Source organism: Salvelinus sp. IW2-2015, linkage group LG13, assembly GCF_002910315.2.
Source record: "Salvelinus sp. IW2-2015 linkage group LG13, ASM291031v2, whole genome shotgun sequence".
NCBI lineage: Eukaryota > Metazoa > Chordata > Actinopteri > Salmoniformes > Salmonidae > Salvelinus > Salvelinus sp. IW2-2015.
The window spans coordinates 47,064,010-47,205,739 of NC_036853.1; the positions used below are offsets into that span (position 1 = coordinate 47,064,010).

The 141,730-nt window shown below is 43.0% G+C and overlaps 6 protein-coding genes and 1 pseudogene across 10 annotated transcripts in view; all 7 read left to right on the plus strand.

The window, feature by feature from the left end:
• LOC139028580 (uncharacterized) overlaps positions 1 to 13,605 on the plus strand; it is a 105,908-nt gene extending 92,303 nt beyond the window's left edge. For 2 of the 3 annotated variants that reach the window (XM_070446370.1, XM_070446371.1), the window contains exons 2-7: positions 810 to 940; positions 1,135 to 1,308; positions 8,540 to 8,704; positions 9,089 to 9,200; positions 9,443 to 9,570; positions 11,142 to 13,605. In XM_070446370.1, coding sequence (XP_070302471.1) covers positions 810 to 940; positions 1,135 to 1,308; positions 8,540 to 8,704; positions 9,089 to 9,200; positions 9,443 to 9,570; positions 11,142 to 12,251 — 1,820 coding nt within the window. In that variant the 3' untranslated portion in view covers positions 12,252 to 13,605. The remainder of the gene's footprint in view (positions 1 to 809; positions 941 to 1,134; positions 1,309 to 8,539; positions 8,705 to 9,088; positions 9,201 to 9,442; positions 9,571 to 11,141) is intronic. The other variant, XM_070446372.1, reaches the window with a different exon arrangement.
• A 15,975-nt stretch (positions 13,606 to 29,580) lies between these two features.
• LOC111971295 (transcriptional repressor RHIT-like) lies at positions 29,581 to 50,878 on the plus strand. Of its 2 annotated transcripts, none has more exons than XM_024147442.2 (7): positions 29,581 to 30,088; positions 39,986 to 40,116; positions 40,299 to 40,472; positions 43,903 to 44,064; positions 44,442 to 44,553; positions 44,880 to 45,007; positions 49,665 to 50,878. In XM_024147442.2, exons 1-7 carry the CDS (start codon positions 29,794 to 29,796, stop codon positions 50,592 to 50,594), a joined length of 1,932 nt encoding a protein of 643 aa, XP_024003210.2. In that variant the 5' UTR covers positions 29,581 to 29,793; the 3' UTR covers positions 50,595 to 50,878. The 2 variants fall into 2 exon arrangements, with proteins under 2 accessions (XP_024003210.2, XP_024003211.2); XM_024147443.2 differs by having other exon boundaries at positions 44,880 to 44,980.
• A 3,415-nt stretch (positions 50,879 to 54,293) lies between these two features.
• Positions 54,294 to 70,691, plus strand: LOC139028586 (uncharacterized). Its single transcript, XM_070446404.1, has 6 exons — positions 54,294 to 54,875; positions 55,122 to 55,249; positions 55,442 to 55,621; positions 68,331 to 68,483; positions 68,872 to 68,983; positions 69,200 to 70,691. Exons 1-6 carry the CDS (start codon positions 54,617 to 54,619, stop codon positions 70,165 to 70,167), a joined length of 1,800 nt encoding a protein of 599 aa, XP_070302505.1. The 5' UTR covers positions 54,294 to 54,616; the 3' UTR covers positions 70,168 to 70,691.
• Positions 70,692 to 78,999: 8,308 nt separating this feature from the next.
• Positions 79,000 to 88,070, plus strand: LOC111971753 (uncharacterized; annotated as a pseudogene).
• LOC111971749 (gastrula zinc finger protein XlCGF49.1-like) lies at positions 83,801 to 85,860 on the plus strand. The gene has a single exon (XM_023998583.3). It carries the CDS (start codon positions 84,091 to 84,093, stop codon positions 84,544 to 84,546), a length of 456 nt encoding a protein of 151 aa, XP_023854351.1. The 5' UTR covers positions 83,801 to 84,090; the 3' UTR covers positions 84,547 to 85,860.
• A 9,133-nt stretch (positions 88,071 to 97,203) lies between the features above and the next one.
• Positions 97,204 to 99,402, plus strand: LOC139028599 (zinc finger BED domain-containing protein 4-like). Its single transcript, XM_070446430.1, has one exon. The coding sequence runs from the start codon at positions 98,015 to 98,017 to the stop codon at positions 99,065 to 99,067; it is 1,053 nt and encodes a 350-aa protein (XP_070302531.1). The 5' UTR covers positions 97,204 to 98,014; the 3' UTR covers positions 99,068 to 99,402.
• A 14,607-nt stretch (positions 99,403 to 114,009) lies between these two features.
• On the plus strand, positions 114,010 to 136,178 carry LOC111971744 (uncharacterized). 2 transcript variants are annotated; one of them, XM_023998579.3, is made up of 7 exons: positions 114,010 to 114,505; positions 114,879 to 115,009; positions 115,216 to 115,377; positions 117,593 to 117,745; positions 118,121 to 118,232; positions 122,629 to 122,753; positions 135,066 to 136,178. In XM_023998579.3, the coding sequence occupies exons 1-7, from the start codon at positions 114,229 to 114,231 to the stop codon at positions 136,008 to 136,010; spliced, it is 1,905 nt and encodes a 634-aa protein (XP_023854347.3). In that variant the 5' UTR covers positions 114,010 to 114,228; the 3' UTR covers positions 136,011 to 136,178. The 2 variants fall into 2 exon arrangements, with proteins under 2 accessions (XP_023854347.3, XP_070302485.1); XM_070446384.1 differs by lacking the exon at positions 135,066 to 136,178 and having other exon boundaries at positions 122,629 to 123,936.
• The last annotated feature ends 5,552 nt before the right edge of the window (positions 136,179 to 141,730 follow it).

Genomic DNA, 141,730 nt, shown 5'->3' on the forward strand with positions numbered 1-141,730 from the left:
CTCCATGGCTCGCCAGAGGTAGCCTGACTGCCATTATGGTACCGAGATGAGATCCTCAGACCATATGCTGGTGCGGTTGGCCCTGGGTTCCTCCTAATGCAAGACAATGCTAGACCTCATGTGGCTGGAGTGTGTCAGCAGTTCCTGCAAGAGGAAGGCACTGATGCTAGTGACTGGCCCGCCCGTTCCCCAGACCTGAATTCAATTGAGCACATCTGGGACATCATGTCTCGCTCCATCCACCAAAGCCACGTTGCACCACAGACTGTCCAGGAGTTGGCGGATGCTTTAGTCCAGGTCTGGAGGAGATCCCTCAGGAGACCATCCGCCACCTCATCAGGAGCATGCCCAGGCGTTGTAGGGAGGTCATACAGGCACGTGGAGGCCACACACACTACTGAGCCTCATTTTGACTTGTTTTAAGGACATTACATCAACGTTGGATCAGCCTGTAGTGTGGTTTTCCACTTTAATTTTGAGTGTGACTCCAAATCCAGACCTCCATGGGTTGATAAATTTGATTTCCATTGATACTTTTTGTTGGTCTGCATAAATTTGTGTGATTTTGTTGTCAGCACATTCAACTATGTAAAGAAAAAAATATTTAATAAGAATAGTTCATTCATTCAGATCTAGGATGTGTTATTTTAGTGTTCCCTTTATTTTTTGAGCAGTGTATATCAAGAAGTTATGAGAAGTGTTACCTTACTTCCTGGCCAATTCTAGACAGTGTCAATAATGTACAATATAGCGTTGAGCATTGATAGTAGCTAACCTAACCACCTCTTTTCTCCCTATCACTCTCTCAGGTGAAGGACATCTCACTGGAGGCCACAGGATCTCTGTGAAACCAGCAGAACACAATACATGGAGAGATGACCAACCAATCACTGTTGATGAGGGGAGTAGAACCTCAACCCAGCACGTTATCGTGATAGAGGTTAGTGTTACATTTAACATTGAATTACAGTTCCTTTTGTAAATCAAATGTGGCCAGTTTATTTCAGAAAGGCTCCCCTCAGCTATTCACTTGCTTACATGTACATCCTCATTTATCTGCCTTAGGGGAGCTTGTGAGACCCTACGACAACTCAACTCATGTACCGGTAATAACCTCCTCTCTTCTTGTGTCAGTCTGCAGATGCAGAGCCTGCAGGTCCTGGGGTCAAACAGGAGAGGTCTGAAGGAGAGGAGGACCAACGGCACAGCAGAGACATCCAGACTGGGGCAGATGGAGCGCCCCTTGTAGTCACGGAGGACCCCACCAACGCCCCAGCGCAGCTCAGGACCCAATGCAGTATCACGGAGGTCAGTGGAACGCCATCCTCAAGTCAGAGACAGACACCAAGACTTTAACTGTAACACACAGGCTTTTACACACAGGATCTGACGACAGGTCAGACCCAGAGAGACTGGAGACGGGGAGACTGGGCTGTCCTCCTGCTCCTGGCTCAGAGTATATACCGCTATTTCAACATAGCCAGAGGATGGTTAATTCCCATGGTGATAGTGACGTGTTAGACACTGGTGGTGATGATCCGTCTTGTTCTTACACTACAGAGATGGACCCTGGCAACATGCCCATGGGTTTAGAGAGACAGACTGATCTGTCCATAGGGGACTGGAACCAGTACAGTAGTAGTGTATACTCTGAAGGGTGCCTAGATAAYKAAGGGGAGGGTCTGGTTGTAGATGAGGTGACTGTGAAAGTGGAGGGTGACGTTCCTCCCACATGGAATCCAGATTGTCCTTCTCCTAGGAGACTCTCACAGGGCAGAGATTTCTTAGATTACAGGGGAAGCTTAGAGACAAATCTAATTGTCGCAACCCACTCCCCTTTACACTCGTTCAGGCATCGTGAGCCAGTGTCCACGTCAATGGGGCCTTCCGATTCAAACGGCTGTGTCCTTTTCGATCAGTTATTGAACTCAAATGACAGGGCTAGAGCCCAGCCTCCTGGAGGGGGAGCCAGATCAGGCAACAGTAAAGAGAAACGGTTCCTCTGCATATTCTGTAACAAAGGCTTCAGCTGCTCCCAGAAGGTGGAGATCCACCAGAGGWTCCACACGGGGGTGAAACCCTACAGCTGCCCCCAGTGTCACATGTGCTTCACCCAGAGAGTCCACACAGGGGAGAAACCCTACAGCTGCCCCCAGTGTCACATGCGCTTCACCCAGACTGGCAGCCTGAAGAGGCACCTGGTCCACACTGCAGAAAGGCCGTTTGCCTGTATGCATTGCGGGAAGAGGTTCTCAGAGAGGACCTACCTCAGGATACACCAGCAGAAAAACCATTCCACTCTATCAAATGGAAACCTTTCTACTTTGTAGCTTATTACATTTAGATCAAACCCTGCATTAAAAAGACAAAGATTAATGTTTATTGTTGTCAGCAGAAAAGGTCCACAGATGCATTTGGAATAATGAGATTGACAGATTTCAGTGTTTAATATTCCTGGTTAGAATATTGCATGATACAGTATGTCACATATAAGCTTAAAAAGTCTGTTGTTACATAGTGTTTGTACTGAGTAGGCTATATAATAACAAATGCCTGTTTCATTTTTAATGGTGTATTTAAAACGTTATGTTCAATAGAATGAAAAGTCCCATCTTGTGTTTAAGACTCGAGACTCTTTAGTATACAGTACCAGTCAAAAGTTTGGAAACATCGACTCATTCAAGGGTTCTTTATTATTTTTTTCTATCTTCTATATTGTAGAATACTAGTGAAGACATTAAACTATACAATAACACATATGGAATCATGTAGTAACCAAAGAAAGTATAAAACAAATCAAAARATATTTTAGATTCTTCAAAGTAGCCACCCTTTGCCTTGATGATAGCTTTGCACACTCTTGCCATTCTCTCAACCAGCTTCATGAGGAATGCTTTTCCAAGTCTGGAAGGAGTTKCCACATATGCTGAGCACTTGTTGGCTGATTTTCCTTCACTCTGCCATCCAACTCATCCCAAACCATCTCAATTGGGTTGAGGTCGGGTGATTGTGGATGCCAGGTCATCTGATGCAGCACTCCATCACTCTCCTCCTTGGTCAAATAGCCCTTACACTGCCTTGAGGTGTGTTGGGTCATTGTCCTGTTGAAAAACAAATGATAGTGGGACTAAGCGCAAACCAGATGGGATAGCGTATCGCTGCAGAATGCTGTGGTAGCCATGCTGGTTAAGTGTGCTTTGAATTCTAAATAAATCACAGACAGTTTTACCAGCAAAGCACCCCCACACCATCAAATCTCCTCCTCCATGCTTCACGGTGGGAACTACACATGCGGAGCTCATCCGTTCACCGACTCTGCGTCTCACAAAGATACGGCAGTTGGAACCAAAAATCGCAAATTTGGACTCATCAGACCAAAGGACAGATTTCCACCGGTCTAATGTCCATTGCTCACGTTTCTTGGCCCAAGCAAGTCTCTTCTTCTTATTGGTGTCCTTTAGTAGTGGTTTCTTTGCAGCAATTCGACCATGAAGGCCTGATTCACAGTCTCCTCTGAACAGTTGATGTGTCTGTTACTTTAACTCTATGAAGCATTTATTTGAGGTGCAGTTAATTCTAATGAACTTATCCTCTGCTGCAGAGGTAACTATGGGTCTTCCTTTAACTATGGCAGTCCACATGAGAGCCAGTTTCAACATAGCGCTTGATGTTTTTTGCGACTGCAAATGAAGAAACGTTCTAAGGTCTTTTACCAAATAACGCTATCTTCTGTATACCACCCCTACCTTGTCACAACACAACTGATATTCTCAAATGCATTAAGAATGATTGAAATTCCACAAATTAACTTTGAACAAGGCACACCTGTTAATTGAAAGGCATTCCAGGTGACTACCTCATGAAGCTGGTTGAGAGAATGCAAAGAGTGTGCAAAGTTGTCAAGGCAAAGGGTGGCTACTTTGAAGAATCTCAAATATAACATCGGTTTTAACACTTGTTTTGGCGGGGGGGGTTACTACACAATTCCATGTGTTATTTCATAGTTTAAAAAACCCTGGAATTTTTTATTTKACCTTTATTTAACCAGGTAGGCCAGTTGAGAACAAGTTCTCATTTACAACTGTGACCTGGCCAAGATAAAGCAAAGCAGTGCGACAACAACAGAGTTACACATGGGATAAACAAACATACAGTCAATAACACAATATAAAAATCTGTATACAGTGTGTGCAAATGAAGTAAGGAGGTAAGGCAATAAATAGGCCAATAGTGGCGAGGTAATTACAATTTATACTGGAGTGATATGTGCAGATGAGGATGTGCAAGTAGGAATACTGGTGTGCAAAAGAGCAGAAAAACAAATATGGGGATGAGGTAGGTAGTTGGTTGGATGGGCTATTTACAGATGGGCTGTGTACAGCTGCAGCGATCGGTAAGCTGCTCTGACAGCTGACGCTTAAAAGTTAGTGAGGGGGATATAAGTCTCCAACTTCAGTGATTTTTGCAATTTGTTCCAGTTATTGGCTTAAGAGAACTGGAAGGAAAGGCGGCCAAAGGAGGTGTTGGCTTTGGGGATGACCAGTGAAATATACAGTTGAAGTCGGAAGTTTACATACACTTAGGTTGGAGTCATTAAAACTTGTTTTTCAACCACTCCACAAATGTCTTGTTAACAAACTATAGTTTTGGCAAGTCGGTTAGGACATCTACTTTGTGCATGACAAGTAATTTTTCCAACAATTGRTAACAGACAGGTTATTTCACTTATTCACTATAACAATTCCAGTGGGTCAGAAGTTTACATACACTAAGTTGACTGTGCCTTTAAACAGCTTGGGAAATTCCAGAAAATTATGTCATGGCTATAGAAGCTTCTGATAGGCTAATTGACATATTTTGTACCTGTGGATGTATTTCAAGGCATACCTTCAAACTCAGTGCCTCTTTGCTTGACATCGTGGGAAAATCTAAAGAAATCAGCCAAGACCTCAGAAAAAAATTGTAGACCTCCACAAGTCTGGTTCATCCTTGGGAGCAATTTCCAAATGCCTGAAGGTACCACGTTCATCTGTACAACGCAAGTATAAACACCATGGGACCACGCAGTCGTCATACCACTCAGGAAGGAGACGTGTTCTGTCTCCTAGAGATGAACGTACTTTGGTGCGAAAAGTGAAAATCAACAGCAAAGAACCTTGTGAAGATGCTGGAGGAAACAGGTACAAAAGTATCTATATCCACAGTAAAATGAGTCCTATATCGACATAACCTGAAAGGCCGCTCAGCAAGGAAGAAGCCACTGCTCCAAAACCGCCATAAAAAAAAGCTAGAATACGGTTTGCAACTGCACATGGGGACAAAGATTGTACTTTTTGGAGTAATGTCCTCTGGTCTGATYAAACAAAAATGGAACTGTTTGACCATCGTTATGTTTGGAGGAAAAAGGGGGAGGCTTGCAAACTGAAGAACACCATCCCAACCGTGAATCACGGGGGTGGCAGCATCATGTGGGGGTGCTTTGCTGCAGGAGGGACTGGTGCACTTCACAAAATAGATGGCATCATGAGGGAGGAAAATTATGTGGATATATTGACGCAACATCTCAAGACATCAGTCAGGAAGTTAAAGCTTGGTTGCAAATGGGTCTTCCAAATGGACAATGACCCCAAGTATACTTCCAAAGTTGTGGCAAAATGGCTTAAGGACAACAAAGTCAAGGTATTGGAGTGGCCATCACAAAGCCCTGACCTCAATCCCATAGAAAATTTGTGGGCAGAACTGAAAAAGCGTGTGCGAGCAAGGAGGCCTACAAACCTGACTCAGTTACACCAGCTCTGTCCTGAGGAATGGGTCAAAATTCACCCAACTTATTGTGGGAAGCTTGTGGAAGGCTACCCGAAACGTTTGACCCAAGTTAAACATTAAACAATTTAAAGGCAATGCTACCAAATACTAATTGAGTGTATGTAAACTTCTGACCCACTGGGAATGTGATGAAAGAAATAAAAGCTGAAATTAATCATTCTCTCTACTATTATTCTGACCTTTCACATTCTTAAAATAAAGTGGTGATCCTAACTGACCTAAGACAGGGACTTTTTACTAGGATTAAATGTCAGGAATTGTGAAACTGAGTTTAAATGTATTTGGCTATGGTGTATGTAAACTTCCGACTTCAACTGTACCTGCTGGAGCGCATGCTATGGGTGGGTGTTGCTATGGTGACCAGTGAGCTGAGATAAGGCGGAGCTTTACCTAGCAAAGACTTATAGATGACCTGGAGCCAGTGGGTTAGGCGACGAATATGTAGCAAGGACCAGCCAACGAGAGCATACAGGTCGCAGTGGTGGGTAGTATATAGGGCTTTGGTGACAAAACGGATGGCACTGTGATAGATTGCATCCCATTTGCTGAGTAGAGTGTTGGAGGCTACTTTGTAAATGACATCGCCGAATTCAAGGATCGGTAGGATAGTCAGTTTTACGAGGGTATGTTCGGCAGCATGAGTGGAGGCTTTTTTGCGAAATAGGAAGCCGATTCTAGATTTAACTTTGGATTGGAGATGCTTAATGTGAGTTTACAGTCMAGCCAGACACCTAGGTATTTATACTTGTCCACATATTCTAAGTCAGAACCGTCCAGAGTAGTGATGCTAGTCGGGCGGGCGGGTAGCGATCGATTGAAGAGCATGCATTTRGTTTTACTAGCATTTAAGGGCAGTTGGAGGCCACGGAAGGAGTGTTGTATGGCGTTGATGGGAATGGACCCTGTTTTTGTTTGGTCGGTCACACACAAAGCACTGATTACATTATCAATGGTGGTTATGGTGGAACCAAACTGCTCGCTGCAATAGAATGGTAACGCAGAGATCAGGCTGGTTCCACCAGGCTTGGTTATGAAGGTGAATTAGAACAAAACTTATCTGTTTCGACCTTTGACCAGGTCAACTGTCACCAACCTGATTCAAGCATCCTCCCTGTTCAATTTATAGGAATGCTCACAGCGAGGGCATGTCTGCGTGATGTTGAGGGTCCCCTTGCTGGTCTTCTCTATGTTGCATGTTTGGCAGCAAACTGAACATCTCTCTAACAACTGCTGCAAGCGATCCTCAAACAATGGACTTCCTCATCTTATGAGGTGGTGTTGACTGGGATGGCCTGTGACAGCGTTATACAATAGAAAGCCAAGTGGTAAATTGCATTCTGTTATAAAGAAAGTACAACGCTTTTTGATAATGCWCTTCACAACCAAAATGACTGTACTACTTGACTGTGTGATTCACCTACTAGTTTAACAAACTGTGTGTTTTTTTATACAACTTTTCATATAACACACATTACCTTTGTCGATGAAGCCGTCTGTCATCAGGGCAGTAACTAGGGTCAAGCTCATTCTAGGTCGTCATTAGTTGCCACAAAGTCATAAACCATGCCGATTTCTATAATTTAACTTATTAAGATGTGATTTTAAAAGTAACCTTAAATTAAGAACGACCCTTTTTACGATATAATCGATTGTGGCTGTGGAAACCCTAATGATACGCTGTATAGATGTAGACTGACTGTAGCTCCATATTGGATTCAGGCCAGGGACGCCATTGCGGGTTGTTGCTCCTAGTTCATCGTATTAGACTCAGGCATGAGTTAACTACCACCATAGTTGCATTCATTATTTAGTTTTGCCCTTAAATAACGTACAGAATACACCTATGAGTTAAACTAACTTGAAGATCCGAATTGTCAAATGATAACGTTATATAACCAGCAGTATGAGCTACCACCTAACTCAATTGTAATGAGATAGTTATCTAGCTAGTTATGCTAAAACGCTAACTAGCCTACTTCGCTTTATCAAAAGATAGCTAACCAATAACGGTGTTAGCGAAATTATGCCAGAGGTCATATTACAGTATATCTGGTTATACTCACCACCACCGAACGTTGCCCACCAAGCTAGCGTTACTATACTGGTAGTGCAGAGGGGACTGGCGAACTCCAACCACCTTTCCGCATACTAGGGTCCTTCCGCAGGGCATGTAAACCGTATAACTGTGTGGAGCCATGGTTAATCCATATAGGGCTTTTCAGTCAGAAACGGCGATGAAAAAAATAGCCCCATTCTGAAAAGCGAAGCGGTGGGGCGATTTGCACGTGGAGCTTGGTAAAATTGGGGATGATTTGTTGGAGCTTGGTAAAATTGGGGATGATTTGTTGACATAATTGTAATCCAAAACCAAACTTCATTCACTCGTTGTGAAGCAGTGGGTTCCAAACTCCGTTTTTGACAAGACTGATTTGGACAAGACTGATTGTCCTATTTTCACTTTGTAGTCAATTTTGACACTATAGTTCATGTTTGTGACTTATAAATGCCACATGGGCCATTTTCAATGGGATTAGTTGCTTTTTATTGGCAGTTGCTCTTTATGATTTTTATTAGGCTGATACGGAAATTGTTACAGGAAATAATCAATGTTCACAAGTATGGCCCCTTACAWGTTGAAAGTGTATTTATTACCTGTGTGTATGTACCTGAGGGAGTGTATGTAGGTGTAATCTGTATCACCTGTCTCTTCCAGGAGGAGGAGGGTCCAGAGGTGCTGCTGGTGAAGGGGGAGGGGTGTGAGGAGGGTCTGTGGAAGCCTGAGGGGAACATGGTCATGGAGGACAACCGGAATAAACCTCCTCCTGAACCCGCAGAGGAACCAGCTGAGCAGCACAGGACCACACACAGTCTCACTGAGGTGAGCCCACTGGGAACTACTGTCTGAATGATATTAGGTTAGTGCCCGTATTCACAAAGCCTCTCAGAGTAGGAGTGCTGATCTAGGATCAGTTTTGCCTTTTAGATCATAATGAATATAATTATTTGGAAAGATCCTAAATCAGCAATCCTACTCTGAGACTCTTTGTAGATACGGGCCCAGGTCTTGCTTCGTTTTGTCTTAAGTGTGGGACCATACCTTTTGAATTATCAAACCATTAAAGAGTGTCAAGTAATCAAATCAACTAATACAGTTGCATATTACTCATAGCAATCCCTCATTGCCCAATCAGAAGATGCTTCATAGCAATGGTTCTCATATCAGATTTCTGGATCCAACATCCTCTCTCTCTATCTCTTAAAGTCAGTTGACATGGAGGAATGGAAGCCTGATCTGCTGCTAGTCAAAGAGGAGACAATAGAGGACGGACCAGAGAGCATTGACCTGCTGAGTGGACTAACGATGGGGYAGCAAGGTAAGGAAGAAATACATATAGCCTGCATACAGTAATAGATCTTCAATGGGAATAGTGTTGCACCTGGGAATTTGTGTCTGAATTTTCATCATTCATKAAATTAAATCAATACAAGCTATGTTTCCATCCAAAAACACACATTATAATGTATAAACTTGACCTGGTAATTAACAAAAAAAACTTCACATGTAGAGTTTTCTCTGCCATGTTTGTAAAGTCTATTTTCTAACCTCTTCCTGCAGGTGGTTGGCTGGAGGCTAACAGAGGACACTGGGTGGCCAACTTGGATTCCCAGACCCAGACAGGTGCAGCCAAAGGCCCTGGGGACGACATCACTGAGCAAGCCAGGACCATAGGCGACATAGTGGAGGTCAGTGGATGGGACAGCGTCCTCAACTCTGAGCTGCGGTACAATACTGTTAACCACAAACAGAAACAGACAGTCAAACACAAAACAACATCCGATCTTGACAGAAAACTGTCTGAGACCAGGAAGAGGCGTAGATTTGTTCTGCAGGGACAGGGAGGTGACCATATGTGGAGGGAAAGAACAGACTCGGCAAGCGATGCTCCGTCCTGCTCCTATAGTTGTGATTCAGAGAGACTGATGGCGCCTCAGGTTAACCCCCTAACAGGTGCTGCATTCAACCTGCCTTCTATAGGATCTATCAACTGGAACATGGACCCTGCGACAACACAGACACTCCCTGGCCTTCATCCTCCTCACACTCCCTTAATGTTAAACCAGACCTCAGACAATGCCAGTGCCTCAACACTAAATGGCTGCACAAGCCCATTGGCAAATGACAGTAGTAGAGATGGAATCAGTAAAGGTGACAGCGCCAAAGAGAAGTGCTTTCCGTGTTCGTTCTGTGAGAAGTCCTTCAGTTTCCCCGTAGAGGTGGAGATCCACCAGAGGATGCACACGGGGGAGAAATCGTTCAGCTGCCATCTGTGCCGGGCCAGTTTCTCACACTCGTTCAACCTAAAGAGGCACCATATGGTCCACACAGGGGAGAAACCCTACAGCTGCCCCCAGTGTGAGAGGAGGTTCTCCCACCAGCACCAGCTGAAGAGGCACCTGAAGGTCCACACGGGAGAGAGGCCATTCGCCTGTATGCATTGCGGGAAGAGGTTCTCAGAGAGGAGCAACCTCAGGATACACCAACAGAAAATACACACAGCCCATGTATAGAGTATTGTAACAAGTCATAAATTACTAGTTAGTGTGTTTGTAGTTCACTTTGTTGGTTTGGGATGTAGCAGGGAACTGGATGAGGTGAACTGAGGAGGGAATGAGTGTGATAAGGCAGAATAGATGATATAGTGATGGTTGGTGTGATTGTGTCTGTAAAAATGCTTCACTGATGAAGAGTGACAGCTATGTCCCTATAGGTTGATACTGGTGTTTTATAGTGGGATAATGATAGTGCCTTAATTCACTTGACAAAATAGATAAGATCCGTGTAACGTAATGTTGAACCTTTTCCAAAGTATTCTAAAATTACATTTTATCAAAGCGAGGGTACCAGATTTACAGAAAAGGTKAAGTGTTACCATAGTGAGAAAAGTTATTCTACTTGTCACATGTATCGTTTTGTGCAATAAAAGTACTGTACTTCATGTTGTGACTGTATGACCATTTTTTWAAATTAAATAAAAATTGTGCTGACTGATTTGGTTATTTTGGTATCATTGCAGGGTCTGAGTTTCCCTTATCTCAGTGGAACCAAAACATTATACTTCATTCTTGAGTCAACAGATATGGACATTTGTTTTTCATAATAAACTCCAATGGGTCTGTATTGTTAAGTATTTTAATCAAAGTGTTAGAGATAGGTTTGACTGGTTAACATTTTATAATGTCATGTTTCTGTGTGTACAGCAAAGCATTCCTTAAATAAACCTTTATATTATCTTCTGTTCAATTTGTGTTTACAGTCTGCAGTCCATGAGGACCTGCTGATAGCCGGTGTTGCTGGTAGGAGAGACTGGACTTCTGAAGCAGCTGGTCACAAACCCTGGCCCCGGATCAGGACAGTGGATCAAGAGCCGTCACTATTCCTTCCTGATTCAGATTCAGGACGGAACCACGAGGGACAAAGACTCGACCATCACGCAGAACACAACCAGTGGACAGGTGGACTGAACAACTTCAGTCCTGGTGGTCATCAGAGAGACAGAGGCTCCAGTCAGGGATCCAGTCTGCAGCCAAGACCCTTCTCTTCACAGTCTCAGAGCAGGGATGAAGCAGGGCCTGGGGCTGATAGAGATAGACCCTCCTGTTCCTATGATACAAACAGCACAGTATCCATGATGAACAGAGCATGTCACCCTGGGGTTCAGCCTTCACAGAGAGTGACAGGAGCCCCCCCTGGTGGTAGTCTATCAGCAATTCGGTCTTCTCCGTCAGGGTCTTGTCTCATGACTGGTGAATGGGTTCATAGAAGGCCTGGGCCTAGCCTTCCTCGGTTACCTCATGGTTACCCTACCAATACAGACCGGGTCAGGATGGGTGTTCCCCACAAGAGGTACTTATGCTATAACACAGCACACAATCCCAACAACACCCAAACAATGGCTAGAGGTCAAGGAAGGAGCTCAAAGACTAACCACCTGACGGTGGTGGCTCCTGCTTCTACTTCCTCTGGTGTCATTGGGTCACAATGTGGGAGGCCGAGCATGAGGACGGACCCAGACAAGCCGTATGCCTGCCCCACGTGTGGGAAGCGCTTTGCTGAGGTGAACTATGTGAAGAAGCACCAGAGGGTCCACACAGGGGTGAAACCCTTCAGCTGTACCCAGTGTCACATGCGCTTCGCACAGGCTGGTGACCTGAGGAGGCACCAGAGGGTCCACACAGGGGAGAAACCCTACAGCTGTCCCCAGTGTGAGAAGAGGTTCTCCCGCCAGTACCAGCTGAATGTGCACCTGAAGGTCCACACAGGAGAAAAGCGGTTTGTTCGCCTGCACGCACTGCGAGAAGAGATTCTCAGAGAGGAGCTATCTCAGCATACACCAGCAGAAAAACCATTCCACTCTATAACATAGAAAATTACAATTCTACTCGATAGCTTCTGATGTTTAGATCAAACCCTGAGTAACAGATTTCGGTGTTGAATATTGCATCCAGACATTTGATATACACGGTATAAGGCACATACAGTGCCTTCATAAAGTATTCATACCCCTTGACTTATTCCACATTTTGTTGAATAGAGCCTGAATTCAAAATGTATTAAATCTTTTTTTAAATCTCAGTCTACACACAATACCCCATAAAGACAAAGTGAACATGTTTTTAGAAATGTATTGAAAATTAAATATATAACTAGCAAATGTATTTAAGTATTCACACCCCTGACTCAATACATGTTAGGATCACCTTTGGCAGTGATTACAGCTGTGAGTCTTTCTGAGTATGTCTCTAAGAGCATGACACACCTGGAATYTACAATATTTTACAAATTCTTTAAGCTCTGTCAAGTTGGTTGTTGATCATTGCTAGACAGACATTTTCAAGTCTTGCCATTTAAGTCAAAACTGTATCTAGGCCACTCAGGAACATTCAATTTTGTCTTGGTAAGCAACTCCATTATAATTTTTGCCTTGTGTTTTAGGTTATTGTCCTGCTGAAAGGTGAAGTTGTCTCCCAGTGTCTGATGGAAAGCAGACTGAACCAGGTTTTCCTCTAGGATTTTGCCTGTGCGTAGCTCTATTCCGTTTCTGTTTATCCTAAAATGTATCCTTAGTCCTTGCTGATGACAAGAATACTCATAACATGATGCAGCCACCACCATGCTTGAAAATATGAAGAGTGGTACTCAGTGATGTTGTTGGAATTGCCACAAATATAAAGCTTTGTATTCAGGGCAAAAAGTTAATTTCATCGGCACATTTTTTGCAGTTTTACTTTGGTACCTTATTGCAAACAGGATGCATGTTTTGAAATATTTTTATTCTGTACAGACTTCCTTCTTTTCACTCTGTCAATTAGGTTAGTATTGTGGAGTAACTACAATGTTGTTGATTCATCCTATCAGAGCCATAAACTCCCTGAGCGGTTTCCTTCCTCTCCGGCAACTGAGTTAGGAAAGATGTCTGTATCTTTGTAGTGACTGGGTGTATTGATACACCAGCCAAAGTGTAATTATTAAGTTCATGTTCAAAGGGGTATTTAATGTCTGCTTCCCCCAAACATGTCGAAAAACATAATTCCACTTTGACATTATGGGTTATTGTGTGTAGGCCGGTGACAAAATCTGAATTTAACTATTTTAAATTCAGGCTGTAACAAAAAAGTATGTTGCATTTTGTGTTTGTACTGTGTAGGTTATATGATGTTTACAAATGCCTGTTTCATTACTTCCAATCAAATAAATAAAAAATCCCAAGAGACTTTTAATGAGAAAATAAATGCAGTTTATCAACGTGGGAGGCCGAGCATCAAGCAGTACGCCTGCCCCACGTGTAGTAAGTGCTTTGCTAGGGCAAACTATTTGAAGGAGCACCAGACCATTCACACTAAGGAGACGCACTATAAGTGCAAACTATGTTACAAGATCTTCTCTTTCCAGAGTAACTTTACCAGACATAGGAGTGTCCACAACCGGGTGAAATGGTAGCAGTGTAGCTTGAGATGTACACAGGGGATATCTGAGAACCATTCTTTAGCTGACATTATAAACTCAGCAAAAAAAGAAACGTCCCTTTTTCAGAACCCTGTCTTTCAAAGATAATTTGTAAAATCCAKATAACTTCACAGATCATTGTAAAGGGTTTAAACACTGTTTCCCATGCTTGTTCAATGAACCATAAACAATTAATGAATATGCACCTGTGGAACGGTCATTAAGACACTAACAGCTTACAGACTGTAGGCAATTAAGGTCACAGTTATGAAAACTTGGGACACTAAAGAGGCCTTTCTACTGACTCTGAAAAACACCAAAAGAAAGATGCCCAGTGTCCCTGCTCATCTGCGTGGACATGCCTTAGGCATGCTGCAAGGAGGCATGAGGACTGCAGATGTGGCCAGGGCAATAAATTGCAATGTCCGTACTGTGAGACGCCTAAGACAGTGCTACAGGGAGACAGGACTTACAGCTGATCGTCCTCACAGTGGCAGACAACATGTAACAACACCTGCACAGGATCGGTACATCCAAACATCACACCTGCGGGACAGGTACAGGATGGCAACAGAAACTGCCCGGGTTACACCAGGAACACACAATCCCCCCCATCAGTGCTCAGACTGTCCGCAATAGGCTGAGAGAGGCTGGACTGAGGACTTGTAGGCCTGTTGTAAAGGCTGGTTCTCACCGGACATCACCGGCAACAACGTCGCCTATGGGCACAAACCCACTGTCGCTGGACCAGACAGGACTGGCAAAAAGTGCTCTTCTCTAACGAGTCACGGTTTTGTCTCACCAGGGGTGATGGTCGGATTKGCGTTTATCGTCGAAGGAATGAGCGTTACACCAAGGCCTGTACTCTGAAGCGAGATCGATTTGGAGGTGGAGGGTCCGTCATGGTCTGGAACGGTGTGTCACAGCATCATCGGACTGAGCTTGCTGTCATTGCAGGCAATCTCAACGCTGTGCGTTATAGGGAAGACATCCTCCTCCCTCATGTGGTACCCTTCCTGCAGGCTCATCCTGACATGACCCTCCAGCATGACAATGCCATCAGCCATACTGCTCGTTCTGTGTGTGATTTCCTGCAAGACAGGAATGTCAGTGTTCTGCCATGGCCAGCTAAGAGCCCGGATCTCATTCCCATTGAGCACGTCTGGGACCTGTTGGATCGGTGGGTGAAGGCTAGGGTCATTCCCCCCAGAAATGTCTGGGAACTTGCAGGTGCCTTGGTGGAAGAGTGGGGTAACATCTCACAGCAAGAACTGGCAYATCTGGTGCAGTCCATGAGGAGGAGATGCACTGCAGTACTTAATGCAGCTGGCCACACCAGATACTGACTGTTACTTTTGATTTTGACCCCCCCTTTGTTCAGGGACACATTATTCAACTTCTGTTAGTCACATGTCTGTGGAACTTGTTCAGTTTATGTCTCAGTTGTTGAATCCTGTTATGTTCATAACATGTGTAAATATTTGTAAGTTTGCTGAATATAAACGCAATTGACAGTTAGAGGACGTTTCTTTTTTTGCTGAGTTTAGTTTAGTTATGTTAAGTGTCTTGGAGTAATTAACCACATACCCCTCATTAACTTGTCATTTGAAACAGACTTGAGTAAATACATGTTTTTAGAGAGACAGTAAACCTAGGCTAAAACAAGGACAGTTTAATATTTACCCTAATGAGGTGATGTAGATGGAATAAGCAGTAACGTATTTCAAAGAACAGCGTGCATACATTTTTCATTTCACAACACACACATCCTTCTCTTCAGTGTAAACGGGAGTTTATAAACTGTACGGTACAAGTCTCAAAGAAGTCTAAGAAACTGGACATTATTGTGGCTGCAGCAGAAACGTTTTTGGGACATTTTACATCTGAAGACTTGCAAGGGGTACTGGTGTCGGAAGACCTGCCCTTTTTTTACAGAGAAGTTTGATTTAGTTTCTTTTTCGGTAGTTTGGTTTGTTTCCGTTTATTGGGGGATCCTGTTTCCATCGTGCACAGTAGGTGGTGGGATACKCGTTAAATTGTGCAATCGCCAATATACCACATAAGAAGAGAGAAACGGATACCGAATCTGATGGAGTTAGCAAAGATGAGAGTGAATGTGATGAGAATACTGGATGGACTACAGTCGCTAAAGGACAGATAAAAATAGCAAACATCACAGTTGAAACACTATCTAGTAATCCTACTGCTCATGGCGCAACTACTTCACAGTTTTTAGTATGAGTGCGGTTTGAGGATAAGAAGATGTGCCTGGGAGATCCGTTTGATGTTGCCAAGATGGTGAAAAACGTGTTGTGTTTGGCCTGCTGATTGGCGCAGCGGTCCAAGGCACTGCAGTGCTTGCTGCGTTACTACAGATCCTGGTTCGATACCGGGCTGTGTCGCAGCCGGCCGGGAGACCCATGAGGCGACGCACAATTGGCCCAGCGTCGTCCGGGTTAGGGGAGGGTTTGGCTGGCCCGGGATGTCCTTGTCCCATCGCGCTCTAGCGGCTCCTGTGGCAACCCGGGCGCATGCACGCTCACACGGTCGCCAGGTGTACGGTGTTTCCRCCGACACATTGGTGCGACTGGCTTCCGGGTTAAGCGTGCATTGTGTCAAGAAGCAGTGTGGCTTGGCGGGATTGTGTTTCGCAGGACGCATGGCTCGAACTTCGCCTCTCCCGAGTCCGTATGGGAGTTGCAGCAATGGGACAAGACTAACTACCAATTGAATATGACGAAATTGGGAGAAAAAAAATATATATATATATATATATATATTTGGGTACTGTATAATCTGTGAGGGTGGAACAATCTGTGGAATTTTGTTGATTATTTTGTGTGTTTGGTGCATGTTGTGCCTTACCAGCATCAAGGAGAAAGAGATGACTGCCTTTTTGGAACAGGGCACCAATCAAGGGCGTTATTTCTGGAGTCTCTGTGGAAGTTGGGGCTGAGAAGATGAAAATTGCGGGAGTACACTATATATACAAAAGTTAGTCGATTCAGCTATTTCAGCCACACCCATTGCTGACAGTTGTATAATATCGAGCACACCGCCATGCAATCTCCATAGACAAACATTGGCAGTAGAATGGCATTACTGAAGAGCTCAGTGACTGTCAACATAGCACTGTCATAGGATGCCACCTTTCCAACAAATCAGTTCGTAAAATGTCTGCCCTGCTAGAGCTGCTCTGGTCAACTGTAAGTGCTGTTGTGAAGTGGAAATGTCTAGGAGCAACAACGGCTCAGCCGCAAAGTGGTAGGCCACACAAGGTCACAGAACGGGACTGCTAAGTGCTGAAGCGCATATCGCGTAAAAATCGTCTGTGGTTGCAACACTCACTACTGAGTTCCAAACTGCCTCTGGAAGCAACGCCAGCGAGATAACTGTTTGTCGGAAGCTCCATCAAATGGGTTTCCATGGTCGAGCAGCCATGGCTCACCATGCGCAACACCAACCATCGGCTGGAGTGGTGTAAAGCTTGCCGCCATTAAACTCTGGAGCAGTGGAAATGCGTTCTTTGGAGTGATGAATTACGCTTCACCATCTGGCAGTCCGACAGATGAATCTGGGTTTGGCGGATGCCAGGAGAACACTACCTGCCCGAAAGCATAGTGCCAATTGTAAAGTTTGGTGGAGGAATAATGGTCTGGGGCTGTTTTTCATGGTTCGAGCTAGGCCCCTTAGTTCCAGTGAAGGGAAATCTTCACACTACAGCATACAATGATATTCTAGACGATTCTGTGCTTCCAAATTTGTGGCAACAGTTTGGGGAAGGCCCTTTCCTGTTTTAGCATGACAATGCCCCCGTGCACAAAGCGAGATCTATACAGAAATGGTTTGTCAAAATCGGTGTGGAAGAACTTGACTGGCCTGCACAGAGCCCTGARCTCAACCCCATCGAACACCTTTGGAATGAATTGGAACACTGACTGCGAGCCAGGCCTAATCGCCCGACATCAGTGCCCGACCTCACTAATGCTCATGGCTGAATGGAAGCAAGTCCCTACAGCAATGTCCCAACATGTAGTGGAAAGCCTTCCCAAGAGTGGAGGCTGTTATAGCAGTAAAAGGGGGGACCAACTCCATATTAATGCCCATGATATTGGAATGAGACATTCGACGAGCAGGTGTCCACATGCTTTTGGTCATGTAATGTAGTTGGGGCTTGACGATTGCCTCGTATGTTCAATGGAGAGGATATAGTACGTCTGTTACCGTTTTTGATGAGGAGTCGCTCCCTACACATGTCAAGATTGGATATGTGAGTTAGCCTGTGTTTGCAGAGAGTATGACTTGAGTAATTATTTTACTGTGGAAGATGACGTTGAATGTCGCAATTGTGGRGGGAAGCATGTACAGGAGTTCCCTGAATGTCCTGTAAGGGTGAAGGAGGCCTAGATTGCTAGGATAAGAGCTGTTCAGCGTGTCTCCTATGCTGAAGCAGCAAGAAAAGTTCAAACATTTCTAGTGGTTCGGTTGTCGTGGAGACACCACAGTCCAGTGATTTGGGTGCAGTTTGCAAAGTGCAGGATCCAGATACCCTTCTCTTAAAGAAAGTATATTATTTGGGCATTTATTGCTATGGTGATGAACTGCACTGCAGGAGTGGATAAGAACTCAAGAAAGAGTGATATTATCCTTAGAGATAGAGGACTCATCTTTATATCTGTGCCATTATAGCGTCTAAGACAGTATGAGCAGTTCCYATGAGGCTACAACCCATAGTAATCCCCACCCAGTTGACTACTAATCCCACCCTGTTGACTAATTTAAAATGGTGGAAGCTTGGTGGAAGCCCTCAATGAAAATGTCTGTGCTAAAACGGGTTATATCCATGATGAGTCCTTTTATCTATCTCTATGATATCCTCGTATCTGCAGCTGGACACTTCTTGGGAATGAAAGATGTAACAGGTGAAGAGCTGCATGGGTACTGACTCTGAGTGGATTAAAAGTTTTAGTTAATTTCCCTTTTTATGTTTTGGATGTCACCTTTTTTAATTTCCTGAATCTAGTAGTGGGCGGCAATACACTGTTTCTGGTGTAGTCTTCCCTAAAACACCACATAAGAAGACGTAGTAAACAGTGACCAAGAACAATTTCCATGTTTACCGTTATTGTTGTTATTTCGACGTTTTAACACCATGAAACTCAAAATATGACTAATTGAACTGCACTGCATGACATACCCTCCCCCATGTAGTGTTAAACGCAAGTTACATTTGGTAAAATGTTCCAATAAAGATATAATATAAACCCCTTGAAGATGGCAATACGCCCCAAAAAACATTTACTCACTAACAAAAGGGTTGAATTGTTCTGCAACACGTGCAGTGAATGCTAACATGGCTTTGGTGATGAAAGGTACATTGTGCATTTATTTATCTCCCACTGRATGCTGTGACATGGGCCTGGTTGGTGTCACATCTTCTTCAAGCTGCCTGACTGAATACTGGGGCCTTCAGTGGTACTGGAAGCAAGGGCATTACCTGGAAGTACAGCAACAGTCTCATTCTGTCAACATATATTGTATGTAAAATCCTACAAACTTCTACAGACGCAAACACTGACTTATATTCACTTTGTCTACTCGTCCCATTCTTTAATATTGTCTTGGATCTATATTTTAGATGACACAGCTACATGTAATGAAAGTTTAGGTTTGCTTTTCATTACCCCATTTTGTGCCTGCCAGTTGGCTACTCTGCTAGCAGCTTGCTAGCTACTGTAGCTGGACTAAAAACAGCAAGCAAGCTAGCCTTTTAGCTTCCCACATATCCTCCATGGGAAATAATCAAATTTATAATTAAATAATATCCCCTGGCAAATATGATTTACTTGCCAGCGTAACCTACAACATTATCCCAGTATAATATGCTCCTTGAATGTATTCCTGCCCCCATATCAGCTAAAAATAGAATGCCATAGTTACTTTACACCACTGGAAAAATACTTTGAAGTACTACTTAAGTCGTTTTTGGGAGTATCTGTACTTTACCATTTATATTTTTGACAACTTTTACTCCACTACATTCCTTATGAAAATAATGTCGTTTTTACTCTGATACATTTTCCCTGACACCCAAAAGTACTGGTTACATTTTGATTGCTTAAACAGGAAAGCAATATGGTCTAATTCACGCACCTATCGATATAATGTGTTGTCATCCCAACTGCCTCCGATCTGGTGGACTCACTTAACACAAATACTGAGTTTGTAAATTATGTCAGAGTGTTGGAGTGTGCCCCTGGCTGTTCGTAAATTTTAAAAACAAAAAAATGGTGCTGTCTGCTTTGCATAATATAAGGAATTTGATCTATAGCAACTACTTTTACTTTTACTCAAGTATGACAGTTGAATACTTTTTCCACCCCTGTACTTAAGTACATTTAAAATTAAATACGAGAGTAAAAGTCTAAAAGTAATTTACTGGGTAACTTTAACTTTTACTTGAATAATTTTCTATTAAAGTATCTTTACTTTTACTTTTTGTTTATCCGTTTCACATACATCAAGTGCTTTTACGGAGAAACGATAAAGGCCTTTACAACATTTAAGTTGATCGTACATTGTTAAAAAAAGTAGAAGGGCCTCATGGACTTGTCAAATAGCTGTCATGTACAGTAACGACCATTGCTTTTCAGGTGACAAACACCGCTAAAGAGGCTGACTCGTGAACGACTGTTCATTAACCGCGGGTTCGAGCACCGCTCATTTCAAGCATTTTTGTTAAGGAAAACACAGTTAGTTCACTGCTGGTCCATGCACATGTGAAGAAGTGGATGATTAGAATAACGCATTTAAAACGTTGTACATGTAGGCGTAGGCCTACACGTCTATGTAATATAGCCTATAGGGGAGAGCGAGGTYTGTCGTCACACTTTTCACGCTGTCTAACATTTACTGGGCACAATACATCACAATGYTAMAAATGTCATACCAAATGAAAGACGGAAGTCTTGGGCACATATTTCGTATTCATTACATCTTAATATCTTATTTTAGTACGGAATTGTAGACTGTTAAATAGAGTGTGCACTTGTGACAATTTGCCCCATCAGCGGTTAAATTGTCACACTAGTTCGGGTAAATTGTCACATTGGATTATCAACAAATAAGAACACAACTAATTAATTGTGAATATTGATTTAAAATTCAAAACAAAATTCAACTTCATTAAAGAACTCTAGATAAAAACAATCATGCCTTGAGAGTCTGGCAAATCATGCCTTTCAATCAAAACAATAATGCTGGCAGAGCACACATTAAGTGAAACGACCAAAGTAATTGTTGGAATCGGAATGGAATGTTGCAGATAACTTGCTTAAATGTTTAAAGTATTAAGAATCCAGAGGTGGTGTTTAAACACACTAACGCACTAATGCACATTTTTGAAACAGCCTATACAACATACATCCGTATCTGACTAATCAGACTCATCTTCAGAGTCACAGTTCTGGCACACATAAATTGCCTGGCCTGAGGTGCAAGCATCATGGGCCCATTTGTTGCATCTCACACACTTCACCCAAGTCTCCTTTAGAAGGCTGTTAGAAAATGGCTCCACACAGACGAGGCAGAAGCACTCCTCTTCATCTGATGACTCTTTTACGATTTCTTTTTTTAGCTGCCTTCTTGTTCTTTGCAGATCCAGATTTTGACTCCCCCCTTCCCTGCCTGTGTCTGAGCTCGTGTTAGGCAGGGCTGGAATGGTGTGCTGGGGCCGGGCAGGCTGGTGCTGGGGCCTGGCAGGGCTGAAATGATGCTGGGGACTGGCAGGTTGGTGCTGGGGCCTGGCAGGGCTGGAATGTTGCTGGGGCCTGGCAGGGCTTGGTTGGTGCTGGGGCCTGGTAGGGTTGGGTTCTGAATGAGGCGATCTGTAACGTAGGATGGTGTCACGACTTCTACCGAAGTCGATGCCTCTCCTTGTTCGGCGGTCGACGTCGKCGGTCTTCTAGCCATCGCTGATCCATTTTTCATTTTCCATTTGTTTTGTCTCGTTRTCCCACACACCTGGTTCTCATTTCCCTCATTATGTGTTGTGTATTTAACCCTCTGTTCCCCCCATGTCTTTGTGTGGTATTGTTTATTGTAAGTGCTTGTGCACATTTTGTTTGACTGGTGCTCGTCGGGTTATTGTGCCCATACTTCGTATTTCTTATGCCGTTGGTTTTACTATTAAACTGCTCCGGCTATTACCAAGTTCTGCTCTCCTGCGTCTGACTTCCCTGCCACCAGATACGCACCCCTTACAGAATACCACACCAACTACATGGAGTCAGCAGGAGCAGGTGCCCCTGGTATGGGGATAGAGGAGTGCATCCAGGAGCAAGCGACAATGATCCAACATCTTGGCATCGCGATGGACCGCGTCGTGCAGACCATGGACCGCTGGGAGAGACAGAGAGTTCCTCCAGCGCCCCCACCAGCACAACCGGGGTTACCACTACTCGTCCCTCCTGCATCCGGTCCCAGTGGGATGCATCTCGACCTTCCCAGGGAGTATAATGGGATGGCGGCACGGTGCCAGGGTTTCGTGTTACAGCTGGACTTATACCTTATACCATTTACCCGGCTCCCTCGGGAAGGGAGAGGGTGTCTGTCCTCGTTTCGTGCCTCTCGGGGAGAGCTCTGGAGTGGGCTAACGCCGTATGGGGAGAAGGAGATACGGCGTTGGATGACTTTGAGGAGTTCACACGCCGCTTCCGGGCAGTCTTCGACCACCCGCCCGAGGGTAGAGCGGCGGGTGAACGTCTATTCCACCTGCAGCAGGGGACGAGGAGCGCACAGGAGTTCGCTTTGGACTTTCGGACCCTAGCCGCCGGAGTGGGATGGAACGACAGGGCCCTGATCGACCATTATCGCTGCAGTTTGCGCGAGGACGTCCGTCGAGAGTTGGCCTGCAGGGACACCACCCTTACTTTTGACCAGCTGGTGGACCTGTCCATTCGGCTGGATAACCTGCTGACTTCCAGATCGGGGTCTGTCGGTTCCATCCCCCAGCACCACCACTCCGATGCCCATGGAGCTGGGAGGTGCTGCGCTCAGGGAGACCGGAAGAGGTTCCGTCTCGTGTACCATCTGTGGCCGCAGAGGTCACACTGCCGGTCMGTGCCGGGTTGGTTCCTCTGGGAGTCGAGGCAGCAGACAGGGCACTCTGGCGTCACCTCAGGTGAGAAGGCACCATTCTCACCCAGAGCCCTCTGTTGCACAAATGTTTTTGTTCGTTATGTTTCCTGAATTTTCCCCGCATTCCCAGCATAAGGCACTCGTCGATTCAGGCGCGGCTGGGAATTTTATAGACAGATCATTAGCCTTTAGTTTAGGGATCCCCATCGTTCCTGTGGAAATGCCCTTCCCAGTTCACGCCTTAGAAAGTCGACCATTAGGGTCAGGGTTGATTAGGGAGATCACTGCTCCTCTGGGCATGGTGACGCAGGGGGGTCACACGGAGAAAATCAGTCTCTTTCTCATTGACTCTCCTGCGTTTCCGGTGGTGCTAGGTCTACCCTGGTTAGCTTGTCATAACCCCACTATTTCATGGCAACGGAGTGCTCTCACGGGGTGGTCGCAAGAGTGCTCGGGGAGGTGCTTAGGGGTTTCCATAGGTGCTACTACGGTGGAAAGTCCAGACCAGGTCTCCACCGTGCGCATTCCCCCCCCCCGAGTATGCCGATTTGGCTCTCGTCTTCTCCAAAAAGAAGGCGACTCAATTACCACCCCATCGACGGGGGGATTGTGCGATAGATCTCCTGGTAGACGCCGCACTTCCCAGGAGTCACGTGTATCCCCTGTCACAGGCGGAGACCGTGGCTATGGAAACATATGTCTCAATGTCAAACAATCCCTGCGTCAGGGGTACATTCGGTCCTCCACTTCACCCACCTCCTCGAGTTTKTTTTTTGTGTAGAAGGAGGGAGGTTTGCGCCCATGTATTGACTATCGAGGCCTTAATCAGATAACGGTGAGGTACAGTTACCCGCTACCTCTAATCGCCATGGCGATTGAGTCAATGCACGGGGTGCACTTCTTCACCAAACTTGATCTCAGGAGTGCTTACAACCTGGTGCGTATCCGGGAGAGAGATGAGTGGGGAACGTTCAGTACGACCTCAGGGCATTATGAGTACCTTGTCATGCCGTACGGATTGARGAATGCTCCATCAGTCTTCCAAGCATTTGTAGACGAGATTTTCAGGGACCTACACGGGCAGGGTGTAGTGGTGTATATTGATGACATTCTGATATACTCCGCTGCACGCGCCGAGCATGTGTCCCTGGTGCGCAAAGTGCTTGGTCGACTGTTGGAGCATGGCCTGTACGCCAAGGCTGAGAAATGCCTGTTCTTTCAACTTCTTCTCTGGTAACCTTTTGACAATACAGAGTCAGTGTACGGTAATTTATGTCAAAATCCTTCGCTGTACTCCTGATTGATTTGTTCTGCAACGTCACCTGCCTCACTGCCTTTAACATTCTGCCAGGTGGTGTGCTGCCATTGTCTTTATTTTATCATTTTTAACCATCTTTCTTTCCTTCCCCTCTTTCTTTCCTTCCTTCCTTCAAAAACACATTTCCTCATTGCAATTACATATTCATTACAGGCTTATTACACCCACCTCCCTGTCTACTATCCTTGTTGCCACAATGCAATTCATAACACCACACTACATTCACGACACTGTATGAAGTAGTGTGTGTGTCTGTGGATATACTGTCTCATACAGTAGGCATGTGGTGTGTTAGTAGACACACACACACACACACACACACACCAGAGCCTGCCAGGGATATGTCTGCTGCTCTAAACTATACGTATATATAATAATCAATTTACATTTAATACTATTATCAGAACCGATTACACAATATCACAATGTTTTTTTGAGCATGTTCTATGTGTCTATGTATACTGGGGCAAGTTGTCACATGTGAAGACTTGCCCCAAGGTCATTGAGACAACTTGCCCCAAAGTGACATGTGTGCTAATGTTGGCTAAATCTCAAGGTTAGCTCAACATAGGACTGCAGCTAAAGTATCAAAAGACAAGTTATTGTCTCCTCTACTCAGTGCAAAATTCATACCTAACAAAGTTTTATTGCATAAAATGTAAAGTGCCAATTTTTTACTATTGAAGGGGAAAAATACACTTGTTCTCACCTCAGATTAGAGTGACCTTGACTACATGTGAAGAAAACTGTGGCAAGACATCAGGAGATTTATAATTGAACACATTTATGAAGATTTTACACTATTGTGGAGAGATGTACTGCTTGGATTCTTTTACCTATGATATAAATAAACTGAAACAATTTTATGTAATTAATTTCATTATTCTTTTGGCCAAATGTCATATTCACAAATGTAAATTTACAAACAAAACACCACATTTTCTTACCTTACAAAAATAAATTMAACTGTATTTTAAGACAACTAAATACTCTACTAACAAAAAAGCTGTTAGAATTATAAGTGTATGTATGTCCCTTAAGGTCCTTGTGTAATGTGATATTGTACCCCCTAGCCCAATTGTCCTTTGTATATTATTTATATATACTTCTGTTCCCGCATGTACTTCCTGTATTGGTTTTGTTGTTAATAAAAAAAATATGAAAAAAAAACAAAAAAAAGCCTGTGTCGGTCTGCATTTTTACATTGAATTCATGGATTTTACATGAGATGGTTCCAGTATTTCACACATTAAATTATAGCATAAACAGGACACTATGGTGTGAATGAATGTAGGATATAGCTATATTGTTGATAGGAATTCCTATAGTACAGAAAATTCTTATTAGACAGTTCGATGCCTTTATCAAATATAAGTAATTATCCATCTGATACTGATATAGCTAAACGTATTCCTCCATTAAAACTGCGGATATGGAAGGTAAGCGTGGGTTCGCGTCCGGATTTGCAATAAACTTCTTTAAAATAACTGCAATACTGCCATCTGTAGGATGTAAGTGAGAGTGCAACCTGTAATCCTAATCTATTACACTTTGTAATGCTCGTCCTCGAGTCCAATAACGCATATGTGACGAAGTAGATTATTATAAAAATGCATATAAAACGTTGAAGGGCTAAATGTAGGTGTACATGTCTATGTAATATGATTATTAGGCCATAGCAGATGTAATTTTCTTCTGCCTTCAAACATTCTTAATCTTCAATTTCAAAGTGTTTGCGGTAGGCTACTTCCCTTCTCAACAAACTAACACAATAAATGTAATTGTACATTTCAAAGGGGAAAAAAACTAACGTGYGATTCGAACCCTTCTCACAATGAGACAATTACGTGGAGCTAAGCACAGAGAGCAATTTGACCAGTCAGTCAAATACGTGTAGTTGCTTTGATTATCAGTACGTGGCGTGCTGAAGTACTTCTGTTAAAACTCCTTTGGGATAGCCCCCTTTTTTTAATTTTAATTTTCGCCTAAAATGACATACCCAAATCTAACTGCCTGTAGCTCAGGCCCTGAAGCAAGGAGCAAGGATATGCATATTATTGGTACCATTTGAAAGGAAACACTTTGAAGTTTGTGGAAATGTGAATTGAATGTAGGAGAATATAACAATAGATCTGGTAGAAGAAAATACAAAGAAAAAAACAACCGGTTGTTGTTTTGTTCTACCACCATCTTTGAAATGCAACAGAAAGGTCCCACTTCTAGCCATCACTCTGGTTGTAATTCTGATGGTGTTCAAAAGAGGACAGCAGAATATGTGCAAAGCTTCAGACGGATAACTTGAAGTATGAGCGAACTACATGACATTAGTATGAAGTCACCCAGGTACATTTGGGCAAATTGCGAAGGAGACATTTGCATTCATATTACATTTTGCTGCAAGAATATAGTCAAATCTGTATACTTGGACTTTGATTTAGCTTTTCCAGTATTAGTAGCCATATTATAAGTTCAACATTTGCAAAACAACCAGTTTTCATAACTACATAACTTTGAATATTCTTATAATTTTTGTACAGAAGGAAAAGGAATGCTGTCGCACAAGGTTTGTCAACTACATTTTGTGACAGAAACAGGGTTTCCTGATACTCCCGTAAAGCCCAGCTCATTGGTTATCTAGCTAGCTTTGTTTGACAAAGTTAGAGTCGATCAAGTGAAGACCGCCCGCGTCATCGACGTGCCATGAAGGCGTCGCTCTATGACAAAAATGTTGGGAGTCCTATAGGATATACTACACCCCTAATGACATAGTGAAGTCTGGTTACGTTCTAGGATCTCTGAGGAATACATACGAACGTGATCTGACTGTTTGAAGCAACGTTTAGGGTTAGATTTTCACAGATTCCTTTCTTTGGAAATTGAACGAGTGGAAATACAAAATCGATCGTGCATGCTATATGGACCTTTTTAGGATATGAAAAAGGATTTTATCTAACAAAACGACACTTCATGTTATCTCTGGGATCCTTTGGATGATAAATCGGAACAAATTTCAGAATGTAAGTTCACATTTCACCTTCAGAGGTGAATTTATCAAACCTATCGTGGTGAAAAAAGTGTTTTGTTGTTAGGTCTCCTCAAACAATAGCATGGCATTTTTTTCACAGTTATAGCTACTGTAAATTGGACAGTGCAGTTATATTAACAAGAATTTAAAGCTTTCAGACGAATACACTTATATGTACCGACATTTGTTGTTTCTCTAAAATCTGTGATCGTGACACAAGGCGCTGCATGATTTACAACTGACCCCTTGACGGAACGCCTATCCCTAAAGAAGTTTTTAAGGACGCTTCCATGAACAAGTGTTGGAACACGTCCAACTACTTCAACGTATCATTGGCTGATACGGAATTTGTTACAGGAAATAATCAAAGCCACCTAGTTTAACGTGTCTTCAGAAAGTATTAATACCCCTTGATTTATCACACATTTTGTTGTGTTACAGCCTGAATTCAAAATAGATTAAATATATTTTCTATCACACCCATCTACACACACAATACCCCGTAATGATAAAGTGAAAATATATTTGTATAAATGTTTAGGAAATACAGATATCTAATTTCCATAAGTATTCACACCCCTGAGTCAATACATGTTAGAATCACCWTAAACAACAATTACAGCTGCGAGTCTTTATGGGTAAGTCTCAGAGCATTGCATACCTGTATTGTACAATATTTGCACATTCTTTTTTCAATTCTTCAAGCTCTGTCAAGTTGGTTGTTGATCATTYCTAGACAGCTAAGTCTTGCCATAGATTTTCAAGCCTATTTATGTCAAAACTGTATCTAGGCCCCTCAGGAATATTCAATGTCATCTTGGTAAGCAACTCCATAGTAAATGTGTGTATATTTGGCCTTGTGTTTTAGGTTATTGTCCTGCTGAAAGGTGAATTTGTCTCCCAGTGTCTGTTGGAAAGCAGACTGAACCAGGTTTTCCTCTAGTATTTTGCCTTACAGCTGTGAGTCTTTATGGGTAAGTCTCAGAGCATTGCATACCTTTACATTTTTACATTTAAGTCATTTAGCAGACGCTCTTATCCAGAGCGACTTACAAATTGGAAAGTTCATACATATTCATCCTGGTCCCCCCGTGGGGAATGAACCCACAACCCTGGCGTTGCAAGCGCCATGCTCTACCAACTGAGCCACACGGGACCACAATACCTGTATTGCTCTATTCCATTTATTTTTAATCCCTAGTCCTTGCCGATGACAAGCATACCCATAGCATGATGCAGCCACCACCCTGCTTGAAAATATGAAGAGTGGTACTCAGTGATGTGCTTTGTTAGATACGCCCCAAACATAACGCTTTGTATTCAGGACAAAAAGTTCATTTCTTTGCAACATTTTTTGCAGTTTTACTTTGGTGCCTTATTCCAAACATATTTCTATTCTGTACAGGTTTACTTCTTTTCACTCTGTCATTTAGGTTAGTATTGTAGAGTAACTACAATGCTGTGGATCCATCCTCAGTTATTCCTCTTGCACCTATTAAACTCTAACTGTTTTAAAGTCACCATTGGCCTCATGTTGAAATCCCTGGGCGGTTTTCTTCCTCTCCGGCAACTGAGTTAGGAAGGACACATGTATTTTTGTAGTGACTGAGTGTATTGATACATCATCCAAAGTGTAATTAATAACTTCRCCATGCTCAAAGGGATATTCAAGGTCTTTTTTTCTTCTCACCCAGCTACCAATAAGTGCCCTTCTTTGCAAGACATTGGATTACCTCCCTGGTCTTTGTGGTTGAATTTATGTTTGAAAGTCACTGCTCGACTGAGGGACCTTACATATAATTGTATGTGTGGGGTACAGAGATGAGGTAGTTATTCAAAAATCATGTTGAACATGATTGCACACAGAGTGACTCCATGCAARTTATGTGACTTGTTATGCAKATTTTTACTCCTGAATTTATTTAGGCTTGCCATAACAAASGGTTGAATACTTATTGACTTTAGACATTTCAGCTTTTCATTTAATTAATTTGTAAAAAATTAATAAAACATAATTCCACTTTGACGTTATGGGGTTTTGTGTGTAGGTAAAAAAAATCTAAATGTTATTAATTTAAAAATGAAGATTAAAAACAAATTGTGGAAAAGTCAAGGGGTGTGAATACTTTCTGAAGGAACTGTATTTGTTGGGTGGTTGTGCAATTTCTTATTTCCCATTTTTGTAAACGAAATGTGCAATTCACGCTCCGACCTGTGTCAGGCAGAAATACACAACAAAACGTCTAGTCTGCCGGAAAACTACACGAAGAAAAATAAGTAAACGGAAGTGAGCAGTGACCAAGACTACCTTAGCGTTTTTATAGTTATTTCGACAMTTATTAACTCAAAATAAGACATTTTATTTCATAGCAACACCTACCTACCTACCACAGGCAGTCTTTAATTCGCGTTAGGGACAGGACTTGGTTGATTGATGTGTTATTTAGGTAACGCCTAGCTAGCTGCTAAGGTTAACTAACAATGGCTAACTGTAATGGTAACGTTATGGTTTTTCACACTCAAATAGCCTCCATCATGGAGGTGCTAGCAAACGCAGCCGTGGCAGAGATCTGTAAACTCGTAGACGACGACTATGCAGTGTGTCGTTTAGAAATAACTCAAAGCCAGAAAGAAAACAGGACATTGCGGAGGAAACTACAACTACTGGAACTGAAGGTGTCACGGGAGCGCGCAGAGAGGACAATGCGAGAGCGCGTCCTCGGCAGTCGTCCCAGAAGTGTCAAGATCCTCGACCGATACAGAGSCATTGTAAGAGGTACATTTAGCCCCGTTCCCCTCTGCGCATGTGTTTGGATTGTATGCAATAATTCATCTGATGTGATTACTTGGATGTCTTGCAGAAAGTTAAGTGTTAGTTTACATCCTTGCCAATTCTAGACAATGTCAAAACTGACCGAGGTCACATTTGTTTTATATTGGGAATTCGGTGTATATTTTCTCTCGTCAATAATACCAAGCATGAGATAATACTGTAACGACCCTGGGTTTATAAGCGCGGAGATCGACTCTGCAGCACGTAGGATGCTTTTGCGGCACAGTCGAGAGCGCGCCGGACCTCGGGCTAGAAGGTCGAGGGTTCGAGACCTGCTCCCTGCTATTTCATTACAATACGATTTTGCCGCACGAGCATGCTTTTGCGGCACAGTCGAGAGCGCGCCGGACCTCGGGCTAGAAGGTCGAGGGTTCGAGACCTGCTCCCTGCTATTTCATTACAATACGATTTCGGATTTAACAAAGCGTGCCATGACTAAGAAAATAATATATTTTAAAATCAGAAGATGGAGGAAAATCCACTTTTCTTTCGTTGTTGAATTATTATTATTTACGGATTTCAGTCTTCAATAGTTCTTAAATAGCATTCACTGTTCCGTAGTTGCGGTCCCTGTCCAGCTATTACAGTGCCTTCAGAAAGTATTGACACCCCTTGACTGTTTCCACATTTGCTTAATAAGTTGCATGGACTCACTCTGTGTGCAATAAGTGTTAAACATTGGGTGACTACTTCATCTCTGTACCCRATAAATAATTCTCTCTAAAAGGTCCCTCAGTTGAGCAGTGAATTTCAAAAGACCAGTGAGGTTTTCCAATGCCTCGCAATGAAGGGCACCTTGACAGAGCGTGAATAATACYAAATAAAGTGTAAATATTGTACAATCCACATGTGCAAAGCTCTTAGACTTACCCAGAAAGACTTACAGCTGTAATTACTGCCAAATGTGATAATATGTATTGACTCAGGGGTGTGAATACTTATGTAAATTAGATAAACTCAGCAAAAAAATTAAGAGTTGACTCTTCACATGGGAATGATTTCCCATGTGAACAAAAGAACAAAAGAACAAATGAACAAAAGAAAGGGAATATTGAATGATCCCCAATGATCCATTGCATCTCCCAAAAACGTTTTCAACATAAACTCAGCAAAAAAAGAAACATCCCTTTTTCAGGACCCTGTCTTTCAAAGATAATTTGTAAAAATCCAAATAACTTCACAGATCTTCATTGTAAAGGGTTTAACCATTTTAACCATTTACATTTTAAGTCATTTAGTGCTGACGCTCTTATCCAGAGCGACTTACAAATTGGAAAGTTCATAACATTTTCATCCTGGTCCCGTGGGGAATGAACCCACAACCCTGGCGTTGCAAGCGCCATGTCTACCAACTGAGCCACACGGGACGCCGTTTCCAATGCTTGTTCAATGAACCATAAACAATTAATGAACATGCACCTGTGGAACGGTCGTTAAGACACTAACAGCTTACAGACGGTAGGCAATTAAGGTCAAAGTTATCAAAACTTAAGACAACTAAAGAGGCCTTTCTAACTCTCTGAAAAACACAAAAAGAAAGATGCCCAGGGTCCCTGCTAATCTGCGTGAATGTGCCTTAGGCATGCTGCAGGAGGCATGATCACTGCAGATGTGGCCGGGGCAATAAATTGCAATGTCTGTACTGTGGGACGACAAAGACAGAGCTACAGGGAGACAGGCGGACAGCTGATCATCCTCGCATTGGCAGACCACGTGTAACAACACCTGCACAGGATCGGTACATCCGAACATCACACCTGCGGGACAGGTACAGGATGGCAACAACAACTGCACGAGTTACACCAGCAACGCACAATCCCCCATCAGTGCTCAGACTGTCCGCAATAGGCTGAGAGAGGCTGGATTGAGGCTTGTAGGCCTGTTTATAAGGAAGGTCCTCACCAGACATCACCGGCAACAACGTCACCTACCGTCGCTGGACCAGACAGTACTGGCAAAAAGTGCCAGTTGAGCCGCGGTTTTGTCTCATCAGGGTGATGGTCAGATTCGCGTTTATCGTTGAAGGAATGAGCGTGAAGGAATGAGCGTTACCTGTACTCTGGAGTGGGATCGATGGAGGTGGAGGGTCCGTCATGGTCTGGGGGTGTGTCACAGCATCATCGGACTGAGCTGTTTGTCATTGCAGGCATCTCCTTTTTTAATTTTTTATCCCCTTTCTCCCAATTTTCGTGGTATCCAATCGCTAGTAATTACTATCTTTGTCTCATCCTACAACTCCCGTACGGGCTCGGGAGAGACGAAGGTCGAAAGCCATGCGTCCTCCGAGACCCCCAACTGCTTCTTAACACAGCGCGCCTCCAACCGGAAGCCAGCCGCACCAAGTGCGGAGGAAACACCGTGCACCTGGCCCCTCGGTTAGGGGGCCCGCCACAGGAGTCGCTGGAGCGCGAAGAGACAAGGATATCCCTACCGGCCAAACCCTCCCTAACCCGGACGACGCTATGCCAATTGTGCGTCGCCCCACGGACCTCCGGTCACGCCGGTCTGCGACAGAGCCTGGGCGACCCAGAGACTCTGGTGGCGCAGCTAGCACTGCGATGCAGTGCCCAAGACCACTGCGCCACCCCTGGAGGCTCATTGCAGGCAATCTCAACGCTGTGCGTTACAGGAAAGACATCCTCCTCCCTCATGTGGTACCCTTCCTGCAGGCTCATCCTGACATGACCCCCCCATGACAATGCCACCAGCACATCTGCTCGTTCTTTGCGTGATTTCCTGCAAGACAGGAAGTTGATGCAAAGAGTCAATATTGCAGTGTTGACCCTTCTTTTCAAGACATCTGCAATTCGCCCTGGCATGCTGTCAATTAACTTCTGGGCCACATCCTGACTGATGGCAGCCCATTCTTGCATAATCAATGCTTGGAGTTTGTCAGAATTGTGGGTTTTTGTTTGTCACCTGCTTCTTGAGGATTGACCACAAGTTCTCAATGGGATTAAGGTCTGGGAGTTTCCTGGCAATGGCCCAAAATATCAATGTTTTGTTCCCCGAGCCACTTAGTTATCACTTTTGCCTTTGGGCAAGGTGCTCCATCATGCTGGAAAAGGCATTGTTAATCACCAAACTGTTCCTGAATGGTTGGGAGAAGTTGCTCTCGGAGGATGTGTTGGTACCATTCTTTATTCATGGCTGTGTTCTTAGGCAAAATTGTGAATGAGCCCACTTCCTTGGCTGAGAAGCAACCCCACACATGAATGGTCTCAGGATGCTTTACTGTTGCATGACACAGGACTGTGGAGCGCTCACCTTGTTCTCTCCGGACAAGCTTTTTCCAGATGCCCCAAACAATCAGAAAGGGGATTCAGAGAAAATGACTTTACCCCAGTCTCAGCAGTCCAATCCCTGTACTTTTTGCAAATATCAGTCTGTCCCTGATGTTTTTCCTGGAGAGAAGTGGCTTCTTTGCTGCCCTTCCTCCAAAGTCTTCGCCTCACTGTGCGTGCAGATGCACTCACACCTGCCTGCTGCCATTCCTGAGCAAGATCTGTACTGGTGGTCCCCGATCCCGCAGCTGAATCAACTTAAGAGACGGTCCTGGCGCTTGCTGGACGTTCTTGGGCGCCCTGAAGCCTTCTTCACAACAAGAACCGCTCTCTTGAAGTTCTTGATGATCCGATAAATGGTTGATTTAGGTGCAATCTTACGGCAGCAATATCCTTGCCTGTGAAGCCCTTTTTGTGCAAAGCAATGATGCGGCACGTGTTTCCTTCCAGGTAACCATGGCTGACAGAGGAAAGAACAATGATTCCAAGCAGCACCCTCCTTTTGAAGCTTCAGTCTGTTATTGAACTCAATCAGCATGACAGAGTGACTCCAGCCTTGTCTCGTCAACACTGACACCTGTGTTAACGAAGAATCACTGACATGTCAGCTGGTCCTTTTGTGCAGGGCTGAAATGCAGTGGAAATGTTTTTGGGGGATTCAGTTCATTTGCATGGCAAAGAGGAATTTGCAATTCATCTGATCACTCTTCATAACATTCTGGAGTATAGCAAATTGCCATCATACAAACTGAGGCAGCAGACTTTGTGAAAATTAATGTGTCATTCTTAACTTTTGGCCACGACTGTACTTCTGGGACACGCATTGGGCTAGGCAACTAGTTCAAGAGCTATAAGAGGAATAGAGAGTGGAAGAGCGAGAGCCAGGTCCCAGTATGAAGTAAGGACCCATATAGGATGGTAGGAACATCGTACTTTGTCTGGCACCCGCTTTGTTCCTTTAATTAAGCACCATACTGTGTCACCAACGTTGTAGTGTGGCCTTGCGACATTCTTGTCATACTGCTTTTTGGCACGCTTCACAGACTGACCCTGCATTTCCCTTTCAATCTGGTGAGCATGTTCCAATGTCTCGTAGTACAACATACTGTGGAGGGTCTGGCATGCTCATGATCAGGTTGCAAGCCAGCCCAGGTTGATGGGTTCTGTTATTTCTTTTCCAAGGAGCATCATGTTCAGAGTGAACCCTGTTGAACTGTCTTTATTGCTCTATAGGCTAACCTTTATTTAACTAGGCAAGTCAGTTAAGAACAAATTCTTATTACAATGACGGCGTACCCTGCCCAAACCTAACGACGCTGGCCAATTGTATGCCACCCTATGAGACTTCATCACGGCCGGTTGTGATACAGCCTGGAATCGAACCAGGGTCTGTAGTGACGCCTCTAGCACTGAGATGCAGTGCCTTAGACCGCTGCGCCACATTCTTTGGGAGACTTCAGACTCGAAATTGGAGCCTTGATTGCTGTGGAGTGTCTGTGGGGCTCCATAGCGACACACCCATTTAGCTGTCAGAACAGCGACACACCCATTTAGCTGTCAGAACTTCAGCCACTGTCACGGCTTGATCGTAGAGGGTAGGCTTCCACCCACTTTGTGAAATAGTCTTGAATAGGGTTGCAATCTTTCTGGTAAATTTCTGGAATTTTTCCATGGGAAGTTAAGCCCTGGGGAATTTCTTAGATTTATCAAAAAAGAGCTTATAACAGTGAACCTTTTTTGTGGGATACACATAAGGCAATTCTAGGTCTTGTGGCATATTTTGGTTAAACTATCCCCAAAACCCTCTGCATGCCCAGTGCATTCTTCCATCACATGTACAGCTGATTCTCAAGATCTTGTACACTAATGAGATGCTATTGGGCCCACATTACTACACTGTCTGAGCCAAGGACTACATCCTTTCTGGTAAGTTTTGATTGCAATACTGGGTGGGGTGAATATATTTTATATGACATACATGATTTTTTGTTAACTAGTAAATAGTAGCCTACAGCAAAGTGTTTTTTAATAATTTCTAACTTGTTAACAATTTCTGCTAGTTAGTTTTTGCTAACATGTGGGTTGCTTGAGCCTGCTAACTGAGGAGTGTTAATTCGCCTCTTTCCATACATGTTTCATTTAAAACATTTATCTTACAAAGGAGTTGTTTAATCTAACTGCTTAACTATTTATCTGTACATGGAATTGTATATATTGTTTCTTTACAGGAAAATGCTACGAGCACTATCTGATTGAGACATTTCACTGCAGCTAATGTAGAAGGAAAAGCTATGTACATTTGCAAATATTGTTCCAAATCATATGTGAAGAATGCAACAAAGATGCAGAATCGTCTGACCAAGTGCATAAAATTCCCTTAGCACTCACAACAACCAACCTCTGACAAAAGTCCCTCTACTTCTATTCAAGGTGAAAATGATGAATCAGACACCTTATCGATAGCAACAGCTCATGGTCCTCCTGGAATCAGAYMTTTTTTTGATTCAATGGAGAAACGTAGTCAGAGAAATGCTMATGAATGTCTCACTCGAGCTGTGTATGCAACTGGTTCACCTCTGATGCTCAAAGGCAATGTGTATTGGAAGAGATTTCTGAATGTTCTTTGTCCAGCATACACCCCTCCAACCAGACATGCTTTATCTACTAATTTGCTGGATGCAGAGTTCAACAGAGTTCAAGTGAAGGTCAAGCAAATCATAGAGAAAGCAGACTGTATTGCAATCATTTCTGATGGGTGGTCGAATGTTTGTGGGCAAGGAATGATTAACTACATCATCTCCACCCCTCAACCAGTATTCTTCAAGAGCACAGACACAAGGGACCACAGACACACCGGTCTCTACATTGCAGATGAGCTGAAGGCAGTCATCAATGACCTTGGACCACTGAAGCTATTTGCACTGGTGACAGACAATGCTGTGAACAAAATTGGTGTCCATCCGGGCAAATTTTAGGCTTTTTGAGCCTGACAACAAGCCATCCTCAACAAGGTTGGAAAGTGACAGTGAAGATGAGGCCTCAGTCTGATGTTCAAGAGGTGGACATTGAGGTCGTCCAGGGAGAAGACATGGAAGCCTGAGAGGAAGACAACCAAAGCTTTAGTTTCTAGTCTATCATTTTACAGATGCATGTTGAAAATGTTTTTGGGAGATGCGATGGATCATTGGGGATCATTAAATATTTCCTTTCTTTTGTTGTTCAGTGAAATCATCCCATGTGAAGWGTCAACTCATTGAAAGTTCAATTCGTAACTAAATTGTTATTTTTTTTATTTCTATTGGAAGGATTTAATCATTTGCAATTATGTCTACTTATAAGGTTTGTTTGTGTCTCCATATGATATGGTAAATATATCCAATGTAAAAAAACATCTACATTTAAATGGTATTAATATTAATTTGCAAATATTCCCATATATTCCCGTTAATTCCCACGGAAAGTTTTCACCTCTGAATATTCCCCAAAATGTGCAACCCTAGTCTTGAACAACCAATAAGTAGCGATTGTAGCATTCTGTCTCGTTCATGGGGCCCATYAGATCAATGGTGATCCTCTCCTTAGGTACTCCCACGCGGACAGTGCCCATAGGTGCTTGGGGCTTCCTCGAAGGTCTGGCTTTAGCGGCACAGCTGGTACATGTACGACACCATAGTGTGAKATCCTCTCTATTTCGGTACCAGTAGTGTCTTGTCTGCAGCCGGGCATTTGTGCATTCCACGCCAATGTGACCACCTACTGGGCCGTCATGCATCTGCTTCATGATGTCTGTCCCAAACACACGAGGTAGGAGTATCTGTGGGTAAAACACTGCGCCTTCGGTACAGTAGAAGCACCATAAGAGAATMCCGTTCTTGACATAGTCTCTTCCACTGGCTCCTATAGGCCTCAGTCGCTGGCCCGACTGGCGACACAGCACCCCACGATGGCCGTTCCTGTCCTTCCTCGAGCCATCTCTTCACYGGGCCCATGTCAGTCAGCCATCTGAGCTTGACGTAATTCCTCAGTAGTCCATCCATGGAACAGAACAGTGAGGCTAATCTTTTCCACGTCCAACGTGTCATCTTCACTGTCCCGATGACCCGACTCCACATTGAAGGCAGCTCCAGAAGATTTCAGGGAGTGCAGGCTGTAGGCTGGGGTCTTCTCCTACCCCCACTGAGCAGAGCTCCGTAAAAGTAGCTTCCACAGCGTTATCAGCTATGCTGAGGCCAAGGTCAGACTGCACTTCCTGGTACCTGAAACGGTCATTATTTTGGGTAGGGTCCTGTATAGTGCAGGGGCAAGTCTGGCGGCAGGGCCTCCTGGACAGGACGTCAGCATTTGTGGTGGCGTCCTGGATGATGTATGACCTTGAAGTTATACTCCAAGCTTCTCGAGCCACCTCGCCAGTTGACCTTCTGGTTCCTTCATCCTTGAGCCACCAAAYGCTGCTGTTGTCGGTGCGCACGATGAAGGGTCTTCCAAGCAGGTATTGACGGAAGTGTGTAGTAAACTCCACTACTACCAGTAGCTCCCTCCGTGTGGTACAATAGTTTTGCTCGGTGGAGGACAGCCGCTGGCTCCCGTACTCTAGAATGCATTCKTCACTGGGACAAGACGCCTCCAATGCTGAAGTTGCTGGCGTCTGTATCGAGGATGAGGTCGTCGCTGTTGAGTGGATAGCCCACTGTTGAGTAGGTAGCSCACTCAACAGTGGTGCGGTGGTGAGTAGCTGTCATTTTTTTGAACGCCTCCTGGCACTCGTGTCCACTGGAAATGAGCATTCTTCTTTGTAAGCTCATGCAGGGTCTTGGCTGCAGCAGCAAAATCTTTGACAAAACGTCGGTAGTACGAGACCAGGCCGACGAACTGACYGACTTCTTAAACGCAGGTAGGCTGGGACCATTCTTGGACTTTCAGATTTTTTGGGGGGGGGGGGGATCTATGGCGATGCCGTGTTCAGAAGCGATGTGTCCAAGGTAGGTTACCTGTCGGCAGAAGAGACAGCACTTGGAGGGTTTCAATTTCAGGTTGGTTTGGCTTAGCCGATCGAACACTTGTGCCAGGCGTTAGAGCGTCTCCATGACATCCCTTCCCAGGATGATGTCATCGAGATAAACATTTAATTGTATAACTAGGCAAGTCAGTTAAGAACAAATTCTTATTTACAATGACAACCCACTGTTTTCCGGTAGGCCAACTTCCTTGTTCAGGGGCAGAAAGACAGATTTTTACTTTGTCAGCTCAGGGATTTGATCCGGCAACCTTTCGGTTACTGGCCCAGCGCTCTAACCACTAGGCTACCTGCCGCCGGTCTCTCATTGCATTCCGGCCAGGACGCGGTCCATTAAACATTGAAACGTCGCTGGTGCGTTGCAAAGCCCTAAAGGCACACATTCCACTCAGAGGCCCTTCCTGCTGCAGAAAGCGGCCGCCTTACCGTCGCTGGGAATAAGTTTTATCTGCCAGTAGCCTGACGCTAAGTCCAAAGTGCTAAACCATTTGGTCGTCYACAGGGTATCTAGAGTGTCTTGGATACTAGGAAGTGGATATGCATCCTTAACWGTATGCTAATTTAGAGCCCTGTAGTTCACACAGACAGTATGGCTGGTCTTTTTTGCATACCATAACTAAATCGGCGAAGCCCAGCTGCCGTGGCTTGGAGAGGCTACTCCAGTTTCAAGACCTTGCTGGTCTGCATTGAGCTGTTTTTCCTAATGTCCATTCAGAAAGTATAAGTGAGGAGGAACAAATAGAACTGAAATTAGTAAYAATGTAAGCAAGTCATGATGACCAGCCAGTGCAAGAAATGAAGACAGGTGCCAGTTCTGCATAACTTTCCTCTTATTAAATAAAATGTAGCTCGATTGAATCTTGTAGGCTAATATTTTTTGTATCATTATTTCTCTCTCTCATGACGGAGTCATCTTTGAACAACATGATCTTGCATTGACACTGCCTTCAAGGGAATTACCGTAGCAGGCATTGTCTTATGTCAGAGCACGTTGGATTCTGCCATCTGACGTGAGACAATGCATAGCAGGTTTATTGTAGTTGTTAAAATTCAAATTCTATTTTGCCAAATTTGTGCGCACGRCATGTTCCATAACGTTGTCATGGAAAATATTAATGCTGCCAACTAACAATCAGCAACCTTGCGGTAAATCCGMCTGCATAATGAATGTTGAAATTGCCAAAGCCCAGTCTCTTTGGAAAATGACAGGAGTGGAATGTTAGCTAAGAAGACTGGTACCCAGACTAGCTCCTGAACAAAGTGTGTCATGAATATGAAAATATGTTCTGAATCAGGGGAGGATGGATAAAAATCCACTTTTTGGGGTAGGCTTAGCACACTTTGTTTAAGAGCTATTGAAGATATATATATATATATATAACATTTTAAAAAGGTATGGACTCCTTTAACTCCCCTGAGTTCTGCAACCAAATTGTACGAGTCGCCCTCGTGCGGCAATGTTTGCTAACAAGAAAGGGGTCTATACCGTTGAGCAGACAGTAGCTAATCTAACAACCTATATTCCCCKAATCACTCTCTCAGGTGAAGGACATCTCACTGAAGGCCACAGGAGCTTTGTGAAACCAGCAGGACACAGCACATGGACAGATGACCAACCAATCACTGTTGATGAGGGGAGTGGAACCTCAACCCAGCACGTTATCGTGATAGAGGTTAGTGGAATAGTGTTGCATTAAAAATGTGTTACTTTGTAAATCAAATGTGTCCCCAGCTATTCACTTGCTTACATGTACATCCTCATTTATCTGCCATAGGGGAGCTTGTGAGACTTCTCTTCGARATTGTTATCCAATTCAACCATTGTACCGATAATAACCTCTTCTTTTCTTGTCAGTCTGCAGATGCAGAGGCTGCAGGTCCTGGAGTCAAGCAGGAGAGGACTGAGGGACAGAAGGACACACGGCACAGCAGAGACATCCAGACTGGAGGGTCTGGAGCGCCCCCTGTAGCCACGAAGAATCCCACCACCACCCCAGCACAGCCCAGGACCATACGCAGCATCACGGAGGTCAGTGGAACGCAGAACGCCGTTTTCAAGTCAGCGACAGACACAAAGACGTTAACTGTAACACACAGGCTCTTACACATAGGTTCTGATCACAGATCAGAACCAGAGAGACTGGGGGTGCGGAGACTGGGCTGTCCTCCTGCCCCCGGCTCAGAGTATTTACCAGTATTTCACCAAAGCCAGAGAACYGTTTATTCAAGTGGTCATGGTGAATCGTTAGACTCTGGCAGTGATGATCCGTCTTGTTCTTACACTACAGAGWTGGACCCTGGCAACATGCCCTTGTGTTTAGAGACACAGACTGATCTGTCTAGAGGGGACTGGAACCATTACAGTAGTAGTGTATACTCTGAAGGGTGCCTAGATGAGAAAGGGGAGGGTCTAGTCGTAGATGAAGTGACTGTGAAATTGGAGGGTGACGTTGCTCCCAAATGGAATGCAGATTGTCCATCTCCTAGGTTACRCTCACAGGGCAGAGATTTCTTAGATTACAGGGAAAACTTAGAGACAAATCCAAATGTTGCGACCCACTCTCCTTTACACTTGTTTAGGGATCAAGACCCAGTGTCCACATCGATGAGACCTTCCGATTCAGACAGCCACGTCCTTTTCGATCAGGGTTTGAACCCAAATGACAGGGCTAGAGCACAGGCTCAGGGAGGGGGAGCCACATCAGGCAATAGTAAAGAGAAACGGTTCAGTTGTACCCAGTGTCACATGCGCTTCACCGAGGCTGGCACCCTGAAAAGGCACAAGAGGCTCCACACAGGGGAGAAACCCTACAGCTGCCCCCAGTGTGAGAAGAGGTTCTCCCGCCAGGACCATCTAAAGATGCACCTGAAGATCCACACGGGAGAGAGGCCGTTTGCCTGTACGCACTGCGGGAAGAGGTTCTCAGAGAGGAGCTACCTCAAGATACACCTGCAAAAAAAACATTCCACAACATAGAAAGTAATCATTCCACTCGACAGCTTCTGATATTTAGATTAAACCCTGTATTGAAGGTAGACTCCGCGAGATGACGTACAGTGCCTTCGGAAACTATTCAGACCCCTTGACTTTTTCCATATTTCTTTAGGTTACAGCCTTATTCTGAAATGGATTAAATAGTTCCCCCCCCCCCTCATCAAATGGACACACAATACCCCATAATGACAAAGCAAAAACCTGTTTAGACATTTTTGCTAATTTATTAAAAATAAAAATATGACATTTACATAACTATTCAGACCCTTTACTCAGCACCTTTGGCATCATTTACAGCARCGAGTCTTCTTGAGTATGACTCTACAAGCTTGGCACACKTGTATTTTGGGAGTTTCTCCCATTCTTCACTGCAGATCCTCTCAAGCTGTCAGGTTGGATGGGGAGCARTGCTGCACAGCTATTTTCAGGTCTCCAGAGATGTTCGATCGGGTTCAAGTCCACTCAAGGACATTCAGAGACTTGTCCCMAAGCTACTCCTGCGTTGTCTTGGCTGTGTGCTTAGGGTCGTTGTACTGCTGGAAGGTGAACCTTCGCCCCAGTCTGAGGTCCTGAGCGTGCTGGAGCAGGTTTTCATCAAGAATCTCTCTGTACTTCGCTCCGTTCATCTTTGCCTCGATCCTGACTAGTCTCCCAGTCCCTGCCTCTGAAAACAAAAACAACACAGCATGATGGTGCCAGGTTTCCTCCAGACATGATGCTTGGCATTCAGGCCAAAGAGTTGAATCTTGGTTTCATCAGACCAGAGAATCTTGTTTCTCATGGGCTGAGAGTCTTTGGGTACCTTTTGGCAAACTGTCGTAAGCACGCTGTCGTACCTTTTACTGAGGAGTGGCTTCCGTCTGGCCACTCTACCATAAAGGCCTGATTGGTGGAGTGCTGCAGAGATGGTTGTCCATCTGGACGGTTCTCCCGTCTCCACAGAGGAACTCTGGAGCTATGTCAGAGTGACCATCGGGTTCTTGGTCACCTCCCTGACCAATGCCCTCCTCCCCCGATTGTTCAGTTTGGCCGGGTGGCCAGCTCCAGGAAGAGTCTTGGTGGTTCCAAACTTCTTCCATTTAAGAATGATGGAGGCCACTGTGTTCTTGGACTTTCAATGCTGCAGAAATGTTTTGGTACCCTTTCCCAGATCTGTGCCTTGACACAATCCTGTCTCAGAACTCTARGGACAATTCCTTCGATCTCATAGCTTGGTTTTTGCTCTGACATGCACTGTCAACTGTGGGACCTTATATAGACAGATGTATGCCTTTCCAAATCATGTCCAATCACTTGAATTTACCACAGGTGTACTCCAATCAAGTTGTAGAAACATCAAGGATGATCAATGAAAACAGGATGCACCTGAACTCAATTTCGAGTCTCATAGCAAATAATCTGAATACTTATGTAAATAAGTTAATTTGTTTTACTTTTCACTTTGTCATTAGGGGGTATTGTGTGTAGATTGCTGATGATTTTTATTTAATCAATTTTAGAATAAGGCTGTAACGTAACAAAATGTGGAAAAGGTCAAGCGGTCTGAATACTTTCTGAAGGCACTGTAGATGCATGCACAAAGTAAACCGCAGTAATGGGTAAATTTCCACAACAACCAAGCGTGTTGAAATGCAAGGCCCAGACATTGTGCAATATATACGTCACATTTAGAGGACAGCAGGTAGCCTAGCGGTTAAGAGCTTTGGGCCAGTAACCGAAAGTTGGCTGGTTCGAATCCCTGAGCAGACTAGGTGAAAAATCTGTGTGCCCTTGAGCAAGGCACTTAACCCTAATTTCTCCTGTAAGTTGCTCTGAATAAGAGTGTGTCCTAAATGACTTAAACATGTAAAGGTAAAATGACAAACAGTATAGCATAAAAAGTCTGTTACATATTGTGTTTGTACTGAGTAGGCTATATGATGTTCACAAATGCCTATTTCATTACTTCRAACTACTTTTTATCCCGAYACACTTTTAATGAGAAAATGAATGCAGTTCATCAAGTTCATGTTGATTTCTAGTTGAGACGTTTTTATGTGTGGTTTTCATATGGTGTATTTAAAACTTGTTTATGGTTAATAAACACAAAATGTGACTTTTCATTCCAAGACTTTCATTGAGACTCTTTAGTATACATCAAATCTAATCTCACCCTATTTTGCATACACCTGACAGCGCTTTATAACCAATATACCTACATACTAACAAACACCTACTGTACACGTCAAAATAGTTTAGTCAGGTTTGTCTGACTTTTGACTTATCATAGCTGACTCATATTTACCCACAACATCATATTTATGTCCACCATGATGGGTTTAACAACAATGAAATCATTCTGTAACTACAGTATAGGACTCAGACGTAGTGGGGATGGGTAAACACTCCATGTTGAAAGTGTCTGTGTGTGTATACGTACCTGAGGGAGTGTATGTCTGTAATCTGTATCACCTGTCTCTTCCAGGAGGACGGTTCAGAGGTGCTGCTGGTGAAGGAGGAGGGGTGTGAGGAGGGTCTGGGCAACCCTGAGGGGAACATGGTCATGGAGGACAACCAGACTACACCTCCTCCTGAACCCACAGAGGAACCAGCTGAGCAGCACAGCACCACACACAGTCTCAATGAGGTGAGCCCACTGTAAACTACTGTCTGAATTATATTAGGTCAGGGCCCGAATCCACAAAGACTGAGTAGGAGGGCTGATCTTTGATCAGTTTTGCCTTTTAGATCATAATGAATGAGATTATATGGAAAGATCCTAGATCAGCACTCTTTGTGGATACGGGGCCAGGTCTTGATTCATTTTGTCTTAAGTGTGGGACCATGCCTTTGAATTATCAAACCATTAGKGTGTAAAGTAATCAAATCAACTAAWACGRTTGCATAGTAACAAATTAACTAAATGTTGCATAGTACTCATACCCCAACCAGAAGATGRTCCATAGCAGGGTGCTCATATCAGATTTRTTGATCCAACATCCTCTCACTCTGTATRTCTTACAGTCAGTAGACATGGAGGATGGGAAGCCTGACCTGCTGCTGGTCAAAGAGGAGACGATAGAAGACGGACCAGAGAGCATTGACCTGCAGAGTGGACTAAAGATGGGGGAGCAAGGTAAGAGAGAAATACATATAACCCATTGTCTTCCGAKAGGTGGCATCGCTTCTATGCAAGGCCCATCCCTCATCCGTGCTGGAGGAATCGTCTCACTATCTGACGTAAGACAATGCCTATAGTCTACATACAGTAACAGATCTTCAAAAGGAAAATTGATGCGCCAGGCTATTTTTTTCCTCATCCATAAAATGAAATCAATAGAACGTATGTTTACATACAAAAACACACATTATAATGGCTGAACTTGACCAGTTAATTTACCAAAATGAAGTGAGTTTTCCCTGTCATGTTTGGAAAGTCTATTTTCTAACCTCTTCCTGCAGGTGGTTGGTTGGAGGCTAATAGAGGAGACTGGACAGCCATCTTGGATTCCCAGACCCTGACCGGTGCAGCCAAGAGCCCAGGGGATGARGTCACTGAGCAGGTCAGGACCAGAGGTGACATAGTGGAGGTCAGTGGATGGGACTGCGTCCTCAACTCAGGCTAGGGAATAACATATTTACCWCAACCAGAAACAGACAGTCGAAAAACAAAACAACATCCGAACTTGACAACAGACTGCAGACTACGGGGACGAGGAGACATAGATTTGGTCTGCGGGGACGTGTCAGTATGCAGCAGGAGGACAGACACAGATTCTGCTAGCGATGCTCCGTCCTGCTCCTATAGTTGTGATTCAGAGAGACTGACGCCTCAGGTTAACCCCCTAACAGGTGCTGCCTTCAGCCTGCCTTCTATAGGATCTATCAACTGGAACATGGACCCTGTGACATCAGACACTACCTGGCCTTCGTTGTCCTCACACTCTCCTTATATTAAACCAGACCTCAGACAATGCCAGTGGCTCAACACTAAATGGCTACACAAGCCCATTGACAAATAACAGTAGTAGTAACACCATCAGTAGATCTGGTGACAAAGAGAAGCACTTCCCGTGTTCATTCTGTGGGAAAGCCTTCAGTTTCCCCAAACAGGTGGAGATCCGCCAGAGCAGTGGTTCCCAAACTTGTTATAGTCCCATACTCCTTCAAACATTCCAGCTGCGTACCCCCTTTAGCACCAGGGTCAGTGCACTCTCAAATGTTTTTTTGCTATCATTGTAAACCTGCCACACAGACACACTATATGATACTTTTATTAAACATAAGAATGAGTGCGAGTTTGTCACAACCCAGCTTGTGGGAAGTGACAAAGAGCTCTTATAGGACCAGGGCACAAATAATAATAAATCATTTTGCTTTTTATTTAGCCATCTTACATATAAAACCTTATTTGTTCATCAAAAGTTGTGAATAACTCGCCACAGGTTAATTGAGAAGGGTGTGCTTGAGTGGATGCACATAGCTCTGCAATGTTGGGTGTATTGGAGAGAGTCTCAGTCTTAAATCATTTTCCACACACAGTCTGTGCCTGTATTTAGTTTTCATGCTCGTGAGGGCCGAGAATCCACTCCCACATAGGTACGTGGTTGCAAAGGGCATCAGTGTCTTAACAGCCTGATTTGCCAAGGCAAGAAACTCTGAGCGCAGCCTTACCCAGAAATCTGGTAGTGGCTTCTGATTTAAATTTGATTTTCACAGAACCGCTTGTTGCAATTTCGATGAGGCTCTCTTGTTCAGATATCGGTAAGTTGACTGGAGGCAGGGCATGAAAGGGATAACGATTCCAGTTTGTGTCATCCGCTTCGGGAAAGTACCTGCGTAATTGCGCACCCAGCTCACTCAGGTGCTTCGCTATATCACATTTGACATTGTGCYTAAGCTTGAGTTCATTTGKACACAAATGAACATTGAATATATCCCGCACATTGAATATAGTTGCGGAGAGTCCCTGTAATCCTAGATTCAGATCATTCAGGCGAGAAAAAACAGAGGCCAGTCGTGTGAGAAACTCGTCATCATGCAAGCGGTCAGACAAGTGAAAATGATGGGCAGTAAAGTACTTTAAGCTAGTCTCTCAATTTAAAAAAAAGTGTCAATACTTTTCCCCTTGATAACCAGCGCACTTCTYTATGTTGTAAAAGCGTTACATGGTCGCTGCCCATATCATTGCATAATGCAGAAAATACACGAGAGTTCAGGGACCTTGCTTTAACAAAGTTAACCATTTTCACTGTAGTGTCCAAAATGTCTTTCAAGCTGTCAGGCATTCCCTTGGCAGCAAGAGCCTCTCAGTGGATGCTGCAGTGTAACCAAGTGGCATCAGGAGCAACTGCMTGCACGCACGATACCACTCCACTATGTCTCCCTGTCATGGCTTTTGCGCCATCAGTACAGATACCAACACATCTTGACCACCAAAGTCCATTTGATGTCACAAAGCTGTCCAGTACTTAAAAYAATATCCTCTCATGTTGTCCTGGTTTCCAGTGGTTTGCAGAAGAGAATGTATTCCTTAATTGACCCCCCATAAACGTAACGGACATATACCAGGAGCTGTGATAGGCCCGCCACGTCTGTTGACTCATCCAGCTGTAACGCATATAATTCACTGACTTGTATGCAAAGCAGTAATTGTTTCAAAACATCTCCTGCCATGTCACTGATGCGTCGTGAAACAGAGTCGTTTGATGAATGCATTGTCTGTATAGTTTTTTGGGCCTTTTCCCCCAGCATTGTCCCAGCCATATCTGCGGAGCAGGAAGAATTAAGTCCTCCACAATAGTATGGGGCTTGCCTGTCCTAGCCACTCAGTAGCTCACCATATAAGACGCTTCTAGCCCCTTCTTAGACAGTGAAAACAAGGCTACTCAGGCAGGAAATAAACCTAACCCAAATGTATAGCCCCGTTGGAAAATATAAATGTACGGTTTGAAAATGTGAAGAAAATTTTAAAATGTGGATCACATTTTTATTTGGCGTACCCCAGTTTGCGAATACCTGCACACGGGGAACAAACCGTTCGGCTGCCATCTGTGCCAGGCCAATGTTTCACACTTGTCCTGATGTGGCAGCGGAGAAATCCTACAGCTGCACCCCAGTGTGAGAAGAGGTTCTCCTGCCAGCACCAGCTGAAGAATCACCCGAAGGTCCACACGGGAGAGAAGCTGATCGCACTGCGGGAAGAGGTTCTCAGAGAGGAGCTACCTCAGGATACACCAACAGAAAATGCACACAGKCCATGTATAGAGTATAGTGACATGCAATGTAGTACTAGTTAGTTTGTAGTTAATTCTGTTGATTGTGGATGTAGTAGGGAACTGGTTGAGGTGAACTGAGGAAGGAATGAGTATGATGAGGCCGAGTAGATATGGTGATGGTTGGTGTGATGTCTGTAAAAATGTTTCACCGATTAAGTGTCATGTTTACTTGCCAAAGTAGTGAAGATGTGTSTGATGAACCTTTTCCAAAGTATTCTAAATTGTATTTTATTAAAGCGAAGGTACAGAAAAGTCTAATATTGAGAATGTACTCAGGTTCTCCCTCATTTAGAGGCACAACCCAGTTTCCCTTTTTATAAAAATAGTTAAGACAAAAGAGCAAAGTGGAAGATACTGTATAAATGGGTCTGTATAGGAGCAGATCGGGTTCACATTATTTAGGTAAAATGCCTAATGCATAGAGTTCTAGTAGCCTATCAGAGGCTCATATAGCTATTCAGGTCTAACAAAGGCCAAATCTGAAACCAAAAACGGAACAATGTAAGAAATACAACATGGCTACAATGCATGGTTTAAAGATGAAAATGCAATTGGTTATGCAGTGAGAATCTCACTGCAGATATGTACTTATCACAGTGGGAGGTCGTTCCTTCTCTTACAAGAACAAAAGCGGTACCTGCTGCGTGCCGACCCGGTAGCGACGAACCTGCGGTTTCTACTTGCAGAATCGTAATGCTCGTCATTGGCCAACAACTTGACTTTGAGCCAATCCGAGAGCACGAACTGTTTAAGAGGACTGACAACAAAAGAGGGGGGGGGAGAGAAATAGGGCATTTTCTCTGTACATCCACGTTTAAATGTCATGAGCCAGTCACACTTCATATGCAGTGTAAGCTATTGGATGGTAACTAGCTAAGTGCACAGACGCAATGCACACAACAGTAAATACTTCKTCCCAGCAACCTAACCACTGTAGCTAGTAATTAAAGCACAATGGATTAGTTTCAATGAAACAGCTGCCTGTGTTAGTGCAGTGTCCTTAGCTAGCTATATTGTGCTAGTTAGCGAATATGCTAACGATTGCTAAACATTTGGCCATGGGCTGGTACTGGCTGTCGACACGGTTCAGAGGTACTGTCGGCAGACAAACGTTTGACAATCCTACCGGTGTGTCTGAGCTTTTACAAAAATCAATATAAATCAGCAAAAAGTAACATACCGTTTCTTATCTGTAACCCACACGGAATGACTCAAACGGGCTGGTTACACATTACCAGTCTTCCCTTTTGAGAGAAATGGAGCATGTRATGTACTTCATTTATGAATAGCGACAGTAACTAATCTGCATTACAATAGTCAACGTAATGTCCAAAACAGTTCTTCAAAACAGCGACGCAACGCATGTTCTCACACACACACTGTATCCCCGTCTGTCGGTTGTAGCTCACGGTGAAGCAAGCATACSGGACCGATGACCATTGTCTAACTGCGCGCAACACTGCTTGAATAACACGCTAACTTGACCAAGTAAGAGAGACTGCAGACTGCCATAATGTTTCCCTTTAACCTTCCGGTACCAAGTAGGGTCGGGGTCTGACCCCAAACGTCTACCTGGTTACATTAACAGTGAGAAAATATATTTTACTTGTCACGTATCGTTTTGTGCGATAAAGGTACTGTACTTCACAGTTGTGAGCTTATAGCTATTTTTGTTGAAATTAAATACAGAATTGACTCTAACTTGATTTTTTATTTGTATTTTTAGGGACTGAGTTTCCCTTATCTCAGTCAAACCAAAACATTATACTTCATTCTTAAATCAACACACATGGAATTGTTTTAATAATACACTCCAATGGCTCCATATTGTTAAGGTACTTATATCAAAGTATTAGAGATGGGCTTGGCTGTGGTTAACAGTTTATAATATCATGTCATGTTTCTGTGTGTACAGCAAAGAGTTTTTTATATWAACCTTTAAGCATTTCTGTACAATCTTTTTTTGCAGTCTGCAGTCGAAGAAGACCTGCTGATATCCAGTGTTACTGGTGCGGGAGAGTGGACCTCTGAAGCGGCTGATCACAAACTCTGGCCCCGGATCAGGATCCGGGACCAGGAGCCTTCACTCTTCCTTTCTGAGTCAGAACCAGGACCCAAACGCGAGTTTGAGAGACTCCACCACCACACAGAACACAACCAGTGGACAGGTGGACTGAACAACCTCWGTCCTGCTGGTCATCAGAGAGACAGAGGCTCCAGTCAGGGATCRAGTCTGCAGCCCAGACCCTMCTCTTCACAGTCTCAGTGCAGGGATGGAGCAGGGCCTGGGGCTGATAGAGAGAGATCCTCCTTTTCCTATGATGCAAACGCCATAGTATCCATGATGGACAGAGCAGGTCACCCTGGGCTTCAGCCTTCACAGAGAGTGGTGGGAGACCGCCCTGGCGGTAGTCTTTCAGGAAGTCTGTCTTCTCCTTCAGGGTCTCGTCTAATGCCTGGTGACTGGGTTCATAGAAGGRCTGGACCTGGACCTAGCCTTCCTCAGCTGCCTCATGGTAACCCCACGAATGCAGACAGGGTCAGGATGGGTGTTCACCATGAGAGGTACCTAGCCTATAACACAGCACACAATCCCAACAACACCCAAACAATGGCTAGAGGTCAAGGAGGTAGCTCGAAGTTGGCTCCTACTTCTCCCTCTACCTCATCTGGTGTCATTGGGTCACAACGTGGTAGGCCGAGCATTAAGACGGACGCCGACAAGCCGTATGCCTGCCCRACGTGTGGAAAGCGCTTCGCTCATGCGAACTATGTGAAGCAGCACCAGACTGTTCACACCAAGGAGAGGCCTTTCATGTGCAAGCTGTGTCACAAGAGCTTCTCCTTTCAGAGTAACCTTATCAAACATAGGAGTGTCCACAATGAGGAGAAGTCATAGCAGTGTGGCTTAAGATGTACACAGGGGATGTCTGGGAACCATTCTTTAGCTGACATTATAGTTATCATGTGAAGTGTCTTGGAGTAAGAGGGTTTTTGGATTACTAAGTCCCTCAGCGCTGTTCAATGTCAGTCCTGGAGGGCCAAAACCCTTCTGGTTTTTATCTTCTCCTAATAAGGGACTAATTCCGTCCTAGGACACCAGGGGAGTGCAATTAACTACCAGGACTGAACAGTAGTTAGTTTTGTACTAAAAAAATAAATGAGAAATCATGTTGTCCTTTTGATGTGTTGATTTTGTATTTGTTTGTTTATCATTTTGATTTCAAATTGGCCTTAGTCTCCTTGGCTTCCTTCGAACCTATAGGTGTCTGTCCTTGCCAACGATTGGATTTAGCCAACCATTCTTTTTAGGTCATTTACGGTAATTTTTCTTAACAAGCCTTCTCTGAGCTTGAAAGWTACTGATCATGGCCTTTTCTCAATTGGTTTTGAGCAACTCCGGCGTCCTCTCTCCTCCGGCCTCCTTTTGAAAAAGGTCAAAGGTGAGGGAGAGGGAATGTGGATGAAAATGCGCTTGAATGAAATGAGACTGCTTCTCCATATTCGCGGGTCATGAGGCAAATAATGTTTAGGGTTGGATCCCAAAATAAATGTGTAAAGTGATAATTAAGTTAGTTGTGCAAGACATTTTATAGATAAAACATAAGTAACATACAGTGGCTTGCGAAAGTATTCATCCCCCTTGGCATTTTTTTCATTTTTTGCAAGTCTCTTGGGGTATGTCTCTATAAGCTTGGCACATCTAGCCACTGGTATTTTTGCCCATTCTTTAAGGCAAAACTGCTCTAGCTCCTTCAAGTTGGATGGGTTCCGCTGGTGTACAGCAATCTTTGTCATACCACAGATTCTCAATTGGATTGAGGTATGGGCTTTGACTAGGCCATTCCAAGACATTTAAATGTTTCCCCTTATTAAACCACTCGAGTGTTGCTTTAGCAGTATGCTTAGGGTCATTGTCCTGCTGGAAGGTGAACCTCCGTCCCAGTCTCAAATCTCTGGAAGACTGAAACAGGTTTCCCTCAAGAATTTCCCTGTATTTAGCACCATCCATCATTCCTTCAATTCTGACCAGTTTCCCAGTCCCTACCGATGAAAAACATCCCCACAGCATTATGCTGCCACCACCATGCTTCACTGTGGGGATGGTGTTCTCGGGGTGATGAGAGGAGTTGGGTTTACGTCAGACATAGTGTTTTCCTTGATGGCCAAAAAGCTATATTTTAGTCTCATCTGACCAGAGTACCTTCTTCCATATGTTTGGGGAGTCTCCCACATGCCTTTTGGCGAACACCAAACATGTTTGCTTATTTTTTTCTTTAAGCAATGGCTTTTTTCTTGCCACTTTTCCGTAAAGCCCAGCTCTGTGGAGTGTACGGCTTAAAGTGGTCCTGTGGACAGATACTCCAATCTCCACTGTGGAGCTMTGCAGCTCCTTCAGGGTTATCTTTGGTGTCTTTGTTGTCTCTCTGATTAATGCCGTCCTTGCCTGGTCTGTGAGTTTTGGTGGGCGGCCCTCTCTTGGCAGGTTTGTCGTGGTGCCATATTCTGTCCATTTTTTATAATGATTTAAAGGTGCTCCATGGGATGTTCAACATTTCTGATATTTTMTTTATAACTAAACCCTGATCTGTACTTCTCCACAACTTTGTCCCTGACCTTTTTTGAGAGCTCCTTGGTCTTCATGGTGCCCCTTGCTTAGTGGTGTTGCAGACTCTGGGGCCTTTCAGAACAGGTGTATATATACTGAGATTATGTGTCAGATCATGTGACACTTAGATTGCACACAGGTGGACTTTATTTAACTAATTATGTTACTTCTGAAGGTAATTGGTTGCACCATATCTTATTTAGGGGCTTCATAGCAAAGGGGGMGAATACATATGCACGGACCACTTTTCCGTTTTTTATTTTTGTAGAATGTTTTGGAAAATGTTATTTTTTTCCATTTCACTTCACCAATTTGGACTATTTTGCTTATGTCCATTACATGAAATCCAAATAAAAATGCATTTAAATTACAGGTTGTAATGCAGCAAAATAGGAAAAATGCCATGGGTGATGAATACTTTTGCAAGGCACTGTATTTGTTTTTAAACATTTGCATGCTTTTCTCCAGRAWCAAAACAAAAMCTGATTCAAAGGTGGCATGGTAGATTCCAAAAAGACTATCAAGGAGYGGACACTTCCTTTGGACTACTAACYAATTTATATCTCCTCMYCCACTTATCGGAGGTCGGAAGGCACACCCGGGTGGTTGGAAGAGCGCGCATGTTTGAAAAGGAAAAGCGGTGCGATAGCTTTTGATAAAGAAGAACATCAAGACGAAACAGATGRTTTATAAGTGGGATGCACTGTTGAGAAATACATCCCGAGGGGTTCGTGCTGATTGTACGGAGAMTGTSACASCCGGTTAAAATTGCGTCCCTTGACAAGGTAAGAACAATATTTGTCAGTAGAAGTGCAATATTATCATAAGGAGATGTATACTTGGAATACGGAGGAGGAATGGAGGGGAAAAGGAGAGGCAGAGGAGGTCTGAGAGAGGAAGATGGTGAGCTTGAGTTGGTTACAATGGCAGTGGAAAAGGAGATTTGTTAAAGAAGAATGGTAGAAAGTGTAAGCAGAGTGAGCTGAAGACAGGAGGAGAAATGGAAGTGAATGAGGGCGAGGTGGTCGGTGTGGGGAAGTTCTCGGAGCCCGAGGCTTGCACTGAGGGTCAGGATATTGATGAACTGTGACCGTAGGAGTGAAGTTTTTGGAAAAAGTGGACCCTTTTGGCTGATCCATTTGTGGTTTCAGGTGAGTGAAAACAGTTGGGTGCTGTGGAATCGGTGAAGGTAACAAGAAGTGGTCTTGTGATAATTGTTTGTGTTTCTGCTGGTCAGGAAAGTAGTGGTATGTGTTACCTGTAGGGGTGCCCATGGGGCTMGYGATCTGAAATGTTCTGTGCGAGAGGCAGGTTGAGGTTTCCAGGGTTAGAGTAGTGCAGAAGTTGTCATATGCTGAGGCAGTGAAGAAAGTAGAGGAACATGGGTCAAGGAGGAGGGATCCTGAGAGGAGTGGTGTGAGTAGAATATCTGTACCAGTAGATGGATAGGACAACAAGTGACATATTGTAATGAAACAGCAGGGAGCAGGTCTCGAACCTTCGACCTTCTAGCCCGAGGCCCGGCGKGCTATCGACTGTGCCGCAAAAGCATGCTCGTGGGCAGAGTCGATTTCCGCGCTTATAAACCCAGTGTCATTACAATATGTTTCAGTAAGACTGGATTTATAGCAYTGATAATRGATTGTACTGCAGGGATGGGACGTAAYTCGCAGAACATTGAGGTTGTGTTGGCAGCTGCAGAGAAGTAGCTGACATCAGAGTTAATGGGTGTGTTAAGTGGTGGTGTCAGGTTGTTGGCCTGATGTAGGACTACATAGATTTAAATAGTGGTGGTGGTGGTGTTATTTTTTTGTGAGTGTAGTGTTAGATAGTAAGGTATTTGTTTTTATTTATTCCAAGCAAAGTATACGGGAGGTGTACTCCAGTCTAGTAGGTGGCGGTAATGCAACATGCCAACCCCCGTTAAACCTCAAAGAAGACCACATATAAGTTTCCGGTTCACGGAAGGACATACTTTTTTTCTCAAATGCGGAAAGGCCCATGAATAGGAGGTTTGATGTGTAACGTAATAAGCAATACCGTATTTCAAAGAACAGCGCGCATAGACTTTTTACTTAGCCGCACCATTTGAGCTGACTTCAACCAATAACATCTGTGCAAACGCAAGTAAACAATGATCAAGAACCATTTCCACGTTAGCATTTTTGTTGGAATTTAGACTTTTATTAACACCCTGGAACTCAAAACGGCACAACATCACTCCAGGTAGAATTTAAATCGCGTTGGAGACAGGACTTACTTGATAAGATGTTATCTAGGTAACGCTAGCTAGCTGTTAACGTTAYCTAACAATGGCTAAKTGTATGGGTTTTCACACTCAAATAGCCTCCATCATGGAGCTGCTAGCGAATTCAGCCGTGACCGAGATCTGTAAACTCGTAGACGACGACTATGCAGTGTTTCGTTTGGAAATAAATCAAAGCCAGAAAGAAAACAGGGGATTGCGGAGGAAACTACAGCTACTGGAACTGAAGGTGGCACGGGAGCGCGTCCTCGCCAGTCGTCCCAGTAGTGTCAAGATCCTCGACCGATACAGAGGAATGGCAAGAGGTACATTTTGCAGAAGGGATGTCATCCCGATAATGTCAGAAGTTGCGTCGGTGAGAATTTGGTGATTTTAGCTTGTACTTTTCTTAACCTAATTATAATAACCTGTTACGTTAAGTATTCTATATTGCTGCTAACCTGATACGAAAAGTGACTTCTGACATTAGCTGCATCCCACCTAGTCAAAATCTACACTACGTGGACAATACCTAATTTAACCACCCCTTTCCCCCCCAATAACCCTATTAGGTGAAGGACATCCCACTGGAGGCCACATGAGTTTTGTGAACCCAGCGGGACACAGCACGTGGGGAGATGATCAACCCATAGCTGTTGAGGGGAGTGAAACCTCAAGCAAGCATGTTATTGTGATAGAGGTTAGTGTCATAGTATTACATCAAAATTAGAGTACATCAAATGTGGCCTGTTTATTTCAGAAAGGCTCCCCTCAGRTATTAATTTGCTTACATGTACATCCTTATCTGCCATAGGGGTGCTGTGAGACTTCCCTACAACATTGTTATCCAATTCAAATCATGTACAGATAATAACCTCTCTTCTTGTGTCAGTCTGCAGATGCAGAGGCTGCAGGTCCTGGGGTAAAGCAGGAGAGGACTGAAGGAGAGGACCCAAGACACAACAGAGACATCCAGACTGGCGCAGAGGCTGGAGTGACGCCCTCTGTAGCCATGGAGGACTTCCCCACCGTCACCATGCCCCAGGCCAGGACCCGACGCAACATCAGGGAGGTCAGTGGAACGGCGAACGCCGTGCTCAAGTCAGACGTACACTGAGACTTTAACTGTAACACACAGGCTCTTAGACGCAGGATCTGACCACAGATCAGACCCATAGAGATGGGGGGGCTACTGGGCTGAATTCTTGCTCCCGGCTCAGAGTATTTACAGGTATTTCAGCAGAGCCAGAGGATGGTTAATTGGGGATAGTGATGCGTTAGACATTGGCAGCCATTATCCGTCTGTTCTTACGCTACAGAGATGGACCCTGGCAACATGCCATTTGGTTTAGACACAAACTGATCTGTCTAGAGGGGACTGGAACCAGTACAGTAGTAGTGTATACTCTGAAGGGTGCCTAGATAAGAAAGGGGAGGGTCTGGTTGTAGATGAAGTGACTGAAAGTGGAGGGCGACGTTCCTCCCACATGGAATGCAGATTGTCACCTAGGAGACGGACTCTCACAGAGCAGAGATTTCTTAGGTTACAGAGAAAGCTTAGAGACAAATCCAAATGTCACGACCCACTCCCCTTTCCACACGTTCAGGGATTGCGACCCAGTTTCCTCATCGATGGGCCTTCTGATTCAAAGGTCCTTTTCGATCAGGTATTGAACTCAAAGGGCCAAGTCGTGGGGAGGGGGAGCAACATCAGTCAATATTAAAGACAAACGTTCCTCTGCATGTTCTTTAACAAAGGCTTCAGCTGCCCCCAGAGGGTGGAGATCCACCAGAGGGTGGATTCTCCCGCCAGCTTCAGCTGAACATGCACCTCAAGGTCCACAGGGGAGAGAAGCCGTTCGCCTGTACACACTGCAGGAAGAGGTTTTCAGAGAATAGCTACCTAAGGACACACCAGCAGAAAACAATCCCATTCTAGAACATAGAAAGTAACCATTCCACTTGATAGCTTCTGACGTTTAGACGAACCCCTACATTAAAGACAAAGATGAATTGTGATTATTGTCAGATGAAAACATCCTCAGATGCATTTGATGCACACTGAAGATGGCGCCGGCTGGTAGGGCTGTCGTCTTATCGACTCTTAACCCACCATGCTATTTTGCTTGTTTTTTTGCGTTCGCAACTTGTTTGGTACATAATGTAGCTGCTATCGTCTCTTATGACCGAAAAGAGCTTCTGGACATTTGAACTGGGTTTACTCACCTCAAATTGGACGAGGACTTCTTCTTCAATGAGTCAGACGTGAGGGATATACAACGGACACCCCGTGATTCACTGGAAAAGTAAACGTAGGTTTTGCAGAAAGAAATCAGGCTGGCTTGTGAGGATCAGGCGACGAGTGGCTAATCTGCCCTTGCTTTCTGTACTGCTAGCTAATGTTCAATCGCTGGAAAATAAATGGGATGAACTGAAAGCATGTATATCCCACCAACGGGACTTTCAAAACTGTAACATCTTATGTTTCACCGAGTCGTGGCTGAATGACGACATTAAGAATATACAGCTGGCGGGTTATATGCTATCGACAGAACAGCGGCCTCTGGTAAGACATGGGGTAGAGYCCTATGCATATTTGTAACAATAGCTGGTGCACAATATCTAAGGAAGTCTCAGGGTTTTGCTCGCCTGAGATGGAGTATCTCATGATAAGCTGTAGACCACACTGTCTACCTAGAGAGTTCATCTGTATTTTTCGTAGCTGTCTACATACCACCACAGACCGAAGTTGGCATTAAAACAGCACTCAATGAGCTGTATTCCGCCATAGGCAAACAGGAAAATGCTCATCCAGAGGCGGCGCTCCTAGTGGCCGGGGACTTTAGTGCAGGGATACTTAAATCAGTTTTACCTTATTTCTATCAGCATGTTAAATGTGGAACCAGAGGGAAATKAATTCTAGACCACCTTTACTCCACACACAGAGATGCATACAAAGCTCTCCGTTTGGCAAATCTGACCATAACTCTATCCTCCTGATCCTGCTTACAAGCAAAATTTAAAGCAAGACGCACCAGTGACTCAGTCTATAAAAAAAGTGGTCAGATGGACTGTTTTGCTAGCACAGACTGAAATATGTTCCCGGATTCTTCCGATGGCATCGAGGTGTACACCACATCAGTCACTGGCTTTATCAATAACGTCGTCCCCACATTAACTGTACGTACATACCCAACCAGAAGCCATGGATTACAGGCAACATTCGCACTGCGCTAAAGGGTAGAGCTGCCACTTTCAAGGAGCAGGACTCTAACCCGGAAGCTTATAAGAAATCCTACTATTCCCTCCGACGAACCATCAAACAGGCAAAGCATCAATACAGGACTAAGATCGATTCGTACTACACCGGCTCCGATGCTCGTCAGATGTGGCAGGGCCTGCAAACTATTAGACTACAAAGGGAAGCACAGCCGAGAGCTGCCCGGTGATACGAGCCTACCAGACGAGCTAAATAACTTCTATGCTCACGTCGAGGAAAGTAACACTGAAACATGCATGAGAGCATCAGCTGTTCCGGAAGACTGTGTGATCACACTCTCCGCAGCCGATGTGAGTAAGACCTTTAAACAGGTTAACATTCATAAGGCCGCTGGGCCAGACGGATTACCAGGACGTGTACTCCGAGCATGCGCAGACCAATTGGCAAGTGTCTTCACTGACATTTTCAACCTCTCCCTGTCTGAGTCTGTAATACCAACATATTTTAAGCAGACCACCGTAGTCCCTGTGTTCAAGAACACTAAGGTAACCTGTCTAAATGACTACTGACCTGTAGCACTCACGTCTGCAGTCATGAAATGCTTTGAAAGGCTGGTCATGGCTCACATCAACACCATTATCCCAGAAACCCTAGACCCACTCCAATTTGCATACCGCAACAACAGATCCACAGATGACGCAATCTCTATTGCACTCCACACTGCCCTTTCCCACCTGGACAAAAGGAACACCTACGTGAGAGTTATTCATTGACTACAGCTCAGTGTTCAACACCATAGTGCCCTCAAAGCTCATCACTAAGCTAAGGACCCTGGGACTAAACACCTCCCTATGCAACTGGATCCTGGACTTCCTGATGGTCCACCCCCAGGTGGTAAAGGTAGGTAACAAATCTGCCACGCTGATCCTCAACACGGGGGCCCCTCGGGGTGTGTGCTCAGTCCCCTCCTGTACTCCCTGTTCACTCATGACTGCACTGCCAGGCACGACTCCAACACCATCACTAAGTTTGCTGATGACACAACAGTGGTAGGCCTGATCACTGACAACGATGAGACAGCCTATAGGGAGGAGGTCAGAGACCTGACCGTGTGGTGCAAGGACAACAACCTCTCCCTCAATGTGATAAAGACTAAGGATATGATTGTGGACTACAGGAACAGGTGTACCGAGCACGCCCCCATTCTCATCGACGAGGCTGTAGTGGAGCAGGTTGAGAGCTTCAAGTTCCTTGGCGTTCACATCACCAACAAATTAACATGGTCCAAGGAAACCAAGACAGTTGTGAAGCGGGCATGACAAAACCTATTCCCCCTCAGGAGACTGAAAAAATTTGGCATGGGTCCTCAGATCCTCAAACTTCAACAGCTGCACCATCGAGAGCATCCTGTCGGGTTGCATCACTGGCTAGCATGGCAACTGCTCGGCCTCCGACCGCAAGGCACTACAGAGTAGAGGTCGACCAATTTAATCGGAATGGCCGATTTTAATTAGGGCCGATTTCAAGTTTTCATAACAATCGGAAATCGGTATTTTTGGACACTGATTTGGCCGTTTAAAAAAAAATAATGTACACCTTTATAAATAACCTTTATTTAACTAGGCAAGTCAGTTAAGACATTCTTATTTTCAATGACGGCCTAGGAACGGTGGGTTAACTGCCTCGTTCAGGGGCAGAATGACAGATTTTTACCTTGTCAGCTCGGGGATTCAATCTTGCAACCTTACAGTTAACTAGTCCAACGCTCTAACCACCTGATTACATTGCACTCCACGAGGAGACTGTCTGTTACGGGAATGCAGTAAGAAGCCAAGGTAAGTTGCTAGCTAGCATTAAACTTATCTTATAAAAAACAATCAATCAATCATAATCACTAGTTAACTAAGCATGGTTGATGATATTAGTTTATCTAGCATGTTCTGCGTTGCATATAATCGATGCGGTGCGTATTCGCGAAAAAGGACTGTCTTGCTCCAATGTGTACCTAACCATAAACATCAATGCCTTTCTTAAAATCAATACACAAGTATATATTTTTAAACCTGCATATTTGGTTAATATTGCCTGCTAACCTGGCTCGTTGCGAACTCTGTGAAGACTATTTCTTCCTAACAAAGACAGCCAACTTCGCCAAACGGGGGATGATTTAACAAAAGCGCATTTGCGGGAAAAAAAGCACAGTCGTTGCACGAATGTACCTAACCATTAACATCAATGCCTTTCTTAAAATCAATACACAGAAGTATATATTTTTAAACCTGCATATTTAGCTAAAAGAAATCCAGGCTAGCAGGCAATATTAACCAGGTGAAATTGTCACTTGCGTTCATTGCACGCAGAGTCAGTGTATATGCAACAGTTTGGGCCGCCTAATTTGCCAGAATTTTACGTAATTATGACATAACATTGAAGGTTGTATTTAGACTTATGGATGCCACCGTTAGATAAAATACGGAACGGTTCCGTATTTCACTGAAAGAATAAACGTCTTGTTTTCGAGATGATAGTTTCCAGATTTGACCATATTAATGACCTAAGGCTCGTAGTTCTGTGTGTTATTATGTTATAATTAAGTCTATGATTTGATAGAGCAGTCTGGCTGAGCGATGGTAGGCACCTGCATGCTCGTAAGCATTCATTCAAACAGCACTTTCGTGCGTTTTGCCAGCAGCTCGTCGCTGTGCTTCAAGCATTGAGCTGTTTATGACTTCAAGCCTATCAACTCCCGAGATTAGGCTGGTGTAACCGATGTGAAATGGCTAGCTAGTTAGCAGGGTGCGCGCTAATAGCGTTTCAAATGTCACTCGCTCTGAGACTTGGAGTGGTTGTTCCCCTTTCTCTGCAAGGGACGCGGCTTTTGTGGAGCGATGGGTAACGCTGCTTCGAGGGTGGCTGTTGTCGATGTGTTCCTGGTTCGAGCCCAGGTAGGGGCGAGGAGAGGGACGAAAGCTATACTGTTACACTGGCAARACTAAAGTGCCTATAAGAACATCCAATAGTCAAAGCTATATGGAATACAAATGGTATAGAGAGAAATAGTCCTATAAATACTATACTAACTACAACCTAAAACATCTTACCTTGGAATATTGAAGTCTCATGTTAAAAGGAACCACCAGCTTTCATATGTTCTCATGTTCTGAGCAAGGAACTTAAACGTTAGCTTTTTTACATGGCACATATTGKACTTTTACTTTCTTCTCCAACACTTTGTTTTTGCATTATTTAAACCAAATTGAACATGTTTCATTATTTATTTGAGGCTAAATAGATTTTTATTGATGTATTATATTAAGTTAAAATAAGTGTTCATTCAGTATTGTTATAATTGTCATTATTACATTATTATTTTATTTTTTTAAATCGGCCGATTAATCGGTATCGGCTTTTTTTGGGGTCCTCCAATAATCGGTATCGGTATCGGCGTTGAAAAATCCTAATCGGTCGACCTCTACTACAGAAGGTAGTGCGTACGGCCCAGTACATCAGAGGCCAAGCTACCTGCCATCCAGGACCTCTATACCAGGCGGTGTCAGAGGAAAGCCCCCAAAAATACTCCAGCCACCCAAGTCATAGACTGTTCTCTCTGCTACCGCACAGCAAGCGGTACCGGAGCGCGAAGTCTAGGTCCAAGAGGCTTCGACCCTCAAGCCATAAGACTTCTGAACAGCTAATGAAATGGCCACCCAGACTATTTGCATTGCCCCCACGCTCTTCTACGCTGCTCTGTTATTATCTATGCATGGTCACCTTAACTCTACCTACATGTACATAATTACCTCAACACCGGTGCCCCCCACACATTGACTCTGTACTGGTACCCCCTGTATATAGCCCTGCTATTGTTATTTACTGCTGCTCTTTATTTTTTATTCTTATCTCTTACTTTTTTAAGGATTTTCTTAAAACGTCATTGTTGGTTAAGTAAGTAAGCATTTCACTGTAAAAGAAAAAACCTGTTGTATTCGGCGCATGTGACAAATAACATTTGATTTGGAATTACGAGAGTAAAAGATTTCAGTGTTGAAGATTCCCGAGTAAAAGTATTTCATCCAGACACTGTGATATACAGTTGAAGTAAGAGGTTTACATACATCTTAGCCAAATACATTTAAACTCAGTTTTTCCACACTTCCTGACATTTAAGCCTAGTAAAAATTCCCTGTCTTAGGTTAGTTAGGATCACCACATTATTTTAATCATGTGAAATGTCAGAATAATAGTAGAATGATTTCTTTCAGCTTTTATTTCTTTCATCACATTCCCAGTGGGTCAGAAGTTTACATACACTCAATTTGTTTTTGGTAGCATTGCCTTTAAATTGTTTAACTTGGGTCAAATGTTTRKGGTAGTCTTCCACAAGCTTCCCACAATAAATTGGGTGAATTTTGTTCCATTTCTCCTGACAGAGCTGGTGTAACTGAGTCAGGTTTGTCGGCCTCCTTGCTCACACATGCTTTTACAGTTCTGCCCACAAATTTTCTATGGGATTGAGGTCGGGGCTTTGTGATGGCCACTCCAATACCTTGGCTTTGTTGTCCTTAAGCCATTTTCCACAACTTTGGAAGTATGCTTGGGGTCATTGTTCATTTGGAAGACCCATTTGTGATCAAGCTTTATCTTCCTGACTGATGTCCTGAGATGTTGCTTCAATATATCCACATTTTCCTGCCTCATGATGCCATCTATTTTGTGAAGTGCACCAGTCCCTCCTGCAGCAAAGCACCCCCACAACATGATGCAGCCACACCCGTGCTTCACGGTTGGGATGTTGTTCTTRGGCTTGCAAGCTTCCCCCCTTTTCCTCCAAACATAACGATGGTCATTATGGCCAAACAGTTCTATTTGTTTCATCAGACCAGAAGACATTTCTGCAAAAAGTACGATCTTTGTCCCCATGTGCAGTTGCAAACCGTAGTCTGGCTTTTTTATGGCGGTTTTGGAGCAGTGGCTTCTTCCTTGCTGTCGATATAGGACTCATTTTACTGTGGATATAGATACTTTTGTACCTGTTTCCTCCAGCATCTTCACAAGGTCCTTTGCTGTTGTTCTGGGATTGATAAGTACGTTCATCTCTAGGAGACCGAACGCGTCTCCTTCCTGAGCAGTATGACAGCTGCGTGGTCCCATGGTGTTTGTACATATGAACGTGGTACCTTCAGGCATTTGAAAATTGCTCCCAAGGTTGAACCAGACTTGTGGAGGTCTACAAAAAATATTTCTGAGGTCTTGGCTGATTTCTTTTGATTTTCGCATGATGTCAAGCAAAGAGGCACTGAGTTTGAAGCTAGGCCTTGAAATGCATCCACAGGTACACCAAATACTGAGTATGTAAACTTCTGACCCACTGAGAATGTGACGAAATAAATAAAAGCTGAAATCAATCACACWCTCTACTATTATTCTGACATTTCAAGTTKTTAAAATAAAGTGGTGATCCTAACTGACCTAAGACATGGGATTTTTACTAGGATTAAATATCAGAAATTGTGAAACTGAGTTAATGTATTTGGCTAAGGTGTATGTAAACTTGTGACAACTGTGTATGTATGTGACATACAGTGCCTTCAGAAAGTATTCACACCCCTTTTGCCWCATTTTGTTGTTTTTCAGCCTGAATTTAAAATGTATTTAAATGGATTGTTTTTCACTGGCCTACATGCAATTACCCCATAATGACAAAGTGGTATTGTTTGTACAAATAATAAAAAATGAACAGCTGAATTGTCTTGAGTCAAGTATTTAACCCCTTATGGCAAGCCTAAGTATATTCAGGAGTAAAAATGTGCTTAACAAGTTGCATTGGACTCACTGTGTGCAATAAGTCATTCAAAATCATGTTAAACGCGGTCTCATCTCTGTACGCCACACATAATTCTCTATAAGGTCCCTCAGTTGAGCATTGAATTTCAAACACATTCAACCACAAAGACCAGGGAGGTTTTACAATGCCTCATAAAGAAGGGCACCTATTGTTAAAAATAATTAAAATACATTGGATATCCCTTTGAGCATGGTGACATTATTAATTACTCTTTGGATTGTGTATCAATACACCCAGTTACTACAAAGAGACATGCGTCTAACTCTGCTGCCGGAGAGGAAGGAAACTGCTCTTGGATTTCATTGAGGCCAATGGTGACTTTAAAACAATTACATAGTTTAATGGTTGTGATAGGAGGAAACTGAGGATGGATCAACATCGTAGTTACTCCACAATACTAACCTAAATGACAGAGTGAAAAGGAAGCCTATACAGAATAAAAAATATTCCACAACATGCATCCTGTTTGCAACAAGACGCTAAAGTAATACTGCAAAAAATATTACAAAGCAATTCACTTTTTGTCCTTAATAGAAAGTCATATGTTTGGAGAAAATTCAAGACATTACTGAGTACCATTCCAATTCATTCCAAAGGTATTCGATGAGTTTGAGGTCAGGGATCTGTGCTGGCCAGTCAAGTTCTTCCACACTGATGTCGACAAACAATTTCTGTATGGACTTCACTTTGCACAAGGGCAAGCTGAAACATGAAAAGGCATTCCCCAAACTGTTGCCGCAAATTTGGAAGAACAGAATTTTCTAGAATGTCATTCCCTTCACTGGAATTAAGGGACCCCAGACCACTTTTCCTCCACCAAACTTTACAGTTGGCATTATGCATTGGGGCAGGCGGCAAGCTTTACACCTCTCCGCCGACACTTGGCAGTGCGCATGGTGATCTTAGGCTTGGGTGCAGCTGTTCGGGCCATGGAAACCCATTTCATGAAGCTCTCGACAAACTGTTCTTGTGCTGACGTTGCTTCCAGAAGCCGTTTGGAATTCGGTAATGAGTGTTGCAACAGAGGACAGACAATTCTTATGCGCTTAAGCACTCGGCGGTCCCGTTCTGTGAGCTTGTGTGGCCTACCACTTTGTGGCTGAGCCGTTGTTGCTCCTAGACGTTTCCACTTCACAGTAACAGCACTTATAGTTGACCGGGGAAGCTCTAACAGGGCAGAGATTTGAKAAACTAACTTGTTGGAAAGGTGGCATCTTATGAAGGTGCCACGTTGAAAGTCACTGATCTCTACAGTAAGGCCATTCTACAGCGAATACGTCTGGAGATTGCATGGATGTAAGCTCAATTTTACACGCCTGTCAGAAATGGGTTTAGCTGAAATCCACTAATTTGAAGGGGTGTCCACTTACTTTTGTATATATAGTGTATGTGCCCTAGCCTACCACGCAAAGGCACCATTGATTTATTTTTCCTGGTTGACACAGACTTGCCCTACCTGCCTTCTCGACCCTATCCCCACCACCTTCTTAAAACAGTTTTTAATTGCATATCTGAAAAAGTGCTAGCTATTGTTAATCACTCCCTGTTCACAGGCACTTTCCCACCACTAAAAACTGCTATGGTGAAACCCCCTGTGAAGAAAAGTAATCTAGAATCTTCAGCTCTTAGCAATGTTCGGCCAATCTCCAACCTTGCATTCTCAAGCAACATTCTGGAGAAATTGGTGTTCAAACAGTGCCAACTGTATTTTTGAAAAATGTGTCTGGTTTTCGGGCCCAGCACCGAGACCACCACCTTAGTTATAAAGTGGTAAATGATCTTAGAGCCAACACAGATGCCAAACAGCTCTCTGTCCAAACAGTACTCTTGGATTTAACTGCTGCATTTGACACTGTTGACCATGCTGTCTTTCTGGACAGACTGGAGATGTGGGTTGGCCTCTCCAGTCCAGTTCTAATTTGGTTTAGAACCTATTTAACCTGTCAAGAGTTTGTCACCCGTGGTGAACATAACTCAGAAAATACATGTGGCGTACCACAAAGTTCGATTTTCGTGTCCGGTACTGTTCAGTTTATGGCAGCGTTAACAGAAAGCACAGCATTGATTTTCACTGCTACGCAGACAATACACAACTTTGCATTTCTGTGTCACCAGAGGATTTTAGCTCCACGGATAAATTATTAGACTGTTAGTGATTTTAAATACTTGGATGGCTCACAACTTCCTCCAGCTAAATAAAGACAAGACCGAGGTACTTATTGTTGTACCCAAAGCACAGAGAATCTGGCCGCACTTTTTTAATTCAATAAAGCTAAAACACCAGGTTAAAAACCTCTGTGTTATTTTAGATTCTGAACTCAATTTTGAATCGCACTTTAGGAAAGTGATCAAAATAGCTTTTTTCCACCTGAGGAACATTGCCATGGTGGGGCCGTTTCTCTCTCAGGCTAATGCAGAGAGACTCATCTATGCTTTTATTATAAGCAGGCTTGACTACTGTAATGCTCTCCTGTCTGGTCRARCCAAGAAAGCCATTTGTCAACTGCAAAACATACAGAATGCTGCAGCATGGGTACTGACCAAGACCAGACGGAGAACAACAATGACACCGGTTTAAAGGTCTCTGCACTGGCTGCCTGAGTTTTTAAAAATAATTAATTTAAATTCTTCTCTTGGTTTTTAAATCAATCTGTGATTGTGCACCCCAATACATGTCAGACATGCTTTTAAATTATGTACCCAGTAGGCAGGATTTGGTAGGTTACTTTCTAAATATAATCTGTTAGTTACTTTTGGATTACCCAAACTCAGTAACGTAATCTGATTACATTCAGTTACTTTTATATTAATTTCCCCTTAAGAGGCATTAGAAGACAGAAATGTATGTTAGCAATTGAACCACATCTATTACAGGATAAATCAATGTTAAAGTTTACATATCTGGCCATATATGGATGTTAAATTTTACTTTATGGGTTGGTTATGTAGGTTTCTTCTAACCCACAGCTTTCTACTACATATAATAATACGATGAAATTATCTTTACATTAAAAACCAAAGTCTATCAGCATTCCAGTCATTCCAATAAATGTTATACCCCTTAATCTTCAAGAATAGGACTTGGAAATATGGAAGTATAGATTAGCCAAATTGTTTTACCTGAGCATAACCTCAACTAATGACTTATTAATCAGCCCTACTATGTTTTTTTATGATTTTGTTGTCATGGAGGACTGATTGTGCTCCATGATTCGAGTTGAAAAATAAAAGCTATGCTCATGGAATGGCATGCTTTGAGCGCTACTGAAAAGTGRTATTTACATGTGAAAAATGAATGCCATATGCTGCATTTTGCTTTAGGCCTATTGTTWAAATTTTTGTTGGTGACACTTTGATACCTTGATAATAGGCAGCTGTTTAAAGGGCAAATCCACAGATGGAACAACAACAAAATGGTCGCCCCGCCTCTGTAAATGAGAGCGCAGCAGTGCGATTCACATCAATGTGCTATGTAGATGTCAATAGTAAGTGATATCTGTTTTGCCGTAGACTACACCACTGCTGTCATCCTTACCTTCAAGCATTTATTGGAAAATCTTTGGATGCTGACAGCAGTCATACCATTGGACGATTCCTGCTCTTTTCCCATGATCCATCAAACCTATTTGGTGTGTCATCATAGTGGTCTCTGACTTCTGGTCAGACTCGCTCAGGTAGAACAAACTTAAACTTGTGCCTTTTCAATGCTGATTTMAATGTCTTTGAGAAAATAATTTCTGAATTTAAAACTAATCCTCGAAGTAATCATCTAGTTTTTCAAAAGTATTTGTAATCTGATTACAATATTTTTGCTTGTAACAGATTACAGTTGGTTGAGAGAATGCCAAGAGTGTGTAAACCTGTTATCAAGGAAAAGGGTGGCTACTTTTTTGKTTACTACATGATTCCATATGTTATTTCATAGTTTTGATGTCTTCACTATTATTCTACAATGTAGAAAATAGTAAAAATAAAGAAAAACCCTTGAATGAGTAGGTGTGTCCGAACTTTTGACTGGTACTGTGTGTGTGTGTGTATACTTAATCTATGGCAAGAACTGAAAATGGTTTTCTAGCAATGATCAACAACCAATTTTGACAGAGCTTGAAAATGTTAGGAAAGTATAAATGGGTAAATATTGCACAATCCAGGTGTGGAAAGCTCTTAGACTTACCCAGAAATACTCAGTTGTAATTGCTGCCAAATGTGCTTCTACAAAGTATTGACTCAGGGGTATGAATACTTTCATTGGCATTGTATAAGCCTAACACGGCTGTTACATAGTGTTTGTACTGAGTAGGCTATATGATAACAAATGCCTATTTCATTACTTCCATTGAACTATTTTTATTTATTTTTTCCCCCAGACACTGTTTTTGAATGAGGAAATGTATGCGGTTCAAATTCATGTGGATTTTCTTTTTTTMTACGTGTATGTTCAATAGAATAAAGTCCAATTTTGTGTTAGACTTGATTGAGACTCTCTTTAGTATACATGCATCTGATCTCACCCTATTCTGCATACACACAACAGRGCTTTATAACCAATATACACTTACTAAATATACCTACACATACTAACACCTACTGTACACGTCAAAATAGTTTACGTAGTGGGGATGGGTAAACCCTCCATGTTGAAAGTGTTTATCTGTGTGTGTGTGTGTACCTGAGGGGGAGTATGTCTGTGTAATCTGTATCACCTGTCTCTTCCAGGAGGAGGAGGGTCCAGAGGTGCTGCTGGTGAAGGAGGAGGATCTGGGGAACCCTGAGGGGATCATGGTCATGGAGGACAACCAGACTACACCTCCTCCTGAACCCACAGAGGAACCAGCTGAGCAGCACAGGACCACACACAGTCTCACTGAGGTGAGCCCACTGTGAACTACTGTTTGAATGGTATTAGGTCAGGGCCCGAATTCACACAACCTCCGAGCAGGAGTACTGATCTAGGATCAGTTTTGCCTTTTAGATCATAATGAATAAGATTATATGGAAAGATCCTAGATCAGCACTCCTACTCTGAGACTCTTTGTGGATACGGGCCCAGGTCTTGATTCATTTTGTGTGGGACCATGCCTTAGAATTATCAAACCATTAAAGAGTGTCAAGTAATCAAATTAACCAACATGTATACATTGTATCAAATCAATTAACATGGTTGCACTGTACTCCTAGCAATCCCTCATAGTTCCATAGCAGGGTGCTCATATCAGATTTCTGGATCCAACATCSTCTCAATCTGTATCTCTTACAGTCAGTAGACATGGAGGATGGGAAACCTGATCTGCTGCTGGTCAAAGAGGAGACAATAGAAGACGAACCAYAGAGCATTGATCTGCTGAGTGGACTAAAGATGGGGGAGCAAGGTAAGGGAGAAATACATATAGCCTACATACAGTAATAGATCTTCAATGGGAATAGTGATGCGTCTGGATATAGTTTTTTCTTCATTCATGAAAGGAAATCAATACAATTTATGTTAAATACAAAAACACAATGTAAACTTGACAAAATAAATACATATGTAGAGTTTTTTTTTCCTGTCATGTTTATAAAGTCTATTTTCTAACCTCTTCCTGCAGGTGATTGGCTGGAGGCTAACAGAGGAGACTGGGTGGACATCTTGGATTCCCAGATCGGTGCAGCCAAAGGCCCAGGGGACAACCTCACTGGGCAGGCCAGGACCAGCGGCGACATAGCGGAGGTCAGTGGATGGGACATTGTCTTCAACTCTGGGCTGCGGAACAACACTGTCAACCAGGAACAGACAGTCGAACACAAAACAACAACCAAACTGGAACACAAAATAACATCCAGATTTAGTCTCCATGACAACAGATTGGCTGCGACCAGGACGAAGCATAGATTTGGTCTGCGGGGGCGAGGAGTTGTCCGTATGCGGCAGGAGAGAACAGACACAGACTCAGCTAGCGATGCTCCGTCCTGCTCCTATAGTTGTGATTCAGAGAGACTGATGGCGCCTCAGGTTAACCCCCTAACAGGTGCTGCCTTCAGCCTGCCTTCTATAGGATCTATCAACTGGAACATGGACCCTGCGACAACACAGACACTCCCTGGCCTTCATCCTCCTCACACTCTCCAAATGTTAAACCAGACCTCAGACAATGCCAGTGCACTAAATGGCGACACAAGCCCATTGACAAAGGACAGTAGTTGTAACTATATCAGCAGATCCGGTGAAAAAGAGAAGCACTTCCCATGTTCTTTCTGTGGGAAAGCCTTCAGTTTCCCCAAACAGTTGGAGATCCACCAGAGGATGCACACGGGGGAGAAACCTTTCGGCTGCCATCTTTGCCGGGTGAGTTTCTCTCAGTTGTCCAACCTGAAGAGGCACCAGAGGGTCCACACAGGGGAGAAACCCTACAGCTGCCCCCAGTGTCACATGCGCTTCACCCAAGCTGGCAGCCTGAAGAGGCACCTGAAGGTCCACACGGYAGAACGGCTGTTCGCCTGTACGCACTGCGGGAAGAGGTTCTCAGAGAGGAGCTATCTCAGGATACACCAGCAGAAAAACCATTCCACTCTATAAAATAGACACAATTCCACTTAATTAAAAAAAAATCTTAATTTTAATATTTTTACATTTAGATCAAACTCTGCATTTAAGACAATTAATTTTCATTGTCAGCAGAAAAGATCCACAGATGCATTTGGAATAATGAGGTTAACATACTTCTGTGTTTAATATTCCTGGGTAGAATATTGCATCCTGACATTGTGTGATATATAGGGCATATATAAGCCCAAAAGTCTGTTACATATTGTGTTTTTACTGAGTAGGCTATATGAGGTTCACAAATTCCTATTCGATTACATCCATGAAACGACAATTTTTTTCKCAAWTTTTTTATGAGAAAATGAGTGCAGTTGATCAAGTTCATGCCGATTTTTGTTGTTGACATGTGTACAGTGGGGSAAAAAAGTATTTAGTCAGCCACCAATTGTGCAAGTTCTCCCACTTAAAAAGATGAGAGAGGCCTGTAATTTTCATCATAGGTACACTTCAACTATGACAGACAAAATGAGGGGGGGAAAAAATCCAGAAAATCACATTGTAGGATTTTTAATGAATTTATTTTGCAAATTATGTTGGAAAATAAGTATTTGGTCAATAACAAAAGTTTATCTCAATACTTTGTCATTGCCAACAAAGGTATATAACACAAGGTCAAACGTTTTCTGTAAGTCTTCACAAGGTTTTCACACACTGTTGCTGGTATTTTGGCCAATTCCTCCATGCAGATCTCCTCTAGAGCAGTGATTGTTTTGGGGCTGTTGCTAGGCAACACGGACTTTCAACTCCCTCCAAAGATTTTCTATGGGGTTGAGATCTGGAGACTGGCTAGGCCACTCCAGGACCTTGAAATGCTCTTACGAAGCCACTCCTTCTTCCCGGGATCATTGTCATGCTGAAAGACCCAGCCACATTTCATCTTCAATGCCCTTGCTGATGGTAGGCTTTGTTACTTTGGTCCCAGCTCTCTGCAGGTCATTCACTAGGTCCCCCCGTGTGGTTCTGGGATTTTTGCTCACCGTTCTTGTGATCATTTTGACCCCACGGGGTGAGATCTTGTGTGGAGCCCCAGATCGAGGGAGATTATAAGTGGTCTTGTATGTCTTCCATTTCCTAATAATTGCTCCCACAGTTGATTTCTTCAAAACCAAGCTGCTTACTATTGCAGATTCAGTCTTCCCAGCCTGGTGCAGGTCTACAATTTTGTTTCTGGTGTCCTTTGACAGCTCTTTGGTCTTGGCCATAGTGGAGTTTGGAGTGTGACTGTTTGAGGTTGTGGACAGGTGTCTTTTATACTGATAACAAGTTCAAACAGGTGCCATTAATAAAGGTAACGAGTGGAGGACAGAGGAGCCTCTTAAAGAAGAAGTTACAGGTCTGTGAGAGCCAGAAATCTTGCTTGTTTGTAGGTGACCAAATACTTATTTTCCACCATAATTTGCAAATAAATTCATTAAAAATCCTACAATGTGATTTTCTGTTTTTTTTTTTCTCATTTTTGTCTGTCATAGTTGAAGTGTACCTATGATGAAAATTACAGGCCTCTCTCATCTTTTTAAGTGGGAGAACTTGCACAATTGGTGGCTGACTAAATACTTTTTTGCCCCACTGTATGTGTGGTTTTCATATGGTGTATTTGACACTTTGTTTAATAAACACAAAATGGGACATTTCATTCTAAGACTTTCATTGTGACTCTTCAGTATTCATCACATCTGATCTCACCCTATTCTGCACACACCAATACCACCTACAAAGGGCCCGATTCAATCAAATCCACTTTAGCCAACAACTGCATAGCTGACGTTTTGAGGTGTCGGAGGTGGAACTGGAGGTATCACTGTCGAATCCACAAGCGATTCCAGGCATTATACCTAAAGCGGACATTGCCATTGGCTGCACGGAGTCGCATTAAGAGAAATCCCATGCGGCCGCCTTTACAATTTTGAACACTGGAATTTGAGATGTAATCTATACCTCGATTAGGCCTRATTTTGTTTGAATGATTTTCAATTTCAATTATTTCTATACAGCATAAACTTTCTCATTCTGAACTACTAATGTGAGTGGGATGGGTGTGGCTTCGTGAAAATGATCACAAGAGCTGCTAGTCACCGATTTGACAATTCCACCACCAAAACAGTTATGCAGGTATTGGCTATAGCTGGTTAATGATGGATCGTATTGAATCCAAGCCTTAATATACCTACACATGCTCACAAACACCTACTGTACACGTCAACATTTTTGCCAGGTTTGTCTGACTTTTGACTTATAGCTGACTCATATTTACCCACAACATATTTGTTCACCATGATGGATTTAACAATGAGGTAATTTTGTAACTACAGTATAGGACTCAAACATAGTGGGGATGGGTAAACACTTTGGGGCCATACTTGTGAACATTAGGAAAAAGTAGAAGTTCAAGGTTAAGTTTAAGCACCAGCCAATTACAATCATTGATGTAGTGGCACGTGATCAAAAGCTACATGTTAGCGGTTCCCATTGCATAACCTTGCACATTTAGCCCTATGATAACCTCACCGGTGGCCGTGATTATTTCCTGTAACAAATTCTGTATCAGCCAATTAAAACCCTCGAGGTAGTTGGACTTGTTCCAATACTTGTTCACGGAAGCTTCCTCAGAGAAGTACAGCACATACTGATAATTAAAGCAACTACATCAAGTGTATTTCACTGACTGGTCAAATTGCTCTTTGTATAGAGTGCCTAGCTCCATGTAATTGTCGCAGATTGTGACAAGGGTTCGAATCTCACGTCCCCCCCCCCCCTTTGAAATGTAGAATTACATTTATTGTGTGTTGAAGGGACGTAGCCTACAGTCAACCGTTTGAAAATTAAGATCAAGAATGAATTTAATAAGGAACTACCTCTTCAGACTTGTAGACAAACACCCTGCAAAAATGCTTCACTAATGAAGAGTGACAAACTTTGTCCATTTAGGTTGATACTGGTGTTTTATAGTCAGATAATGCTAGTTCCTTAATTCATGTTTACTTGACATGAAGTAGTGAATATGTGTGTACTGTAATGTTGAACCTTTTCAAAAGTATTCTAAAATAAATGTTATCAAAGCGAGGATACCAGATTTACAGAAAAGTGTTACCATAGTGAGAAAAGTTATTCTACTTTCACATGAATCGCAATAAAAGTACTGTACTTCAAAGTTGAGTGTAAGACCATTTTGTTCAAATTAAATACAAAATTGACTCTGTGCTGACAGACATGGTTATTTTTGTATCATTGCAGGGACTGAGTTTCCCTTATCTCAGTCGAACCAAAATATACTTAATTCTTGAATCAATACATATGGAACGTTTGTATAATAACTTCCAATGGCTCCATATTGTTCAGTGTTAAGAGATGGGCTTGACTGTGGTTAATATTTTATAATACCATGTCATGTTTCTGTGTGTACTGCAAAGAGTTTCTTATATAAACCTTTATGCTTTTCTGTTCAATTTGTGTTTGTAGTCTGCAGTTCAAGAGGACCTGCTGATATCCAGTGTTGCTTGCAGGAGAAAGTGGACCTCTGAAGCGGCTGGTCACAAACCCTGGCCCCGGATCAGAACCCGGGATCAGGAGCCGTCGCTCTTCCTTCCCGAGTTGGAACCAGGACCGAACCACGAGTGACAGAGACTCTACCACACAGAAGACAACCAGTGGACAGGTGGACTGAACAACCTCAGTCCTGGTGATCATCAGAGAGACAGGCTCCAGTCAGGGATCCAGTCTGCAGCCCAGACCCTTCTCTTCACAGTCTCAGTGCAGGGATGAAGCAGTACCTGGGGCTGATAGAGACAGACCCTCATGTTCCTATGATACAAACACCACAGTGTCCATGATGAAAAAATCAGGTCACCCTGGGCTTCAGCCTCCACAGAGTCTATCCCAAGTCTGTCATCTCTTTCAGGATCTTGTTTAATGCCTGGTGACTGGGTTCATAGAAGGTCTGGGTCTGGACCTGGGTCTAGACTTCCTCAGTTACCTCATGGTTACCCCACCAATACAGACAGGGGCAGGATGGGCGTTCACCACAAGAGGTACCTAGCCCGCTCTCTAAGCAGAGTCTCTCCCACTGGATTGTGGAGGCTATCTCCCTGCTACTTCCGGCGCCGAAAAGAGATGGCCGCCTCGCTTCGCGTTCCTTGGAAAATATGCAGTTTTTTGTTTTTTTATGTGTTATTTCTTACATCGGTACCCCAGGTAATCTTAGGTTTCATTACATACAGTCGGGAGGAACTACTGAATATACGATTAACGTCAACTCATCATCGTTCCTACCAGGAATATGAACTTTCCGAAACGGATCCAGTGTTTTGCCTTCCACCCAATACATGGATCTGATCCCAGCCGGCGACCCTGTGCGACGCCGAAAAAGGGGCAAACGAGGCGGTCTCGTGGGTCAGGCTTCGGAGACGGGCACATCGCGCTCACTCCTAGCATACTACTCGCCAATGTCCAGTCTCTTGACAATAAGGTTGATGAAATCGAGCACGGGTAGCATTCCAGAGAGACATCAGGGATTGCAACGTGCTCTGCTTCACGGAAACATGGCTAACTCAAGGGACGCTAACGGAGTCGGTGCAGCCAGCTGGTTTCTTCATGCATCGCGCCGACAGAACAAAAATCTTTCCGGTAAGAAAGGGGCGGGGGGTATGCCTTATGATTAACGAGAAGTGGTGTGATCATCATAACAACACACAGGAACTCAAGTCATTCTGTTCACCTGATCTAGAACTCCTCACAATCAAATGTCGACTGCATTATCTACCAAGGGAATTCTCTTCAATCATAATCACAGCCGTATATATTCCCCCCCAAGCAGACACATCGATGGCCCTGAACGAACTTTATCTGACTCTTTGTAAACTGGAAACCACACACCCTGAGGCTGCATTCATCGAGCTGGGGATTTTAACAAGGCTAATCTAAAAACAAAACTCCCTAAATTCTATCAGCATATCGATTGTGCTACCAGGGCTGGAAAAACCCTAGATCATTGTTATACTAATTTCCGCGACGCATATAAGGCCCTCCCCGCCCCCCTTTCGGAAAAGCTGACCACGACTCCATTTTGTTGATTCCAGCCTACAAACAGAAACTCAAACAACAAGCTCCCGCGCTCAGGTCTGTTCAACGCTGGTCCGACCAATCTGAATCCACGCTTCAAGACTGCTTCGATCACGCGGATTGGAATATGTTCCGCATCGCGTCCAACAACAATATTGACGAATATGCTGATTCGGTGAGCGAGTTCATTAGGAAGTGCATTGACGATGTCGTACCCACAGCAACGATAAAAAACATTCCCAAACCAGAACCGTGGATTGACGGCAGCATTCGCGTGAAACTGAAAGCGCGAACCACTGCTTTTAACCAGGGCAAGGTGACCGGAAGCATGACCGAATACAAACAGTGTAGCTATTCTCTCCGCAAGGCAATCAAACAGGCTAAGTCCCAGTACGAGACAAAATCGAGTCGCAATTCAACAGCTCAGACACAAGAGGTATGTGGCAGGGTCTACAGTCAATTCACGGATTACAAAAGAAAACCAGCCCCGTCGCGGACCAGGATGTCTTGCTCCCAGACAGGCTAAACAACTTTTTTGCCCGCTTTGAGGACAATACAGTGCCACTGACACGGCCCCCTACCAAAACCTGCGGGCTCTCCTTCACTGCGCCGAGGTGAGTAAACATTTAAACGTGTTAACCCTCGCAAGGCTGCAGGCCAGACGGCATTCCAGCCGCGTCCTCAGAGCATGCGCAGACCAGCTGGCTGGTGTGTTTACGGACATATTCAATCAATCCTTATCCCAGTCTGCTGTTCCACATGCTTCAAGAGGGCCACCATTGTTCCTGTTCCCAAGAAAGCTAAGGTAACTGAGCTAAACGACTACCGCCCCGTAGCACTCACTTCCGTCATCATGAAGTGCTTTGAGAGACTAGTCAAGGACCATATCACCTCCACCCTACCGGACACCCTAGACCCACTCCAATTTGCTTACCGACCCATAGGTCCACAGACGACGCAATCGCAACCACACTGCACACTGCCCTAACCCATTTGGACAAGAGGAATACCCATGTGAGAATGCTGTTCATCGATTACAGCTCAGCATTTAACACCATAGTACCCTCCAAACTCGTCATTCAAGCTCGAGACCCTGGGTCTCGACCCCGCCCTGTGCAACTGGGTCCTGGACTTCCTGACGGGCGCCCCAGGTGGTGAGGGTAGGTAACAACATCTCCACCCCGCTGATCCTCAACACTGGGGCCCACAAGGGTGCGTTCTGAGCCCTCTCCTGTACTCCCTGTTCACCCACGACTGCGTGGCCATGCACGCCTCCAACTCAATCATCAAAGTTTGCGGATGACACTACAGTGGTAGGCTTGATTACCAACAACGACGAGACGGCCTACAGGGAGGAGGTGAGGGCCCTCGGAGTGTGGGTGTCAGGAAAATAACCTCACACTCACGTCAACAAAACAAGGAGATGATTGTGGACTCAGGAAACAGCAGAGGGAGCACCCCCCTATCCACATCGACGGGTCAGTAGTGGAGAAGGTGGAAAGTTTTAAGTTCCTCGGTGTACACATCACGGACAAACTGAATTGGCCACCACACAGACAGCGTTGTGAAGAAGGCGCAGCAGCGCCTCTTCAACCTCAGGAGGCTGAAGAAATTCGGCTTGTCACCAAAAGCACTCACAAACTTCTACAGATGCACAATCGAGAGCATCCTGTCGGGCTGTATCACCGCCTGGTACGGCAACTGCTCCGCCCACAACCGTAAGGCTCTCCAGAGGTAGTGAGGTCTGCAGAACGCATCACCAGGGGCAAACTACCTGCCCTCCAGGACACCTACACCACCCGATGTCACAGGAAGGCCATAAAGATCATCAAAGGACAACCACCCAAGCCACTGCCTGTTCACCCGCTATCATCCAGAAGGCGAGGTCAGTACAGGTGCATCAAAGCAGGGACGAGAGACTGAAAAACAGCTTCTATCTCAAGGCCATCAGACTGTTAAACAGCCACCACTAACATTTAGCGGCCGCTGCCAACATACTGACTCAACTCCAGCCACTTTAAAAATGGGAATTGATGGAAATTATGTAAAAATGTACCACTAGCCCATTTAAACAATGCACTTAATATAATGTTTACATACCCTACATTACCCATCTCATATGTATATACTGTACTCTATATCATCTACTGCATCTTGCCATCTTTATGTAATACATGTACCACTAGCCACTTTAAACTATGCCACTTTATGTTTACATACCCTACAGTATCATCTCATATGTATATAGTACTTCTATAACCCATCTACTGCATCTGCCATGCCGTTCTGTACCACCACTCATTCATATATCTTTATGTACATATTCTTTATCCCTTTACACTTGTGTGTGTGTGTAAGGTAGTAGTTGTGGAATTGTTAGGTTAGATTACTTGTTGGTTATTACTGCATTGTCGGAACTAGAAGCACAAGCATTTCGCTACACTCGCATTAACATCTGCTAACCATGAGTATGTGACTAATAAAATTTGATTTGATTTGATTTGGCATATAGCATTAAGGGTTACCTACTGTAGTGTTGTACGCGCCAACTCCACCAGGGGTCTGGCAGCGTCTTGGGCGTTGTTTAAAGGGTTGACTGTAGGAGATATTTGTGCTGTGGCGAGTGGGGCATCAACACACACTTTTTGAGAGGTTTTATCGCTTGGATGTCACTGCTCCATGTTTAGCCCAAAGCATGCTTACTGCGGGGACAGGGGACTGAAAGTTGACTGACTGAAAGGGAAGGTAACTGTTATGGGTGTAAGATGGCACAGTGATGCCATCTGTTGGTAAATGTTAATTACTGCAACTCCAGTGTTTTACCGGTGTGCTTGAGATACCCGGAAATATTGTAATGTACTGAACAAGACTGGTTACTCGCATCAATGCCTCTGTCTCGTCATTTAACATTCAAACAGTAACGTTATGACTATAACTACTGTTCCCTGAAGGAGGGAAACGAGGTACGACACCCGTTTGGCCTCGCACCGTCCGTTACTGGGCTCGGTGAAGAGCGGTATTAAATTGAAGGAATGAATTCGAGCCTTACGCTTATCAACTGTGGAAGGCGGGACTGGCAGCGAGGAGTGGATTTATTTGGCCTTCATTGGAATTTTAGATCCTTCAATCATAGTATGTTATACCTTGTTTCCCTCCTTCAGGGAACAGTAGTCATAACGTTACATTTGCTATCCTGTTAGGGCCCTCAACAGAGCTTTAGTGATGGGGGGGCGCTCATGCAGCTGGGGATCCGAAGTGCCCTGTGAGAGAGAGACAGGTTGAAATTACCACAGTTTGAGTGGGGCAGAAAGTTTCCTATGCTGAGGCAGTAAAGAGAGGATAGGGGTGAGTGATTTGAGCCCCCTAGTGAGTAGGTCTGAAGAGAGAGATCCAGAGAGGATGATTTTTAGTAAGGTAGGATTTGAGTTTATTGCTATGGTTATTAAATGTACTGCACTGATGGAACATAAATTCCAGGAAATAGATGTGGTAGTGACAGCAGCAGAGACATTGTTGGGTGTAAGAGTTTAGCGCAGAAGATCAACAGGGGGGTTCAAGAGAATATGTTCCACCCAGACTGTTCTCCTGGAGTAGGATCTGGTAGGGCTAAAGTAGTGGTGATAGTAGTGGGATAGGGGTGGTTGGTTTTTGGGGTATAGTGGTGTATATGTGTAGGGTTAGATGGTGGTGCGATTTACTTGTTCACTTCCCTTTTTAACTCCTCTTTTTGTTACAAAAGTGTAATTCACACTCCGACCTGTGACAGGCAGCAATACGCAACACAGCGTCTAGTCTGCCGGAAAATCACACAAAGACGTGACCAAGAAGAATTTCCAAGTTTGCGTTTTTATTGTTGTTACTGAAACCTTTATTAACACCCTGGAACTCAAAATATAACTAATTTAACTGCACAGCGTCACATACTTACCCCATGTAGTGTTTAATTCGCGTTGGAGACAGGTTGATACATGTTATCTAGGTAACGCTAGTTAGCTGCTAACGTTAGCTAACAATGGCTAGCTGTATGGTTTTTCACACTCAAATAGCCTCCATCATGGAGGTGCTAGCGAATGCAGCCGTGGAYGAAATCTGTAAACTCGTGGACGACGACTATGCAGTGTTTCGTTTGGAAATAACTCAAAGCCAGAAAGAAAATAGGGCATTGCGGAGGAAACTACTGGAATTGAAAGTGGCACGGGAGCGCGCAGAGAGGACAATGCGAGAGCGCGTCCTCACCAGTCGTCCCAGRAGTGTCAGATACAGAGCAATGGCCAGAGGTACAGTACATTTAGCAACAGGCCGAGACTTTGCGGCCCGTCCCCCTTTCCCCTCTGCACCCATTATTGGGTCTAGGATTTTTTGGGGATAGTATGCAGTAATTCCCCAAATTATTTAGCTATAACGTGCAAAGACAATCATATTATAGCCAGATTCTTGTTTTACTGCATTTCTTATTTACTCAATGAAAACAATGTGATACATGGAACATAATACAGTATATTGATAAATAAATAGTATATCAATAAGTTATGAGACATGTTACCTTACATACTTGCCAATTGTTGACAGTGACAATAGTGTACAGTCGTGGTCAAAAGTTGAGAATGACACAAATATTAATTTTCACAGTCTGCTGCCTCAGTTTGTATGATGGCAATTTGCATATACTCCAGAATGTCATGAAGAGTGATCAAATTAATTGCAATTACAGTGGGGAGAAGAAGTATTTGATACACTGCCGATTTTGAAGTTTTTCCTAATTACAAAGCATGTAGAGGTCTGTATTTTTTTATCATAGGTACACTTCAACTGTGAGAGACGGAATCTAAAACAAAAATCCAGAAAATCACATTGTATGATTTTTAAGTAAATAATTTGCATTTTATTGCATGACATAAGTATTTGATACATCAGAAAAGCAGAACTTAATATTTGGTACAGAAACCTTTGTTTGCAATTACAGATATCATACGTTTCCTGTAGTTCTTGACCAGGTTTGCACACACTGCAGCAGGGATTTTGGCCCACTCCTCCATACAGACCTTCTCCAGATCCTTCAGGTTTTGGGGCTGTCGCTGGGCATTACGGACTTTCAGCTCCCTCCAAAGATTTTCTATTGGGTTCAGGTCTGGAGACTGGCTAGGCCACTCCAGGACCTTGAGATGCTTCTTACGGAGCGGAGCCACTCCTTAGTTGCCCTGGCTGTGTGTTTCGGGTCGTTGTCATGCTGGAAGACCCAGCCACGACCCATCTTCAATGCTCTTACTGAGGGAAGGGGTTGTTGGCCAAGATCTCGCGATACATTGCCCCACCCATCCTCCCTTCAATACGGTGCAGTCGTCCTGTCCCCTTTGCAGAAAAGCATCCCCAAAGAATGACGTTTCCACCTCCATGCTTCACGGTTGGGATGGTGTTCTTGGGGTTGTACTCATCCTTCTTCTTCCTCCAAACACGGCGAGTGGAGTTTAGACCAAAAAGCTCTATTTTTGTCTCATCAGACCACATGACCTTCTCCCATTCCTCCTCTGGATCATCCAGATGGTCATTGGCAAACTTCAGATGGGCCTGGACATGCGCTGGCTTGAGCAGGGGACCTTGCGTGCGCTGCAGGATTTTAATCCATGACGGCGTAGTGTGTTACTAATGGTTTTCTTTGAGACTGTGGTCCCAGCTCTCTTCAGGTCATTGACCAGGTCCTGCCGTGTAGTTCTGGGCTGACTCCTCACCTTCCTCATGATCATTAATGCCCACGAGGTGAGATCTTGCATGGAGCCCCAAACCGAGGGTGATTGACCGTCATCTTGAACTTCTTCCATTTTCTAATAATTGCGCCAACAGTTGTTGCCTTCTCACCAAGCTGCTTGCCTATTGTCCAGTAGCCCATCCCAGCCTTGTGCAGGTCTATAATTTTATCCCTGATGTCCTTACACAGCTCTCTGGTCTTGCCATTGTGGAGAGGTTGGAGTCTGTTTGATTGAGTGTGTGGACAGGTGTCTTTTATACAGGTAACGAGTTCAAACAGGTGCAGTTAATACAGGTAATGAGTGGAGAACAGAGGGCTTTTTAAAGAAAAACTAACAGGTCTGTGAGAGCCAGAATTCTTACTGGTTGGTAGGTGATCAAATACTTATGTCATGCAATAAAATGCAAATGAATTACTTAAAATTACAGACCTCACATGCTTTGTAAGTAGGAACACTGCTGATTTTGCAGGTTTATCAAATACTTGTTTCCCCACTGGTAATTGCAAAGTCCCTCTTTGCCATGCAGATGAACTGAATCCCCCAAAAACATTTCCACTGCATTTCAGCCCTGCCACAAAAGGACCAGCTGACATCATGTCAGTGACTCTCTCGTTAACACGGGTGTGAGTGTTGACGAGGACAAGGCTGGAGATCACTCTGTCATGCTGATTGAGTTCGAATAACAGACTGGAAGCTTCAAAAGGAGGGTGGTGCTTGGAATCATTGTTCTTCCTCTGTCAGCCATGGTTACCTGCAAGGAAACACGTGCCGTCATCATTGCTTTGCACAAAAAGGGCTTCACAGGCAAGGATATTGCTGCCAGTAAGATTGCACCTAAATCAACCATTTATAGGATCATCAAGAACTTCAAGGAGAGCGGTTCAATTGTTGTGAAGAAGGCTACAGGGCGCCCAAGAAAGTCCAGCAAGCGCCAGGACCGTCTCCTAAAGTTGATTRAGCTGCGGGATCGGGGCACCACCAGTACAGAGCTTGCTCAGGAATGGCAGCAGGCAGGTGTGAGTGCATCTGCAAGCACAGTGAGGTGAAGACTTTTGGATGATGGCCTGGTGTCAAGAAGGGCAGCAAAGAAGCCACTTCTCTCCAGGAAAAACATCAGGGACAGACTGATATTTTGCAAAAGGTACAGGGATTAGACTGCTGAGGACTGGGGTTAAGTCATTTTCTCTGATGAATCCCCTTTCCGATTGTTTGAGGCATCCTGAAAATAGCTTGTCCGGAGAAGACAAGGTGAGRGCTACCATCAGTCCTGTGTCATGCCAACAGTAAAGCATCCTGAGACCATTCATGTGTGGGGTTGCTTCTCAGCCAAGGGAGTGGGCTCACTCACAATTTTGCCTAAGAACACAGCCATTAATAAAGAATGGCACCAACACATCCTCCGAGAGCAACTTCTCCCAACCATCCAGGAACAGTTTGGTGACGAACAATGCCTTTTCCAGCATGATGTAGCACCTTTCCATAAGGCAAAAGTGATAACTAAGTGGCTCAGGGAACAAAACATCGATATTTTGGGTCCATGGCCAGGAAACTCCCCAGACCTTAATCCCATTGAGAACTTGTGGTCAATCTTCAAGAGGCGGGTGGACAAACAAAAACCCACAAATTCTGACAAACTCCAAGCATTGATTATGCAAGAATGGGCCCAGAAGTTAATTGACAGCATGCCAGGGCGAATTGCAGAGGTCTTGAAAAAGAAGGGTCAACACTGCAAATATTGACTATTTGCATCAACCTCATGTAATTGTCAAAAGCCTTTGACACTTATGAAATGCTTGTAATTATACTTCAGTATTCCATAGTAGCATCTGACAAAAATATCTAAAGTCACTGAAGCAGCAAACTTTGTGAAAATTTATATTTGTGTCATTCTCAACTTTTGGCCATGACTATAGTATAGCCTTGAGCATTTACAGTATCTAACCTAACCACCACTTTTCCCCCACTCTCAGGTGAAGGACATCTCACTGGAGGCCACAGGAGCTTTGTGAAGCCAGCGGGACACAATACATGGAGAGATGACCAACCAATCACTGTTGATGAGGGGAGTGGAACCTCAACCCAGCACTTTATTGTGATCGAGGTTAGTGTTGCATAAAGAATGAGAGTTACTTTGTAAATAAAATGTGCCTGTTTATTTCAGTAGGGCTCCCCTCAGTTATTCACTTGCTGACATGTACAGTAAATCCTCATTTACCTGCCATAGAGGAACTTGTGAGACTTCCCTACGAAGTACTGGTAATAACCTCTCTTATTGTGTCAGTCTGCAGATGCAGAGGCTGCAGGTCCTGGAGTCAAGCTGGAGAGGTTTGAAGGAGTGGAGGACCCACGGCACAACAGAGACATCCAGTCTGGAGCGCCCCCTGTAGCCACGGAGAACCCCACCACCACCCCAGTGCAGTCCAGGACACGATGCCTCATCACGGAGGTCAGTGGAACGCCGAACGCCATCCTCAAGTCAGAGACAGACACCAAGACTTTAACTGTACACACAGGATCTGACCACAGATCAAACCCAGAGAGACTCGGGRTGGGGAGACTGGGCTGTCATCCTGCTCCCAGCTCAGAGTATTTACCGGTATTTCACCAGAGGACGGTTCATTCCTATGGTGATGGTGATGCGTTTGACACTGGCGGTGATGATCCATCTTGTTCTTACGCTACAGAGATGGACCCTGTCAACATATCCTTGGGTTTAGAGACACAGACTGATCTGTCTAGAGGGGACTGGAACCGGTACAGTAGTAGTGTATACTCTGAAGGGTGCCTAGATAAGAAAGGGNCCTTGGGTTTAGAGACACAGACTGATCTGTCTAGAGGGGACTGGAACCGGTACAGTAGTAGTGTATACTCTGAAGGGTGCCTAGATAAGAAAGGGGAGGGTCTGATTGTAGATGAAGTGACTGTGAAAGTGGAGGGTGACGTTCCTCCCACATGGAATGCAGATAGTCACCTAGGGGACGGAAACTCACAGGGCAGAGATTTATTTGATTACAGGGGAAGCTTAGAGACAAATCTAAATGTTGCCACCCACTCCCTTTTACACACGTTCAAGGATCGCAACCCAGACTCCACTTTGATGGAGCCTTCCGATTCACACAGCCTTGTCCTTTTCGATCAGGTATTGAACTCAAACGACACGACTAGAGCCCAGGCTCATGGAGGGGGAGCCACATTAGGCAATAGTAAAGAGAAACGGTTCCTCTGCATGTTCTGTAACAAAGGCTTCAGCTGCCCCCAGAAGGTGGAGATCCACCGGAGGGTCCACACAGGGGAGAAACCATTCAGCTGTCCCCAGTGTCACATGCGCTTCGCCCAGGCCTGCAGCCTGAAGAGGCACCAGAGGGTCCACACAGGGGAGAAACCCTACAGCTGCCCCCAGTGTGAGAAGAGGTTTTCTCGCCAGCACCAGCTGAAGACGCACCTGAAGGTCCACACGGGAGAAAGGCCGTTTGCCTGTACGCATTGTGGGAAGAGGTTCTCCGAGAGGAGCTACCTCAGGATACACCAGCAGAAAAAACATTCCAGCCTATAACATGGAAAGTAACCATTCCACTCGATAGCTTCTGATGTTTAGATGAAACCCTGCATTAAAGACAAAGATTAATTTATTGTTGTCAGCAGAAAAGGCCCAGAGATGCATTTGGAATAACGAGAGTTACAGATTTCAGTGTTGAATATTCCTGAGTAGAATATTACATCCAAACATGGTGTGATATGTAAGGCATATACAGTGCCTTTGGAAAGTATTCAGACCCCTTGACTTTTTCCACATTTTGTTTCATTACAGCCTTATTCTATAATGGATTAAATAAATAAAAAATCCTCAGCATTCTATACACAATACCCCATAATGCGAAAACAGGAATACCTTATTTACATAAGTATTCAGACCCTTTGCTATGAGAAATTGAGCTCAGGTGCATTCTGTTTCCATTGATCATCCTTGAGGAAAGTTCTACAACTTGATTGGAGTCCACCTATGGTAAAGTAAATTGATTGGACATGATTTGGCAAGGCACACACCTGTCTGTATAAGGTCACACAGTTGACAGAGCATGTCAGAGCAAAAACCAAGCCATGAGGTCGAAGGATTTGTCCGTAGAGCTCCAAGACAGGATTATGTCGAGGCACAGATCTGGAGAAGGGTACCAAAACATTTCTGCAGCATTGAAGGTCTCCAAGAACACAGTGGCCTCCATCATTCTTAAATGAAGAAGTTTGGAACCACCAAGACTCTTCCTGGAGCTGGCTGCAGGTAGACTCAGCAAATCTCTAGACTCAAATGATGTAGAAGTACAAAGTAAAAACAGCAGTAGTGGGTTAATTTGAGCAACAACTAAGAACGTTGAAGCGAGAGGCTATACTTCTGCGGTTTTGGTCCCGCAGCTGTGCACATGCGCAGATACTCTTTGTGACTAGGTCAGAACAAAGTCTTGCATCTCACTCATCGCAATATCTGCAGTGCTGCTCGTGGAAACCTCATAACGCTGAGTCTTCCTTGAAAGACAAAGGTTGATTTTCATCCACAGATTAATTTGGACTAACAAGAGTAACAGATTTCAGTGTTGAATATTCCTGGGTAGAATATTGCATCCAGYCATTGTGTGATATATAAGGCATATATAASCCTAACAAGTCTYTTACATATTGTGTTTGTACTGTATATGATGTTCACAAATGCCTATTTCACTGCTTCCATTCAATTACWATTTTTTTCCCAAGACACTTTTAATGAGAAAATGAATGCAGAATTTGTTTTGAGACGTATGTGTGGTTTTCATATGGCGTAAGTTAAACTTGTTTATGTTTAATAAACACAAAATGGGACTTCATTCTAAGACTTTCATTGAGACTCTCTTTTGTGTACATCACATCTGATCTCACCCTATTTTGCATACACCTGACAGCGCTTCATAACCAATATACACTTACTAAATATACCTACAAATACCCACACACTAACAAACACCTACTGTATGTCAAAATAGTTTAGTCAGGTTTGTCTGATGACTTTTGACTTATCATAGCTGACTTATATTTACCCACAACATCATATTTATGTCCACCATGATGGGTTTAACAACAATGAAGTCATTCTGTAACTACAGTATAGGACTCAAACGTAGTGGGGATGGGTAAACACTCCATGTTGAAATTGTGTTTATTATCTGTGTGTACGTACCTGAGGGAGTGTATGTCTGTGTAATCTGTATCACCTGTCTCTTCCAGGAGGAGGAGGGTCCAGAGGTGCTGCTGGTGAAGGAGGAGGAGGAGGGTCTGGGGAACCCTGAGGGGACCATAGTCAGGGAGGACAACCAGACTACACCTGAACCCACAGAGGAACCAACTGAGCAGCACAGGATCACACACAGTCTCACTGAGGTATGGATAAGGGCCAGATCTTGATTGATAACTCATTGTCCAATCAGAAGATGCTCCATAGCAGGGTGCTCATATCAGATTTCTTGATCCAACATCCTCTCACTCTGTATCTCTTACAGTCAGTAGACATGGAGGCTGGGAAGCCTGATCTGCTGCTGGTCAAAGAGGAGACAATAGAAGACAGACCTGAGAGCATTGATCTGCTGAGTGGACTAAAGATGGGGGAGCAAGGTAAGGGAGAAATACATATAGCCTACATACAGTAATAGATCTTCAATGGGAATAGTGATGCACCTGGCTATTGACGACAAAAAAATCCATATGTAGAGTTCTCTGCCATGTTTGTAAAGTCTATTTTCTAAACTCTTCCTGAAGGTGGTTGGCTGGAGGATAACAGAGGCGACTGGGCGGCCATATTGGATTACCATACGGGTGCAGCCAAGGGCCCAGGGGACAACATCACTGAGCAGGCCAGGACCAAAGGCGACATAATGGAGGTCAGTGGATGGGACAGCGTCTTGAACTCTGGGCTGGGGAACAACACTGTTAACCACAACCAGAAACAGACTGACGAACACAAAACAACAACCAAACTTAGTCTCCATGACGACAGACTAGCTGAGACTAGAGCGAGGTGTATATTTGGTCTGCAGAGACAGGGAGGTGTCCGTATGCAGTGGAAGAGAACAGACACAGACTCTGCTAGCGATGCTCCGTCCTGCTCCTATAGTTGTGATTCAGAGAGACTGATGGCGCCTCAGGTTAACCCCCTAACAGGTGCTGCCTTCAGCCTGCCTTCTATAGGATCTATCAACTGGAACATGGACCCTGCAACAACACAGACACTCCCTGGCCTTCATCCTCCTCACACTCTCCTAATGTTAAACCAGACCTCAGACAAGCCCATTGACAAATTACAGTAGAAGTGCTATCAGCAGATTTAGTGGCAAGGAGAAGGGCTTCCTGTGTTTGTTCTGTGGGAAAGCCTTCACTTTCCCCAAGCAGGTGAAGATCCACCAGAGGATGGACAAGGGGGAGAAACCGTTCGGGTGCCACCTGTGCCGGGCCAGTTTACCAGACACATCCAACCTGAAGAGGCACCAGAGGGTCCACACAGAGGAGAAATCCTACAGCTGCCCCCAGTGCGAGAAGAGGTTCTCCCACCAGCACCAGCTGAAGATGCATCTGAAGGTCCACACGGGAGAGAAGCTGTTCGCCTGTACACACTGCGAGATGAGGTTCTCAGAGAGGAGCTACCTCAGGATACACCAACAGAAAATGCACACGGCCCTTGTATAGTGACATGTAATATAGTATTAGTTAGTTTGTAATTAATTCTGTTGGTTTTGGATGTAGTAGGGAAGTGAGGAAATAATGTGTATGATGAGGCAGAGTAGATGATATGGGGATGGTTGGTGTGATGGTGTCTGTAAAAATGCTTCACTGATGAAAAGTGAGAACCTTGTCCTGTTTGATACTGTGGTTTATAGTGAAATACCAAGTGTCTTATTACATTTTTCCTTCAAAATATTTCAAAATATATTCTATCAAAGTGAAGYTTCCAGATGTAACTGTATGACCATTTTGTTGAACTGAATTACAAAATTGACAGACTATTTTTTAAATAATTGCAGCGACTGAGTCCCTTATCTCAGTGGAACAAAACATTATAAACATTTTTTATCAACACATATGGACATTATTTATATTTATGTATTTATAATAAACTCCAATGGCCACATATTGTTAGGTACTTGAATCGCAGTGTTTGATATGGGCTTGACTGTGGTAAACATTTTATCATGTCATATTTTTGTGTGTACAGCAAAGTTTCTTATGTAAAACTTTATACTTTTCTGTTCAATTTATGTTTATAGTCTGCAGTCCATGAGGACCTGCTGATATCCGGTGTTGCTGGCTGGAAATACTGGACCTCTGAGGTGGCTGGTCACAAACCATGGCCCCGGATCAGAACCGTAGATCAGGGGCCATCACTCTTCCTTCCAGAGTCGGAACAAGGACCGAACCACGAGGGACAGAGACTCCACCACACAAAACACAACCAGTGGACAGGGGGACTGAACAACCTCAGTCCTGGTGGTCATCAGAGAGACGGAGCCTCAAGTCAGGGATCCAGTCTGCAGCCCAGACCCTTCTCTTCACAGTCTCAGTGCAGGGATGGAGCAGGGCCTGTGGCTGATAGAGATAGACCCTCCTGTTCCTATGATACAAACACCACAGTATCCATGATGAACAGAGCAGGTCACCCTGGGCTTCAGCCTTCACAGAGAGTGGTGGGAGACCCCCCTGGWGGTAGTCTATCAGGAAATCTGTCTTCTTCAGAGTCTCCTCTAATGCCTGGTGACTGGGTTCATAGAAAGCCTGGACCTGGGTCTAGCCTTCCTCAGTTACCTCATGGTTACTCCACTAATACAGACAAGGTCAGGATGGGTGTTCACCACAAGAGGTACCTAGCCTATAACACAGCACACAATCCCAACAACACCCAAACAATGGCTAGAGGTCAAGGAGGGAGCTCAAAGACTAACCATCTGAGGGGGGTCGCACCTGCTTCTACCTCCTCTGGTGTCATTGGGTCACAACGTGGGAGGCTGAGCYTTAGGACGGACGCCGACAAGCTTTACTCCTGCTCCACATGTGGGAAGCGCTTCGCTGAGGCAAACTATGTAAAGGAGCACCAGACCGTTCACACCAAGGAGAGGCCCTTTAAGTGCAAACTATGTTACAAGAGCTTCTCCTTCCGGAGTAGCCTTATCAGACATAGGAGTGTCCACAATGTGGAGAAATCGGAGCAGTGTGTCTAGAGAGGGCTCCCGAGTGGCGCAGCGGTCTAAAGCATTGCATCTCAGTGCTAGAGGCATCACTACATATACTGGTTCGATTCCAGGCTGTATCACAACCGGCCGTGATTGGGAGGCCCATACGGCGGCGCACAATTGGCCCAGCGTCGTCCGGGTTAGGATTTGGCCGGGGTAGGCCGTCATTGTAAATAAGAATTTGTTCTTAATTAACTGACTTGCCTAGTTAAATWAAAAAAATGTGAAGATGTACACAGGGGACCATACTTTAGCCATCATGTGAAGTGACCTGGAGTAAGAGCAGTGGTGTTGTGGAGGTGGGCAGAACGCCAGTGGGCAATGAGTATACTCACTTCTTAATCCCCACGATGCATATCAAAGTAGTGTAGTGGAGGTATACACTGTGTCAATAAGGCTGATGGTACAGATCTAGAATGTTTATCTTACAATGTTGATAAACTATTATTTCTTCACATTTTCGCAATGTGCCCACAGTGGTAGGCCTATGCGCAAATGATCCAAAATGCAATTTGTGGGGAAAAAACTGTGTGCAACCGGGTCATCAGGAGGGATCAGCCAATCGTGAGGAATAAAATTGACTACTTCAAAATGGAGATAGGCTCTATTTCCGGCTGGCGTTATGGCAGGGCAAGCACAGATTAGTTTGCAATTTCAGTATGTAAAAACTGACACTGGCATTTTCCACCACATGCGCAAGGTTCAGCAATTGACCTGACTAATCTCAGCTCACTAGCTCTGAGGTGGGAGGAGTGGCAATATTTAAGGTGTGTCCTTGAAAACATGTGCAAAAGTGACACTCATGCAGCGCATATCGAGACATTTAAGACCAATGAAAAGCAGGTCTTAGTTGTAACTCGCTTGGTAAGGGCATGGATTTTGTGAGCGGAAGTGCAATTTATCCAGCCGTGACGCAGATTGCGTTTATACTCATGGAACAAGAGAAGATACGTGCTTTTGATGCCGGTAACTCTTATATTAATAAACATTTTTCTTTTTAATTTGGTTTAAATTGATTAAAAACCAAGCATAATAGTCTCTCTTCCCTTCAATGAAGGCTGGAGGTTAATTCAAGTGCAGGCTGTCAGCTTTAATTTGTATTTTCACCCATATTGAGTGAACCGTTTAGCTATAAAATATCCGCTGGAGATAGATGATACCGGAGTTTCCCAAGAATCAATGGGTGCATACCATTAAAAATAAGTCCAGAAATGTATGAAGTAACTGCAGATTTTCCCTTTAAAGGGGCAATCTGCAGTTTCTACATACATTTTTGTTCCCATAAATTAATATGTACCCATTGATTCTTGAATAATATAACTTAGWATTGCCTCATGAGCTTAGTTCAACTGTCTAACCCCATCAGAACCCAAAATATACAATTGTCCAATATTTGTAAACAAAGTAAATGTAAACAAACACTCTATAGCCTCAAAACATGGTTAAAACTAGAATGTTGATAACATTTACAGTGACACCTACCCCAGCCAAACCCAGACAATGCTGGGCCAATTGTGCACTGCCCTATGAGACTCCCAATCATGGCCGGATGTGATACAGCCTGGATTCGAACCAGAGACTGTAGTGACGCGTCTTGCACTGAGATGCAGTGCCTTAGGCCACCGCTGCACCTCTCTGGAGCCCAAGTGGATGGTCAGTCCTTGCATCCATAGCTATACCTATGAATTTGAGAGCGGTTACATTTTTCCAACCGCATCCCTCAGCTTTTGACAGAAACGGGAGGGGACTTGTTTCAACTACTGATTGGCGCTTTAATGTGTAATGTATCCTGACTCTCTGTGGTCACTAAAGATCCCATAGCACTTATCGTAAGAGTAGGGGTGTTAACCCCGGTGTCCTGGCTAAATTCCCAATCTGGCCTTTATACCATCATGGCCACCTAATCATCCTCAGCTTACAATTGGCTCATTCATCCCCCCTCCTCTCCCCTGTAATTATTCCCCAGGTTGTTGCTGTAAACTTACCCGGTAAAATAAGGGTTAAATAAATAACAGCCTCCACTCTTTTGGGAGGGCTTTCCACTAGATGTTGAAACTTTCCTGCGGGGACTTGCTTCCATTCAGCAACGAGCATTAGTGAGGTCGGGTACTGATTAGAGGTAGACCGGTTATGATTTTTCAAGCCGATACCGATTATTGGAGGACCAAAAAAAGCCGATACCGATTAATCGGCCAATTTTAAAATTTAATTTTTAAAATATATATTTTTATATTATATATTTATTTGTAATAATGACAATTACAACAATACTGAATGAACAATAAGCACTTTTATTTTAACTTAATATAATACACACAGTTGAAGTCAGAAGTTTACACACACCTTAGCCAAATACATTTAAACTCAGTTTTTCACAATTCCTGACATTTAATCCAAGTAAAAATTCCCTGTTTTAGGTCAGTTAGGATCACCACTTTATTTTAAGAATGTGAAATGTCAGAATAATAGTAGAGAGAATTATTTCTTTCGTCACATTCCCAGTGGATCAGAAGTTTACATACACTCAATTAGTATTTGGTAGCATTACCTTTAAATTGTTTAACTCGGGTCAAACATTTCGGGTTGCCTTCCACAAGCTTCCCACAATAAGTTGGGTGAATTTTGGCCCATTCCTCCTGACAGAGCTGGTGTAACTGAGTCAGGTTTGTAGGCCTCCTTGCTCGCACACGCTTTTTCAGTTCTGCCCACAAATTTTCTATAGGATTGAGGTCAGGGCTTTGTGATGGCCACTCCAATACTTTGACTTTGTTGTCCTTAAGCCATTTTGCCACAACTTTGGAAGTATGCTTGGGGTCATTGTCCATTTGGAAGACTCATTTGCGACCAAGCTTTAACTTCCAAACTGATGTCTTGAGCTGTTGCTTCAATATATCCACATAATTTCCTCCCTCATGATGACATCTATTTTGTGAAGTGCACCAGTCCCTCCTGCAGCAAAGCACCCCCAKAACATGATGCTGCCACCCCCGTGCTTCACGGTTGGGATGGTGTTCTTCGGCTTGCAAGCGTCCCCCCTTTTCCTCCAAACATAACGATGGGTATTATGGCCAAACAGGTTTATTTTTGTTTCATCAGACCGGAGGACATTTCTCCAAAAAGTACGATCTTTGTCCCCATGTGCAGTTGCAAACCGTAGTCTGGCTATTTTAATGGCGGTTTTGGAGCAGTGGCTTCTTCCTTGTTGAGCGGCCTTTCAGGTTATGTCGATATAGGACTCGTTTTACTGGGGACACAGATACTTTTGTACCTGTTTCCTCCAGCATCTTTACAAGGTCCTTTGCTGTTGTTCAGGGATTGATTTGCACTTTTCGCACCAAAGTACGTTCATCTCTAGGAGACAGAACGCGTCTCCTTCCTGAGCGGTATGACGGCTGCGTGGTCCCATGGTGTTTATACTTGCGTACTATTGTTTGTACAGATGAACGTGGTACCTTCAGGCGTTTGGAAATTGCTCCCAAGGATGAACCAGACTTGTGAAGGTCTACAAATTATTTTCAGAGGTCTTGGCTGATTTCTTTTGATTTTCCCATGATGTCAAGCAAAGAGGCACTGAGTTTGAAGGTAGGTCTTGAAATATATCCACAGGTACACCTCCAATTGACTCAAATGATGTCAATTAGCCTATCAGAAGCTTCTAAAGCCATGAAATCGTTTTCTGGAATTTTCCAAGCTGTTTAAAGTCACAGTCAACTTAGTGTATGTAAACTTCGGACTCACTGGAATTTTGATACAGTGAATTATAAGTGAAATAATCTGTCTGTAAACAATTGTTGGACAAATTACTTGTCATGCACAAAGTAGATGTCCTAACCGACTTGCCAAAACTATAGTTTGTTAACAAGACATTTGTGGAGTGGTGGAAAAACAAGTTTTAATGACTCCAACCTAAGTGTATATAAACTTCTGACTTCAACTGTAAATAAAATCTATTTAGTCTCAAATAAATAATGAAACATGCTCAATTTGCTTTACATAATGCAAAAACACGGTGTTGGAGAAGAAAGTAAAGGTGCAATATATGCCATGTAAAAAAAATATAACGTTTGAGTTCCTTGCTCAGAACATATGAAAGCTGGTGGTTAAAATTTCCCAGTTCTTCAATTTTCCCAGTTAAGAAGTTTTAGGTTATAGGAATTATGACGTGTTGACTATTTCTCTCTATATCATTTGTATTTCATATACCTTTGACTATTGGATGTTCTAATAGGCACTTTAGTATTGCCAGCCTAATCTCAGGAGTTGATAGGCTTGAAGTTATAAACAGCGCTGTGATCAAGCATTGCTAAGAGCTGCGGGCAAACGCAGTAAAGTTTGAATGAATGCTTACGAGCATGCTGCTGCCTACCACCGCTCAGTCAGACTGCTCTATCAAATATCAAATCATAGACTTAATTATAATATAATAAACACAGAAATACGAGCCTTTGGTCATTAATATGGTCAAATCCGTAAACTATCATTTCGAAAACAAAATGTTTATTATTTCAGTGAAATACGGAACCGTTCCATATTTTATCGAACGGGTGGCAACCCTACGTCTAAATATTGCTGTTACATTGCACAACCGTCAATGTTATATCATAATTACGTAAAATTCTGGCAAATTAGTTCGCAACGAGCCAGGCGGCCCAAACTGTTGCATATACCCCTGCGTGCAATGAACGCAAGAGAAGTGACATAATTTCCCTAGTTGATATTGCCTGCTAACATGAATTTATTTTAACTAAATATGCAGGTTTTAAAAAATATATACTTCTGTGTATTGATTTTAAGAAAGGCATTGATGTTTATGGTTAGGTATATTCGTGCAACGATTGTGCTTTTGTTAAATCATCCCCCGTTTGGCGAAGTAGGCTGTGATTCGATGATAAATTAACAGGCACCACATTGATTATATGCAACGCAGGACAAGCGAGTTAACCTAGTAATATCATCAACCATGTGTAGTTAACTAGTGATTATGTGAAGAGTTTGATGCTAGCTAGCAACTTACCTTGGCTCCTTGCTGCACTCGGTTAACAGGTGGTCAGCCTGCCACGCAGTTTCCTTGTGGAATGCAATGTAATCGGCCATAATCGGAATCCAAAAATGCCGATTACAGATTTGTTATGAAAACTTGAAATCGGCCCTAATTAATCGGCCATGTCGAAGAGCAACCATAAAATAACAATAGCGAGACTATATACAGCGGGGACCGGTACAGAGTCAATGTGTGGGGGCTAGGGTTGCAAAGGGTCGGTAAATTTCATGAACTTTTCCAGAAATTTTCCATGGGAAGTTAAGCCCTGGAATTTGGGGGATTTTGCTTAAATTCATCAAAAAAGTTAGCTTATAACAGTGAACCTTTTTTATGGGATACACATAAGGCAACTCTAGGTCTTGTGGCATATTTTGGTTACATTTTCCCCAATTCAATGGAATTGCAACCCTCTGCATGCCCAGTGCATTCTTCCATCACATGTGCAGTGCACTCTTCCATCACATGTACAGCTGATTCTCAAGATCTTGCACACTAATGAGATGCTATTGAGGCCACACTACTACACTGTCTGATCCAAGGACTACATGCTCTCTGGTACGTTTCAATTACAATACTGGGTGGGGTGAATATATTTTATATGACATACATAATTTTTTTGTTAACTAGTAAATAGTAGCCTACAGCAAAGTGTGTTTTAATAATTTCTAACTTGTTAACAATTTCTGCTAGTTAGTTTTTGCTACCATGTGGGTTGCTTGAGCCTGCTAACTGAGGAGTGTTAATTCGCCTCTTTCCATACATGTTTCATTTAAAACATTTATCTTACAAAGGAGTTGTTTTAAATCTAACTGCTTACTATTTATCTCTACATAGATTGGGTTTTTTTTTTTTCTTCTTCTAATCTTTACACGGAAAATGCCTTGGGCACTATCTGATGTGTGGAGACATTTCACTGCAGTAAATGTAGAAGGAAAAGTTGTGTACATTTGCAAATACTGTGCCAAATCATATGTGAAGAATGCAACAAGATGCAGAATCAATCTAGCCAAGTGCATAAAAAGTTCCCTCAGCACTCACAACAAGCACCTCTGACAAAGTCCCTCTACTTCTATTCGAGGTGAAAATGATGAATCAGACACCTTATCGATAGCAACAGCTCATGGTCCTCCTGGAAATCAGGAGTTTTTTTTGACTCAATGGAGGACGTAGTCGAAAGAAATGCTGATGGAATGTCTTGCTCAAAGCTGTGTATGCAACTTGTTTCACACTCTGATGCTTACAGGCAATGTGTATTGAAATTAGAGGTCGACCGATTAAGGGATGGCCGACTAAATTAGGGCCGATTTCAAGTTTTCATAACAATCGGAAATCTGATTTTTGGACACCAATTGATTTTCAATGACGCCTAGGAATGGTGGGTTAACTGCCTTGTTCAGAACGACAGATTTTTAACCTTGTCAGCACGGGGATTCAATCTTGCAACCTTGCGGTTAACTAGTCCAACGCTCTAACCACCTGCCTTACATTGCACCCACGAGGAGCCTGCTGTTACACGAATGCAGTAAGAAGCCAAGGTACGTTGCTAGCTAGCATTAAACTTATCTTATAAAAAAACATCAATCATCATAATCACTAGTTAACTACACATGGTTAATGATATTACTAGTTTATCTAGCGTGTCTGCGTTGCATATAATCGATGCAGTGCGCATTCCGCAAAAAGGCCTGTCGTTGCTCCAACGTGTACCTAACCATAAACTTCAATGCCTTTCTTAAATCAATACACAAGTATATATTTTTAAACCTGCATATTTAGTTAATATTGCTGCTCCATTAATTCTTTTAACTATGGAAATTGTGTCACTTCTCTTGCAACAGAGTCAGGGTATATGCAGCAGTTTGGGCCGCCTGGCTCGTTGCGAACTGTGTGAAGACTATTCTTCCTAACAACGACAGCCAACTTCGCCAAACGGGGGATGATTTAACAAAAAGCGCATTTGTGCGAAAAAAGCACAATCGTTGCCGAATGTACCTAACCATAAAAAACATCATGCCTTTTCTTAAAATCAATCATATATTTTTAAACCTACATATTTTAGCTAAAAGAAATTCCAGGTTAGCCAGGCAATAATATAACCAGGGTGCAAATTATGGTCATTGCTTTCTTGCGTTCATTTGCACGCAGAGTCAGGGTATATGCAACATTTTGGGCCGCCTGGCTCGTTGCGAACTAATTTGCCAGAATTTTACGTAATTATGACATAACATTGAAGGTTGTGCAATGTAACAGGAAAAGTTAGACTTCTGGATGCCACCCGTTCGATAAAATACGGAACCGTTCAGTATTTCACTGAAAGAATAAACGTTTTGTTTTTCGAGATGATAGTTTCCGGATTTGACCATATTAATGACCTAAGGCTCGTATTTCTGTGTGTTTATTATATTATAGTTAAGTCTATGATTTGATATTTGATAGAGCAGTCTGACTGAGCGGTGGTAGGCAGCAGCAGGCTCGTAATAGTCAAAGGTATATGGTTTAGAGAGAAATAGTCAACGCGTCATAATTCCTGTAATAACTTGCGGCTGAACTTGAAAGGGGTTCCTTCGTTATTTACCCTTCATGTCTTCCATAGAGAATGTCTTGATCTACTTCAAATAAGGTCTGTGTTTCGTGCAGGCTTAAACCGCCTCGGCGTTTTGATACCCGTGTAAATCTCACTAGGATAAGGTAACGTTTGTCAACATATTTTCATAAATCCACTCTAAAATTATCTTCACTTATATTTAACCAATATTGATCAGAGTTACCTTGTCCTATGGATATCTACACAGTTATAAAATTGGCAAGGTGGTGTAAGCCTACATGAAACACAGACCTTATTTTAAGTGAATCTAAAAAATATCCTATGGAATAAATTAATGAAGGAACCGCTTTTCAGATTTTGCTAGAAGATGTCATGGGAATTATGACTCACACTTTGGCAGTCAATTCTTACCATGGCCATTATTAAAATAGAATTTCCTGCATATAGAAATTACAGTTTTTGTTTTCTACATTCATCACAGGTAACTTAAACTCTATTTTTATTTAAACAGTTGAGAGTATTTGTCTCCTAAGCAGACTCTTCAGTATCGTTGTCACTTCAGAGCTGTGTGTGTGTGTGTGTGTGTGTGTGTGTGTGTGTGTGTGTGTGTGTGTGTGTTTTACAGATGGCAGAGAAAAGCAGAGCACCAGTGTGGGACTATTACATGGAATTGGCACCAGGGAAAGCAAGGTGTCTTATTTGTGATAAAGGTGTAAGCATGGGGTCAGCAACGGCTAAATCAAAAAATACCACTAACCTGTGGAATCACCTTAAGAACACCCACCCAAAATCCCATAAGGAAGCAATGATGAAAAAAGCAAATGCAAATTCTTCACAAGGAAAAAGTGATACAGACACGTCACAGACATCGCAGGCTACAATCTTACAACTTTTTAATAAACAAGCAAAATAGCAGGACAAAGACCCAAGGGCCAAGAAGATGGATGTAGCAATTATTGAGATGATTGCCACTGACAACCAGCCATTCACAGTGGTGTCTGACGTTGGTTTTCAGCGGCTGATTACTCTTGATGAACCCCGGTACAGGATCAAAGATGAACAATTATTTCGCACAGAAATGCTAGATAAAACACATGAAAGAGTTGTGATGAAAGTGAAGAATCTGGTGGCACCAGTCAATGCTCCACACATGGCATTCACAACTGACTGCTAGTCAGGCACTACAGAGTCCCTGATGAGCCTTACTGGACATTTCATTGACAATGTTTGGACAAGAAAGCAGGTTGTGCTGAATGTCAAGACTATGAATGGATCACACACAGGAAACTACGTCAGAGAGATGTTTTTGACCATGTTGGAATACTGGGAAATCCACACAGAACGTGTAGTGCTGGTCCTCAGGGACAGTGGGGCAAACATGGTGAAAGGTATGAGACTGGCAGAGCTTCCAGACTTCAGCTGCAGTGCACACACCCTACAGCTTGTAATCAATGATGGCCTATCCAGTCAGAGAGCTGTGCTAGACATTATTGCCATGTTGAAGAGCTGTGCAACTCACTTTGACCACTCTGTACTGGCCAAACAGAGGCTGAGGGCCATTCAGGAAGAGCTTGGCCTTCCCAAACACAGCATCATCCAAGCAGTTCAAACTCGCTGGAACTCAACACTACACATGTTGCAGAGGATGTTTGAACAGAGGCGTGCACTGAATGTGTATGCAGGTGAATACGGACACATCATCAGTTTGTCTGCTGCACAGTGGGACATTGTCTCTAACGTAATTGAGACTCTGGCACCTATGGAGGAGGTGACAGTGGAGATGAGCCACTCCAACTCTACAGCAGCATGCATCCTCCCCAGTGTGTCGGTGCTGATGCTACAGCAGGAGGGTTCTTCTACTCAYGGCATCAAAACTTTACGGAAGACCATGTTGGACAGTCTGACAAGGAGGTTCTTCAAGGCCGAGGAGACAAAGTGCCTGGTGCTGGCAACTGTCCTGGATCCARGTTACAAGAGCTATGCCTTCACCTCAGGGACAGCACTAGAGAAAGCAAAAGAGTGGCTGAAGGAGGAGCCTGAACTACTAAGGAAACCAAATCCCAGAGCCACAGCAGATGGGACGAGTGAAGAGGAGGACCCAGATCCAGGTGCAAAAAGGCAAAGAGTCCAAGTAGATCAGCCACCCAGTCTGGTGGACAGCCTCTACGCTAGAATCCTTGGAAGRCAAGAGGGCAGGGCTGAAGTCCAGTGCAGTTTTGAAATTGAGTTTGAGCGTTACCTCACATAGCCTGACAGAAAGAGCGAGTTGCCTTTGGAGTGGTGGAAGCAGAATGAGGACAGACTTCAATCACTCGCTCCACTGGCAAAGAAGTTTCTCTGTCCCCCACCTTCTTTAGTCCCAAGCGAGAGAGTGGTCAGTGAGGTGGGAATCATTTATGATAAGCGGAGGAGCAGACTGACAGGGGACCATGCAGACAAGCTCTACTTTCTGCACTACAACCTAAAACTTCTTAACTGGGAATTTTGAAGACCCATGAAAGCTGGTGGTTCATTTTAACATATGTTCTCATGTTATTTGAGACTAAATTGATTTTATTTATGTATTATATTGAGTTAAAATAAAAGTGTTCATTGTTTATTCAGTGTTGTTGCAATTGTCATTATTACAAAAATGTGTGTGTGTGTGTGTGTGTATATATATATATATTATTATAAAAAAATCTGCCGTTTTTTGGTCCTCCAATAATCGGTATCAATATCGGCGGTGAAAAATCATAATCGGTCGACCTCTAATTGAAATACATTTCTGAATGTTCTTTGCCCAGCATACACCCCTCCAACGAGACATGCTTTATCTACTCATTTGCTGGATGCAGAGTTCAAGTAAAGGTCAAGCAAATCATAGAGAAAGCAGACTGTATTGCAATCATCTCTGATGGGTGGTCGAATGTTCGTGGGCAAGGAATAATCAACTACATCATCTCCACCCCTCAACCAGTATTCTATAAGAGCACAGACACAAGGGACAACAGACACACCGGTCTCTATATTGCGGATGAGCTGAAGGCAGTCATCAATGACCTTGGACCACAGAAGGTATTTGCACTGGTGACAGACAATGCTGCGAACATGAAGGCTGCTTGGTGTAAAGTGGAGGAGTCCTACCCTCACATCATACCCATTGGCTGTGCTGCTCATGCATTGAATCTGCTCCTCAAGGACATCATGGCACAGAAAACAATGAATACACTCTACAAGAGAGCCAAGGAAATGGTTAGGTAGCAGCAATCTACCTCACCAAGCAAAGTGAGAAGAATAAGAGCACCACATTGAAGCTTCCCAGAAACACCCATTGGGATGGTGTTGTCATCATGTTTGACAGTCTCCTGGAGGGTAAGGAGTCTCTCCAAGAAATGGCCATATCACCGTCTGCTGATATGGACAGCCCCATCAAGAGGATCCTCCTGGATGATGTATTTTGGGAGAGAGTGGTAAGCAGCCTGAAACTCCTGAAACCTATAGCAGTAGCCATTGCACCGATTGAGGGAGACAATGCCATCCTGTCTGATGTTCAGACTCTGCTTGCAGAAGTAAGAGAAGAAATCCGTACTGCCCTGCCCACTTCACTGTTGCTCCAAGGAGAGGAAACTGCAGTTCTGAAATGCATCAAAAAGTGTGAAGACTTCTGCCTGAAGCCCATACACGCCGCAGCGTACATGTTGGACACCAAGTATGCTGGCAAGAGCATCCTGTCTGGTGCAGATACCACCATGGCCCGGATGAGGGCAAGGTTCTTGGCAGTCTGGCGAAGTACACTTCCAAGAAAGAGCTTTGGGATGGAGATGCAATATGGCAGTCGTGGCAACATATCTCATCAGCCACCTGGTGGAAGGGATTTTGTGGATCTGACGCTCTTTCCCCTGTTGCTACCATCATCCTCCAAATCCCATCAACATCGACCACCTCAGAGCCCAACTGGTCCTTGTTTGGGAACACACACACCAAATCACGCAACAGGCTGACCAATACAAGGGTTGAAAAATTGGTGGCCATTCGGGCACATTTTGGGCTTTTTGAGCCTGACAACGAGCCATCCTCAACAAGGTTGAAAAGTGATAGTGAAGATGAGGCCTCATAGAGTCTGATGTTCAAGAGGTGAACATTGAGGAAGTCCAGGGAGAAGACATGGAAGCCTGAGAGGAAAACAACCAAAGCTTTAGTTTCTAGACTATAATTTTACAGATGTATGTTGAAAATGTTTTTGGGAGATGCGATGGATCATTGGGGATCATTCAATATTCCTTTTTTTTGTTTGTCAGTTGAAATCATCCTCATGTGAAGAGTCCACTCATTTAATTTAAGTTCAAATTCAAACTAAAATATATTTTTTCTATTGCAAGGATTTAATCATTTGCAATTATGTCTCCTTATGATAAGGTAAAAATGTTATGTTTCTGTCTCCATACGATATGGTAAATATAGCCAATGCATTTAAAATAAATTGTATTAATATTAATTTCATATTTTAATTCCCATGAAAGTTTACACCTCTGAATATTCCCAAAAGTGCACGAGTCTATGACTTAGGGGTAGCAGCATAGGCGGAAATCCCAGGGGGAGGGGGCACATGTACGTAACTGACGTGAGGTAATCCAGTCAATCGCGCCATAGCATGTTTACATTTTTATGTGGCAGGGTTCACACACTAGCTGAATCATTGCAGAGCTAGCGCGCAACTAAAGCAAACATTAACTAGCAAGCTAGCTATACCTATTCCATTAATGTGCCGTCGTCAAAGATGGAATCTTTGCTATCGTCAATTTATTCCAAGATCAGCATGCAGCTTTAGTGCTTCAAGTCCCTGTGATAAGGTTAGCTATAAACTGAAGTCCAAACTGAACAGAACTACACTCCGTTATACCATTGTCTTAATATATTTAATGGTCTCGTTGCAAAAGCTAAATTGTCGCTAGTGAACTTTTTTACATTTATTTTATTTCACCTTTTTTTTTTTTTAAGATTATAGCAAACCCACAGAAACGGAATTGGTGCTCGCTAGCTTTACAAATTCAGCTATTGTTGGAAGCCAGCCAATATGAAACAAACTATATTAAAATTAGAAAAGGTTGTAGCATATGTTGTGTAAATGGTGTGTGTGTGCAGCTAGACCGGCCAGCCAGCCAGGTAGAAAAATGGCAGAAAAAAGTAAAAGACGGACATCAGAGTATTTTTCAGTACACCAAAACGCAAAGTAAGAACTCTAGTAGCCTAATATCTCAAAGACGAGTTGATAAAATGTTCATAAGAAAGAAGTGAAATGCTAATGGAATGTTTCACAATGATGTCATTAGGCAGAGCAGGCAACAGATGGCACACAGACAGCAGAGCTGGGGACAGATAGGCAGGGACAGACTGGCAGAGACAGGGAGTCTCAGGTAGTTTGTTGAGTCTTTGTTTGGCAACATTATGAAGGTTCTCAATTTTTTTTACTTGTAAAATAGGGACATAATTGGAAAATGCCATGGATACCCCGCTCTCAACTTAAACTGATGACTAAACTAAGATTTGTTCATGGCAATGGTATTGCTGTTGTGATTAATTGTGTAGTTTTGGGTACCGGTATTAGGAGTACGGCAAACACCTTATTTCTTTTCTAGGAGACAGACTGAGTCTGTGGGGTGGTGAAAGGGAAGAGCCAGGGAGAGAGACTTCAGAGAACAATGTCACAGCCACGGCAGGACCAGGTGTCACCCTTGTTGCCAGCAGCACCAGTATAGGGGACAGTGGCACAGCATTGTCCAGTTACCTCAGTGATGGCACAAACCACTATCAGCCACACCCACAATTTTTGAACCGCAAACTCTTGCCCAGAGTGTTGACGTTTCAAGAGGCCCCAACACAGAATGAAATTCTGAACATCATGGCCAATACAATCATTCGAGGCATTGCAGCTGAGATTAGGTCTCTTCCGATTGTACAATTTTGTATTAATTGTTGATGGTACTCAGATGTCTCTGGTGCTGAACAGGAGAGTGTCTTTTTGCATTATGTTGACCATGACCTTGTCCCTCACGAGGAGTTTAATTGGGCTATACAGGGTGTCGGAGACAACAGGCGAGGGCATTGCGAAAGTGGCAACTGAAGTGTTGTTGAGGCTCAATTTGCCCATGTCTGGCTTACGTGGGCAGAGTTACGATGGTGCCTCAAACATGGCAGAAAATACACAGGTGCACAGGCAATTGGTAGAAAGGCGCAGCCATTAGCCCTCTATGTCCATTGTGGAGCACACTGTGTAAATCTGATTACACAGGCTGGCTGCTCAGCCTCCCACTGACTCGGGATTCCCTTTCTTGGGTCCATCAGTTAGGTGTCCTCTATGGCCAGTCAGGAAAGTTTAAGAGCATGTTTGAATCAATTGCCACGTCCAAAGAAACACATCTGCCCACCGGAAACCCCTATGTCCAACAAGGTGGACTGTGCGGAATCCTGCTATTAGAGCTGTGCTAGGGCAGTATGAGCGGGTACTAAGCAGCCTAGAGGAGAGTAGTTTTAGTACATGACAGTACACGACAAGTACACTTACAAATGATTTATTTCATGTTATTTTATTTAAAATTGCATACTTTGTGCGACATACTTGTCCATAGCTGCTGTTTGAAGAGTTGAGACACTGACTGAAGGATATTTTGTTTGATTTATTTGGGTTTTTCATTGAAGTAGTTATTTTGCTTTTAGAACTGTACTTATTTTAAGCTTTTTGTTCTTGTAAAGATATTGTAGTAGACTCAGGCCAGTGGCACATTTAATGACTATATAAATGTATCAGAAAAAGTCTAATTAAAAGGTCAATTCAATACGGAGACTAAATTTGTGATGGTTCTCAATGGAGATTATTTAGATGAGATCACACCATGTTCATTGTATTTATGAAAACTACACCCATACAGTGTACAGTACCATTGCTACCTACTGGCCTTTCTTGATATTGCTAGTTGTAAGTACGATACCTGCATACATACTGGACCTGGTAAGGAGCAATGCTATAACTATTATTAATAGTAGTATTATAATGATTTAACATTTGCAACAAGTTGGTTAAACCCTTCAGTTAACTACTGTACCTATCAATTATTCAGTTGTAGGAATTATGGTTCCTCAATATACATTTAACATATTACAACGTAGGCTATGTGTTACAGCACTACTTTTGGTGTCCCCCTCAGGAATTGCTCTTGAGAAAATGTAATGTAATTGTCCCCTCCAAGGTTGATATCAGATTTTCGCCCCTGGGTAGCAGCTGTTAAGAAGCCTTTTGGACCTAGACTTGGCGCTCCAGTACCGCTTGTCATGCGGTAGCAGAGAGAACAGTCTATGACTAGGGTTGCTGGAGACTCTGGCAATTTTTAAGGCCTTCCTCTGACACCGCCTGGTATAAAGGTCCTGGCCCCAGTGATGTACTGGCAGGAAGTTTGGCCCGAGTGATGTACTGGGCCGTATGTACTACCCTCTGTAGTGCCTTGCGGTCGTAGGCCGAGCAGTTGCCATACCAGGCGTTGATGCATCCAGTCAGGATGGTGCAGCTGTAGAACTTTTTGAGGATCTGAGGACCCATGCCAAAATATTTTCAGTCGCCTGAGGGGGAATAGACGTTGTCGTGCCCTCTTCACGACTGTCTTGGTGTGTTTGGACCATGATAGTTTGTTGGTGATGTGGACACCAAGGAACTTAAAGCTCTCAACCTGCTCCACTACATTGAATGCTGTAGCGTTAAGATTTCCCTTCAATGGAAACTATGGGGCCTAGCCCGAACCATGAAAAACAGCCGCAGACCATTATTCCGCCTCCACCTAACTTTACTTTTGTCACTATGCATTTTGGCAGGTAGCATTTTCCTGGCATCCGCCAACCCAGATTCGTCCGTCGGACTGCCAGATGGTGAAGCGTGATTCATCACTCCAGAGAACGCGTTTCCACTGCTCCAGAGTCCAAAGGCTGCGAGCTTTACACCACTCCAGCAGGCCTGATTCACACAGTCTCCTCTGAACAGTTGATATTGAGATGTGTCTCTTACTTGAACCCGCAAAACACCAGTCTCAACGTCAACAGCGAAGAGGCGACTCCGGGATGCTGGCCTTCTAGGCAGAGTTCCTCTGTCCAGTGTCTGTGTTCTTTTTCCCATCTTAATGTTTTCTTTTTATTGGCCAGTCTGAGATATGTCTTTTTCTTTGCAGCTCTGCCTAGAAGGCCAGCATCCCGGAGTCGCCTCTTCACTGTTGACGTGGAGACTGGTGTTTTGCGGGTACTATTTAATGACGCTGCCAGTTGAGGACTTGTGAAGCGTCTGTTTCTCAAACTAGACACTAATTTACTTGTCCTCTTGCTCAGTTGTGCACTGGGGCCTCCCACTCCTCTTTCTATTCTGGTTAGAACCAGTTTGCTCTGTTCTGTGAAGGGAGTAGTACACAGCGTTGTATGAGATCTTCAGGTTTTTGACAATATCTCTCATGGAATAGCCTTAATTTCTCAGAACAAGAATAGACTGACGAGTTTCAGAACAAAGTTCCTTCTTTCTGGCCATTTTCAGCCTGTAATCGAACCCACATGCCGATGCTCCAGATACTCAACTAGTCTAAAGATGGCCAGTTTTATTGCTTCTTTAATAAGCACAACAGTTTTCAGCTGTGCTTACATAATTGCAAAAGTGTTTTCTAATGATCAATTAGCCTTTTAAAATGATAAACTTGGATTAGCTAACACACCGTGTGTAACGGCAGCCTTCCTTCTCTTCAAGAGAAGAGGAGGTGTAGCAGGGATCGGACCAACACGCAGCGTAGCCAGTGCTCAACATGTTTAATTAAACGAAACAGTGAACACTTACAACAATACAAAATAACAAAAAGTGGCAAACCGATACAGTCCTAGCTGGTGCAGAGAAAACACAGAGACAGGAAACAACCACCCAGAAAATCCCAACACAAAACAAGCCACCTATATATGATTCTCAATCAGGGACAACGATTGACAGCTGCCTCTGATTGAGAACCATATTAGGCCGAACACAGAAACAGACAAACTAGACACACAACATAGAATGCCCACCCAGCTCACGTCCTGACCAACACTAAAACAAGCAAAACACATAAGCACTATGGTCAGGACGTGACACCGTGCCATTGGAACACAGTAGTGATGGTTGCTGATAATGGGCCTCTGTTCGCCTATGTAGATATTCCCTAAAAAACTGCCGTTTCCAGCTACAATAGTAATTTACAACACTAACAATGTCTACGCTGTATATCTGATGAATTTGATGTTATTTTAATGGACAAAAAATTTGCTTTACTTTCAAAAACAAGGACATTTCGAAGTGACCCCAAACTTTTGAACGGTAGTGTATATTTTACATTTTAGAGTCTTCAAAGTAGCCACCCTTTGCCTTGATGGCAGCTTTGCATACTCTTGGCATTCTCTCAACTAGCTTCACCTGCAATGATGTTCCAACCGTCTTGAAGGAGTTCCCACATATGCTGAGCACTTGTTGGCTGCTTTTCCTTCACTCTGCGTTCCAACTCGTCCCAAACCATCTCATTTGGGTTGAAGTCAGGTGATTGTGGTGGCCAGGTCATCTGATGCAGCACTCCATCACTCTCCTTCTTGGTCAAATAGCCCTTACACAGCCTGGAGGTGTGTTGGGTCATTGTCCTGTTGAAAAACAAATGATAGTACAAGCCAGATGGGATGGTGTATCGCTGCAGAATGCTGTGGTAGCCATGCTGGTTAAGTGTGCCTTGAATTCTAAATAAATCACTGACAGTGTCACCAGCAAAGCACCCCTTCATCATCACATGCGGAGGCATCCCTTCATCACATGCGGAGGCATCCGTTCACCAACTCTGCGTCTCACAAAGACACAGAGGTCAAATTTGCACTCATCAGACCAAAGGACAGATTTTCACCAGTATAATGTCCATTGCTTGTGTTTCTTGGCCCAAACAAGTCTCTTCTTATTATCGGTGTCCTTTAGTAGTGGTTTCTTTGTAGCAATTTGACCACGAAGGCCTGATTCACACAGTGTCCTCTGAACAGTTGATATTGAGATGTGTCTCTTACTTGAACTCTGAAGCATTTATTTGGGCTGCAATTTCTGAGGCTGGTAACTAATGAACTTATCCTCTACAGCAGAGGTAACTCTGGGTCTTCCTTACCTGTAGCGGTCCTAATGAGAGCCAGTTTCATCATAGTGCTTGATGGTTTTTGCGACTGCACAAAGTGCGTGAAATTTTCCAGATTGACTTACCTTCATGTCTTAAAGTAATGATGGACTGTCGTTTCTCATTGTTCTTACAATAATATGGACTTAGCCCTATTTGGTAAAAGACCATCTTCTGTATACCATCTCTACCTTGTCACAACACAACTGATTGGCTCAAATACATTAAGAAGGAAAGAAATTCCACAAATCCCATCTGTTAATTGACCTCTTGAAGCTAGGGGACAGAATTTTTATGTTTGGAAAAATAACGTTCCCAATGTAAGCTGCCTATTTCTCATGTCCAGATGCTAGAATATGCATATCATTGACAGAGTAGGATAGAAAACACTCTAATGTTTCCAAAACTGTCAAAATATTGTCTGTGAGTGTAACAGAACTGATTTTGCAGGAGAAAACCTGAGGAAATCCAACCCGGAAGTGCCTTTTATTTTGAAAAATCACTGTTCCATTGCCTTTCGTCCATTTAAAGGGATATCAACCAGATTCCTTTTCCTATGGCTTCCTCAGGGTGTGAACAGTCTTTAGACATAGTTTCAAGCTTTTATTCTGAAAAATTAGCGAGATTTATCAAAACGCGTCAGTGGATAGCTGAATGTCCTTCCATTAGTTCATGCGCGCAAAAGTTGTAGCTCGACATTTTCCTTATCTCTGTTATTGAATAGTTTACCGTCCGGTTGAAATATTATCGATTATTTATGTTAAAAACAACCTGAGGATTGATTAAAAATGTTTGACATGTTTCTACGAACTTTACGGATACTATTTGGAATTTTCGTCAACCCTTGCATAACGCGCCAAACAAATAGAGTTTTTTTWATATAAAAATTATCTTTATCGAACAAAAGGAACATTTATTGTGTAACTGGGAGTCTCATGAGTGCAAACATCCGAAAATCATCAAAGGTAAGCGATTAATTTTATTGCTTTTCTGACTTTCGTGACCAATCTCCATTGCTGCTAGGTGTTCGTAATGTTTTGTCTAGTGATCGATAAACTCACACAAACGCGTGGATTGCTTTCGCTGTAAAGCATATTTTCAAAATKTGACACGACAGGTGGATTAACAACAAGCTAAGCTGTGTTTTGCTATATTGCACTTGTGATTTCATGAATATACATTTTTTTAGCAATTTTTTGGGAATTTGGCGCTCTGCAATTCAGCGGTTGTTGATGAAAATGATCCCGCTAAAGGGATCCGTGCGTCAAGAAGTTAATTGAAATGCATTCCAGGTGACTACCTCATGAAGCTTATTGAGAGAATGCCAAGAGTGTGCAAAGCTGTCGACAATGCAAAGGGTGGCTATTTGAAGAATCTCAAAAATAAAATATATTTTGATTTGTTTAACATTTCTTTGGTTACCACATGATTCCATATGTGTTATTTCATAGTTTTGATGTCTTCACTATTATTCTACAATGTAGAAAATAGTCAAAATAAAGAAAAACCCTTGAATGAGTAGGTGTGTCCAAACTTTTGACTGGCACTGTATAGGATGCCCATGATTTTCTACCAAGATGTTCGACAAGCAGGTATCCACATACTTTTGGTCAGGTAGTGTATCTTGCACAAAGACCATATATAATATTCAAGGTTGAGAAGTAACGGATCACATGTAAACCATTACATGTAACGGATTACAAAAATACTAATTGTAGCCTAATCCATTACATTGCCAGCTAAAAATATTGTAATCAGATTACAGATTCCTTTTGAAAAACTAGATGATTACTTTGAGGATTCCTTAAAAATTCAGAAAATATGTTGTTTTGCGCAAAAATTATTTGAGAACTTTCTGTTTTCTCAATAGATAGGTTTCCATCCAATTGGTGGCAGATTTTCATGCGAATATTCTAAAATCTGCATAAAGAAGGTACGCGCATTTTACCACCAGGGGTGTTTCCACCAAGCAGACAAGTTTCACATAAAAATCAGTGCATGATGACGCATTTTTCGCTTAAGTTTCAATACACCGAATAAAAATATAATGTTCAATGTGTTTCCATCCCATTTTCAACTCTACCGATAGTTTTGTCACAAACTGTTGCGTTAAATCGCAAATGTTCTTACTCTGGTCTTGGGACGTGCGCTCTAGCCGTCAGCTCGCAAATACAGTCTGCTCAAACTCACACACTTTTGATAGACAGCTGCAAATTATTGAAATATCTAAGTGTCACCAACAAAAACGTAAACAATAGGCCTATAGCAAATGCAGCATATGGCATACATTTTTCACATGCAAATAGCTGACCAGAGTTGCTGACCAGAGTTGACCAGAGTTGTGTCAATGAGGTGGCTGGTTTTCAATTGGATAACACATGGTTTGTGCAGCCTGAAGTATGGTGCATTGGGATGTTATCACAAACTTTAACATTTGTAACAACCATGGTAACAAGCATTAATTGTTACACCCCTGTAATTACAGACTGCAATTACCACCAGTTACATGTTGTTATTACAGTGTAACTATAAAATATAAAAATGAATTACAATACTTGTTACAGTGGAGTAACATATAATTACACTGTAATATGTAATTACACTGTAATATGTAATTACACTGTAATAAGGACCCCTTAAACTGAAGTGTTACCTATTTTTCTTGCACGTTGACATTAGAGTATTTTGTGTAGATCGTTTTAATCCCATTTTGTAACAACAAAATGTGGAAAAAGTTAAGGGGTGTAAATACTTTCTGAAGGCATTGTATATGTAGATATATTTTCTTTATTTATATATTAGATCAATACATTTTCCAAATATATTTACATATCTTTCTATTTTATTTAAATATATTATGTTTCTCTACACACAATGTTTCTCTACACACAATCACATACAATCATCATTTGAGGAATGAGGAATCATTGTGTAAGACAAATCAGAAAGGCTAAATCTGATTATTATGTAAACACTCTTTTGGATTGTAATGGGAACCCGGCTACATTCTGGAAAACTGTCAAATCCCTGAAGAGTTCTACTTCCTTCTCTCTGCCACAACAAATTAATTCACTGGCCTCATTACACAAAAAAATTACATCATTGATGCATTTAATCACAATTTTATTTCAGTGGGCTATCTCTTGAAAATAACTCTGAAGCCTATTCACAATGATATTGGGCTGGATGCTGATAGGCGGTACTTGCTGAATGATCAGAAAAATGATAGTCAAATCTTTTCTTTTAGGCCATTTACAGAAAGTCCTGGATGCTTTGGTAGCAATAGACAACAATAAATCCACAGGGGCTGACCAATTGGATCCTGGTCTGCATAAGTGTGCAGCGCCCATCATTGTTGGCTCAATAACCCACATTTTTTATTTAACACTGTTATCAGGAAATATTCAAAAAGTATGGAAATCAGCTCTTGTGCTGCCACTCCATAAAGATGGGGATAGTAGTGTTCTTTTTATCTGAGAAATTTATTTTTTTGCTATGCCCAGGCTTAAATCAATCATGGGAGCTCTGACGCCTGTTTATGGTTTCAGAACTCAGGCCATTTGTAACGCTTGTCGTGGTTGGAAGAAGAGGAGGACCAATGCGCAGCGTGGTAAGTGTCCATATTGTTTTAATATGAATAATGAACACTGAACAAAAACAATAAAACGACAAACGAACACTCCTGTACGGTGAAACAAAACACAGAACAGAAAATATAATCACCCACAAAACACAATGAAAAACAGGCTACCTAAATATGGCTCCCAATCAGAGACAAAGACTGACACCTACCACTGATTGAGAACCATACTAGGCCAAACACATAGAAATAGAACAATAGAACAAAACATAGAAAAAACAACATAGAATGCCCACCTCAACTCACGGCCTGACCAAACTAAAATAAAGACATAACAAAGGAACTAAGGTCAGAACGTGACACCATTGTGATTGATGGGGTTAAGTCTGAATTTCTTTCTTGAAATACATAAAGGTGTACCACAGGGGTCAATCTACAGTGCATTCAGAACGTATTCAGACCCCTTGACTTTTTCCAAATTTTGTTGCGTTACAGCCTTATTCTTTTACTTCATCAATCTACATACACACAATACCCCATAATGACAAAGTAAAAAAAAATCAGGTATAAAATATATATATATATATATATATACATATACATACCTTATTTACATAAGTATTCAGACCCTTTGCTATGAGACTCGAAATTGAGCTCAGGTGCATTCTGTTTCCATTGATCATCCTTGAGATATTTCTACAACATGATTGGAGTCCACCTGTGGTAAATTCAATTGATTGGACATGATTTGGAAAAGCACACAAAATCAAATAACATTTTATTGGTCACATACACGTGTTTAGCAGATGTTATTGCGGGTGTAGTGAAATGCTTGTGCTTATAGTTCTGACACTACAGCAGTATCTAACAAGTAATATCTAACAATTTCACAACATATACCCAATACACACAAATCTAAGTAAGGAATGGAATTAGGAACATATAAATATATGGACGAGCAATGTCAGAGCGGCATAAACTAAGATACAGTAGAATAGTATAAAATACAGTATATACATATGAGATGATTAATGCAATATATGTAAACATTATTAAAGTGACTAGTGTTCCATTTATTAAAGTGGCCAATGATATCAAGTATGTGTTTTTAGGCAGCAGCCTCTCTGAGCTAATGATGGCTATTTAGCAGTCTGATGGCCTTGAGATAGAAGCTGTTTTTCAGTCTCTCTGTCCCAGCTTTGATGCACCTGTACTGACCTCGCCTTCTGGATGATAGCGGGGTGAACAGATCAACTGGTCCCACAGTTGACAGTGCATGTCAGAGCCCAAACCAAGCCATGAGGTCAAAGAAATTGTCCATAGACCTCTGAGACAGGATTATGGGTACCAAAACATTTCTGCAGAATTGAAGGTCCCCAAGAACACAGTGGCCTCCAATATTCTTAAATGGATATGTAATATTCCAAACTGGCTGGCCGCCCAGCCAAACTGAGAAATCGGGGGGAAAGAGCCTTGGTCAGGGAGGTGACCAAGAACCCGATGGTCACTCTGACAGAGCTCCAGAGTTTCTCTGTGGAGATGGGAGAACCTTCCAGATGGACAACCATCTCTGCAGCACTCCACCAATCAGTCCTTTATGGTAGAGTGGTCAGACGGAAGCCACTCCTCAGTAAAAGGCACATGACAGCCCTCTTGGAGTTTACCAAAAGGCACCTAAAGTATTCTCAGACCATGAGAAACAAGATTCTCTGGTCTGATGAAACCAAGATTGAACTCTTTGGCCTGAATGCCAAGCGTCACATCTGGAGAAAACCTGCCACCATGTTTTTCAGCGGCAGGGACTGGGAGACTAGTCAGGAATGAGGGAAAGATGAACGGAGCAAAGTACAGAGAGATCCTTGATCAAACCCTGCTCCAGAGCACTCAGGACCTCAGACTGGGGCGAAGGTGCACCTTCCAACAGGACAACGACGCTAAGCACACAGCCAAGACAACGCAGGGGTGGCTTTGGGACAAGTCTCCGAATGTCCTTGAGTGGCACAGCCAGAGCCCGGACTTGAACCCGATCTAGCATCTCTGGAGAGACCTGAAATTAGCTGGGCAGCAATGCTCCCCATCCAACCTGACAGAGCTTGAGAGGATCTGCAGAGAAGAATGGGAGAAACTCCCCAAATGTGCCAAGCTTGTAGCGTCATACCTAAGAAGACTTGAGTCTGTAATCACTACCAAAAGTGCTTCAACAAAGTTCTGAGTAAAGGGTCTGACTATTTATGTACATTTTATATTTCAGTTTTTATAAATTTGCCAAAATGTCTAATAACCTGTTTATGCTTTGTCATTATGGGGTATTGTGTGTAGATTGATGAGGGGGGGAAACTATTTAATACATTTTAGAATAAGGTTGTAATGTAAGAAAATGTGGGAAAAGTCCAGGGGTCTGAATACTTTCCGAATGCACTGTATTTGTGGATGATACTATTATCAATGCTATAGCCACGACTGTTGATTGGCTGTGTCTAAACTACAGTCAGATGTTATAGCTATGCAGGAATCCCTTGCTGATTTAAAACTTGTGCTTATTACGGGCAAAACTAAATTGAACCTCTCATAAGAATGTTTCTACAGAAACAGATCGTGCCTTTCTCTAAGCAGTAGGAAGCAGGTTATTCAGTCAACCTTTATCTGTTCTTGATTAATGTGATACTATTTATCAAAGTGCAGCTGCTGCTACTCTTAAACCTTTGGATGCTATCTACCATAGTGCCATTCATTTTGTTACAGGTTACAGTTTTGATACTCATTACTGTATCCTGTATCAAAAGGTTTGCTGTACTTCGCTAAAGACCCGTAGATTTCAATATTACTCCCTTTTTGTTTACAAGGCCCTACATAAAAGGCAGTTTTATCTAACTTTGTTGTTGAAGTATAGACACCTGAGTTGCCTAAACCATTCACATGATTTGTTAACTCTTGAGGTTCCTAGGGTCTCCTCCGAACTAGGTAAATCTGCTTTTAGTTTTAATGCACTGTATTGCTGGAACAAAATTCAAAACACATTTATTCTGATGTTCTGGTGCCATTCGGGCAATTTAAAGTATTGATTGGGGACTTTGTGGAGGAATGGAACTGTTTTTCAGGGTGATTTGTGATATTTTATTTGTGCTTCCCATGACTGTGTTTTGTATTTATATATATATAATTGTTTGTGTGAACAATACGTGTAGTTAGTTATATGATATTATACAGAGCACAATATTTCTTCCCTGTTAAAATAAAGGTTCAATAAAATAACGCTCTAGCTACTCTGTTTATTATATATCCTGATGCCTAGTCACCTTACCCCACGCACACTTATTAAGACCCCAAATAATTGTTTTATTTTAATGAACTTTTACGACATAGACAATTTTGACTTTGTGGCTGTGGTAACCCTGTGAAAGGCGGAAATACGTAAAACAACGTCTAGTCTGCCGGAAACTCACACGAAGAAGTAAACGGAAGTGAACAGTTATGAAAAAACATCGTTTTTATTGTTGTTATTTAGACGTGTATTAACACACATGAACTCAAAATATGACTCATTTAAATGCATCACATCACACCCCATGTCGTGTTTAATTCCCGTTGGAGACAGGACTTGGTTGAAAGCTGTTATCTAGGTAACGCTAGCTAGCTAGCTGCTAACGTTAGCATAAAATGGCTAACTGTATGGTTTTTCACACTCAAATAGCCTCCATCATGGAGGTGCTAGCGAATGCCGCCGTGGCAGAGATCTGTAAACTCGTAGACGACGACTATGCCGTGTTTCGTTTGGAAATAACTCAAAGCCAGAAAGAAAACAGGGCATTGCGGAGGAAACTACTAGAACTGAAGGTTGCACGGGAGCGCGCAGAGAGGACAATGCGAGAGCGCGTCCTCGCCAGTCGTCCCAGTAGTGTTAAGATCCTTGACCGATACAGAGGAATGGCAAGAGGTACATTTTGCAGAAGGCAGAGGCTGTGCGACCTGTCGCCGTTCATTTATAGTTCAGTGCCTGTCGCCCCGTTCCCCTCTGTATATGTGTTCAGATGTTATCCAGAATTGTCCGTTTTTGGGTCGTATACAATACATCCCCTGATTACTTAGCTATCTTGTGCAGAGACATCATATTATAACCAGATTTTTGATATACTTCATTTTCCATTATTTACTTAATGAAAACAATAAGATGCATGGAACATAATAAATAGTATATCAAGAAGTTATGAGAAGTGTTACCTTAAATCCTTACCAATTGTAGACAGGGTCAAATGTGTACAATATAACATTGAACCTAACCACCTCTTTTCCCCCAATCACACTCTCAGGTGAAGGACATCTCACTGGAGGCCACAGAAGCTTTCTGAAGCCAGCGGYACACAATACATGGAGAGATGACCAACCAATCACTGTTGATGAGGGGAGTGGAACCACATCCCAGAATTTTATGGTGATAGAGGTTAGTGTAATAGTGTTACATAAAAATTAGTTATCAAATGTGGCCTGTTTATGTCTGAAAATCTCCCCTCAGCTATTCACTTGCTTACATGTAACATCATCATTTATCCTCAGTTAAATAAAGGTAAAACATTTAAAAAAGATTTTTTTTTTTTAAATCTGCCATAAGGAAGCTTGTGAGACGATATTGTTATCTTCCTGTGTCAGTCTGCAGATGCAGAGGCTGCAGGTCCTGGGGTCAAGCAGGAGAGGTCTGTAGGAGAGGAGGACCCACGGAACATCAGAGACATTCAGTCTGGTGCGCCCTCTGCAGCCACGGAGGACCCCACCAACAAAGCGCAGCCCAGGACCCGACGCAGCATCACGGAGGTCAGTGGAACACAGAACGCCGTCCTCAAGTCAGAGACAAACACCAAGACTTTAACTGTAACACACAGGCTCTTACACCCAGGATCTGATCATAGATCAGACCCAGAGAGACTGGGGCTGAGTAAACTGGGCAGTCCTCTTGCTCCCGGCTCCGAATATTTACCAGTATTTCACCAGAGCCAGAGGACTGTTAATTCCCGTGGGGATGGTGATGGTGATGCGTTAGACACTGCCGGTGATGATCCGTCTTGTTCTTACAATACAGAGATGGACCCTGGCAACATGCCCTTGGGTTTAGAGACACAGATTGATCTGTCTAGAGGGGACTGGAACCGGCGCAGTAGTAGTGTATACTCTGAAGGGTGCCTAGATAAGAAAGAGGAGGTTATATTAGCAGATGAGGTGACAGTAAAAGTGGAGAGCGATGTTCCTCCCACATGGAATGCAGATAGTCTCCTTGGAGACGGACACTCACAGGGCAGAGATTTCTTAGATTACAGGGAAAGCTTGGAGACAAATCTAAATGTCGCCACGCACTCCCCTTTACACGTGTTCAAGGATCGCTACCCAGTGTCCACGTTGATGGCACCTTCCGATTCACACGGCTGTGTCCTTTTCGATCAGGTATTGAACTCAAACGACAGGGCTAGAGCCCAGGCTCAGGGAGGGGGAGCCACATCAGGCAATAGTAAAGAGAAACGGTTCCTCTGCATGTTCTGTAACAAAGGCTTCAGCAGCTCTCAGAAGGTGGAGAGGCACCAGAGGGTCCACACAGGAGAGAAACCATTCAGCTGTACCCAGTGTGAGAAGAGGTTCTCTCGCCAGGACACCCTGAAGAGGCACCAGAGGATCCACACAGGGGAGAAACCTTTCAGCTGTTCACAGTGTCACATGCGTTTCGCACAGGCTGGTCAACTGAAGATGCACTTGAAGGTCCACACGGGAGAAAGGCCGTTTGCCTGTACACACTGCGGGAAGAGGTTCTCAGAGAGGAGCTACCTCAGGATACACCAGCAGAAAAAACATTCCACTCTATAACATAGAAACATACCTATTCCACTCGATAGCTTCTGACGTTTATATCAAAGCCTGCATAAATAAAAAAACATTTAAAAAAACATCAGCAGAAAAGATCCACAGATGCATTTGGAATAACGAGTCACAGATTTCAGTGTTGAATATTCCTGGTTAGAATATTGCATCCATACATTGTGTGATATATAAGTATGAAAAGTATTTTACATAGTGTTTGTACTGTAATGTTTACAAATGCCTATTTCATTACTTCCATTCAACAATAAATATTGTTCCCAAGACACTTTTGTAATGAGAAAGTGAATATAGTTTTGGTTTAGACATGTGTATGTGTGGTTTTCATATGGGGTATATAACCCATGTTTATGTTTAATAAACACAAAATGGGACTTTTTATTCTGACTTTCATTGAGACTCCCTTTAATATACACTGAGTATACAAAACATTAAGAATACCTGCTCTTTCCATGACAGACTGACCAGGTGAAAGCTATGATCCGTTATTGACATCACTTGTTAAATCCACTTCAATCAGTGTAGATGAAGAGGTGGAGACAGGTTAAAGAAGGACTTTAAAGCCTTGAAACAATTCATAGCACACGTGACAAAGGAGATTATGAAAATGCATATAAAACGTTGGCCTACATTTAGGTGTACACGTCCATGTAATATAGCCTATGCAATATGATTATTTGACAATAGCAGTGTGTTTGTGTGCAGGGGGCGACTCATGTGAGATTCGAACCCTTTGCCACAATCTGCGACAATTACACGGACTAGGCACTTTACACAGAGAACAATTTGACCAGTCAATGAAATACACGTGACAGCCTTGTTGCTAAGGACGCTTCCATGAACACGTCCAACTGTCTACAACTTTTATTGTCTGCAGAAGTTGTGCCGGGATGTAATCGCTGCCACCTGGTGAGGTTATCAAAGGGCTAATGTGTGCCATGTTATCTGATGGGACCAGCTACAATTTAGCTTTCTGTCACATGCAAGTAAAACAAACATTTTAATTGGCTGCTGTGCATTTTTTACATGAGAACCTGTTTAACTTTAAATGCTTGCTTATGTTTGCAAGTGTGGACCCTCCATGTGGAGTGTGTTTATTATCTTGTGTGTGTATGTACCTGAGGGAGTGTATGTCTGTGTAATCTGTATCACCTCTCTCTTCCAGGAGGAGGAGGGTCCAGAGGTGCTGCTGGTGAAGGAGGAGGGGTGTGAGGAGGGTCTTGGGAACTCTGAGGGGACCATGGTCATGGAGGACAACCAGACTACACCTTCTCCTGAACCCACTGAGCAGCACAGAACCACACACAGCCTCACTGAGGTAAGCCCACTGTAAACTACTGTCTATATGGTATTAGGTTAGAGTAGGAGTGCTGATCTAGGATCAGTTTAGCCTTTTAGATCATAATGAATAAGGCTATGTAGATAGGTGGGGACCTGATTCTCGGTCAGCACTTCTACTCTGAGACTCTTTGTGGATAAGGGGGCCAGGTCTTTCTTGATTAATTGTGTTTTAATTGTGGGACCATGCCTTTGAATTATCAAACCATTAAAGAATGTCAAGTAATCAAATCAACTAACATGTTTGTATAGTACTCATAGCAGTCCCTCATTGCCCAATCAGAAGATGCTCCATAGCAGGGTGCTCATATCAGATTTCTTGATCCAACATCCTCTCACTCTGTATCTCTTACAGTCAGTAGACATGGAGGATGGGAAGCCTGATCTGCTGATAGTCAAAGAGGAGACAATAGAAGATGAACCAGAGAGCATTGACCTGCTGAGTGGACTAAAGATGGGGGAGCAAGGTAAGGGAGAAATACACTGAGTGTACCAAACATTAAGAACACCTTCCTAATATTGAGTTGCACCCTCCCCACTCAGAACAGCCTCAATTCGTCGGGGCATGGACTCTACAAGGTATCAAAAGCGTTCCATAGGGATGCTGGCCCATGTTGACTCCAATGCTTCCCACAGTTGTCAAGTTGGCTGGATGTCCTTTGGGTGGTGGACTAGTCTTGATACACACGGGAAACTGCTGAGTGTGAAATACCTAGCAGCATTGCAGTTCTTGACACAAATCGGTGTGCCTGGCTTAAGTGCCATCAGCCGGTGGCAAATAACTGTCGGTCTCACAGTAATTGACCGTTAATTAACAAACACATTTAGCATCTCCTGGCTACSACACATAGCCTACAAGCCACTGATGTTGACCTTTGGAACATCTACATTTTAAAAAGTCTAATAAATCCATTTAATATAGCCTACACATCACAATAAATTCATTATTTATTTTAGACAGCTCTAAAGAAGCATGATATGAAGAAAATGTAGTCTATTTCAGAAGAACAGAATAGCATACTCTGAGTTGTCCTGATCTGGCTATGCCAAATGGCTGTGGGCTACACTAGTTCATTTAGCAGACCAGGTTTTCTTAGAATTCCGTGGCATTATTTTACAGTATGAAGAATACAATTGAACAAAGCAGAATAAAGGATATTTTCTCCAAACGATTTGAGGGAGTGCGCACAAGCGGCTATTCTGGGTTGAGCGGTTAACAAAGAAATAGGTACTCCTATATGCTTAATTTAGAGTTATTAATGTCCCTTTAGTTGTTAGTTGCCCAAATGTTGGGCTATATGTTTTGATTTTTAATACATTGTACGGCTGCATGAGGAGACTCTAATGATGATTTGAAAAAAGTTGCTTGAAAGGCATGAGCCCTGCTTTGTTTTTTTGCGCACGCTGTACACGCTACATCAGTCACGCATTCACAATTTGACAAGCATTTGATAATGCCTAGAATTTTACGGCGGTATCCCCTTTGTGTGGCCGTAATGCACCATAAAAAAATCCATGCCTTTTGCAGCCAGTGGCAGTTGTGCCAGTGGCAGCACTTCTCCCGGAGTGCTGCTCGCTCCGTAACGTGATCGGGTCTTTCTCACAGGCTACAAGTGAAGACAGACACATCGGGGGACGCAACTGCGCGCATCCTTATCCATTTCCGAGGTGCATATTGAAGATACTGGAAGAACTGTCCACATTTACTTTTCGGCAGCCAACAAAATGAGTAGGCATAATGAACAGCAAAAGCCTATGTCAATCTACTATCCTCCGTAGTACAAAAGTCGACCTATTCTGTGCGAGAAATAAATATTCCAAACATAGTCTGGGACAGTTGTGGGATGCGATAGATCCCAAATTAATACAACCACTAGCATAAAAAAAAAACGTTTTTATGCCAATTGGCTGACGCAACAAATCATAACGTTTAGCTTAAAATGTTGATAAACTATTAGGCTATTTATTCACATTATAAGCACAAACAATGCGCTCATGGTAGTAGGCTATAAGCGCGAATGTTCCATTAGCGGAAAACACCATTATCAATAATGACCGCAAATGCAATTATGCATGTAATGCTTTTATTATTAAGGTGCATTTTTATGGGGGAAATTATCTTCCCCAAACTTGAAACTCACATCTGCTTATGTATGCCTGTTAGGCTCTACACCCCTTGTAAAGGGGCTTAATGTGCTTAATATTAAGAAGTTATTTGGACATTTTAGTTGTGATAAAAACCTTATTAAAACATATAGGCCCATGGCTAAGCTACATGAGGTGTGCGACTATGATTAGAAAAAGTTGTCCCAAAAAAAGGCATTGTTTCTGATGCTGGGCATCATTCACAAATTATAATATAAACTCAGCAAAGAAAGAAACGTCCTCTCACTGTCAACTGCGTTTATTTTCAGCAAACTTAACATGTGTACATATTTGTATGAACATAAGATTCAACAACTGAGACATAAACTGAACAAGTTCCACAGACATATGACTAACAGAAATGGAATAATGTGTCCCTGAACAAAGGGGGGGTCAAAATCAAAAGTAACAGTCAGTATCTGGTGTGGCCACCAGCTGCATTAAGTACTGCAGTGCATCTCCTCCTCATGGACTGCATCAGATTTGCCAGATCTTGCTGTGAGATGTTAACCCACTCTTCCACCAAGGCACCTGCAAGTTCCCGGACATTTCTGGGCGGAATGGTCCTAGCCCTCACCTCCGATCCAACAGGTCCCAGACGTGCTCAATGGGATTGTGATCCGAGCTCTTCGCTGGCCATGGCAGAACACTGACATTCCTGTCTTGCAGGAAATCACGCACAGAACGAGCAGTATGGCTGATGGCATTGTCATGCTGGAGGGTCATGTCAAGATGAGCCTGCAGGAAGGGTACCACATGAGGGAGGAGGATGTCTTCCCTGTAACGCACAGCGTTGAGATTGCCTGCAATGACAACAAGCTCAGTCCGATGATGCTGTGACACCCGCCCCAGACCATGACGGACCCTCCACCTCCAAATCGATCCCGCTCCAGAGTACAGGCCTCGGTGTAACGCTCATTCCTTCGACGATAAACGTGAATCGGACCATCACCCCTGGTGAGACAAAACTGCACTTTTTGCCAGTCCTTTCTGGTTCAGCGACGGTGGGTTTGTGCCCATAGGCAACGTTGCTGCCGTTGATGTCTGGTGAGGACCTGCCTTACAACAGGCCTACAAGCCCTTAGTCCAGTCTCTCTCAGCCTATTGTGGAGAGTCTGAGCACTGATGGAGGGATTGTGCGTTCCTGGTGTAACTCGGGCAGTTGTTGTTGCCATCCTGTACCTGTCCTGCAGGTGTGATGTTCAGATGTACCGATCCTGTGCAGGTGTTGTTACACACGTGGTCTGCCACTGCGAGGATGATCAGCTGTCCGTCCTGTCTCCCTGTAGCGCTGTCTTAGGCGTTTCACAGTACAGACATTGCAATTTATTGCCCTGGCCACATCTGCAGTCCTCATGTTTCCTTGCAGCATGCCTAAGACACGTTCACACACATGAGCAGGGACCCTGGGCATCTTTCTTTTGGTGTTTTCAGAGTCAGTAGAAAGGCCTCTTTAGTGTCCTAAGTTTTCATAACTGTGACCTTACTTGGCTACCGTCTGTAAGCTGTTAGTGTCTTGACGACTGTTCCACAGGTGCATGTTCATGAGTTGTTTATGGTTCATTGAACAAGCATGGGAAACAGTGTTTAAACCCTTTACAATGAAGATCTGTGAAGGTATTTGGATTTTTACGTATTATCTTTTAAAGACAGGGTCCTGAAAAAGGGATGTTTATTTTTTTTGCTGAGTTTATAATTCACAAGTGATAGGCTAATATTGTCACTCATCAGACTATTCTTGATTTAATCTTGTCTCTAAATAATATGTGTGAAATTTGTTTTGATTTAGAATCGACCATTATCATGCACCTGTATCGAAACAGGGGCAGCGGGAAAAAATACATGTCATCTATGCACTTAAATAGCGAATACAGGACGTTTTTCCCCATGGTTCATTTTCATCTCAGCCAGGTGAGCTATACTCCTGGTGTAAAGAGAAGAAATGTGCTTAATATTAGGGAAGTTGAGAAATAAATATAGTAGGCCTAGCCTATATGAAGCTGATGGGATCCTTATCTTTTTAGGAGGCCATCACTGTGTTTTCTCGCGCAATTGCATAGCCTATTGAAATGTTGCGCAACATGAGCTCATGGGCTCTCATGAAGTGTTTGATTAGATTTTTGATTACATTTGCAATGTAAGAGTGATTAGAGGGACAATAGAATGCTGAGTACCAAGCAGTTAGCAAGTTTGGTAGGCCGCTAATGACCAGCAGCAGCATCAGGGCTTGGAGAAGCCTAATTACCGTGACTCTACGGTCACATGGAATTTGACTGCCTTCATGACTCGTGACCGCCGGTGTGGTGGTAATACAGTCCCCGCAACAGCCCTATGCCGGCACCTACTACCAAACCCGTTCAAAGCCACTTAAATATTTTGTCTTGCCCATTCACAATCTAAATGGCACACATACATAAACAAGCCATGTCTCAATTGTCTCAAGTCTTAAAAATCATACTTTAACCTGTCTCCTCCCTTTCAGTCTGTCATCTCTGTGTCATGGAAAGAGCATGTTTTGTATACTGTGTACATATAGCCTACATACAGTAATAGATCTTCAATGGGAATAGTGATGCAACTGGCAATTTTTTCTTCATTCAAAAAATGAAATCATTACAACTTATGTTTACATACAAAAACACAAATTATAATGTATAAACCTGATCTGATAAGTGACATTTAAAAAAAATAAGTATATTTTCTAACCTCTTCTTGCAGGTGGTTGGCTAGAGGCTAACAGGGGAGACTGGGCGGCCATCTTGGATTCCCAGAACCAGACGGGGGCAAACAAGGGCCCAGGGGACATCACTGAGAAGGCCAGGACCAGAGGTGACATAGTGGAGGTCAGTGGATGGGACAGCGTCCTCAACTCTGGGCTGGGGAACAACACTGTTAACCACAACCAGAAACAGACAGTCGAACACAAAACAACCAAACTTAGTCTCCATGACAACAGACTGGCTGAGACCAGGGCAAGGTGTAGATTTGGTCTGCGGGGACGGGGAGGTGTCTGTATGCAGGGGGAGAGAACAACCGACACAGACTCAGCTAGCGATGCTCCGTCCTGCTCCTATAGTTGTGATTCAGAGACACTGAATGCACCTCTGGTTAACCACCTAACAGGTGCTGCCTTCAGCCTGCCTTCTATAGGATCTATCAACTGGAACATGGACCCTGCGACAACACAGGTACTCCCTGGCCTTCGTCCTCCTCACACTCACCTTATGCTAAACCAGACTTCAGACAATGCCAGTGCCCCAAAACTAAATGGCTATATAAGCCCGATGACAAATGACAGTAGTAGTAACGCTATCTGTAGATCCGGTGGAAAAGAGAAGCGCTTCCCGTGTTCTTTCTGTGGGAAAGCCTTCAGTTTCCCGAAACAGGTGGAGATCCACCAGAGGATGCACARGGGGGAGAAACCCTACAGCTGTACCCATTGTCACATGCGCTTCGCCCAGGCTGGTCACCTAAAGAGACACCAGAGGGTCCACACAGGGGAGAAACCCTACAGCTGCCCCCAGTGTGAGAAGAGGTTCTCTCACCAGCACCAGCTGAAGATGCACCTGAAGGTTCACACGGGAGAGAGGCCATTTGCCTGTACGCAATGTGGGAAGAGGTTCTCAGAGAGGAGCTACCTCAGGATACACAAGCAGAAAATGCATACGGCCCATGTATAGTGTGTAGTGTTGACATGTAATGCAGTACTAGTTAGTTTGTAATTCATTCTCTTGGTTTTGGATGTAGTAAGGAACTGAATGAAGTGAACCAGGAAAGAATGAGTATGATGAGGCAGAGTAAAGGATATGGTGATGGTTGGTGTGAAGGTGTCTGTAAAAATTCTTCACTGGTGTAAAGTAGTGAAAATGTGTGTAATGTTGAACCTTTTCCAAAGCATTCTCAAATTAATTTATCAAAGGGAGTGTACCAGATTTACAGAAAATGTAAAGTGTTACCATAGTGAGAAAAGTTATTATACTTGTCACGTATCGTTTTGTGCAATAAAAGTACTGTACTTCAAAGTTATGTTAGTGTATGACCATTTTGTTGAAATGAAATACAATATTGACTGTGCTGACCTACTTGGTTATTTTTGTATTATTTCAGGGACTGAGTTTCCTTTCTCAGTATAACCAAAACATTATACTTAATTTTTTAATCAACACATATGGACATTGTCTCCATATTGTTAGGTACTTGAAATCACAGTGTTAGAGATGGGCTAAACTTTATTTATTATTTTACCCACCTCCACCTTCCCACATTTAGAGGAACTAAACGATTTATTATAAACTGAGCAAAAAAGGAAATGTCCTCTCACTGTCAACTGCGTTTATTTTCAGCAAACTTAACATGTGTAAATATTTGTATGAACATAACAAGATTCAACAACTGAGACATAAACTGAACAAGTTCTACAGACATATGACTAACAGAAATTGAATAATGTGTCCCTGAACAAAGGGGGGGTCAAAATCAAAAGTAACAGTCAGTATCTAGTGTGGCCACCAGCTGCATTAAGTACTGCAGTGCATCTCCTCCTCATGGACTGCACCAGATTTGCCAGTTCTTGCTGAGATGTTACCCCACTCTTCCACCAAGTCACCTACAAGTTCCCGGACATTTCTGGGGGGGAATGGCTTTAGCCCTTACCCTCCTATCCAACAGGTCCCATACATGCTAATGGGATTGAGATCCGGGCTCTTCGCTGGCCATGGCAGAACACTGACATTCCTGTCTTGCAAGAAATCACGCACAGAACGAGCAGTATGGCTGGTGGCATTGTCATGCTGGAGGGTCATGTCAGGATGAGACTGCAGGAAGGTTACCACATGAGGGAGGAGGATGTCTTCCCTGTAACACATAGCGTTGAGATTGCCTGCAAATACAACAAGCTCATTACGATGAGGCTGTGACACACCGCCCCAGACCATGACGGACCCTCCACCTCCAAATCGATCCCGCCCTAGAGTACAGGCCTCGGTGTAACGCTCATTGCTTCGACGATAAACGTGAATCGGACCATCACCCCTGGTGAGACAAGACCGCGACTCGTCAGTGAAGAGCACTTTTTGCCAGTCCTGTCTGGTTCAGTGACGGTGGGTTGGTGCCCATAGGGGGACGTTGTTGCCGGTTATGTCTGGTGAGGACCTTCCTTACAACAGGCCTACAAGCTCTCAGTCCAGCCTCTCTCAGCCTATTGCGAACAGTCTGAGCACTGATGGAGGGATTGTGAGTTCCTGGTGTAACTCAGGCAATTGTTGTTGCCATCCTGTACCTGTCCCGCAGGTGTGATGTTAGGATGTACCGATCCTGTGCAGGTGTTGTTACACGTGGTCTGCCACTGCGAGGACGATCAGCTGTCCGTCCTGTCTCCCTGTAGCGCTGTCTTAGGTGTCACACAGTACGGACATTGCAATTTATTGCCCTGGCCACATCTGCAGTCCTCATGTCTCCTTGCAGCATGCTTAAGGCACGTTCACGCAGATGAGCAGGGACCCTGGGCATCTTTCTTTTGGTGTTTTTCAGAGTCAGTAGAAAGGCCTCTTTAGTGTCCTAAGTTTTCATAACTTTGACCTTAATTGCCTTTTGGCAGGTTTTCTTTCCTTGTATTTTTTTTGTAAGCTGTTAGTGTCTTAACGACCGTTCCACAGGTGTGTAACAGTATAACTTTAAACCGTCCCCTCGCCCCGACACGGGCGCGAACCAGGGACCCTCTGCACACATCAACAACTGACACCCACGAAGCGTCGTTACCCATCGCTCCACAAAAGCCGCGGCCCTTGCAGAGCAAGGGGAAACCCTACTTAAGTCTCAGAGCAAGTGACGTAACTGATTGAAATGCTAGTAGCGCGTACCCGCTAACTAGCTAGCCATTTCACATCCGTTACACTCACCCCCCTTTCAACCTCCTCCTTTTCCGCAGCAACCAGTGATCCGGGTCAACAGCATCAATGTAACAGTATAACTTTAAACCGTCCCCTCGCCCCGACACGGGCGCGAACCAGGGACCCTCTGCACACATCAACAACTGACACCCACGAAGCGTCGTTACCCATCGCTCCACAAAAGCCGCGGCCCTTGCAGAGCAAGGGGAAACCCTACTTAAGTCTCAGAGCAAGTGACGTAACTGATTGAAATGCTAGTAGCGCGTACCCGCTAACTAGCTAGCCATTTCACATCCGTTACAGGTGCATGTTCATTAATTGTTTATGGTTCATTGAACAAGCATGGGAAACAGTGTTTAAACCCTTTACAATGAAGATCTGTGAAGTTATTTGGATTTTTATGAATTATCTTTGAAAGACAGGATCCTGAAAAAGGGATGTTTCTTTTTTTGCTGAGTTTACAAATATAAGGAGACATCCTTATTCTTTTGGCAGGTTTTCTTTCCTTGTATTCTTTTCAATCGTAGGCATGTAATACCATTGACAGATGTTACAAATAGCCATCCCACAATAGGGAAGTGGGAGCTAAAGGTTCATGGTCCCCCAGACTACCCGCCAGACCACCCCACCCTCTTCAATCCACTACCTCAGTGTTGTGGACACACAAAAGCAAAGAAAGAATTATCTTAAACTAGAAAAGGACATAAACAGGAATCACATACAAACAACCACAAATACTACTCAACAAACAAAAATAATGAAACAAATAGAATTGTCATATGACTGGCAATCAGGAGCACCTTTCTTTTGTATATGAAATCTGGCCCATCCTTCTTGATGTGTTATTTGGTCCCACTTATCAGTCAAATCTGGAGACCTCACACTTTATTTTGCAATCTAGTGTATAATAGTGTTTCACAGTTAGGTTAAAAGAGTCCAAGACTAACATATTTATTTTCTGAGTTTTAAAAATGAAAACCTTCCCCAGCAGAATCAATAGATTGTATATCGTTTTGTATCTGTCCCTGCACTCAATATAACTGTTTGTGGAAAAATAACAAAATCGTGTAAAACAGGGAGTAACCACTCTTGTACTTTTGCCCAAAAGTTAACTATGGAGCAATACCAGAAAATACGTAACAACTCCAGCGCTTCCACACGACAAAAACGGTAGAAAGAGGATTCTTCGTTGCCCAATATGTGTAACATCTTGTTAGTAGCCAGAAATATTTACAATATCTTCAACTGAAACATTCAGTTTGTGGAGTCTGTTGTTCTATAAATGCTTTTCCCAGTAAGAGTTGCATTTGTGTGGGAAGGCAACTCATTTGTTGTTTTCCCAAATTAAAATGGTACTTGTCTTTATCTCTAGTTAACCATCTGTGAGATTTAATATGAGATCTACAAACAGTTTATATTTTATTTCCCTTAACTTTTTCTTCCATTCTGTTTGAATTGCTGCCAGTACCTGATAGTAAATATGTTCCCATACAATTGTGCACAGTGTAAAATTCCCATTACTATCAATTATATATTTTTTATTATAAGATCCTCTTTTTCAGAAACACATTCCCAATTTTTTTAATTTATCCGTGTATTTGAATTCAACCATATGATCTGTCTCTGAATMTTTCTGGGGATAATGGCTCTGAATTCTCCTGGGGACATTCCTGCTGTCAGCATGCAAGAAAGATTTTATTGATTATTTGAAGAATGGGTATACAGTGCCTTCAGAAAGTATTCATACCCCTTGACTTAATGCAAAGTGTTTTTTGAAATATTTGCACATTTATTGAAAATTAAATATCTAATTTACATAAGTAAATCAATACATGTTAGAATCACCTTTGGCAGCGATTACAGCTGTGAGTCTGTCTGGATAAGTCTTTAAGAGTTTTGCACACCTGGATTATACAAAATTTGCACATTATTATTAAAATAATTCTTCAAGCACTGTCAAGTTGGCTGTTGATCATAGATAGACAGCCATTTTCAAGTCTTGCCATAGATCTTCAAGCCGATTTAAGTCAAAACTGTAACTAGGCCACTCAGGAACATTACATGTCTTGGTAAGCAACTCCAGTGTGTATTTGGCCTTGTGTTTGAGATTATTGTCCTGCTGAAAGCTGAATTTATCTCCCAGTGTCTGTTGGAATGCAGACTGAAGCAGGTTTTCCTCTAGGATTTTGCCTGGCCTCTATTCTGTTTCTGTTTATCCTAAAAAACTCCTTAGTCCTTGCCGATGACAAGAATACTCATAACATGCTTGAAAATATGAAGATTGGTATTCAGTGATGTGTTGGACTTACCTGAAACATAACACTTTGTATTCAGTATATAAAGTTCATTTCTTTGCCACATTTTTTGCAGTTTTACTTTAGTGCCTTATTGCAAACAGGCTGCATGTTTTGGAATATATTTATTCTGCACAGGCTTCATTATTTTAAATCTGTCATTTATGTTAGTATTGTGGAGTAACTACAATGTTGTTGATCCATCCTCAGTCTTCTCCTACCACAGCCATTAAACTTTAACTGTTTTAAAGTCACCATTGGCCCCATGGTGAATTTTGGCCACGATTGGCCTCATGGAGCGGTTTCCTTCCTCTCCGGCAACTGAGTTAGGAAAGATGCCTGTGTCTTTGTAGTGACTGGGTGTATTGATACACCGTCCAAAGTTTAATTAATAACTTCACCATGTCCAAAGGGATATTCAATGTCTGCTTTTTTACATTTTTACTCATCTACCAATAGGTGCCCTTCTTTGCGAGGCATTGGAAAACCTCCCTGGTCTTTGTGGTTGAATCAGTGTTTGTTTGAATTTCACTGCTCAACTGAGGGACCTTACAGATAATTGTATTTGTGGGTTACAGGGATGAGGTAGTCATTATAAAATCGGTGTCATTCTAAACACACTTATTGCACACAGAGAGAACCCATGCAATGTATTATGTGACTTGTTAAGCACATTTTTACCCCTGAACTTATTTAGGCTTGCCATATCAAAGGGGTTGAATAGTTATTGACTAAAGACATTTCAGCTTTTTAATTAATTTGTAAACATTTCTAAAAACATAATTACACTTTGACATTACAGGGTAATGTATGTAGTCCAGTGACACAAAATTCAGGCTGTAACACAACAAAATGTAGAAAAAGTAAAGGGGTGTGAATACTTTCTGAAGGCACTGTAGATCAACTGAGAGGCAATGAAGGTGTTTGTCAAGGTTACTCTGCCATATAAAAGACAAAGCTTTACCTTTCCACAGCAATAGTATTTTGTCATTCTTGGCTAGTTTCAAATCTAAGTTCTCCTTTACAAGATCCTTCATTCTTTTGGAATGTGGATGCCAAGCATGTCCACTGGGCTATTGCTCCACTTCATTGGTACGCAAGACAATCCCGTAGGACAAAGAAGCCATATGTGGAGATCCTAGGCTGGTGTGGTTACACGTGGTCTGCAGTTGTGAGGCTGCTTGGACGTACTGCCAAATTCTCTAAAACGACGTTGGAGGCGGCTTATGGTAGAGAAATGAACATTAGATTCTCTGGCAACAGCTATGGTGGACATTCCTGATGACAGCATGCCAATTGCACACTCCTTCAAAACTTGATAAATCTGTGGTATTGTATTGTGTGACAAAACTGCACATTTTAGAGTGGCCTTTTATTGTCCCCAGCACAAGGTGCACCTGTGTAATGATCATGCTGTTTAATCAGCTTCTTGATATGCCATACCTGTCAGGTGGATGGATTATCTTGGTAAAGGAGAAATACTCACTAGAGAGAAATAAGTTTTTCTTGTGTATGGAACATCTCTGATCTTTTATTTCAGCTCATGAAACATGGGACCAACGCTTTACATGTTGCGTTTATATTTTTGTTTAGTATATATTGGAATTGTTCCTGATTGGGATGGCCAGCATCTCGATAGCCAATAAGAATAAATAAGGTGAAACTGGATCCCCTTGTCGAACCACTCTAAATAAATAAATACCCAATATTCACTACTTTACTCACCGGTTTCTGATATAAGACTTTAAACGATTGAAATTAAATTAAAATACTGAAGGCATCTATATAAATGAGATTCCATCTTGTCAAAAGCCTCCTCAAAATCTGCACCTGCCTTTTCTTCTATTTCACAATGTTCAATAGTTTCCAGAAAAATACTGTCACCTATGTAGCGATCCTAAATAAAGCCAGATTTCTCACTTTCAGTAATTTTGCTTATTACGTTCGTCATTCTAAGTGCTAAACATTTTGATAGAATATGGGTGTCACAGCATAAAGTGAGGGGTCTTCAGTTTTTGAGATGCACAGGGCTTATATAATGGCCATTTGCCTCCTGCTTCAATAGTAATGTAATCAGTCCCTCTCTTTGGGTTGTTGATCATTCCCCCTGTTCAAATTAAACATTTAAGCAGGTGAACAAAGGTTCTTTGTTTTCTGTAAAAAAAAATACCCTCTACACCTCAATTGGTATACCGTCAAAGCCAGGAGATTTACCAGTTTGGAATTAGTTCATTGCCATTAGTAGTTCATCGTCAGCGATCAACCCCTCACAGGATGCTTTTTGTATTTCTGTTAAGCTGCAATATGTAACTTTTTGGGTGACCCGACCAAATTCACATAGAAAGCCAAGGTGTAACTTTTTCATCTTGGTATAGCTTGCGGTAATATTGAGCTTGTCAACAACAATATAAGCACCAAGCCTAGTCTATTTCTTTAAAGCTGCAATATGTAACATTTTGGGCGACCCAACCAAATTCACGTAGAAATGTGCGTTATAGATCTGTCATTCTCATTGAAAGCAAGTCTCAGAAGTGGTAGATCTGTGAATTTCTATGCTTCCCGTTCTTAAGTTTTGTTTTTGCGTCTTTTACTTTCTATTTTGTGCACCAGCTTCAAACAGCTGAAAATATAATATTTTTTGGTTATTGAAAAGATATTTCACATTTAGATGGTATAATGATTCTCTGCACTGATTTCTTGTTTTGTCACAAACTGAAATTATGCAAACTATTAGAATTTTAGCAACCATTGCATCAACCAGTGTGCATCATTGACCATATTTAAGCATCGGGTAGAGTATTTTCCGCATGTTATTTCTTTCTTGAGGAAACTGGTCATTAAGCCCAAAGTTCCTACTTTGTAATTGTCTACCCTTGGATTTAACCAGTACTTTTTCTTTGTAGGCCTAATGACCGAATTTGGCCATGATGGGGCGATTTTTGATACCTCATCTGCTAGGATATGTAGTTTTGTTTGTATTTTCCTAAGAATTTCCACCATTATTCTCAGAAATACCTGTGAAAACCAGGTTCTCTCTTATCGAATGGGACTGTAAGTCTAATGAATCCACCTAGAGTCCACCGGTGCGTCAATATAAGTAACATAATTTTAAAAATCCAATCAAAATCTTTCCGTTTAAGCTAGATATCTGATTTGTGGCATGGGCTGCGTCTTAATCCATCGCGTCCGCATCTGCAGTGGAAGGTGGCCAAGCTCCATCGGTGTTTGTCAGACATCCCGAAAAACGGTCTTCTCACGAAAATGGCTGTGGCGCGTCTGAGCGGTTTGGCTTACAAACTAACATGGAAAGATGAGACGAACATGATGGTGTTCTCATGATGGTGTTCTCCGTTTTGCTCAACGACCCCCACAAGTGTCACGGGACTCATGTGAATGTAACCAGTACTGTTTTTTTTTTAATGAATGGAAGTATGGAGGTAGTTTTGTACCTACCCCAAAAAAGGGGTTAAATATGTGTAAAAGATTTCCTGAGATTTCTTTTATCTCCTAGATATAGGACAGACACTCCAAAACATTATTCCTTGTGATTTATTTTTTAACTGTCTTTTTTCCATTTATGAATGTATTATTCAATGCGTTTTTATTGGATTTGGTACTAAAGGCCAAAGTCAATATTTGATCAAATATATAAGAGTACCAGTCAAAAGTTTGGAGACACCTACAGTTGAAGTCGGCAGTTTACATACACTTAGGTTGGAGTCATTAAAATTTGTTTTTCAACCACTCCACAAATTTCTTGTGAACAAACTATAGTTTTGGCAAGTCGGTTAGGACATCTACTTTGTGCATGACACAAGTAATTTTCCCAGCAATTGTTTACAGACAGATTATATCACTTATAATTCACTGTATCACAATTCCAGTGGGTCAGAAGTTTACATACACTAAGTTGACTGTGCCTTTAAACAGCTTGGAAAATTCCAAAAAATGATGTCATGGCTTTAGAAGCTTCTGATAGGCCAATTGACATCATTTGAATCAATTGGAGGTTTACCTGTGGATATATTTCAAGGCCTACCTTCAAACTCAGTGCCTCTTTGCTTGACATCATGGGAAAATCAAAAGAAATCAGCCAAGACCTTGTAGGCCTCCACAAGTCTGGTTCGTCCTTGGGAGCAATTTCCAAACGCCTGAAAGTACCACGTTCATCTGTACAAACAATAGTACACAAGTATAAACTCCATGGGACCATGCAGCCGTCATACCGCTCAGGAAGGAGACGCGTTCTGTCTCCTAGAGATGAACGTACTTTGGTGCAAAAAGTGCAAATCAATCCCAGAACAACAGCAAAGGACCTTGTGAAGATGCTGGAGGAAACAGGTACAAAAGTATCTATAGCTACAGTAAAACGAATCCTATATTGATATAACCTGAAAGGCCGCTGAACAAGGAAGAAGCCACTGCTCCAAAACCGCCATAAAAAAGCCAGACTACGGTTTGCAACTGCACAAAGATCGTACTTTTTGAAGAAATGTCCTCTGGTCTGATGAAACAAATATAGAACTGTTTGGCCATAATGACCATCGTTATGTTTGGAGGAAAAAGGGGGATGCTTGCAAGCCGAAGAACACCATCCCAACCGTGAAGCACGGGGGTGACAGCATCATGTTGTGGGGGTGCTTTGCTGCAGGAGGGACTGGTGCACTTCACAAAATAGATGGCATCATGAGGGAGGAAAATTATGTGGATATATTGAAACAGTATCTCAAGACATCAGTCAGGAAGTTAAAGCTTGGTCGTAAATGGGTCTTCCAAATGGACAAAGACCCCAAGCATACTTCCAAAGTTGTTGCAAAATGGCTTAAGGATAACAAAGTCAAGGTATTGGAGTGGCCATCACAAATCCCTGAACTCAATCCTATAGAAAATTTGTGTGCGAGCAAGGAGGCCTACAAACCTGACTCAGTTACACCAGCTCTGTKAGGTGGAATGGGCCAAAATTCTAAACTTATTTTGAATTAGTTGGTGAACGGATGATCTCTGCATGTGTGGTTCCCACCGTGAAGCATGGAGGTGGTGGTGTGATGGTGCTTTGCTGGTGACACTGTCTGTGATTTATTTAGAATTCAATCAGACTTAACCAGCAAGGCTGTCACAGCATTCTGCATTATACACAATCCCATCTCGTTGCGCTTAGTGGGACTATCATTTGTTTTTCAACAGGACTTCCAGGCTGTGTAAGGGCTATTTGACCAAGAAGGAGAGTGATGAGTGCGGCATCAGATGACCTAGCCTACACAATCACCTGACCTCAACCCAATTGAGATGGTTTGGGATGAGTTGGACCGCAGAGTGAAGGAAAAGCAGCCAACAAGTGCTCAGCATATGTGGTAACTCCTTCAAGACTGTTGGAAAAGCATTCCAGGTGAAGCTGGTAGAGAGAATGCCAAGAGTGTGCAAGCTGTCATCTAGGCAAAGGGGGGCTACTTTGAAGAATCTAAAATATATTTTGATTTGTTTAACACTTTTTTGGTTACTACATGATTCCGTATGTGTTATTTCATAGTTTTGATGTCTTCACTATTATTCTACAATGTAGAAAATAGCAAAAATAAATAAAAACCCTTGAATGAGTAGGTGTCCAAATTTTGATTGGTATTGTATATATTGTTTTAGACCTACGAATTCAAAATCAAATAGCTTACTAATCCATGGTATGACCATCTTAGAACAATAATAACCKCCCAGTCTTAGACTTAGAGAAATAATGTTTATTTGAGCATGTTATTGTCACTTGATAATGAATTAACAATAGTTGTGAGTGTTTTGACATTACCTTTGAGCTGTAGGTTGACTTTGATCAGGTATTTTATTTGGAGCTTGTCAGGACCCGGTGCGAGAAACAGTCACTAATAATCGTCAGAACCCAGAAGATGAGGCAGACACAGCAGTACTAGAGATGGTGGTTTAATTAAAMAACAAAATCTTCAGGCAAAGAAACTAAATCCACAATGTCCAAAAATAAAGCCAAGAGGCACAAAATGGAAATCCTCCAAAATACAAAAGAAACTCCACAAAGTGGTAAAAAACAGCAGGGAAAAACAAACCTCAAAAGACTACTCAAATAATACACAAGAACTAAACCAGAGAACCTCTGGAAAATCCAACAAGAGAAATATCTYTATAAAACAAGGCWTGGGCTGGGGCTGGGTGCTAACTTACAAACACTGAGCAAGGAACTGAGGAACACACAGGGTTTAAATACTAACAAGGGAATGACCTACAGGTGCAAACAATAATTAGAGCAAGAAAAACAAAAGGTTCAAAAAAGGTGCAATGGGGACATCTAGTGACCAAAACCCGAACAGTCTTGGCCAAAACCTGACAGAGCTGGCTTAATTCAATACTGGCCGGTAGGTCAGACTTTTACTGTTTTTTCTCCCCAATTTTGTGATATCCAATTGGTCGTTAGTCTTGTCCCATCGCTGCAACTCCCCTACGGACTCGGGAGAGGCGAAGGTCGAGAGCCATGCGTCCTCCGAAACATGACCCTGCCAAGCCGCACTGCTTCTTGACACACTGCTCGCTTAACCCGGAAGCCAGCTGCACCAATGTGTTGGGAGTAAACACTGTCCATTCGTGCACAACTAATAGCATTGATCATTTATTTTTGAAGGACTGTAGTACATTGGTTTCAACCAGAGTTGTTTCCAAATCGGCAGTGTCTGTAGAATAGATCCTGCATCTTTTCGCTCCTTGGGGAGCTTGTTCCATTGACTGTGGTTAATGTTTTATCATAGAAAGAGAAATGGGTGTGCTCAGTTCAAATGTTTGTAGTTACAAAAGTTCTCCGGGTGCCGCTGATGAAAGCCTCCGGCGAAAAGCGTCCATTTGTTCTGGCCTCCGTTGCTAAACATGATATTTTATAATATCATGTCATGTTTCTGTGTGTACAGCAAATTGTTTCTAATATAAACCTTTATATTCTCTTCTGTACAATTTGTGTTCACAGTCTGCAGTCCATGAAGACCTACTGATATCAGGTGTTGCTGGCGGAAGAGACTGGACCTCTGAGGCGGCTGGTCACAAACCTTGGCCTCGAATCAGGACAGTCGATCAAGAGCCGTCACTCTTCCTTCCCGAGTCGGAACCAGGACCCAACCGTGAGGGACAGAGACTCCACCAACACCACTATACAGAACACAGCCAGTGGACAGGGGGACTGAACAACCTCAGTCCTGGTGGTCATCAGAGAGACAGAGGCTCCAGTCAGGGATCTAGTCTGCAGCCCAGACCCTTCTCTTCACATTCTCAGTACAGGGATGTAGCAGTGCCTGGGGCTGATAGAGATAGACCATCCTGTTCCTATGATACAAACACCACAGTATCCATGATGAACAGAGCAGGTCACCCTGGGCTTCAGCCTTCAAAGAGGGTGGTGGGCGACCCTCCCGGTGGTAGTCTTTCAGGAAGTCTGTCTTCTTCAGGGTCTCGTCTAATGCCTAGTGACTGGGTTCATAGAAAGCCTGGACCTGGGTCTAGCCTTCCTCAGTTACCTCATGGTTACCCCACCAACACAGACAGGGTCAGGATGGGCGTTCCCCATGAGATGTACCTTGCTTATAACACAGCACACAATCCCAACAACAACCAAACAATGGCCAGAGGTCAAGGAGGGAGCTCAAAGACTAACCACCTGAGGGCGGTGGCTCCTGCTTCTACCTCCTCTGGTGTCATCGGGTCACAACGTGGGAGGCTGAGCATTAGGACGGACGCAGACAAGCCATACGCCTGCCCCACGTGTGGGAAGCGCTTTACTGAGGCAAACTATGTGAAGAAGCACCAGACCGTTCACACCAAGGAGAGGCCCTTCAAGTGCAAACTATGTCACAAGAGCTTCTCCTTCCTGACTAACCTTACCAGACATAGGAGTGTCCACAAAGGGGAGAAATCATAGCAGTGTGGCTTGAGTTTTCAGCGGCAGGGATATTGGGAACCATTCTTTAGCTGCCAAACACTACAAAAGTATGTGGACACCTGCCTCGTCTACACATACACAGCAAGACATTCCACTCTGTTCTGGGCCAGCTTCAGTTTTTCTATGTCCTTTGCAGCACCTGACTGGGCAATACAAGATAAGATCAAACTAGGCCTTTATTTGCGGAGTGTGGTGTCAAAAAAGCCAAGCATCTCTTTATCATGGACAGACCCCTCCCCATCTTTACAACCACTCAATGAATATGTTTTGTCCATGACAGTTTACAATCTTTTCCTGGTTAAAAAAAATATTTGTTTATAATTCCAAGGTCACACCATGTAATTTAGTCTCCACATTATTCATGATCAGATTCAGCTGAGGTATAGAATTAAATGATTTGAGGGAATGATTTTTACCAAATATAATGCTCTTAGTTTTAGAGATGTTCAGGACTAGTTTATTACTGGCACCTATTCTAAAACTGACTTCAACTTTGTTTAGGGTTGCAGTGATTTCACTAGCTGTGGTTGCTGACACATACAGGGCAAAAAAAGTATTTAGTCAGCCACCAATTGTGCAAGTTTCTCCTTAAAAAGATGAGAGAGGCCTGTCATTTTCATCATAGGTAACTTCAACTATGACAGACAAAATGAGAAAAAAAATCCAGAAAATTACATTGTAGGATTTTTTACTGAATTTATTTGCAAATTATGGTGGAAAATAAGTATTTGGTCAATAACAAAAAGTTTATCTCAATACTTTGTTATAATACCCTTTGTTGGCAATGACAGAGGTCAAACGTTCTTCTAGTAAGTAGGTATTCACGAAGCGTTTTATCACAAACACTGTATGCTAGGGTAATTGTTGTCCTGCTCCAATACTCCTTCACATTGTTGGCTTGCGAGGCACACGATTCTCCTCAAGACTTCGTTCGGATTGTCTGGAGAGCTGCTTGCTGGCCGCCAAGACACGACTTGAACAACTTCTTCCCGAAGCACCTCTTTTCGTTGCGGGCCGTGAGCAAGGAGCAGTGAAAGCTATGAAACGCCATCACTCAGGTCTTATCGATCCTTCTTCGAAGTCCTGAGACATGCCTTCGCTGCACCACAGGTTATCGCGGTGTGCTATTTGTGGATGCATTGTCATGCTGAATAGACCCAGCCCACGTTTCATCTTCAATGCCCTTTCTGATGGAAGAGAGCGTGTTTCACTCAAAATCTGCACGTGAACATAGGCCTATTGTATTCCTTTCCTTTACACGGATCAGTCGTCTTGTCTGGGTCCCGTTGCAGAAAAACAGCCGCAAAGCAATGGATTTTTCACACCCCCCATTGCTATCAACAGTAGGGGTTACCTTCGTGGTGTTCATCTTGATGCACTCAGCAATTCTTTGTCCCTCCAACACGACGAGTTTGAGTTTTTACCAAAAAATTAGCATTTTAGGTATTCATCTGACCATGAGTGACAGTTCTCCCAATCTTTCTTGGGATTGCATCGAAATGGCGTCTCTACAAACTTCAGACGGGCCTGGACATGACCGTATGCGCTTTAGTCAGAGGGGACACGTCTGGCATGCAGGATTTGAAGTCCTGGCAGGAGTAGTGTGTTTATGCTTATGTAGGCTTTGGTTTACTTTGGTCCCAGCTCTCTTGCATGGCTCATCTATCACTTAGTCCCTTCCAGTCGGTTGTATCTTGAGCATAGTTTTTGCCTTCGTTCTGCTTGTGCATCATTTTGGTCCGCCCATGCGTGATGATCTTCGTGGCAGCCACCAGGAATCGTAGGGAGTATATCAGATGCTCTTGGTATGTGTCCTGTCCAATTTCGTAATAATATGCTCCCAGCAGAGTTATGATCTGTCAAACAATGTCTGCTCAGATGCACACCTAATTGCAAGTTCAGTCTTCGCCAGCCCTGGTGCAGCGTCTACAATTCTGTTTCTGGTGTCGCTTTGACAGCTGCTTTGTCTTGGCCATAATAGGAGTTTGGAGTGTGGACTGTTTAGTTTGTGCGGACAGGTGTTCTTAGTCATTACTGTAAGCCAAGTTCAACAGGTGCCATTACATAAAGTGTAACGAGGAGGACAGAGAGCCTCGTAATAAGTAAGTTACAGGTCTGTGGAGAGCCAGTAAATCTTGCTTGTTTGTAGGTGACCAATACTTATTTTTCACCTATACTTTGCAAATAAATTCATAAAAAATCCTACAATGTGATTTTCTGGATTTTTTTCTCATTTTGTCTGTCATAGTTGAAGTGTACCTATGATGAAAATTACAGGCCTCTCTCATCTTTTTAAGTGGGAGAACTTGCACAATTGGTGGCTGACTAAATACTTTTTTGCCCCACTGTATAGGGTTGAATCATCAGGGTACAGTCAGTATACAGTGCATTCGGAAAGTATTCAGACCCCTTAATTTTTTTCCACATTTTCTTACGTTACAGCCTTATTCTAAAATTGATTAAATAGTTTTTTCCCCCCCTCATCAATTTACTCACAATACCCCATAATGACAAAGCAAAAACAGTTTTTTTCCGAAAAAATGAAAATATCACATTTACGTAAGTATTTAGACCCTTTACTCAGTACTTTGTTGAAGCACCTTTAGCAGCGATTACAGCCTTGAGTATTCTTGGGCATGACGCTACAAGCTTGGCACACCAGCTTTTGGGGATTTTCTCCCATTCTTCTCTGCAGATCCTCTCAAGTTCTGTCAGGTTGGATGGGGAGCGTCGCTACACAGCTATTTTCAATGTCTCTTCAGAGATAATTGATAAGGTTCAAGTCCGGTCTCTGGCTGGGCCACTCAAGGACATTGAGACTTGTCCCGAAGCCACTACTGCTTTTTATTGGCTGTACTTAGGGTCATTGTCCTGTTGGAAGGTGAACCTTCGCCCCAGTCTAAGGTCCGGAGCGCTCTGGAGCAGGTTTTCATCAAGGAACTCTCAGTACTTTGCTCCGTCATCTTTCCCTCGATCATGACTAGTCTCCCAGTCCCTGCCTCTGAAAAACATCTCTACAGCATGATGCTGCCAGCACGATGCTGCCAGCACCATGCTTCACCGTATCGAAGGTGCCAGGTTTCCTCCAGACGTGACGCTTGGCATTCAGGCCAAAGATTTCAATCTTGGTTTCATCTGACCAGAGAATCTTATTTCTCATGGTCTGAGAGTCCTTTAGGTGCCTTTTGGAAAACTCCAAGCGGGCTGTCATGTGCCTTTTACTGAGGAGTGGCTTCCGTCTGGCCACTCTACCATAAAGGCCTGATTGGTGGAGTGCTGCAGAGATGGTTGTCTTTCTGGAAGGTTCTCTCATCTCCACAGAGGAACTCTGGAGCTCTGACAGAGTGACTATCGGATTCTTGGTCACATCCCTGACCAAGGACTTTCTCCCCCGATTTCTCAGTTTGGCCCGGGCAGCCAGCTCTAGGAACAGTCTTGGTGGTTCCAAATTTCTTCAACTTAAGAATGATGGAGGCCACTGTGTTCTTGGGGACCTTCAATGACCTTAATTTTTTGGAACCCTTCCCCAGATCTGTTCCTCAACACAATCCTGTCTCGGAGCTCTACAGACTATTCCTTCGACCTCATGACTTGGTTCTTGCGCTGACATGCACTTTCAAATATGGTACCTTATATAGACAGGTGTGTGTTTTTTTTGTGTTTTTTTCAGGGGGTGGATCAGCTTTAATATTGAGGATAGATTGTTGCTTCCATCAATGTAATTGTCTGCAACATTTCCAATCCCCCATATATTTTTGGGTAACACACTTTTTTTTTGACTATACCTTTATTATTCCCCGCAAACCCTACCACCCCTCCCCCAATTGGAGTAAACTAAGAAACAATAACACTTAGGCTTCTACCTTCAGTTTATACATATTATATACATATCTATTTTACAATAGATATATTTTGTTTGTTTTTAGTCCTTCCTCTATTTCCGATGTCCATCCAGTTTGTAACTGTGCTATTTAACAACATTTCTGAACATATTTTACAGACCCGTATGTTTTACATTGGTTATCTTATTAGTCCCACCCTTCAGCTCCATTCAACCCCTCCCATCTATCTCTTAACACCATCCATTTTGGATTTCTATTTGCCATATATTTTTCAACTGTGCTGTAATGCTTCACAAAAGTACTGAACCTTTTTATTTTCATAGCTTCTACAGATTGTAAATTAAAGATTAAAAAATCTAAAATAATTATTATATTATTGATCAATTGACTATGACTTTTCAAATCACCCAGTATTGCTATCTGCAGCATTAGTTCTAGGTAAATGTTGCAATTCTTCAGCCATTCCTGGACCTGTGACCAAAAACAAGCTACATATGGACAGTACCAAAATAAATTATCTAATGTCTCTTCCTCCTCGCAGCAAAATCTGCAGAGCTGGGAAGATTGTATCCCCCATATATATATATATAATATTATATTGGTTGCAAGAATTCTGTATAATAATTTAAATAGAAAAATTTGAGGTTTTGAATCCGGCGTCGTTTTGCGTGTCAATTCATATACCATGTACCATGGAATCGGTACATCGAACATCTCTTCCCAACTATTTTGCGATTTACATGTTACAGATGTCAATTTTTAAATTAAATTGGTATATATTTTTATTTATCACAATTTTCTTTAACAATTTGTGGTCTTTAATGCAGGGCCTGACAGACAAGTTCCTTACTTTCCCCCCTTCCACTTGCCTCTTCCATTTTTGTGGTAATGAGGCAATTAGTTGGTTGTAATTTTGGGTAGAGCAGACATTTCCATATGTCTGTGTTAGCTGCATGTGTGACATAACTCCACCAGTCCTATTTATGATATCATTTGCAAAAATTATACATTTTTTAAAGATTTTATCGAAAAATAAGTTTATATTAAAATTAGTATATTTGAGTTTTACCACAATATTTGTTGTATTATTTTTTCTGTCTTTTCAGGTGGATTAAACTGAAATTGCAAACAACTTCAAATCAAATTTTATTTATCACATACACATGGTTAGCAGATGTTAATGCGAGTGTAGCGAAATGCTTGTGCTTCTAGTTCCGACCATGCAATAATATCTAACAAGTAATCTAACAATTTCACAACAACTACCTTATACAGTGGGGAGAACAAGTATTTGATACACTGCCGATTTTGCAGGTTTTCCTACTTACAAAGCATTTAAAACGCATGTAGAGTCTGTTTTTTGTATCATAGGTACACTTCAACTTGAGAGACGGATCTAAAACAAAAATCCAGAAAATCACATTGTATGATTTTAAGTAATTATTTGCATTTATTGCATGAATAAGTATTTGATATCAGAAAGGAGAGCTTAATATTTGGTACAGAAACTTTGTTTGAATTCAGAGATCATACGTTTCCTGTAGTTCTTGACAGGTTGCACACACTGCAGCAGGGATTTTGCCCACTCCTCCAAGATCTTCTCCAGATCCTTCAGGTTTCGGGGCTTGTCGCTGGGAATACGGACTTTCAGCTCCCTCAAAGATTTTCTATTGGGTTCAGTGTCTGGAGACTGGCTAGGCCACTCCAGGACTTGGATGCTTCTTTACGGAGCAACCTCCTTAGTTGCCATGGCTGTGGTGCTTCGTGTCGTTGTCATGCTGGAGACCCAGCCACGACCATCTTCAATGCTCTTACTGAGGGAAGGAGGTTGTTGGCCAAGATCTCGCGATACATGGG

Coding starts and splice junctions, on each gene's coding strand:
- LOC111971749 (XM_023998583.3), top strand. CDS start 84,091: ATGGAGCCTTCCGATTCACACAGCCTTGTCCTTTTCGATCAGGTATTG.